Below are 106,819 nucleotides of genomic sequence, written 5' to 3'. Positions count from 1 at the left end.
TTCACCTTTACATGTGTACCTGTGTGCTGCCTTACCAGTTGCACATTGCTTTAGCTGTTGCCTTATCTTGGCTTTTTCCTTGAAACTAGATGACATTTTGGGCAGGTTTTGGTGGATTTGGACAGAAAATAGGAGAGAGTGACTGGAAATTTAATAGAGGTGGAAATTCATTTGGATTCCCAAATGTCATGAGTTTCATTCTGCTCCCTTTCCAGCATTGTGATTGGCAAACATTGATAATTTGGTTGATCAGTGTGATTTAGTGTGCTGCTGTTTTCAGCTCTCTCTTTTTTTGTATTGCCATTTATCTCCCAGATGCCATTTCATTTTGCGGAGAGTCGAGTCTGAAGGTGAGGAGGACCGCTTTGAAGACTGTACTTCACAATGGCAACAGGAGTAGCAGCATGGCTCCCTTTTGCTAGGGCAGCAGCCATTGGCTGGATGCCTGTTGCCAACTGCCCCATGCCTGTTGCCCCGATAGACAACAGTAAGAGACAGGACGAGCTGATCATCCTTAATGTCAGCGGTCGTCGTTTTCAGACCTGGAGGACCACTCTGGATCGCTACCCAGACACCCTGCTGGGCAGCTCTGAAAAAGACTTCTTTTACAATGAAGAAACCAAGGAGTACTTCTTTGACCGGGACCCTGATGCCTTCAGAAGCATCCTCAACTTCTACCGGACAGGGAAGCTCCACTACCCCCGTCACGAGTGCATCTCAGCCTACGACGAGGAGCTCACCTTCTTTGGCATCATCCCTGAGATCATCGGTGACTGCTGCTACGAAGAGTACAAGGACCGAAAGAGGGAGAATTTAGAGCGGCTGCAGGATGATCAGGAGGAGAACAAGGACCTGAAGCTGCCCAACATGAATTTCAGGGAGACCATGTGGCGAGCCTTTGAGAACCCCCACACCTCCACCATGGCCCTAGTCTTCTACTATGTCACTGGTTTCTTCATTGCCATCTCAGTCATCACTAATGTGGTGGAGACGGTGCCATGTGGTTCGACTACCAACCAGAAAGACATGCCATGTGGTGAACGTTATACTGTGGCGTTCTTTTGCATGGACACTGCCTGTGTCATGATATTCACGGTGGAGTACCTGTTGCGCTTGTTCGCCGCGCCTAGCCGTTACCGTTTCATGCGCTCAGTGATGAGCATCATCGACGTGGTGGCCATCTTGCCGTACTACATCGGCCTGGTGATGACCAACAACGAGGACGTGAGCGGCGCCTTTGTGACGCTGCGTGTGTTTCGAGTGTTTCGTATCTTCAAGTTCTCCCGTCACTCACAGGGCCTTCGGATCCTGGGTTATACTCTAAAGAGCTGTGCTTCAGAGCTGGGCTTCCTCCTCTTCTCCCTCACCATGGCCATCATCATCTTCGCCACGGTCATGTTCTACGCAGAGAAGGGCTCCAGCTCCAGCAAGTTCACCAGCATCCCAGCTTCTTTCTGGTACACCATTGTCACCATGACGACGCTGGGGTGAGTAATAGACATATGCACACCCACGTAAACAGACTCACACACACACACACACACACACACAGGTAAATACATGTGTACACTTTTTAAGAATCCTTTATCTCTAGTTCAGTGTGCTCTAAATGTATTTCTACTTGTTACAGAACTAAAACAACTGTTCATGATGTTAATAAATACACTAGATCTATTGTCTTGTGTATTTTTTATATAAATTGAATAATTTATGAAAACCACTTTGAATTTCAAATGAGCATTAAGACAGCCTGCCCACATAACTCAGCATACTACAGCTTAGTTCAGGCTGCCAGTGTGAGTAATGGTACGACAGTGTAGTATTTATCTACCAGTACAAACACTCGTGGCATTTTGTTTGCCTCACTTAGAGCTCGCCAGATAAGGAGACAGGAGATGAGTGCATACAATACATCGAAATACTGATTAGATGCCCAGATACTACACAGGTTTGTGTCTGCATTAAGAACTCGATTCATGTAGATATCCATTTATTTTTTTCCTCCCCTTTTATCTGTATTTTACTTTCTTTGGTAAAATATGTTTCCATTTCATTTCCAGCCTTATGAGAGAATGATGATGTACAACATGTAGCCTGACCTAAGACGTAGAGCAGGACCGAACCATTATGATTAAAATGATACTGATGTTGGAAACAAACTGTCATGATTGATCGGCCAATGCATAATTATCCAATAAACTAATGCATACATTTTCCACCTCTGCACCCTTGTGACATTTGAACGACATGACTCCTTATTACCTTTAGATGAACAGTGGTTTGGTTTTATTATTTTACAGGAAAAAAAATGTTGTTAGCGCTGTATTCCTGACAGATTTCTTTTCTCCTAATTGGTGCCACACCAGAAGCACCATATTTATGGTCTAGGTATTCAGTGTAAAAATGCCTTGTGAGGAATTAAATTAACTGCATTATAAAGTCAGATCTCTCTGCTGTGTGCCTGGAGGCGAGGTGTCCCATGAGAGATCCTCTGTCACCTTTATTATGATTCCACTCTGCTCTTAATCTTTCACACAAGCTCGCTGAGATTCAGTGCCATGAATGGCAGGGTGAACTTGAAAGTGTTCCCGAAGTTTGGCTGAGCGAAGTACTCTATTATGAAGGCACAGTGGAAGAATAATTATGAGTTCCTGAAAATCACTTTTTCACTCAGGCTCTCTGTGTAGGTAATGCTGTATATATAAATGCAAAACTGCCTTCTGGGATAAAATGGCACAGCACAAAAATTAATTTGGTGGATACAAGAATGCAAATGACTATTAGATAAGTATTTCTGAAGACAAATGGCTGCATGATCAGGCAGGAAAGGCATTAAAGGATAGGTTTGTGTTGTCTTGAAAAAAATGCCCTTGTGCTCCTGTCCTTACTGGCTATGAAGAGAGATTCCTTCCTAACAAAATCCACAGGCCTCATTTTGTGTAAAAATATATTCAAAGTTCATCTGAAGCTGCTATGAAGTTTCAGCAGTCTGAGTTAGTCAAATGAAGTGGATACCTCACAAAGTTACAGTCTAGGGTTGTAAAATAATTTCATACAACACAGAAAAGCAGTAAATCCTCACATTTGAGAAGCTGAAACCAGTGAACATTTAGCATTTTTCACTTTTTCCTGAATTACTTGAATATTAATCAGTTATCAAAATTGACAGAAGGAACAATTACAGCAACCAATAACTCAATGTACATATGGTCATGTTGTTTTAAAGTAATAATCCTTAAGATTTTCATGACATCAGGCTCTGTTTTTAATACTATTTATGGTCGGTAGTTTTTGCTGCAGTGGCCATTCAGTGTATTTACAGTCGGTAATTACCTCTCATTGTGGTACTTTTCGTTATCAGTGGCAGAGTCCGCCATTTCTGCACTGGATTTAAATTGCGAACCAACCAGGACTGAAATTCATAATTATATAATTAACTTTTAAGATAGCCGAAGTAAAAAAGCCTGTCCTTTAACTGTTAATGAGGATCTACATAACACAGGATGTTAAATAGAACAGCATCTTTGTAAGGACGTACCTCTCCAAACAAACCATAAACTGAGAACTTTAAAACCTGTAAAAATTATGTGAGAAGTGCTGTATTTTCTGAAGTGTTCATTATTGAGTGTGATCTGCTCAGTGAACATGAATACTGGACAGGAGAATGTGTGGGCTGTTGCTTGACCGTTATTAAGGTTGATGCTTAATGATGTGACCCTGTGGCTTTTTCCTCGTGGTCCTTCTAACAAAGTATGTCTAGTTTCCCTTTTGAGGAGTGACCTGTTTGACTGGCAGACCTGAAACTGTCTTTTAAGGTGACATTACAGTTGTTATTTCAGAATCGTGAACTGATGTTTAGTCTTCAGGTTGAGGTCAGTGTGTGCAGAGTTTTGTCTTTTCACAAATAAAGAAACGGAAACCAAATGAAAAGTCAGGCACGGATCTCCGCACCAAAATAGCTCTGTTAGTCTCTCTACTGAGCAACGGCTGAAAAGGCTGCCCAACCTTACCTGTGTTACAGTATGTGTGTATGCGTGTGTATTATAAGAGAGTCTTTTGTATCACACATACAAAAGGATAGAAATGCCAAGGTGAAAGCGTTATGTAAATTGTGAACCCTGAACAATGAGTTTGAGTGTTGAGCCATTATGTCCGACACACAATAGGCAGCGGGACTGAGAGTCTGCATACAGCTCCAACAGTAGTGTTTCCCCTCGCTAACCAAGGACAGTCATTTGCAATCAGGTAAACTATCAACTGATGCATGTTCAAGGCTCTCATGATCATTTTGTGAGTGTTCATATCCAGTATGTTTTCTCTATAAAGCCACTATCCAATATGTAATATCCAAAACAAGAATACCAAATTTGTTTATTTTATTTTCTTCCAAGTAGGATCTGACCACATTTTTAGTCATTTTTAGTACAGTTTGGATTTTAAATTCAACAGGGATAATTTAGATTGGCACTGTTTACAATACAGGTACCACATTTTATTATCTGATGTTAGACTTTGTTTCTGTACTGCCCAACATAAATCTGAATACAGTGTGCGCTGTATTCAGCTCTTTGTACCACACCTCACTTTAACGTCCTTTGATCACAGCAAGCATAACATAGGATTTTCCCTCCCATGAACTTGAATGAATATGGAAAAAATAAACAACAACCACACACCCATACATTACAGTCTTTGTTTTGATTTATTACAGTCTTTGTCTTGTTTTGACCACACTTATAAAAAAAAAAGCAAGTAGGTGAAAATGAAACTGTTCAAATAGAGATGCTAGTAAAGTATGTGCTTCCTGACCCCCTCCAATTTCTGTAATGTGCAGGAAGAGAGGCTAATCTCTGCATAACTATAACAGCCAGTAAACACGCAGTAGCCTTTCATGAAGCTTAGTGCGCCCTCCTTCCTGTCACCTGTCGATCTATTCACCTGCTGAAAGGACATATGCTCAGGTGATGAGGTCACCAATAACCCCTTTTGTCAAAGCACCAAAAAAAGGGTAAAAAAAATCATAGATTAAGTGAAGATTAAGTGAGGTAAAGGAAAAACACTTGTTCTCTTTCTAGCCTCTTGAGCTCTAATTGAGCTTTTCTAGTCAATTTTCTCAAAGTGATCTCTCTTCATCAGGATCACCTATCTCCACTGTTTTTATCTTCAGGTTGGGTTGCGTATGTGTGTGTGTTTGTGTAATGACTATTCAAATTTAACTGACATATAAAACAAATTGCACTCTTCACTTCAAAATCAGTCTCAGTTTTTATTTCCATTTCACAAAAAGCTGCAAGCTTTCATCATTAGATGGTAAACAAGACACTGGAACACATTTTTGGCTCATCGTATCCTGTAGTTTTTATATTCGTTCTCAGCAAACCAAAGCTTTTTTTGTGCACCAGCTTATGATAGGGCACTTTTTATTGTAGATTCATCACTCAAAACCCAACCCCAACTGATACCTGACTGAAACTAAATCCGAATCTAATCTTATCCAGTAGTTAGTAAAGGAATACTGAAGGAAGTCTCCAGGCCAAAAGCCTGGATCCTACACTTCTCATAATGCAACTTAACAGTGTTTTTTGTAAGACCCCCAATATATTGCTGTCTGTCAAATGTCCACATCTCTTTCCAGCTTTCCATTAAAAATTTGAAGTCTCCCAGGCAACCCCAATATAACTGGTGACATCACTGGCATTATTTTCTCAAACTTAAAAAGTAAACACCATAGCTGCAGGAGACATCTGAAGACAGCTGATGACACTGTGCAGTGCTTCCCATGATCAGTAAACTGATCTTCACCTGTAAAATCAGTGAATTCAAACCCTTGAGATTATCATGAAATCAAATACCCATTTTGATACTATTTATTTTCTGAGTACAGAGTCCACCATTCCCATGCTGGACTCAAATTGCCTTCACACATATACAAGGGATTCACAGGAAACAATGCGGCATGTAATCCAGGGCCACTGTTTAAAGTTGTATATCTTTGATATCAGCTTCATTGTTTACGTTTCACTCTCTTACAGCCATATGAAAGCTGTATTAAGTTACTGCTAATGCATTCTGAATATTCCTGGCATGGTGTCACCACAGCCAAGTTAGTTATCAGCTATACATTTACAAAACAAGAAGTGGTCATTTTGGATATTTTTGACAGTGGATAAGTTTTAAATCTTGTCGAGTTTAATGAATTGAGAAGGAGGAGCTACAGTGAGATGTTAGACAAAGAGGTAGAGACGACAGGCTGAACACCTCTAACTCTGCAGCAAAGTAGTTAGACAAGCCGCCCCCCACTGAATGTGTATTTAGTCCATAATTTGTGTCCAGTTGTCGCCTCTGACAGAACATGCACACATACACAAACCAACAAACATACAGACACATTAATAACTCTGAACTAACAATTTGTATGTCTGTAAAAGAGAGAGTTTTGATAAGCTAAAATGTCACAAAAATATAAACACACTTAAGAAGACATTTTGCAGCAATATGAAAAGTTCTGATGTTGACAGGTGAAAGTTAAGGCTGACAATATTTTGATCAGATTTATTCAGATTCCCAAAGAGCACATATCCACATTGATGTGCTGATTTGTCCCCACACACACACACACACACACACACACACACACATATATATACTTATTGCCTTTGATCTTGTCTCGCCGTTATGACCTGCCTCCCTGCGTCCTCTCCGTGTCTGCATGAGCCCAGACAGCACAGCGCAGCAGTTCTGGGTAATGGGCTGGAGCTGAGGGAGACGGGGCGGGGGGGGACTGGCTGGCTGTATAATCAGCCGCTTTCACTGTCCAGGAACAGGGGTGTTAAATCAACCTCAGGTGGCTGATAAAAGGATCTGGATTGAATCTCAGCGAGGTCCGCTCCCCGCGGCTGCCTGCTGGCGCTGCCGCTGTCGGAGTCGGCCGGATACACGGTCATTGGTACCAGTGGGACAGGATCCAAAAGATTGATGAGGAAGGAGAAAGCCCCCCCCCCCCCCACCCTTTCTTTCCCGAACTATCTTTCTCTCCCCCCATCCCCCATGAGTCTCCCAGGGGAACGGCTATTTTGAGAACACAGGCTCTGTGTGTGAAAGGGAATTATCATTATCTGTTTCAACTATGATCTGATACAAGATGCACAATGCATGAGAGTGGTCGTTTTACCTTGCGTGACAGGTGCGCTGGAAACGAAGGTTCACTGGCTCTCCCAAGTCTCCCACGCCTCTAAAAACATTATTAACCCAATAATGAGAGAAATATTAATGAGGTGTGCATTGAAATCTGACTCTGGTTTTATAATTAGAGTGATTCTCCCAGTTGTAGAGTCCTGGTCCTGGACGGAGGCTTGTTCTGTAGCAGAAAGTGAGAGAAAATGTTGTTATGCATGTAGGTCATGTTCCCATCTCTGCCTTAATCAGTGGCTATATATAATCTGCTTCTTTCTTCCGAGAGACTTTTAGCTCGCTCCCCTCTGTGTTCTCTGTTCAACATCTCTATTAGACAAAGTGGACTGGGCCTAGGGGCCAAAGGCAGGAAGAGGGAGGTCAGATGAATCGTGCTTCAGGTTCAGAAAAAGTCTCTGGTGCAGCTTTGGTCGAAATGAGAGGGAAGTGGCTGAGAAAGGCCAAACACAACTTGCTTTGACTGTTGCTTCAGTTTTGGTGCAGTGTCAGGAATTATTTTCATTACTGATTAATCAAGCAATTAACTTTTCAATGAATCCATAAAGTTCAAGTTATACTTGCTCTGTCTGTGTAATCGTGAGGGTCCATGTAATGTACATGCAGTCTGTATGAGCCAACATGTTTGTGCTAAGATGTCTGTATATGCAGACACCCAGTGTAAGGCACTGTGACATTGTCATGTAGACAGGAGGTCTTGGTGGATGTTTGGGTCAACAAAAGACTAGACTTCCCCATCCCCTACTAAGGTAATGTTGGTTCCTTTAAGCTGTGACCACAATTGTTCCCTAACCCTAACCAAGTCATTTTCTAACCAAAACCATGATGTTTCTCAAACTATAGCAACTATAGCAAAACCTTAACCACAAAAGTGTTAGATTAAAAAAGAAAAAATAGTAATAATAATTTTACAAAACTAATGTGTAACAGCTTTGGAAGAGGCAGATGAGATATTTTTAGGGTGATATACATGGCAGATCAGAAAATGCTTCCATGTGTTTCTCTGGAGGGCAATTACAAAGAAATGTCATGTAATTTGGGGGACTTGTTGATCAGAACCCTGTCCAAGTCGGTCTTGGCTCAGTGAGGCCCTTTAATCAGTTAATTAATGTTCATCAGAATTTTCAAAAATAATAAAAAAATGCCCATCACAAGTTCCCAGCGCCTCAGGTGATATAATCCCCTTTCTCCCCAAACAACACTCCAAAACCCAAAAGCAGAGAAGTGGAAAACCTAACATTTGAGAAACTGGAGGTTAAACATTTTTAGGGCTGACTGCCTCTGAAAGACACTCTATAAACAGGCATGAAAACGCTCACTAGCCTAGCACTAGTAATGCTAAACCCCCCCATAATCCAACATTCTTGTTACATGTACTCTCTCTAGTCAAAAAGAATATCTGATGTAATAAAGATGTAATTGTCTAGTATTCAAATATAAGAAGACCCCACCATTTTAATTTTAATTTTAGATTTAGACTTAGGTTAGGTTTTGTATTATATGCCAGTGCGGTGTCCTTTCAGGGTAATAGAGAACTCTTTTTTTTTCCTGTTATTCAGCACCTAAGTCCTAACAATGATAGGGAAAACCATGCATTTGGCTTGATACATGACTAATCTGTTGTCAAACCTATTGTTGTTTATGTGTCTGTCAAATGACAGTGACAGTCAGCTCATTGTTCACAGCAGCATCACACAACCGCTTACAAGCATTCAAACGTATTTCTACATAGAGACAGATGAAACATACTTTTTTTCAGACTTTCATTTTGTGCATCAGCATTTGCTGTTGTTCAGTTTGATCTTTCGGAAACCGACGTCTTTTCAACAACTGATAAGCTGCATTTGTCTGTGCTTTGTCTTGAAGTTTGTGTTCCTTGTGGATATTTTTGAACATGTAAATGAGGTTAATTGTCTAACTAACTACAGTAAACAAGTGTGGAGCAGTGAGTTTAGTCATAAGAAAGAAAGCAGTGATGTCGGGCCTGGTTTTGATGAAAGGTATTCTTAACTGTATTCTTAGTTTGTCACCCAGCTCGGAGTAAAGGGATTAATTAACACTGGGTAGAACAAAGCCTCTTATGATGGTAGTGAATTAATAGTCTGTTTGAGTATTTTAAATTTTGCAGCATATGTGTAATATCTAAAGAATCTTTTTAATTTTTTTTTTTATATATATCAGAATGAGGTGTCTGTGAGAAAATTGGATGAATGTGGTTTTTGTTTTGTTTTTTTTTTTGCTTGGTATGTGAACAATTTTATCCATATTTTCCCAGTATTTGTGTGCTGGAGATATTATGTTTCCAGTTAATAATAGATAATTGGTAACAGAAGTGAGGGGTTTGGATGGCATTCGTGAAAGAAATAAATGCCAATTAATTCTGGAATGACACACATTGTTTTGTTAATAATTCAGGATCTCTGCGCCAAGCTGAAACAGAACTTGGATGTAGTGCTGCATGGTTTGTAAGTGGGAATGTTCTTTCACACAAATCATCAGAGGTTACATATTGCGGTGGTTTTCTATGGCAGTCTGCTTTCAGATAGAATTAATGGGCTATTTTGCTGCCTTGCTGAACCCCTGGGGTCGAAATGAGCGCAGCTTGTAGGAAATTAGAAATATTCCCGCCTTTATCGGGCCAAGATGCTCTTGGAGCCAATTTCCTAACACAAGGCTCTTTAATAGAAACCTTTCTAACGATAGCTGTGGAATTTAATTTAGCTCCAACATGGGTTCATTTAACACCTAAACTCATTTAAAAAGAATTAAACTTGCAAAGGATAGTGATGTCTGGAAAGCTTAACGACCTCTTCCTATTTCTCTCTCTTACTGGTGTGTTAAAATGACCAGTGTCTTATCCCAGTGCACCATGTGCTCAGTACATACATATGCACATTCACATGCTGACCTCTAGTTTGATGGCAGTAAACAGAGACAAGAGAGCAATTAATTCATCCTCCACTTTAACCTGCATCACTGCCCTCAGTTCAGTTCACCATGATGTAGGAACAGGAATGGCAGGCACACAGCCAAAGGCGTATTGGAGGGTTTGAACCTCTTTTTCTAGCTCTGGATTTCATTCGGCACACAATAAAATCTGTCACGTTTCCCTTGAACAACCGAGTGCAACACTCTGATACTCCTCCAGGAGAGGCGGTGTGAAAATGTGCACCCTTATCCACATATTTAAACAATTATCATGTCTCCTCACTCTATTACAGCCAGCTTTTCACCCTGCCTTCTAGTGTGATCGTTTTGATCAACTATCAATACTTTGGCCTTCTGCCCTGGTTAGACAGTGTGTTGTTCAAACTACAGTACCTTTTGAACATAAGCCTGCCAATATAGAGAAGCTCACTATTGTGAGGTGCAGTACGTATCATTAAACTACTATCATTAGAGTGTTATTAATTGGTTTATTTTATTTATTCTTTCTTTTTTTTTCAAAAAACTGAACTATATATCAACATATTTAAAGTTGTTATGGTGAACTATTGCCTACATGCTCGTCCAGTAGACACAGAGTAATATTATCATCCCACTCAAGTTGTGTTTCTGGCCACCAGGCAAATCTAAGTCCAATATTCATTTCTTCTTTTAGATCTTTTTGAAGCCTGAAGGGAATACCTGGATCTTTCACTGCCAAATAATTCACTATATGTTCTTCAGTTAGTTAGAACCTTTGTCTAGCTGCTGGTTGGTGCTGAGCTGGTAGTGCAGACTGGGATTATCAGAGCTTTTTTTGGCTGAAAACCGCTGCCTGCTGTGGCTGGAAACGACACTGATGAGACAGATCCAAAACAAAAACACTGTGGGCTACAAAACCAAAACAATGTTTTGCTAAGATGCTAAAAAAAAAAGGTTTTCGCAGAGTCTGGTGACAATTCATTCCAATGGGTTTGTAATTACTTTAGACACCTCAAACAAAACATTATTAGTGCAGATTTAAAACTACTCTGCCATTTTATATAAAATCATTTAAACAAAATAAATATAATAAATTACTAACTTAACTTGTGTGCTAACTCTAAACAGCAACAACCAAGTTATTAAATATTGCAATAACTTAGTTTTTAATTCATTGAGTCAATTCTTTTATACTCCCATTTATCTGAAATCAAGCAGTTTTGGCATCACTGAACAATCCTTTATCCATCTTCAGAGCGATCCAGCTTGAAAAGGCCGAACTGTTCGCTCTCAGTGTCTGCTGTTGCTGGACTCCAATTTTTTTTTTCCTCTTTCATCTTTCTGTCTTTCATGTCTTCTTCTCTGTCTATCCCTAATTGTTTAGGACTCTCCTTTTGCCAGTAAGGTATAATGATTGTTTTCATCCCTGACTTGAGCACTGAACAAAGTACAGGCTGTATAGTAAACACTAGCGGCTTTAGCATACAGTACCAGCAGCACAGTATGCACAGATATTCTCCTCACGTAGTCTCAAGTAAAAACAGTAAATACGACAGTCTTCAGAAAGCTGGACCTGTGCTTTGTGGTGTAAAAAAGCTCATTATAAACCTGTTAAAGTTTTACCCTAACAAATCACTCAGTGGTCCTTTAATTAAGATTAACTAAACTAGTGGTGAGAAGAATGGCAGCCTCTACATTTTTTTTTGCAGCTGGGCTGGATTTTGTTTCATGTCAGCTCGGTGCAACAGAAAATCTTTTCCACTTAATCAAGAGGTGTTTAGCAACTGTGATCTTTCTTCTTGCTCTCCGTATCAAACACAGAGAGAGGGCTACCGGTGTGTGTGTGTGTGTGCATTTGTACATGTATGTGTGTTTGGAGGGGGATGACAAAGTTTTTGGAACAAGAAACAAAAGGAAGTTTTGTTTTAGAGAACCAAACTGACACTGTTAGCATATTTTAAACTGATTTTAAACATATTTAAGTCTCCTTCAGTCACACAAAGTAATAAATGTTTGGTTGCCTTCTTTACAAATTTGTGAAATTGCCCATGACATGCTCCCTAAGCCTCCTGTATGATCTCACCCTGAGGGGTTGTAGTATGGAGCTGTTGCTCTCAGTCAGCAGAGTGGAGGTGGAGTGCTGACACAAAGACTCAGACAAGTGTGTGTTTGTATTTGACTTTGGCACGCTACGGTCAACAAAGTGAGGGGAAGTGTTCGGAGACAATGTGAAACGTAGGTTAAGTCGAGAAGTACAAACTTATAGAAGAAGAATGTAAAATGTAAAACTTGAATGTATTACATCTTGACAATGTGACAGTGGGAGGAAATGGGAAGAGATAGATGAGACGAGATAAGAGCAAAGAAAGGCAAGTGAGTAGTAGGAGGAAGGCTGAAAGGAAAAGGAAGCGAGTGAATGTGAAATTAAAAAGAAAAGGAAGGAAGGAAGGCAGCGAGGAAGAGTGAAGATGCGATGCTATCTAGTACAGTTTCCAACATGCTGTCTCAAGATATTTGTATCAGGGCACAAAGGAGAACCTTGAATGACACGGCATGCTCTGTACCTCGAATGAGTGAGTTATTTTTAGATACTTGGCCCTTATCTCACTACACAGCTGGCAAGGGTTTGGCTCTGAGAAAAGGTAAAGAAACTGTACTAATAACCTTCAGTGTGCTGTGAAGGAGGATACAGACAGGGGAACTGTAGCGGTACAGTTATAGTTAACGCTTCTGAGAGGGATGTCAAGGTTAATGGAGCACGCAGTAAAATGAAGTGCATAGAAAATAGAGAAACAGGAAACTTTTGATCATCTCTTACTTTCTGGAAAAAAAAAAAAAAACATGTAAGTGTATGTTTCAAATAACATGCTGCCTGCATGTGCTGTCTACCTTAGCCCGGGGTGCTTTTGCACCTACCTGACATTATAAATAATACCAACATGTTTATTTGTGCTTTCCATTACAGTCTCCAAGGCAGCTCCAGGATACTGTCTCATTGCTTCCCTTTTCACCTCACCTTTAAATATCAATTTATATGCAGCCCGAGTTCAGCAGATGTTTAATAAGTATAGGTTTTCTTACATTTATTTGAATTTTTTTTTTTTTTTTTTTTTTTGTCCTTTCGGTATCAGAACTGAAAGTAATGATGTGGCTGCGTTTCATTCCTGAAGCAAGATATGAGATACATTAACCTCAATGAGCTTTCTGATTGGACATCAAAAGCAATCAGCATCTGTGGGTTTGTTGTCATAATGATACACGGTACATTCATATTCAAGTGAGTGTTATATTTATATTGTGTCATTCTAGGGGAATGACATACAACAGAAAGGTTACTGAGATTGTTTATTTAACTGACTTGACCAGCAATCTGTAGTGATAATAGTTATTAATTTCAATTACGCATTAGCATCATTACACAACACAACACTTTGAAATGATCATAATCAGTCACCACAATAAAACTACTGTGCAACAGTTTTCTTGAAATAATCAGATATAGAACTTAGTTATTCACAAAAGAAATAAAAGCCGAAATGGCTGAATAAACTCACATTTCATGAGCAGAATATTGGGAGGAGTCTCACTGAGACGTTTGCTAAATATTTGTGCATGTCACAAAAATGATGGCTTGCAACTGATATTGCAGATGCTTGCAACATGTTTGGGGTCAGTTCTTGCACTGTAATGAGTTTTCCAAGTCAAGATTTCTAAAAATGAGTGATGGAGAGAAAATGGTTTCCTGGAAAATGTCCTAAGGTAAACTCACCTTTATAATGTGTAAGGCACATTATAAGTGTATGATATGTGTGAAAGATGCGTATAATGATGGCCCTTAATGCTGAAAAATAACAGCTCTTGCCCAACAGAGCAAACATATTAGGCCATCGTTTTGAGAAGGCTTTTAAACTCTTGAAAATCTCCAATAATGAAAAAGGCAGCTTAGAAGCTGGATCTAACATGATCTAACAATTAATGTCATAATCAAGCTTTTCGATGCACAAGCTGCGCTTATTTACTGTTGCTATAAAAGGTATGTAAGATGACAGTTAGCCTGACCTGAATTTGATGTTTGATGTCCCATGTGTGTGTGTTTTTTCTTTGAACCAAAACAAAAAAAAAACTAAACTAAACTAAACTAAAAAACAAAACTGTGTGTGAGCCCAAAAGTGGAGGGAACAATGATGCTGCTTTTTCAACATGAGAGGCACTGAAAAGTGAAAAGGTAGTGAAGAATAAAACAGATGTGTCTCTGGGATTGCTGCTGAACGTGATGATTGCAGAAACAGTCAACAATAGAGTAGTTTGAATGTAATATTGGAACAGTGAAGAAATTGAATTACTTGCTTGTTTGATGAAATTCAAAGAGAGAGCTTTTGTTAGTGTAGTGTAAGAGTAGCAATAAGCAGTAGCTCCGTTGTTTGATTTTGTGGAGAAATTGTTAGGTCTGTGGACTGTGGTAGATGTACAGCAATTTTATAAGTTAACGAACTCACTACAGACCTTATAATAATATCAGTCTTATAATATTATATGTTATAATCACAGATTTTTTTTCTTCCAACCATTGAGTGGCAGGTGTGACAACTGGCCTCATGAAGACATCATAAAAGTGGGAGACACACTGTTTTCAGCAGCTAAACAAAGTAATTTATTACATATTAATACATAGCAAAAGAAAAAAAAACACATGGAGCTTGGAGGTCAGTGGAATTAGTCGTGTAGGACGTGCATGAGAGTGGAAATAATGTGTGAGCATTGTAAGGTGCATGAAAACAGAACAAAAGGAAAGAACTGCAGAGGAACTAAAACAACAAAACCAAGTGCCAGCTCACGGGGAAGGAGAGAGAGAGAGAGAGAGACTGCCAGCAGCAGCCAGAGCTTTGTAAACTGGGAACACTGGACCCAGGTGTTTGCAGTTGGCACAGACAATCCGTGCCCCACCCACCGGGCATCTGAAACACAGGCAGACAAAAACAGCGATTGGCAGGAAAGGGCAGGGGTCGTCATCCAGGAAACCTTGGAACCTTCACTTGTTTTTGTACTTCATTGCTTTCAGACTGGAGCACTTTTCAGCACTCAAAACACAAAGGAGAAAGAATTCTTTTTAATTCATCTGTGTTTTTCTGTAATATCGAACTTGACAATAACTAAAAAGGGATCACGTTGTGAATTTGAATTGACTTTTGATTTTATTCATTTATTTCCTTGCATGATCTGAAAGTAGCTAATTTGTATTTTCGCAGAATTTTTCTACTGCCTGAAGTAGAGTTGCAACAATTAGTCAATTAATAAATTAGGCAATTGACAGAAAATTAATTGGCAGCTATTTTGGTAATTATATCATTGTCTAAGTCATTTTTAAGCAAAAATGACAAATTTGCTGTTTCTAGCTTCTCAAATATGACGAGACATCACCTTGTCCATTGGAAATCATAATGAGCTTTTTTCTAAAGATCTTTATTTCCATTGTTTTAAAAGGCTGCCATATAGATACAATTTATTTGCCAAGTGCAAAGTGTGTAGGAATATTTTCAGTAAGGAAAACAGCCCATGATCATGTCTTCATTGACAACATTCTAGTAACATCTTTGTTTTCAGTGGAAAATGCAGCAGAAATAACAAAATTCAAAGCAAAAATAAACAACCATAAGCATTTCACTATTTACTATTCCACAGACCTGAGACCTTCGTGAAAGGCTCCATTCAGACTCGTTATCCTCCATCAAAGAGGAATCCAGCTCCATTCTCAACATGACACACGTCTGTTGAAGTGAATCAACAGCTCTGGGTGCCAATTACGTTGACATCTTGAGGCTGCGATGACCTCTCTGTGTCCTTGCAGAATAAGAATCGTCTTGATGGCTAGTTATTCTCCCACGAGCATGGCTACTTTCTTCAAAACTGCTGTTGAGTGTGGAGTTCAGGTGGTGGTGAGGTGAAGTGCACAACCGTCGTTACTCAATAGATAAACAGTGAGAGAGGAATGGTCTCTCTTGATGAAGGTTCCCATTTAACCTCCTTTAACCTCCATTAGGTTTTGAGTTTGTATTTTGCTCTGTATTTCATTTACCATAAAGAGGTAGACTATAGACACCCATATGCACTGACACTCAACATCTGGAATTCCATATGCTGTTTTTATGTATTTTTTTTCATGTGCAATCACTTTGTCATAGTATTTATGGGTTTATTCTGCTGTTAATGCAGTTTTCGAAGCCAGAGATTTTTTTCATTTTCAGATAGACAACCTGGTCAAAGCAGTTCACTTACAGACAAATTGAAAAATTAATCTGTCGTTAGACTAATGTCTGAAAGCTCATACACACAGCTGACCTTTCTCAGGCAAACAGGTGACCACATATGCATGTACTGTACTGTTTGCATTAGAATTACTAGTGACCTGTTTGTTGACTATTATAGACAGTGGTTATATTGTAATGTCATGTAATGTCATTTACTTATGACCAGGACCTTGGGGACAAGTAAGATTATATATAAACATACCATATTTAGTTTTCAGTCCCAGATTGTTGTTCAACACTAACCAACTACAGCGTAATCCACGTGTTTAAACATTTCTGTTGTAAGGAAAAATAATTTTTGGTATTTGTACTGTACCTCCATGGTGTTGTTTAACTTACTGAATTCTAAAAATATAATGCATTGAAAAAGGATTCACTTGGAGCAGTTTGAGGTACATTTTTGTCGTTTGTTAAACCGCCGTCTTCCTCGGCAGGCACAGGCATACAAGGTTTTGTAAAGGTGAGTCTTTGTGGTGAACACTGTCGAGGCACTGATACTCTGCCATTCTAAAACTTAGGTACAGGTACTACTAAAAAATTATGCTGACATTTCTCTACAGCCCTGAAAGGATACCGTACTGGCATATTACATTTGAGCATGAGACGTATTTATTACTTCAGATAATCTTTTTGAATGGAGAGAGTACGTGTAATAAGAGTGTTGCATTACGGGAGTGTGTAGCCTAAATACTGCTAGGCTAGCGACTGTTTTCAAGCCTGTCAGTAGAGTCTTTCAGAGTTAGTCAGCCCTAAAACTGTTTAACCTGCAGGAGTTTACAACTAAGATAGTGTCTCCTGACGCATTAACTGCCGAAATGAACCAGGGAGAGAACCTGTCAAACAGCTAAGAATTACTGTTGTCACAGACGATGAGCTCAAAAAGACAGCCTGATCAATGCTAACGGTCAGAGAAAATGATTCTGAGAGAGAAATGCAGTAACTCAGTCGACTGGCTTATGGCTACACCCACTGAGAAGGTGACCTGCCCACACACGTCTGAGTTGCCCATCTCTGTTACATTGTCAATTGGCTATGGGAGGATGAGAAAACTGCAGTTCTAATCCATGCACAATAAGCCTTGTTTTACCAGTGTGCAGCTAAGCCCTCCAGAAGCCTAGGGAAAACCCTCGCACTTGTAATTGTAGGTCTCTTTCACTCATTCAATGTCAGTCTGTAAATGCCTTGAGTTTGTTGTCAGCCCTTATGATGTCAAGAGAAATTAATAGAGCTTCTCAGGATGGGACGGATAGTGGTGCCCACATGCTTTCACTTTCTCTGACAAGTATTGAATTTTGACAAGTATTGAATTGCATCTATTGAATTCAGCCTGGCAACTTTATTAAATTCATTTAGGTAGTTTAACATGTCAAGCAGAGTAGCCGAAAGAGACGTAGCAAAAGGCATATAAAGTCTCCCACAGGCAGTCAGAGTCCTGCCCCGGCACAGACCACAGATGACACCAAATGGCACTTCTTTACAGCAGCACCAAGCGCGTCGCTTTTCGGCAGTGCACATTAGGAAAGTGTGTTTCATCCTGCACCGTGAGCCACCTTTATTCCTTGTCTGTACTGAATTCCCACACTGGGCTGAGCTTGTTTATGAATGCCAAATCCTAGCTGGAGAAAAGATGTCGCAGAACTCCCAGAACTGAAATGGAGAACAAATAACGGGTGTTTTAGGCAGTATCTGTGTATTTGAACAGCATTGTTACACAGTACCATTGAACTGTCAAGCCTGTCAATAAGATTCAGCCCCGGATGCAGTGGATTTCTAAAAATACTATTCCATGACAGCTGTTCACTTTCACATTCTCACGCTTTTTAGCTTTTCTGCTGCGTCTTCTGTTGCTGTACAGCCACAGGAAAGATATTTTACCCCACCAAAGCTCAGAGTTGCAAATGTGATTCAGATTGTTTTTCTGTCATAGAAATATTTATTGTCCCTCTGTTGGCCTTGTGTTTCTATAACTACTACATGGCATGTAATCATACATTTGGAAAAAAAAAAAAAAAAGAACGAAAATAGGAAATTAAGACAACCCTTTCAAAGCCATTAAAACATAACTGAGCAGTTGACAGGAGATAATGACAAGTCAACTGAAGGAATAAATTGACCAAGTGAATTGCACATCAGCTTTGCATTTCAAAGGTCTCCATCCATTTCTGAGCAGTCAATAATAAATAGCAGCTTGGCCTGACAGATTGGCTCTCCTGTGAGCAACAGAATAATCATCCTGTGACTGTCCAGCACATTAATTTAAATATCAGAAGGCAACAATAAAATACAACAGGTTTTCACACATCACATGACACTGATGGACTTCTGCTTGGCTGCAGAGTGCTGGATCGTGATAAATATGTAAGACAGTATGACTGAAATGTTGCACAATATTAATCAATTATTACACAATGAAAGAATCCAATGCTGATGTCTGACACACTTGATATTGTCCATCAGCAACTTGAAAATGACCAATTTTGGCTGAAAATGACTCAATATAGGAGCTTTACCATAATTTTAACTACTTAAATCAAACACCCCAAAACACTCAGTGTCCCATTTAAAGTAATGTAAAGACACTGTACAAAAACCCTATCATGAAAATTATCAAACTGTACTAAATATAGTAAAATTACTTCACTCCATGATCGCCTTGGACTTAATGAGACCTAACAAATTGAACAATGAACTGTATCTTGCAGCTTTGCTGGACATCAAATATACTAAATACACCATAAATAAAAGTAGGTTGGTTGTTTCACGTTTAAGACAGTTGGCTGCAAATTACTTCAAAAGCAGTCACTCAAACCTGTCTCTCAGATGTGACTTTATAGTCAAAAGGAGGAACCTGGGAACATGACAGCAACCGTGGTTAAGTAATAATAATGAAGTTATTTTGCACAGGCAGACACAGAGAGTTTTCTCTTTGTCAGGTATGTAACATGCAGTAGTTTGTGTAAACCCACCTTCCTGCCTCTTCTCGCAAATAAAACTTTGTGTAACTGTGTTGCTGCCACATCTGCACACTTGTGTCTTGTCAAAATGGATAAGTGCAGCACTGAACTGGAATTTAGAGGAGAGACAATATGACTATCATATTAGTCTAAGGCTTTTGCTTTCAGGGCCATTAAATTTATTATTGTTCTCATTATATTATAGTGTATCCTTGATTTGCTTGTTTGGACACCGCTGTGGTTAGTCTATAACAAGGCACCAATGTCAGTTGTACTTTTGGTTTAATTTAATGACGCTTCTTAGTGGCAAAAGGTCAAATATGAAGAGTGCACATGGTGCCCCGCTGCTGCTCATGACATTGTGTGCGTGTAAAGCCAGTTTGCTTTCCATTTATTCTGCACATTCAAAATACTGTTCGTCAGTTCTTTATAAAAATTCTTGAGGAGAGGATTAGTTTTCTGCACAGCTGTCACCTCACATCTAACAGCGATTGCCACTATTGATTTCTTGTGGTTCCAGCCTCAGGAGGGCTCATCTCTTGTTGAATCTGTGCCTTTTTTGTTTTAATAATTTAAGACAGGAGTTATGATGGAAGACGGAACTGAAGTTTACAGACGAGTAATAATGGTGGTCTCTGGCAGATGCTGCTCAGTCACATGAAACAGTATCAAATAAGTTTTGAGTTCAAAAACTTGGATTGTCTTTGTTTTTCGTCACAATGAAATTAACTCTGTGGTTTGCAAGTTGCATGCTATTAATAACAGCTAAAGGAAGAAATGTTTGGTTTACAGAAAGTTAATACAGCTTTGATTCAGCTGGAAGAACAGGGAGGCTTCGATCAATTAGATTCAATTATGAGCATTAACAGTGAAATGCATGCATGCATTATGAATCTTTATGCATGTGTGGGTTATTTGAAAAGCAGATAAGATACCAGCAGTAATAATGAAAACCACACAATACATTGAATGGCTATTGCAGTTGCAGAGATTCTCTACACACAAGTGGGTTCATTAACATCACATTCAGAGCAGTCAAACACATTCTCCTCTTAGGGGACCCTATTGTGGTGATTTGATTAGGAACCAAACCAAATATGTATCATGTAAACACAAGGCCTCTCTGCACATCCAGGCCAATTTGCTAATACTGTGTGGCGTGCCTTAGTTGATGCTGTACCTTCCAGTTTCCTAAGAAACATGTCAATGGCACTTGGCACACACAAGGAATCTTGAGCTTTTAGGGCCCCTAGAGCAACTGTAACATGAAAGAGTTTCTTGACACTGACAGATACCATGCGGCAATGACTCACTCATCACAACTGCATGTTAATAGTTTGTGTGCTAATAATCTGGTCAGGGAGCTGTGTTCAAAACATACAACAAAAGATTTGTTTCATCACCTGAGGGGCATTTTTCTTCCTTTCAGCAAACATCAAATGCACCAGTGAAGGACTGATGTTTTAAAAACTAGTTTGTGCATAATAACAATATGCAACAGTAAGTTTCTTATTTCACACTTATTTCGCAGACCCATGGAATTATTGTGGGAATAAATTATGTGCCAACAAGGAATAGGAATCGAAACGTGGTTCCAGTTAAGAACTGGTTCCAAACTGACCACAACATATGCCTCATATGCCTCCGTGCTTCTCAGTTCCTTTTATCAGTACCGACATGTCTTTTTCACTGTAAGTAATTCATGCAAGGTATAATGTGGCTAAGAATACGGTGGATAGAATATAGATTAAATGAATGTCCCTTTACACAACAAGCTTTTTTTTTTTTTTTTTTTACTATCGCTTCACAGCCCTATTCTTGCTATTCAGAGGTGGAGAGTGCTGAATTTAACGTGTGAACATTAGTAAATTTTGTGGAATGTAAAATTAACTGCACTTAAGATATCCTCTCCCCTTATCTGTACAACTTTTATAGATCTCCTTTATGCATATGCATAAAGAAGATCTGTGCACTTCACTGATAGCACACAAAGTGTGCCTCAGATGTCATGCCAACTGCGCTTCCAGGCTGGTGTGTCTGTTTGATAAATAACACACAGACGGAGCAGAACACATCTAAAACAAGGCGCGCAATACTTAGTTCATCTGGCCTGTATTGGGCAAATAAGGTAAAACTACACTCACAGAATATAGGATCCTTCAGACAGGATAATAATTTTGAGGTGTAATGATCATGGCCTAATTAACCAATAAACATCCCTCAGATATGTCAGGGGACTGACAATCACTATTGTGATGTTTCAAATGCCCAATCCAAGAAGTGAACATATGCTGTAAAAAGGATGGTCTGATCTGCCTGGTTGGCACAGCTTACACATGGATAGGCCAATTTATGTCTTGTGGTCATCAGTCTGTTCAGTACGGCACAATGTTCACATGTCATTGTAGAAAGTCTGGGCGATATGCGTCATTAAACAGCCCCACCTGTTGAAACTGTGACCAGTGACAATTTATTTTTCTCGTTTCTGGAAATATCTCTCTCCTCCTCGCCCTCTTCTCCTCAGCGGCTTTGCTCCTTCATCCTGGAAATCCTTGACATCCTTTTTATGAGGTTATATGAGAGCTTCACTCACCTCTATATTTAGCTGATGCTATAATGACGAATCTATTCGGCTGAGAGAATTCAATTACATAAACAGAGCGTTTTCAGAAGTGTCATAATCTCCAGAGTGATTTCTCCAGCTGTGAGGACATAAAGCTCTTACTACTGATAAACAGAGACTCATAGTATTGAGTTTGCTGTGCCAACACTTCTTAGAGCCTATTTAAAGAGTTATACCACTCTCACTTACTAGTTAGCCCTTTTCTTGAAGTAGCCCCAACTTCAGTGCCACCCATTCCATACATATTTTTACTCTTGGTGCTCACAAATCCTTTAATTCAAGTCGTAGTAAGGTCTCAAGTCTCTGAGCTCAAGTCCACATCAAGTCTGAGGTGGCAAAACTGTGTCTAATCTTTTCTCAAACAGGGGCATTGACTTAGAAAGCTGATTACATTATGTTGTATGTTGCTAATTTGTGTTGGTTTTTGGTTGAACAAAATGCCTAATGTAAATTAAATGAAGCTATAGTTGGAAGCCACAAGTCTACCAAGCAGTTTCGCACATCAACAACTGAGACTAGTGGGAGTGACACTCGTTTTGCAGGTGTCTTACCATACCCAGCTAATCTTGACCTTGTGATGGTTCTAGGTGAAGAGTTAAGGAACATGAATATCGGTGCCATATTTCATGGCAATCATCCAATAGTGGTCGAGACATTTTACTTAAAAACTCAAATGTAAAATTCATGGTGGTGTTAGAGGAAAGGCAATGCAGGTACTCTCTGAGGACACAGTAAGAAAGAAGCCAAATGTGTTATTTCCTCCCAAGGTGATTTCACTGAAGGTGTCGTACATGGCAGCAAAAAGACCTGCTGCACAAGGACGTTAGTTTCATCTTGGGAGAAGTCAGAGTGCACTTCTTTTAAAGAGAAGAATGCTCATGTCTAATGCTCTGATAATGTATTCCTCCTATTCCCACGTGTCTGCGTGCGCAAACCTACTGTAAATCCTGCCACGTCTCATCATGCCCTGCTGTTGAATCATGAAAAGAACACAATGAAAGTTCTGCATTTTTTAATAAGTCTTTGTCCTCTTCAGCTGCTATGACAAAGTGTGTGGCAGCTGATGGTGTTGTGTTTGTCAGAACTGCCATTATCATCAAGAAAAAAATGTCACTTCAAATTTTCAAAGAATGCAATAACTGCATTCTTTTACAGTCATCTCTCACATTTCTATTCTCGAGTGGAGGTCAAGTGTGATTCACTATGCAACTTGAAGTGCACATACCTGCTCTTCTTCATATACCGCTTTTGAAAAAAATGCATTGCTATTGCTATTTCTACCAACAGTATGTAAAGCATCTGTTCAGAAACTCACTGTCACACAAAGATAATCCTGTCTTTTTTCTGCATCTTTTAATTTGTTAGACAACATACACGATTCCCACACAAATATAAACTGTTTACTTTAGTTTATTACCTCCACCTCCACCTCCAAGAGTTTATGTTTTCACACGTGTTTGTTTGTTTGTTGGTTTGTCAGCAGGATAATAATTATGATAAAACTGCTGAACCGATTTGCACCAAACTTGGTGGAGGGATAGGGCACGGGCTAGGAAAGAACCCACTAGTAACAGATCATGTACTATGAATTTCAATTTTTTTTTTCTCTGAAGTCTGCTATGTTGTTTGACATTGGCCTTGGTAGAGATCTGCACTCTCTGAGTGCCCTTCTAGTTTTAAATGTTGTGATGATGCCATTATAGGTTACAGTACAAGGTTAGTTGTACTGAGTATTAAAGCACCAACTGTGGCTGAAAAAAAAAAACAGGAAAAAAATAGAAGTGTTAGGGAGATGTTAATCTGTTCACACCCACAAAGCTCTGAGAAGAGGTCTGATCAGACAAAATAAGTTGCTGGGGTTTGCCATGGGTCTGCAGGGCCTTTAAGTGTTTTTCCTCAAGATTGACTGTTTTTCAAGTGTCAATAACTCATAGTGATCCCAAAAAGACCTCATTATTGTGAGTTGTTGTCTATGTTTAGACTTAGACATATCTTGTTAGCACTGAGTCAGACTGGAGGAACCAGGGCAGCTCTTCAAAGTGCGGAGTCACCATGGAGACGAACCGACTCAGTCTAAATTGTCTCCGGTGGCCTTTTCTCTTCTGTCATTGTCTCTTCAGACGAAGCGGCAGCACAATGCTTCATTCCCTTGAGCTGTCAACAATGTGTTCCTCTACTGTCCTCAACACAATAGATGGGCTGTCTTGTTTGGTGCTCGTCCTGGAAAACCTTGTGGCTGTGGGAGCTTTGGCTCAGATACAGTTTCACCGTTGCCATATGAAATGCCCTTCTAGACATCCATTTTTAACCAAAAAATTGGCAATTACATGTTACATTTGACAGGAAGGGATTCATCCAGATTTGTAAAGTCTATATTTTACCATATAAATACGGTCAGCTTTAGGGCTAACAATTTAAGAAGCCACTTGTGAATTTTTCTTTTCTTGATCCTGTCTATGAATCAAGCCAGTAATTTTGACAGTTCCTCACCAAGAGTGAGCTGCAGAAAGAGGCTTCTTTTGTCTGCACACCTTTACACCCAGCGGATACATAATGGGTACGTCTTTGTGCAGTCTTCTTGTGTTGGTAGCCTTCCATGCGACTGGGGAATATTTAGTAACCCCAATTTTTCTATTTAGCTGGATTTTTACTGAGACTACAAATGTGAATGACCCCAACAGTAGTTTCAAGCATAAAGTAATATCTTTTCTTGCTACTGAATTTGAATATTTGTTGTTAAGACACCTTTAGTTGTGGAACTGAGAGTATATATTCAATATGCAATGAGAGGGCTATATGTTAAAAACAGCTATATGTTAAAAATAGCCTGATGTCAGCTCGACAAAAAGATCAGTGACTGAACAAACAGTGAAAAATCAGAGTGGGAGATTTTTAGGTAAACTTTTAAACTCCTTTGTTTAGATTGAGCGCCGAAAACAGACCCAATAACTGAATAAGCATTACTAGTTGGTTCATTGGAGTGTCAGTATATTGCACTGGACTTCTATGAGCCATTAAAGTCAGGGAAAACACAAACAGGGAGGACCGCGGTGCTAAATGAAGAGCTACTGTAGAGTAACTTCGTAATGCATCCATTTTAATTTGCTGCAAAGTCCTTGTCTGCTGTCAGGAAAATGCTTTCACTGTCTGATCTTATCTCACCATTTCTCTCACTCAGTCTCTCTCACTCACTGTTTACACTGGCTCTGTTTAATTTGCTCTGCTGCACTAGTCAGTGGTCAGCATTGACAAATCAGATGCAGCAGCTATTTCCCATTGCTTTCTGCCGTATTTTGTACCTCTAAACAGGACTCCCTTAAAGTGCATATTCCGTGGAGCGCTACAGCAGCTCAATGGTTAAAGTCCCTGTCATATAACTGCGAAATTCATGGTTTGACTTTGTACAGCATGTCATATCCACCTCTCTTTTTACTTGTTTTCTGGCTATCTTTTTATTAAGGACTGTCCTCTAAAGGGAAAAAGCGCTAAAAATTACACAAAAAAAATCATATTGTATGAGCTAAAACATATTCCCTGCAGAAATATCTTTACTTGGGCCAAATGGATTGTTTGTAAACAGAGTATTATTTTAATCTTTCCAGAATCTTTCATTGTACATTTTCATTTAGTACAGTAGATCCCATCTACAGTATCTTTTCTTTAGTGGTCAAAACAAACCTGGTGTTGTTGATCGGCCCATCTTTTCTCTGTGTTTCTAAACATCCCTAATTCACACACTGCAATGGTGTCAGCAACCACAGGCGAGAAACAGGGGGGCTGCATTGTGTTAATGGTTGAGTGGTTGACGATGATGATGGCGGCTGATGATGGCTCGGCCTTTTTATAAGTGAGCCACAAGATGACCACTCGAGCACAATGAATGTTTCAGGCTTTCAAATGAACTCATTGAGCCCACCAACTCCAACTCTCCACACATCTTAGGCTTTCTGTCTGTCTCCCACTCCTTCCACTCCTAATTCTATAGTCAGACCCAATTTACTCCCTCAAATAATGTATCATCTCTGAGAAGATACATGTAACATGATGAGTCAGTTGTGCAACAGACTCCCATAGCAAACAGGTGGAGAGATAAAGCAGCTGAAGCTCAGAAAGCCATTGATTCTGACATTTAGTCTTTCATGAAACTACAGAGGACCAGTTTCAAACATGTAAACAGTGATGCTAACAGACTCCCAGGGCCTCTATAGTCACAGCTGTAGATGAAAGTGTTCGTTGTTTTCCAGCCAGACCCTTTAGTATGTGGTGCAGGCATCAGGCAGAGTGCCAACACTCCCTTGAGCGTAGTTTTTACAGTATGTCATGAAATGCAAATGTGATTGTACTTTAAGAAACCGTTACACTTATAAATGCCTGATGCCATTACACTGAAACAGTTATACGGAGGAGGGAGACGAGGACTTTAATGATAATGATTCTGTATGTCAGCATCTGTGATGGATGTCCGCCCACATCCAAACAGGTGGCATCCTACAGGCAATCACAAACTCATCAATAACATGTTTGCTTAGTCATATTCTGTTTGCATTTCAGGGTGTCTACAGTATGTTTTGAAAAGGGCTTTCGTATCAAATGAGATGGATGAGTGGATACAGATATTCACACAGAACTCATCATAAAACAGTGCAGCCCGGAGACTGAGATGGTAACCACACAACTTAATATAAACGCAATATAGGACCACAGTCAGGTATAAGCACTTCTGAGATGCTCATACCACAAAGGCTGAGATACCAAAGAACACTAGAGGTCCTTGTGTTGCATTCAAAGACCCACTGCATCACGGTTTCATTTGATTTAAGAGTGAATATACTTTGATTAATTGAAGGTTTAAGTTAGGAATTAATTAGTTATTTTGAGTATGGAGTACAGAGCAGTGTTTATAGCCTGAGGGTTTCATTTCTCCATAGTCATCACAGTCCACACACAGGCAAGCTTAAGACCCATTCAATTTTATTCGTCAAATTGAAAAAAAAAAAAAAAAACAGTTCAGCTGGGACTTGAAACCTAATGAAATAAAACAAGAAATAAAGTGCATTCGGAGCCTAAAACTAATGACAGTAAAAGCACTGCAGCAGCAATTTGAACTAATTCAGTTTCACTCAGGCTTCCAGAATACAGTTTTAACAGCACAACAAGTTAATAGACCTGATAATAACAATAAGAGGGAAAAAAAAACAGTTGCTTTGCTGAAAAGAATAAAGAGCAGGGAGAGTTGTTTTCCATCCAGGCTGGATTGTTATTTCCTGTCACTGTTAGTATAAATACATAAAAACATGGTTAGTATGTTCCATGTCATACTTGTGTCTGGCAGTTGAGGAGCTAACTAGCCTCTTTACTGTTTCTGCTACCAGCTGACACTTGCTCGTCAGAGTACAGCCAGAACCAACGTGGTGAGGTCCCTCACTATGTTTCATACTAAGCTAATGAGAGGAGGTGTTGCTGCATAGCCTTCTGATCTCACCATATGACCATCACAGTTCACTTGCTATTCACTCAGTATGCACCAAAGTGCCCCCACCACTACCGTATAACTTCTTTGTAAGGTAGTGGTGACGAATAAGGCAATAACCTGGAAACCATGTTGAACTGGGATATTCAACAGCCGACAAGATGAGTGCTCCACAGTTCCTGACATTTTTTTCCAGCATGTGGTAGAAAATGTATTCTGATTTAACTGTAAGAGCCAAAACTGCAGTAGGCACCTGGGAGTGTTTGTGTGATAGCTGGAGATGGAGGAACCTGTGTGTTTTTACAGTTTTTCCCACTGCACAGGGAGAAAGTCAGATATATTTCAAACCTATCACCACATGAATTGGGCCTTTGTGATTAGAGAGACTTTGTTATCAGTTTGATTACTTGATATGCCGTTTCAGGATATCTACAGCAACGCTGAATGCTTTGAACAGAAAACTGAAACTCAGTGAGTGGCTGAAGAATGTAGATAAGACTATTGACAGGTAAAATACAATATCACATTTATGGATAATATTACAAATAGCAAAAATACAGTGATTATAATCTATCAAGGTTTTTGCAAAAGTGTTTTGCAATTGCAGGTGGAGCTGCTCAGTAAATTTTTCTTTTTTATGAACAATATTTAGAGGATAAACTTTTTAGATAATTTGCTTTCACAATAGAAATTGCAGAAAATCAGTTTGTTTTGCCTGAAATTTCAGAAACTGTGCTATTTTTTTTTTTTATGTAAACACATGCAACTGTATCGTATACAACGAGATGTAATACAAGATGCCATAAAAACACGGCTGTGCAGTTGCAGCCAATCACAACTCATCTTGAATCCCATTAGGTCAATGAGAGAATGACGATCTCACGGGACATATTAAGCAGGTTCAAAACAAACTTCCATAGGACAGCACAACACACAAAAATGTAGGAGTGTTCATAGAATATAAAAACGAAAGCCTCGTTGGTATTAATTAAAGTGCTGCGGCCAAACAGGCCATCTGTTAATGTGAGTTTGACTCTGTGGTGGTTGAGTGTACGTACGCTATCATGGCGTTAACACAAGGCTTTGGTCCCCTGGGCTGCAGGCAGAGGCTGAGCCAGGTGAGTACCAGATCACGCTGCGCAATGGTCCTTCAGGGACAACTGGTCTGAGTGTCAATGTGCAATCGTCCTTGACTACTTAGACTGAGTGCTTCAACGTCTGAACAGGTCCATGTGATTTCCATAATGGTTACACCAGACATGAAATTAGATTTATATCCCTATGTTCTCATACTAAAGACAATAAGGACAAACCAATCCTGTAAAATATGTGCACACACTGGACCTGATAAATGAGGTCCCAGACTGAAAATGAAAGAGGTACCGATACTATAAAAGTCTCAAATATGCTGTGTAGTCTAAGATAGAATATACTGTACGCTGCAGGGTAGTGGAAGTTATGCCCAGCTTTTGAATAATAAATATGCCAGGCTGAACTCCAAAACTTGAAATCAGTGTTTTTGCCCCATGTGTGAGCAGATAGCAGGCTGTCTTGAGATTGCCCAGCTGCTGTTGTGGATTTTCTTCTGTCTTCTTTGATTCTACAACAAATTTTTTCAAGCATTCACTTTTGGCTTCATAGAAACCAAATCAAAGACACAGGATGACAGGAAATATAGCTCTGAATCACACAATTTTTTGTTCTTTAAATAAAATAGAGTACAAACTACAAATATGACACGCAAAGATTCTTCAGAACCAAGAATCTATTTTCCAACATATTCTTTTAACCCTCTTACTCCATTCTTCTCTGATTGGCCAACCAATATACACAGGGTTGTCTGATTGGTCTAATGCTAAATATTGCTCCATCAACACTATAGCAATTGCTAGGAAAACACCCTATTATCTGAACTGCTTGTCCTTACCAGTGTCCTTAGTGTACCTGTGTCTAATCTCTCCACAGCCAACCTTGAAAGATAATGAATTTGGTCTTAAAGAAACACGTCGAACTCTTCCTCTTCTCCAACACTCAGTGCACACTTATAAAAAAATGTACCATTTCTATCTTAGCTATAAGTAATATGCTGTGTTGAGTTCACATCAGACTATTATTGATTGGATGAACAGCGTGGCTTCCTTCCCTTTAACCTTGCTTAAATCTGTGCACAGTTTAAATGAGGTCACGTGAAAACGGAGTAATGACTAATGACCCCAGGCAACTTGGTCAACTGCATTATGGTTGGTATGTATCTACTTATGACAAAAGAACAAATGTCTTGGTAAAATGCCGTAGCTTTATGTTAGGTATGAGCTGAGATTAAATATTTTGAAATGACTGGTGTGTTCATGCCTATCATTCAAACTTTTCTTGAGAGTTTCTGAGTAGGTACCATAGAGTATCTGATCTGAAGTTGCTTGCAGTAGTGTAGTGTTAATCAATACTTAAAGTGCACTTCATGAGGAATTGACAGAAACACATGGCGAGTGGAGAATACAGTAACTCTTGCTCACTCTTCTAGAGCACAAAAGACCAAACTAAATTAATGTCTCTCTTCTTTCATTGAGTGATAAAAAATATAGTTTGAAAGGTGTTAACTGAGGATAGTTTAACGGATTGATTTCTGAACATGAACAGGCAGTATGCTCTATTGTCATTAAAGGTCTTTTTAAAAGCCTTGACGCAGTGGCAGTTAGCCAGTTTAAAGAGTAAGCAGCTGTTAAGACAGAAAAACAGCTCTGTGCTAAAACAACTTAAGGGGCTGCATTGGTGGGGATGTGTTGCTTCAGGTGCTGGTGAGACATGAAGCACAATGTAGGGATTGCGGTTTCAGGAAAACGAGTCCTGGAAAGTTATCACAGCAGCAACAGCAGAAATACAGTGTTCATTTTACTAAGCAACCTACCAAGAATATGTAGAATCTTACTGGATGATGCCACATAGCTGGCTGGCAAAAGTTTTTTTTTTTTTTTTTTAATCAAGAATTGTACTTAAGTAGAAATTTGAGGTTTTTCATTTTTCTGCTACTTCATACTTCTTCATTTCATTCATTAGGGACATATTGCACTTTTATTCTACTAAATTTATTTTAAAGCTACAGATACAAGTTACTTTTCAGGTGAAAATTTTACATAAAACAATATGTGATAATATATGATAAAGTTTTATAATGCACTGATTAAACCAGTGACTCCTAATCTCTTTGGCTTGTGACCTCAAATCTTGTGACATGAAATCAGTATGCTCAGTATGTTTGGTTCCATTGTCGCACTTCACAGTCTATGTTGGAGCAAAGCTACATCACCAACTGTAATTGTGGGTGCAGTCTGAAGTCCCACAACGTGAACGTTTCAAAACTTATGTCAGTGCTGCAGTACATTTCCTTCATCCAGGATTTATTACGCAGCGGCTTTTTTAACAGGGTTTTGTCACTTGGCTTTGTTTTCCATTATTTTATTATAGGGCCAACTTTATTTTTGGTATCAAGGGGTGTGGGGACCTTTCGCACACACACAGTATACACACAGTATACACATTGTAAACACTGATAAATACAGATATTGGAAAGAGAGCAGTTTCTATTAGAAAGTTAATCATTTTGACCACCAAATTCCACAGGGTCATGTCTTGTATTGAAAGAAAGAATTGAATTCTGAGAGGAGATAGGCAGGTAAAAAAAAAAAAAAAGATAGATTATTTCCCCTATGACTTCTTGCTCCTTTGTACAGTGTGTCCTGAGATTAATTTCTGTTTCCCTGGTATGTAACGTAAATAAATTATTCATTTTTCATTCTCTGCTTCTCTACTGGAGCCTTGGTCTCAGTGTGCCACTTTACTGGGTTTTTCATTTGCCCGTTGGAGAGAAAGAGCTAAGTGGCTGGATGTAATTTGTGGAATCTGCAGTACTTCTGCTCGCTCTGTTTGATTGTGGTAAACAAACGTCTCTTTCAGTCACTGACAGCTGGACACCAAAGACGCCCCAGACAGCAAAACAAAGGTGATTTTGTAAATTACAGGGCCTTGTTCCAGGTGAATTGCACCCAGTACCCATGAGTGGTGCCAAAGGTTGACTGAGTTATTTGATTTCAGTGGTAACCGCTTGCCCCTCAGTAGAGCACAAGAGAACAAACTTAAAGTTCAAATGTTTTTATTGGATGTCAGTGCCTGTGTTACAAGCCCTTTGTATTGTGTCACTGCCACTTGATGAGATGGCTTTTCTGTTTTTTTTTGTGCATTTGTTGAAAACAATTTTCCACTTATGAAAGCTTTCATTTAACAAGAAAAAATTACCAGTTGTTCAACCTCAGCTGACATTTGGGTTACAGGTGATAGGTCGACCACTTTGGTCCAGACTGAAATTTCTCTACAGTTAATGCATTGCCATAACAGGTCTAAAGTTGTTGTGAGGTATCTTGAGATCAACCGGATGGATGGGCACAAAATTTGGTACAGACTTTAACGCTTCTGAGACGCTGTATTCTTATGGTTTTGGTGACTCCCTGACATTTACTCTATTGCAACTGTTGTGTTTTTGAGGAAATGTCTGAACAGTTATTGGATGGATTGTCATGTCACTCTCAGGATGGAATGTAGAAACTTTGGTGAGCCCTTCACATTTTGTGTGGTGGCAAGATTTCAGTTTGTCCAACACTTCTCAAACTTCTCAAACATCTCAAACGAATGACATTCCCACCAACTGTATTTTCAGTATAGTGGTAATCTGCTCATTTAAGAAAGTACTACTACCACCTACTAATTTCGAGCTTGCTAATCTGTTATTTAGAGCATTTTGCCTTGCTGATATACTATTTAGCTTAAAGCACTACTGTGCTCAAGCAAAGTCTCAATGAGCTACTTACCTGGATATGTGTGTAGGTTTTTAGTTTTATTTAACCTGCCACTGCAATCAAAATTCAGAGTACACTCTGACTATGACCAACCTCTTGCTTTCATTGATTGCACTGGAAAGAGTTTTAGTGATAAGAGGCTTTGGTGAAACTGCAGAGTAACTCTCCTCATGCTTTTCTGCTAACTGCTAAAGGTTGAGGTCAGTTTGAAAGGGCATGAGGTGAGGCCTCAAAGTCTGAGTGGACAGGGGGGTAAGTTGGGCTGGAGACTCCCCTGCTGAGGACCACAGTGGGTGGAGAGCTCTGAATAGCTCAAACTTGTTCTGTTCTCTCTCTCACCAGCACCAGCATCTGTGAGATGAAAGGGGGAAAGGGGGATGATGAAGGAGGAGGAGGAGGAGGGGGGGTGCTTCAGAGGAATCAATAACCATATATTCCTGACTGTTTTCTTTTGTTTTATCTTTGACAGTAAGGCAAGGCCATGCATCTACACATGCAACCTTTTCGCTTTTTCTCTTATAAATTGAAATGTGTGGATTCCATCTTTTCCTTGGCAGTCATACCACGTCACTTGTCATTTCTATCATCAGATCTCCTCCTGCCTCCGGCTATTATCGAACTGATTTTATCAAACCCAGTCATACTTTCATACTTTCATTTTTTATTCCAGCCCTTCATTAAGAATCACCTACCTTCCAGTTCCCATCTTGTCAGAGGGTTAGAAATACTCTCAAGAGATGAGAAAAGACATCTCGTTCCCTGTCACACGTCAAAATAAGAGCCTGACAGGATGCCAAGTGAAAAAGTTTATTCATTTTACCCCACAAGTACCTCAGAGCTTTAGAGCTAGCCTTTAGGCTGTCTTCAAGAGGTTCATCCTATCCATAGATGATTCCCTTGGTGCAAACTATCGAGCATATGGGTTTTCATTCTCTAATCTCAACCAAGGGCTCATCATCATCTGACCGTTGATGTGTGAGTACAGATGAGAGTAACTAGCACTGCTGTTCCTGTGGCTGCTTGGCATGAAAATTAGTTTAATGGTGCAGATGTTTTCACAGCTTTTTTTTTTGCTGGTGTTGCCATGGAGATGCCACTGCCTGTCAACAGTTGTATTACAGTAGATTGGCTGTTGTTGTGAGTCTTTAATCTAAAAGCGTTGATGTGTTTTCTCTGCTTTTCCAGCTTTTAATTTTATTGTTATCACTATTATTCAGTAAGTAATTGTTGTTATTTATTTTTTTCTAGTTTTTCTAGATTCGGCTCAGGGATGGCACAGAAAAGCATGCATTATTACTGCTCTTCACCCGGACGATTCACCTTTGTTGACCATCTGTGAAATGAAAATACGGGATATAGCCGTTATAGATGGCAGTAGAGCAGGTTAACTGAGGAGCATCTCATTCAAAAGTAGTTTTACCAAACGTTGCTGCATTCAGCATCGGAGCTGAGAATGTTGGAGCAGCGATACGGAAAACAACTTGCGCCGTGAAATGTTTCATTCTGTTTCCATCATCCCTCTCTATTTCCATAACTGCTTATCTTGTACAGAGGTCATTTTGAAACAAGACACGATGTGTTAAAGTTCACATCCTGCCATGCTGTTATCCAGCTTTGCACGGTGTACAAAGACGCACCCAAAATTATAAACAGCGCAATGATTGCACTGATAAAATGAGAGTGAAGTCATGTCATGCATTGGACCAAAGTAGTTTTTGTACTCATCAATGTAAAATTCACCTTCAAATTTTCTCTTTTCTTTTATTGTGTGATTAATTTTAGTGCACCAGCACAGTGGACGTCTAAATGAACATGCATCTCTGCTGATAATAGCCCCAGTGGAATCATGGCCTTGCCCATCCTCATGCCCCTTCATTGTTTATGGCTCTCACACAGATTTTTACCCTTCATCCTGTTTGTCTCCGCCTCTCCTTGTCTGCATTCCTCCAGGTGTCCAGACCTTAACAGCAGCCTGCAAACACATCGTGATGTGTGACCTCTACATGATGACATTATTGGATATAATCAGTGTGAGGCTGGGTGAGCATGACTCACACTCGCAGGTGCACATACACACCACATATCTTCAGCGGGGTTTTAAAGTTACTGAATTGGCTGGTGGGTGCAATTTATTTAACAGCTGCAACTGTGTGCTGCGCTGTATGATAGAGCTCATTTATTATGTTTACCGGCATCTCCTGACAATGATGCTGTTTGTTTGTCATAATATATTTTGGTATTTCACAGTAAGTCCTCTGGGGAATCCAGGAAAAACCCTAAAACTGGCAATTGAATTGTGGTAATGTGGTCTTATCTCATCCATGGTGGGTTACCAGTTGTCCAGCGCAATGATGAGTTTGTTTACTAGTTACTGTGCTTTATCTTAATGGACTTTTACAACAAAATTCAAATTAGTTTTTCAAAAGAGGTAGAAGATGATCTGACAACTGGTTTATTCAGGATCCAATTTTGATGAAAGTTCACTCAGATGTGACATTCATCTGTCTACATTTCACTATGCCAGTAAGAAACAAAATAACAGTTAATAGAAATTATAAAATGTGTTTATGTGTGTGTTTTCAGAATTACTCCTGTTTTTGCTCGGTTGTATTTGCAGATTTCCCCAAAATTGGCTCATCATTCTTCATCAGACTCAACTGTGTTTTTATCTGTGCAAACCTTAGCATGGTAGCAGGCCTCAAATTAACATGGTAACATGCATTTCTGATTTTGATAATGCACGCAGCGAGGTGTAGACCAGAGACAAGTCTAACAAACAAGTCACACAGTTCCTTTTTGATTTACCTTAACCCACCTGCCTGTTTAAAAAATTACTGTATTTCTAAACGTTTAGGATTGTCAGCATAACTGTATGCTAGTTATGTTGTATGTTAATATAATTATAGTTAGCACCACAACATGCCTGCGTTTAGCATGTTGCTACAAATGTACCAAGAAAAGCATGTTAGCAGTAAAGGCTATTAGCAATAAAGATAAAAAACTACCTTCAAGCTGTCCATTAAGTACATACGTAAATAGAAAGACAGGTATATAAAGTGAAACATGAGAGTGGAATCTATCTTTATTCGCCACATGTAACAGAACTATATTTTCTTTCCCTATTGGGTCGATCACATTTCCATGTTATTACATACTGCTCACACTTCTGCTTGCAGTTGGAGGAACTCATAGGGAGAGAGTGATTGAGATTTGAAGGGGCTGAAATGAAATACAAGGTGAGAGACAAAGTCAAGAGATACGGTGAAAATCACAGGGACACCAACAGGAGCCTGACAGCCCACTGTATTTATATTTTCTGTTCATTCATTTTAAGACACACACGTTATGTAGGCCATAGCTGAGCAAAAAAAAAAAAAAAAAAAAGGAAATCAACCAGTACGTAAACAATACAAGAAAATAAACAGTGTTTTCCAGTGGCACAGAATCCCTGCATTATCACCCTCATGGAAAATGTCAAATATAATTTATTCTGTGGCTGCCAGGTAGCTTGGGGAAGCTTTGCTGCCTAATATTTAAAACCTATCGCAGCTGAGCAGATGTTTGCCCAGGGAAATTGCAGAGTACATACTGTTTGTTTAAAAGCCTACAACATGGCATGACAAGTACAAAAAGATGGTAATAGTCTTGGAATTACCTAAACAAACACCTAAAACTGACATAACAAAACGTTCGTCTGGGGCTGTAGTTGTTCTGCCTCGCATTTAGCTGGCTAATGCTTTTGTAACCTATTTGAAATGTTTGCATATCACTGCCAACTAACCTCATCTGACAGCACAGGTTCAGCTGAGTTCTCTCACCTGTGCTAATCAATGCGGTGTGTATTCCAGACCTATAAGACCTTCAGTCCCTCTTGCTCTGACAGATTTATTGTTTCATAAATGTATTTTAGCCTTGATAAGACTACACTCTGTCTTTCCCGAAATGAGAAATTGTTAGTTATTGACAAATATTTGAAAAAATAATTTAATCTCTTAGTAATCTCTCACTGCTCCTTTGGATTTCTTACAGTGAAGATGTTATAGATCTTAAATTTCAGATAATCTAATTCAATATATTTAACTGTTAAGTGACAGTTACCGTTAAAGTCTTCTCCCCACCCTTCCTGATCCTGAACACATGTTCAAACAACTACCACGCACTGATAAGAGTAGAAGGTCCCTGCATTTACTGTATATATAATCAGTTTACACTATGTCCCTGATGATGATTGATCTGGATGATGTCAAGACTTGTGTGTGTATTGGCTCCATATTGAAATAATCCAGGATTATTTTAAGTGTTCTGTGCATTAACAGTTTACATTTGTTAAATATCCAGCACTGCCTAGACCAGTGGTTTCTAAACTTTTTCTGTCTTACTTCCTTTTCAAAAGCACAACTTTCACACCAGATGGAAATGCAAAAAGACACATAAGATCTAAGAAAAGCAACTTTTTTTTTCTCAATTTTTCAGTTTTCAATCCAACAATTCTGTTTAATGAATTTCACGGAGCTGTTAGTTTGGCCAAATAGTGTTTTTTAGTCTTGTTAATTACTGTTGAGGCTGTGTTTTAAAGATAAGAAAGGACTTAGTTGATACCTATCAGGGAATTAAGAGAATTGCATCAGGACAATTGATAATACAACACTAACAATCAAATAATTTAAACAGATCCATAAAATGCAACTCATACTCAGTGAAGAACAGCTGATGCAATAAGGGTTTAAATAATTCAATGATAAAAAAAAACAAGAAGTGCAAATAAAAGGGTTATGTAAAAGTGTGTCAAAAGAATTTTCGGCACCGTTGTGTAAAGTAAGTCCAGATTTCAATCTGCAATAAGAACAACTGAACAACATTGGAAACAACTTGTGAACACAACATTAAACATATCGTCACCTTAATATGATGAACAGCTGCTTATTTCCATCAGTTTCAAAGCAACATTATCACTCACTTGGAGTCGTGTGTCTGGCCACCTGATGATAGTCCAATAGTTAACACTGAAAAGCCAATATTCCCTCTCTTTTTGGTCTCTATCACCTCCTGAGGGAAATGTCTGGCTCTTTACTGCTAAATGCTCCATGATGTTCTCTAACTGTGTGTCTGTTTGGAGCTGAGCTGGTACTATAATGTACTGTAAGCTTTTAGAGCTTTTTCACTGAAAACAGCTGCCTGGTGCAGCTGAAAATAAAACTATGAGCAGTGAGAGTGAACCAAAACAGTGAAGTTTCAGGGTAGACAGCTAAACAATGAGCTGAAACTCACTGTAAAGCTCCATAAAGCGGAGGGGAGCAGCAGATTTGGTTGATAATTCTCTGTAGATTCATCACTATGACTGATCCCATTGTCACGTTGTTTTCACATTGCCATTTGAAAAATAATTACTTAAAAATATTGATTACAGCTGCTTTAATGTCTTTAAATTGAGGCTTTGTTACACTTTGCATCTAAGAGTAAACACTACCTTTTTAAAGCAAAGAAAAAATAATCCATCATATACAGTGTCTCAGAAAGGTAATATACTGAATCTCCTACCAATTTTTCCTTTGTGTTCAGAAAATTATGCAAGGGGGGGAGGCCCTGTGTTGTTGTTTTTTTCATCTTTGTATGAATTCAATAAGCCTGGGGGCACGGTTTACTGAACCAACAAGCAAAAACAAAGTGCCTGTAGCTCAGGATTCCTTAAATAGGAACATGAGAGGAGAGGAAGTCATTGCTGCTGTGATTGAGCTGTACGGATGCCCGTGGGTGGGTTATACGTCTTTATTAAGCCACAGTGATGGAAAAAATAATAATTTGTTTCATACTCTTTGTGTCCTTGTGTTGTGAAAATCTTTGAACCATATTATATTTTTGACATTACATTCATGGCAGTACTTTTCACTCACTCTCACTCACAGTCCTTTTTTGCGGTATTTAAAGGGAATCAGTTTTCTAATATTAAATGAAACACTAAATATCTTGGAAAGTATGTTCAAGGTTGACTTGATGATGAAATTTCTAGCAACTGTTTTTTTAAATTCATTTTTTACTCCTGTGGAAGAAACTCATTTTGCAATATTTTGCATTCATGCCTGATAAAATGGTACCTCCTTTTTTCTTTCCTTTTCTCAGTGCATCAGTGGACCCAAAGGCCAGATGTTTTTTAAAATGTTTTTTTTTTAAGTTTTTTTCCCTTCTGGTTTTATTAAATTTCATTGGAACAGTGTAAGAATAAGTATTTAGAATTTAAGGTAGGGATAATATTTAATAAAGCTATGTAGCTCTCATTCCTTTCTGTATATGTAGTTTGTTTCTCTCATTAGTTTTGTCCCTAATGAAAGAAAAACAACTAAACAATTTTTATGTTTATCATTTAATTAGATTCTATCTCTGTCTCTAGACTTTAATTAAGATATCTTATTAAAGGGCCTCTTCTCTGTTTTGCTGAGTTTTGTTGTGGTGCCTTGTGGAGTTGACAAGTCGAGGCTGTTAGCATTTATTTCTTATCTGGATTAATGTGTCTATAAGCTCTCCCCTTAAATGTTAACTGCTCAATAGTTCTAATTATATTTTTACTACAGATTGATTTACGCTCGGTCACTGTACGCTCTTGTCAGTTGTCTCTCAGCAAAAAATGATTTGTCATACCTCGGCCCACATTTATAGCGTAAAGAGACACAGAGCAGTGATGAAACACAGTGATCACACAGTTAACCTTTCCCGCTGTGCCGCTTCGGGCAAGACGTCTGTCTTTTCAGTCATGGATGAGCACTGACATAAATAAAAAGTGAAATACACAAATTTATATTTATGTGAATGAGTCAGTCTTCTGCGACTTTCGCACCAGCATTTTTCAGGAGGTAATAAGTGTTACCATGGAAATGTTACCCTGTCCATTGATAATGGAGGGTTTTTAGTTAGGGCCCGAGCACCGAGTGGTGCGAAGGCCCTATTGTTTTTGTAATTAGGGCCCGAGCACCGAGTGGTGCGAAGGCCCTATTGTTTTTGTAATGTTTATTATTATTATTAGGGCCCGAGCACCGAGTGGTGCGAAGGCCCTATTGTTTTTCTAATGTTTATTATTATTATTATTATTATTAGGGCCCGAGCACCGAGTGGTGCGAAGGCCCTATTGTTTTTGTAATGTTTATTATTATTAGGGCCCGAGCACCGAGTGGTGCGAAGGCCCTATTGTTTTTCTAATGTTTATTATTATTAGGGCCCGAGCACCGAGTGGTGCGAAGGCCCTATTGTTTTTCTAATGTTTATTATTATTATTATTATTATTATTATTCCTCCCAAACAACTGCATTTTTCAACCCCTTCCCATGCTCTAAAACGCCTGAAATTTTGCACACTCATCAGGTCTGGTGAAAAATTTGATATTTTGTGGTCGTTGTAAATGGGGGGGGCCAAATGGCTCCGCAGCGCCCCCTTGAAATTTTCAAAACCCCCCTCCCATTGGGCTTAGTTTGTCATAGGTGCATGAAAATTGGTACACATGTTGATCATACCGAGACACACCAAAAAGTCTCTTGACACCATGACCTCAACCCAACAGGAAGTCCGCCATTGTGGTCGGAAGTTGGCGATTTTGGCGAAATACACCATTGGTATGCGGACGAACTCGTGCTAGGGATTTCACCTGATCCACTTCATATTTGGTGGACCTCACCTCAAGACTATGATGATCAAAAGTTATCAAAGGCTTTTCTCTAAGTTAAAGGGCGTGGCCTCTGTGGCCCGCCAAAGTTTGGTGGCGTTTGGTGAATTTGCCATGACATTTTGAATGGCTCTCACGTCCACATACTTTATCCAAACATCTTCAAACTTCATGAGCTTGATCAGGGCTCTGCCCTGAACGCCTCCATATGTCAAACTCCCGCCTTACTCGTGGCGTCCCCTGCTGGTAACAGGAAATGACCTATTTTTACTCTGAAGTGTACTGCTCCTTAATAGTTGACACCATCGGCTTGGTTTCTGCTCTACAACCTTCCCAACTACTTGGTGAAGCTACATTATAAAGGCCGTGAAGCTGGGTGCAATGGCATCTGTGTGGCGGCGCGGCAACTGACGATCCCTCGCCGTGAAATTACGTTTGGATTTGTAATGACCTTAACCACCTCCTATGATCCTAAAAATTCATACACACGTTCTTGGGGGCTGGTCCTAGACTCTGATGGGGTTTTTGTAATTGGGCGGGGCAAAATGGCTCAACGGCGCCCCCTTGAAGATTTAAAATACCCCTCTCCATATGGGTTTTTTTGGAGTACGAAGATGAAAATCGGTACACATAAAGAACACTTCCTGACGCACAAAAAAGTCTCTTGACACCATGACCTCAACCTAGCAGGTAGTCGGCCATTTTGTTTTTGGCGGCCAAATTTCAGTGCTTTCCACCATTGGTATGCGGACGAACTCGTGCTAGGGATTTCACCCGATCAACTTCATATCTGGTGGACCTCACCTCAAGACCATGATGATCAAAAGTTATCAAAGGCTTTTCTCTAAGTTAAAGGGCGTGGCCTCTGTGGCTCGCCAAAGTTCGGTGGCGTTTGGTGAATTTGCCATGACATTTTGAATGGCTCTCACGTCCACATACTTTATCCAAACATCTTCAAACTTCATGAGCATGATGAGGGCTCTGCCCTGAACGGCTCCATATGTCAAACTCCCGCCTTACTCGTGGCGCCCCCTGCTGGTAACAGGAAATAACCTGTTTGTACTATGACGTGTACTGGGGAGAAGAGGAGAGGACATAGGAGGACTCTGGTACTCTTGGCTGCGCCGGCTGCGACTCCCGCGGGTCGCAAGGGGTGCGAGGGCCCGTCATCGCTGCTTGCAGCTTTAATTATTATTAGGGCCCGAGCACCGAGTGGTGCGAAGGCCCTATTGTTTTTCTAATGTTTATTATTATTATTATTATTATTATTATTCCTCCCAAACAACTGCATTTTTCAACCCCTTCCCATGCTCTAAAACGCCTGAAATTTTGCACACTCATCAGGTCTGGTGAAAAATTTGATATTTTGTGGTCCTTGTAAATGGGGGGGGCAAAATGGCTCCGCAGCGCCCCCTTGAAATTTTCAAAACCCCCCTCCCATTGGGCTTAGTTTGTCATAGGTGCATGAAAATTGGTACACATGTTGATCATACCGAGACACACCAAAAAGTCTCTTGACACCATGACCTCAACCCAACAGGAAGTCCGCCATTGTGGTCGGAAGTTGGCGATTTTGGCGAATTACACCATTGGTATGCGGACGAACTCGTGCTAGGGATTTCACCTGATCCACTTCATATTTGGTGGACTTCACCTCAAGACCATGATGATCAAAAGTTATCACAGAGTTTTCTCTAAGTTAAAGGGCGTGGCCTCTGTGGCCCGCCAAAGTTTGGTGGCGTTTGGTGAATTTTCCATGACATTTTGAATGGCTCTCACGTCCACATACTTTATCCAAACATCTTCAAACTTTATGAGCATGATCAGGGCTCTGCCCTGAACGCCTCCATATGTCAAACTCCCGCCTTACTCGTGGCGTCCCCTGCTGGTAACAGGAAATGACCTATTTTTACTCTGAAGTGTACTGCTCCTTAATAGTTGACACCATCGGCTTGGTTTCTGCTCTACAACCTTCCCAACTACTTGGTGAAGCTACATTATAAAGGCTGTGAAGCTGGGTGCAATGGCATCTGTGTGGCGGCGCGGCAACTGACGATCCCTCGCCGTGAAATTACGTTTGGATTTGTAATGACCTTAACCACCTCCTATGATCCTAAAAATTCATACACACGTTCTTGGGGGCTGGCCCTAGACTCTGATGGGGTTTTTGTAATTGGGCGGGGCAAAATGGCTCAACGGCGCCCCCTTGAAGATTTAAAATACCCCTCTCCATATGGGTTTTTTTGGAATACGAAGATGAAAATCAGTACACATAAAGAACACTTCGGGACGCACAAAAAAGTCTCTTGACACCATGACCTCAACCCAGCAGGAAGTCAGCCATTTTGTTTTTGGCGGCCAAATTTGAATGCTTTCCACCATTGGTATGCGGATGAACTCGTGCTAGGGATTTCACCCGATCAGCTTCATATCTGGTGGACCTCACCTCAAGACCATGATGATCAAAAGTTATCACAGAGTTTTCTCTAAGTTACAGGGTGTGGCCTCTGTGGCCCGCCAAAGTTTGGTGGCGTTTGGTGAATTTGCCATGACATTTTGAATGGCTCTCACATCCACATACTTTATCCAAACATCTTCAAACTTCATGAGCATGATGAGGGCTCTGCCCTGAACGCCTCCATATGTCAAACGCCCGCCTTACTCGTGGCGCCCCCTGCTGGTAACAGGAAATAACCTGTTTGTACTATGAAGTGTACTGGGGAGAAGAGGAGAGGACATAGGAGGACTCTGGTACTCATGGCTGTGCCGGCTGCGACTCCCGCGGGTCGCAAGGGGTGCGAGGGCCCGTCATCGCTGCTTGCAGCTTTAATTATTATTATTATTCCTCCCAAACAACTGCATTTTTCAACCCCTTCCCATGCTCTAAAACGCCTGAAATTTTGCACACTCATCAGGTCTGGTGAAAAATTTGATATTTTGTGGTCGTTGTAAATGGGGGGGGCCAAATGGCTCCGCAGCGCCCCCTTGAAATTTTCAAAACCCCCCTCCCATTGGGCTTAGTTTGTCATAGGTGCATGAAAATTGGTACACATGTTGATCATACCGAGACACACCAAAAAGTCTCTTGACACCATGACCTCAACCCAACAGGAAGTCCGCCATTGTGGTCGGAAGTTGGCGATTTTGGCGAAATACACCATTGGTATGCGGACGAACTCGTGCTAGGGATTTCACCTGATCCACTTCATACTTGGTGGACCTCATCTCAAGACCATGATGATCAAAAGTTATCAAAGGCTTTTCTCTAAGTTAAAGGGCGTGGCCTCTGTGGCCCGCCAAAGTTTGGTGGCGTTTGGTGAATTTGCCATGACATTTTGAATGGCTCTCACGTCCACATACTTTATCCAAACATCTTCAAACTTCATGAGCTTGATCAGGGCTCTGCCCTGAACGCCTCCATATGTCAAACTCCCGCCTTACTCGTGGCGTCCCCTGCTGGTAACAGGAAATGACCTATTTTTACTCTGAAGTGTACTGCTCCTTAATAGTTGACACCATCGGCTTGTTTTCTGCTCTACAACCTTCCCAACTACTTGGTGAAGCTACATTATAAAGGCCGTGAAGCTGGGTGCAATGGCATCTGTGTGGCGGCGCGGCAACTGACGATCCCTCGCCGTGAAATTACGTTTGGATTTGTAATGACCTTAACCACCTCCTATGATCCTAAAAATTCATACACACGTTCTTGGGGGCTGGTCCTAGACTCTGATGGGGTTTTTGTAATTGGGCGGGGCAAAATGGCTCAACGGCGCCCCCTTGAAGATTTAAAATACCCCTCTCCATATGGGTTTTTTTGGAGTACGAAGATGAAAATCGGTACACATAAAGAACACTTCCTGACGCACAAAAAAGTCTCTTGACACCATGACCTCAACCTAGCAGGAAGTCGGCCATTTTGTTTTTGGCGGCAAAATTTCAGTGCTTTCCACCATTGGTATGCGGACGAACTCGTGCTAGGGATTTCACCCGATCAACTTCATATCTGGTGGACCTCACCTCAAGACCATGATGATCAAAAGTTATCAAAGGCTTTTCTCTAAGTTAAAGGGCGTGGCCTCTGTGGCTCGCCAAAGTTCGGTGGCGTTTGGTGAATTTGCCATGACATTTTGAATGGCTCTCACGTCCACATACTTTATCCAAACATCTTCAAACTTCATGAGCATGATGAGGGCTCTGCCCTGAACGGCTCCATATGTCAAACTCCCGCCTTACTCGTGGCGCCCCCTGCTGGTAACAGGAAATAACGTGTTTGTACTATGACGTGTACTGGGGAGAAGAGGAGAGGACATAGGGGGACTCTGGTACTCTTGGCTGCGCCGGCTGCGACTCCCGCGGGTCGCAAGGGGTGCGAGGGCCCGTCATCGCTGCTTGCAGCTTTAATTATTATTATTATTATTATTAGGGCCCGAGCACCGAGTGGTGCGAAGGCCCTATTGTTTTTGTAATGTTTATTATTATTATTATTATTATTATTATTCCTCCCAAACAACTGCATTTTTCAACCCCTTCCCATGCTCTAAAACGCCTGAAATTTTGCACAGTCATCAGGTCTGGTGAAAAATTTGATATTTTGTGGTCGTTGTAAATGGGGGGGGCAAAATGGCTCCGCAGCGCCCCCTTGAAATTTTCAAAACCCCCCTCCCATTGGGCTTAGTTTGTCATAGGTGCATGAAAATTGGTACACATGTTGATCATACCGAGACACACCAAAAAGTCTCTTGACACCATGACCTCAACCCAACAGGAAGTCCGCCATTGTGGTCGGAAGTTGGCGATTTTGGCGAATTACACCATTGGTATGCGGACGAACTCGTGCTAGGGATTTCACCCGATCCACTTCATATTTGGTGGACCTCACCTCAAGACCATGATGATCAAAAGTTATCACAGAGTTTTCTCTAAGTTAAAGGGCGTGGCCTCTGTGGCCCGCCAAAGTTTGGTGGCGTTTGGTGAATTTGCCATGACATTTTGAATGGCTCTCACGTCCACATACTTTATCCAAACATCTTCAAACTTTATGAGCATGATCAGGGCTCTGCCCTGAACGCCTCCATATGTCAAACTCCCGCCTTACTCGTGGCGTCCCCTGCTGGTAACAGGAAATGACCTATTTTTACTCTGAAGTGTACTGCTCCTTAATAGTTGACACCATCGGCTTGGTTTCTGCTCTACAACCTTCCCAACTACTTGGTGAAGCTACATTATAAAGGCCGTGAAGCTGGGTGCAATGGCATCTGTGTGGCGGCGCGGCAACTGACGATCCCTCGCCGTGAAATTACGTTTGGATTTGTAATGACCTTAACCACCTCCTATGATCATAAAAATTCATACACACGTTCTTGGGGGCTGGTCCTAGACTCTGATGGAGTTTTTATAATTGGGCGGGGCAAAATGGCTCAACGGCGCCCCCTTGAAAATTTAAAATACCCCTCTCCATATGGGTTTTTTTGGAGTACGAAGATGAAAATCGGTACACATAAAGAACACTTCCAGACGCACAAAAAAGTCTCTTGACACCATGACCTCAACCCAGCAGGAAGTCGGCCATTTTGTTTTTGGCGGCCAAATTTGAGTGCTTTCCACCATTGGTATGCGGACGAACTCGTGCTAGGGATTTCACCCGATCCACTTCATATTTGGTGGACCTCACCTCAAGACCATGATGATCAAAAGTTATCACAGAGTTTTCTCTAAGTTAAAGGGCGTGGCCTCTGTGGCCCGCCAAAGTTTGGTGGCGTTTGGTGAATTTGCCATGACATTTTGAATGGCTCTCACGTCCACATACTTTATCCAAACATCTTCAAACTTTATGAGCATGATCAGGGCTCTGCCCTGAACGCCTCCATATGTCAAACTCCCGCCTTACTCGTGGCGTCCCCTGCTGGTAACAGGAAATGACCTATTTTTACTCTGAAGTGTACTGCTCCTTAATAGTTGACACCATCGGCTTGGTTTCTGCTCTACAACCTTCCCAACTACTTGGTGAAGCTACATTATAAAGGCCGTGAAGCTGGGTGCAATGGCATCTGTGTGGCGGCGCGGCAACTGACGATCCCTCGCCGTGAAATTACGTTTGGATTTGTAATGACCTTAACCACCTCCTATGATCATAAAAATTCATACACACGTTCTTGGGGGCTGGTCCTAGACTCTGATGGAGTTTTTATAATTGGGCGGGGCAAAATGGCTCAACGGCGCCCCCTTGAAAATTTAAAATACCCCTCTCCATATGGGTTTTTTTGGAGTACGAAGATGAAAATCGGTACACATAAAGAACACTTCCAGACGCACAAAAAAGTCTCTTGACACCATGACCTCAACCCAGCAGGAAGTCGGCCATTTTGTTTTTGGCGGCCAAATTTGAGTGCTTTCCACCATTGGTATGTGGATGAACTCGTGCTAGGGATTTCACCCGATCAACTTCATATCTGGTGGACCTCACCTCAAGACCATGATGATCAAAAGTTATTAAAGGGTTTTCTCTAAGTTAAAGGGCGTGGCCTCTGTGGCCCGCCAAAGTTTGGTGGCGTTTGGTGAATTTGCCATGACATTTTGAATGGCTCTCACGTCCACATACTTTATCCAAACATCTTCAAACTTCATGAGCATGATCAGGGCTCTGCCCTGAACGCCTCCATATGTCAAACTCCCGCCTTACTCGTGGCGTCCCCTGCTGGTAACAGGAAATGACCTATTTTTACTCTGAAGTGTACTGCTCCTTAATAGTTGACACCATCGGCTTGGTTTCTGCTCTACAACCTTCCCAACTACTTGGTGAAGCTACATTATAAAGGCCGTGAAGCTGGGTGCAATGGCATCTGTGTGGCGGCGCGGCAACTGACGATCCCTCGCCATGAAATTACGTTTGGATTTGTAATGACCTTAACCACCTCCTATGATCATAAAAATTCATACACACGTTCTTGGGGGCTGGTCCTAGACTCTGATGGGGTTTTTGTAATTGGGCGGGGCAAAGTGGCTCAACTGCGCCCCCTTGAAAATTTAAAATACCCCTCTCCATATGGGTTTTTCATACTTTATCCAAACATCTTCAAACTTCATGAGCATGATGAGGGCTCTGCCCTGAACGGCTCCATATGTCAAACCCCCGCCTTACTCGTGGCGCCCCCTGCTGGTAACAGGAAATAACCTGTTTGTACTATGACGTGTACTGGGTAGAAGAGGAGAGGACATAGGATGACTCTGGTACTCTTGGCTGCGCCGGCTGCGACTCCCGCGGGTCGCAAGGGGTGCGAGGGCCCGTCATCGCTGCTTGCAGCTTTAATTATTATTATTATTCCTCCCAAACAACTGCATTTTTCAACCCCTTCCCATGCTCTAAAACGCCTGAAATTTTGCACAGTCATCAGGTCTGGTGAAAAATTTGATATTTTGTGGTCGTTGTAAATGGGGGGGGCAAAATGGCTCCGCAGCGCCCCCTTGAAATTTTCAAAACCCCCCTCCCATTGGGCTTAGTTTGTCATAGGTGCATGAAAATTGGTACACATGTTGATCATACCGAGACACACCAAAAAGTCTCTTGACACCATGACCTCAACCCAACAGGAAGTCCGCCATTGTGGTCGGAAGTTGGCCATTTTGGCGAATTACACCATTGGTATGCGGACGAACTCGTGCTAGGGATTTCACCCGATCCACTTCATATTTGGTGGACCTCACCTCAAGACCATGATGATCAAAAGTTATCACAGAGTTTTCTCTAAGTTAAAGGGCGTGGCCTCTGTGGCCCGCCAAAGTTTGGTGGCGTTTGGTGAATTTGCCATGACATTTTGAATGGCTCTCACGTCCACATACTTTATCCAAACATCTTCAAACTTTATGAGCATGATCAGGGCTCTGCCCTGAACGCCTCCATATGTCAAACTCCCGCCTTACTCGTGGCGTCCCCTGCTGGTAACAGGAAATGACCTATTTTTACTCTGAAGTGTACTGCTCCTTAATAGTTGACACCATCGGCTTGGTTTCTGCTCTACAACCTTCCCAACTACTTGGTGAAGCTACATTATAAAGGCCGTGAAGCTGGGTGCAATGGCATCTGTGTGGCGGCGCGGCAACTGACGATCCCTCGCCGTGAAATTACGTTTGGATTTGTAATGACCTTAACCACCTCCTATGATCATAAAAATTCATACACACGTTCTTGGGGGCTGGTCCTAGACTCTGATGGGGTTTTTGTAATTGGGCGGGGCAAAATGGCTCAACGGCGCCCCCTTGAAGATTTAAAATACCCCTCTCCATATGGGTTTTTTTGGAATACAAAGATGAAAATCAGTACACATAAAGAACACTTCGGGACGCACAAAAAAGTCTCTTGACACCATGACCTCAACCCAGCAGGAAGTCAGCCATTTTATTTTTGGCGGCCAAATTTGAGTGCTTTCCACCATTGGTATGCGGATGAACTCGTGCTAGGGATTTCACCCGATCAACTTCATATCTGGTGGACCTCACCTCAAGACCATGATGATCAAAAGTTATAACAGACTTTTCTCTAAGTTAAAGGGCGTGGCCTCTGTGGCTCGCCAAAGTTCGGTGGCGTTTGGTGAATTTGCCATGACATTTTGAATGGCTCTCACATCCACATACTTTATCCAAACATCTTCAAACTTTATGAGCATGATGAGGGCTCTGCCCTGAACGGCTCCATATGTCAAACCCCCGCCTTACTCGTGGCGCCCCCTGCTGGTAACAGGAAATAACCTGTTTGTACTATGACGTGTACTGGGGAGAAGAGGAGAGGACATAGGAGGACTCTGGTACTCTTGGCTGCACCGGCTGCGACTCCCGCGGGTCGCAAGGGGTGCGAGGGCCCGTCATCGCTGCTTGCAGCTTTAATTAGGGCCCGAGCACCGAGTGGTGCGAAGGCCCTATTGTTTTTCTAATGTTTATTATTATTATTATTATTATTATTATTCCTCCCAAACAACTGCATTTTTCAACCCCTTCCCATGCTCTAAAACGCCTGAAATTTTGCACACTCATCAGGTCTGGTGAAAAATTTGATATTTTGTGGTCGTTGTAAATGGGGGGGGCCAAATGGCTCCGCAGCGCCCCCTTGAAATTTTCAAAACCCCCCTCCCATTGGGCTTAGTTTGTCATAGGTGCATGAAAATTGGTACACATGTTGATCATACCGAGACACACCAAAAAGTCTCTTGACACCATGACCTCAACCCAACAGGAAGTCCGCCATTGTGGTCGGAAGTTGGCGATTTTGGCGAAATACACCATTGGTATGCGGACGAACTCGTGCTAGGGATTTCACCTGATCCACTTCATATTTGGTGGACCTCACCTCAAGACTATGATGATCAAAAGTTATCAAAGGCTTTTCTCTAAGTTAAAGGGCGTGGCCTCTGTGGCCCGCCAAAGTTTGGTGGCGTTTGGTGAATTTGCCATGACATTTTGAATGGCTCTCACGTCCACATACTTTATCCAAACATCTTCAAACTTCATGAGCTTGATCAGGGCTCTGCCCTGAACGCCTCCATATGTCAAACTCCCGCCTTACTCGTGGCGTCCCCTGCTGGTAACAGGAAATGACCTATTTTTACTCTGAAGTGTACTGCTCCTTAATAGTTGACACCATCGGCTTGGTTTCTGCTCTACAACCTTCCCAACTACTTGGTGAAGCTACATTATAAAGGCCGTGAAGCTGGGTGCAATGGCATCTGTGTGGCGGCGCGGCAACTGACGATCCCTCGCCGTGAAATTACGTTTGGATTTGTAATGACCTTAACCACCTCCTATGATCCTAAAAATTCATACACACGTTCTTGGGGGCTGGTCCTAGACTCTGATGGGGTTTTTGTAATTGGGCGGGGCAAAATGGCTCAACGGCGCCCCCTTGAAGATTTAAAATACCCCTCTCCATATGGGTTTTTTTGGAGTACGAAGATGAAAATCGGTACACATAAAGAACACTTCCTGACGCACAAAAAAGTCTCTTGACACCATGACCTCAACCTAGCAGGTAGTCGGCCATTTTGTTTTTGGCGGCCAAATTTCAGTGCTTTCCACCATTGGTATGCGGACGAACTCGTGCTAGGGATTTCACCCGATCAACTTCATATCTGGTGGACCTCACCTCAAGACCATGATGATCAAAAGTTATCAAAGGCTTTTCTCTAAGTTAAAGGGCGTGGCCTCTGTGGCTCGCCAAAGTTCGGTGGCGTTTGGTGAATTTGCCATGACATTTTGAATGGCTCTCACGTCCACATACTTTATCCAAACATCTTCAAACTTCATGAGCATGATGAGGGCTCTGCCCTGAACGGCTCCATATGTCAAACTCCCGCCTTACTCGTGGCGCCCCCTGCTGGTAACAGGAAATAACCTGTTTGTACTATGACGTGTACTGGGGAGAAGAGGAGAGGACATAGGAGGACTCTGGTACTCTTGGCTGCGCCGGCTGCGACTCCCGCGGGTCGCAAGGGGTGCGAGGGCCCGTCATCGCTGCTTGCAGCTTTAATTATTATTATTATTATTATTCCTCCCAAACAACTGCATTTTTCAACCCCTTCCCATGCTCTAAAACGCCTGAAATTTTGCACACTCATCAGGTCTGGTGAAAAATTTGATATTTTGTGGTCCTTGTAAATGGGGGGGGCAAAATGGCTCCGCAGCGCCCCCTTGAAATTTTCAAAACCCCCCTCCCATTGGGCTTAGTTTGTCATAGGTGCATGAAAATTGGTACACATGTTGATCATACCGAGACACACCAAAAAGTCTCTTGACACCATGACCTCAACCCAACAGGAAGTCCGCCATTGTGGTCGGAAGTTGGCGATTTTGGCGAATTACACCATTGGTATGCGGACGAACTCGTGCTAGGGATTTCACCTGATCCACTTCATATTTGGTGGACTTCACCTCAAGACCATGATGATCAAAAGTTATCACAGAGTTTTCTCTAAGTTAAAGGGCGTGGCCTCTGTGGCCCGCCAAAGTTTGGTGGCGTTTGGTGAATTTTCCATGACATTTTGAATGGCTCTCACGTCCACATACTTTATCCAAACATCTTCAAACTTTATGAGCATGATCAGGGCTCTGCCCTGAACGCCTCCATATGTCAAAGTCCCGCCTTACTCGTGGCGTCCCCTGCTGGTAACAGGAAATGACCTATTTTTACTCTGAAGTGTACTGCTCCTTAATAGTTGACACCATCGGCTTGGTTTCTGCTCTACAACCTTCCCAACTACTTGGTGAAGCTACATTATAAAGGCTGTGAAGCTGGGTGCAATGGCATCTGTCTGGCGGCGCGGCAACTGACGATCCCTCGCCGTGAAATTACGTTTGGATTTGTAATGACCTTAACCACCTCCTATGATCCTAAAAATTCATACACACGTTCTTGGGGGCTGGCCCTAGACTCTGATGGGGTTTTTGTAATTGGGCGGGGCAAAATGGCTCAACGGCGCCCCCTTGAAGATTTAAAATACCCCTCTCCATATGGGTTTTTTTGGAATACGAAGATGAAAATCAGTACACATAAAGAACACTTCGGGACGCACAAAAAAGTCTCTTGACACCATGACCTCAACCCAGCAGGAAGTCAGCCATTTTGTTTTTGGCGGCCAAATTTGAATGCTTTCCACCATTGGTATGCGGATGAACTCGTGCTAGGGATTTCACCCGATCAGCTTCATATCTGGTGGACCTCACCTCAAGACCATGATGATCAAAAGTTATCACAGAGTTTTCTCTAAGTTACAGGGTGTGGCCTCTGTGGCCCGCCAAAGTTTGGTGGCGTTTGGTGAATTTGCCATGACATTTTGAATGGCTCTCACATCCACATACTTTATCCAAACATCTTCAAACTTCATGAGCATGATGAGGGCTCTGCCCTGAACGCCTCCATATGTCAAACGCCCGCCTTACTCGTGGCGCCCCCTGCTGGTAACAGGAAATAACCTGTTTGTACTATGAAGTGTACTGGGGAGAAGAGGAGAGGACATAGGAGGACTCTGGTACTCATGGCTGTGCCGGCTGCGACTCCCGCGGGTCGCAAGGGGTGCGAGGGCCCGTCATCGCTGCTTGCAGCTTTAATTAGGGCCCGAGCACCGAGTGGTGCGAAGGCCCTATTGTTTTTCTAATGTTTATTATTATTATTATTATTATTATTATTCCTCCCAAACAACTGCATTTTTCAACCCCTTCCCATGCTCTAAAACGCCTGAAATTTTGCACACTCATCAGGTCTGGTGAAAAATTTGATATTTTGTGGTCGTTGTAAATGGGGGGGGCCAAATGGCTCCGCAGCGCCCCCTTGAAATTTTCAAAACCCCCCTCCCATTGGGCTTAGTTTGTCATAGGTGCATGAAAATTGGTACACATGTTGATCATACCGAGACACACCAAAAAGTCTCTTGACACCATGACCTCAACCCAACAGGAAGTCCGCCATTGTGGTCGGAAGTTGGCGATTTTGGCGAAATACACCATTGGTATGCGGACGAACTCGTGCTAGGGATTTCACCTGATCCACTTCATACTTGGTGGACCTCATCTCAAGACCATGATGATCAAAAGTTATCAAAGGCTTTTCTCTAAGTTAAAGGGCGTGGCCTCTGTGGCCCGCCAAAGTTTGGTGGCGTTTGGTGAATTTGCCATGACATTTTGAATGGCTCTCACGTCCACATACTTTATCCAAACATCTTCAAACTTCATGAGCTTGATCAGGGCTCTGCCCTGAACGCCTCCATATGTCAAACTCCCGCCTTACTCGTGGCGTCCCCTGCTGGTAACAGGAAATGACCTATTTTTACTCTGAAGTGTACTGCTCCTTAATAGTTGACACCATCGGCTTGTTTTCTGCTCTACAACCTTCCCAACTACTTGGTGAAGCTACATTATAAAGGCCGTGAAGCTGGGTGCAATGGCATCTGTGTGGCGGCGCGGCAACTGACGATCCCTCGCCGTGAAATTACGTTTGGATTTGTAATGACCTTAACCACCTCCTATGATCCTAAAAATTCATACACACGTTCTTGGGGGCTGGTCCTAGACTCTGATGGGGTTTTTGTAATTGGGCGGGGCAAAATGGCTCAACGGCGCCCCCTTGAAGATTTAAAATACCCCTCTCCATATGGGTTTTTTTGGAGTACGAAGATGAAAATCGGTACACATAAAGAACACTTCCTGACGCACAAAAAAGTCTCTTGACACCATGACCTCAACCTAGCAGGAAGTCGGCCATTTTGTTTTTGGCGGCAAAATTTCAGTGCTTTCCACCATTGGTATGCGGACGAACTCGTGCTAGGGATTTCACCCGATCAACTTCATATCTGGTGGACCTCACCTCAAGACCATGATGATCAAAAGTTATCAAAGGCTTTTCTCTAAGTTAAAGGGCGTGGCCTCTGTGGCTCGCCAAAGTTCGGTGGCGTTTGGTGAATTTGCCATGACATTTTGAATGGCTCTCACGTCCACATACTTTATCCAAACATCTTCAAACTTCATGAGCATGATGAGGGCTCTGCCCTGAACGGCTCCATATGTCAAACTCCCGCCTTACTCGTGGCGCCCCCTGCTGGTAACAGGAAATAACGTGTTTGTACTATGACGTGTACTGGGGAGAAGAGGAGAGGACATAGGGGGACTCTGGTACTCTTGGCTGCGCCGGCTGCGACTCCCGCGGGTCGCAAGGGGTGCGAGGGCCCGTCATCGCTGCTTGCAGCTTTAATTATTATTATTATTATTATTTGTCCTCCCAAACAACTGCATTTTTCAACCCCTTCCCATGCTCTAAAACGCCTGAAATTTTGCACACTCATCAGGTCTGGTGAAAAATTTGATATTTTGTGGTCGTTGTAAATGGGGGGGGCAAAATGGCTCCGCAGCGCCCCCTTGAAATTTTCAAAACCCCCCTCCCATTGGGCTTAGTTTGTCATAGGTGCATGAAAATTGGTACACATGTTGATCATACCGAGACACACCAAAAAGTCTCTTGACACCATGACCTCAACCCAACAGGAAGTCCGCCATTGTGGTCGGAAGTTGGCGATTTTGGCGAATTACACCATTGGTATGCGGACGAACTCGTGCTAGGGATTTCACCTGATCCACTTCATATTTGGTGGACCTCACCTCAAGACCATGATGATCAAAAGTTATAACAGACTTTTCTCTAAGTTAAAGGGCGTGGCCTCTGCGGCCCGCCAAAGTTTGGTGGCGTTTGGTGAATTTGCCATGACATTTTGAATGGCTCTCACGTCCACATACTTTATCCAAACATCTTCAAACTTTATGAGCATGATGAAGGCTCTGCCCTGAACGCCTCCATATGTCAAACTCCCGCCTTACTCGTGGCGTCCCCTGCTGGTAACAGGAAATGACCTATTTTTACTCTGAAGTGTACTGCTCCTTAATAGTTGACACCATCGGCTTCGTTTCTGCTCTACAACCTTCCCAACTACTTGGTGAAGCTACATTATAAAGGCCGTGAAGCTGGGTGCAATGGCATCTGTGTGGCGGCGCGGCAACTGACGATCCCTCGCCGTGAAATTACGTTTGGATTTGTAATGACCTTAACCACCTCCTATGATCCTAAAAATTCATACACACGTTCTTGGGGGCTGGTCCTAGACTCTGATCGGGTTTTTGTATTTGGGCGGGGCAAAATGGCTCAACGGCGCCCCCTTGAAGATTTAAAATACCCCTCTCCATATGGGTTTTTTTGGAATACGAAGATGAAAATCAGTACACATAAAGAACACTTCGGGACGCACAAAAAAGTCTCTTGACACCATGACCTCAACCCAGCAGGAAGTCGGCCATTTTGTTTTTGGCGGCCAAATTTGAGTGCTTTCCACCATTGGTATGCGGATGAACTCGTGCTAGGGATTTCACCCGATCAACTTCATATCTGGTGGACCTCACCTCAAGACCATGATGATCAAAAGTTATAACAGACTTTTCTCTAAGTTAAAGGGCGTGGCCTCTGTGGCTCGCCAAAGTTCGGTGGCGTTTGGTGAATTTGCCATGACATTTTGAATGGCTCTCACGTCCACATACTTTATCCAAACATCTTCAAACTTTATGAGCATGATGAGGGCTCTGCCCTGAACAGCTCCATATGTCAAACTCCCGCCTTACTCGTGGCGCCCCCTGCTGGTAACAGGAAATAACCTGTTTGTACTATGAAGTGTACTGGGGAGAAGAGTAGAGGACATAGGAGGACACTGGTACTCATGGCTGTGCCGGCTGCGACTCCCGCGGGTCGCAAGGGGTGCGAGGGCCCGTCATCGCTGCTTGCAGCTTTAATTATTATTATTATTATTATTATTATTATTATTATTCCTCCCAAACAACTGCATTTTTCAACCCCTTCCCATGCTCTAAAACGCCTGAAATTTTGCACAGTCATCAGGTCTGGTGAAAAATTTGATATTTTGTGGTCGTTGTAAATGGGGGGGGCAAAATGGCTCCGCAGCGCCCCCTTGAAATTTTCAAAACCCCCCTCCCATTGGGCTTAGTTTGTCATAGGTGCATGAAAATTGGTACACATGTTGATCATACCGAGACACACCAAAAAGTCTCTTGACACCATGACCTCAACCCAACAGGAAGTCCGCCATTGTGGTCGGAAGTTGGCGATTTTGGCGAATTACACCATTGGTATGCGGATGAACTCGTGCTAGGGATTTCACCCGATCCACTTCATATTTGGTGGACCTCACCTCAAGACCATGATGATCAAAAGTTATCACAGAGTTTTCTCTAAGTTAAAGGGCGTGGCCTCTGTGGCCCGCCAAAGTTTGGTGGCGTTTGGTGAATTTGCCATGACATTTTGAATGGCTCTCACGTCCACATACTTTATCCAAACATCTTCAAACTTTATGAGCATGATCAGGGCTCTGCCCTGAACGCCTCCATATGTCAAACTCCCGCCTTACTCGTGGCGTCCCCTGCTGGTAACAGGAAATGACCTATTTTTACTCTGAAGTGTACTGCTCCTTAATAGTTGACACCATCGGCTTGGTTTCTGCTCTACAACCTTCCCAACTACTTGGTGAAGCTACATTATAAAGGCCGTGAAGCTGGGTGCAATGGCATCTGTGTGGCAGCGCGGCAACTGACGATCCCTCGCCGTGAAATTACGTTTGGATTTGTAATGACCTTAACGACCTCCTATGATCCTACAAATTCATACACACGTTCTTGGGGGCTGGTCCTAGACTCTGATGGGGTTTTTGTAATTGGGCGGGGCAAAATGGCTCAACGGCGCCCCCTTGAAGATTTAAAATACCCCTCTCCATATGGGTTTTTTTGGAATAAAAAGATGAAAATCAGTACACATAAAGAACACTTCCAGACGCACAAAAAAGTCTCTTGACACCATGACCTCAACCCAGCAGAAAGTCAGCCATTTTGTTTTTGGCGGCCAAATTTGAGTGCTTTCCACCATTGGTATGCGGATGAACTCGTGCTAGGGATTTCACCCGATCAACTTCATATCTGGTGGACCTCACCTCAAGACCATGATGATCAAAAGTTATAAGAGACTTTTCTCTAAGTTAAAGGGTGTGGCCTCTGTGGCTCGCCAATGTTCGGTGGCGTTTGGTGAATTTGCCATGACATTTTGAATGGCTCTCACGTCCACATACTTTATCCAAACATCTTCAAACTTTATGAGCATGATGAGGGCTCTTCCCTGAACAGCTCCATATGTCAAACCCCCGCCTTACTCGTGGCGCCCCCTGCTGGTAACAGGAAATAACCTGTTTGTACTATGACGTGTACTGGGGAGAAGAGGAGAGGACATAGGGGGACTCTGGTACTTGGCTGCGTCGGCTGCGACTCCGGCGGGTCGCAAGGGGTGCGAGGGCCCGTCATCGCTGCTTGCAGCTTTAATGTTTATTATTATTATTATTATTATTATTATTATTATTATTATTATTCCTCCCAAACAACTGCATTTTTCAACCCCTTCCCATGCTCTAAAACGCCTGAAATTTTGCACAGTCATCAGGTCTGGTGAAAAATTTGATATTTTGTGGTCGTTGTAAATGGGGGGGGCAAAATGGCTCCGCAGCGCCCCCTTGAAATTTTCAAAACCCCCCTCCCATTGGGCTTAGTTTGTCATAGGTGCATGAAAATTGGTACACATGTTGATCATACCGAGACACACCAAAAAGTCTCTTGACACCATGACCTCAACCCAACAGGAAGTCCGCCATTGTGGTCGGAAGTTGGCGATTTTGGCGAATTACACCATTGGTATGCGGACGAACTCGTGCTAGGGATTTCACCCGATCCACTTCATATTTGGTGGACCTCACCTCAAGACCATGATGATCAAAAGTTATCACAGAGTTTTCTCTAAGTTAAAGGGCGTGGCCTCTGTGGCCCGCCAAAGTTTGGTGGCGTTTGGTGAATTTTCCATGACATTTTGAATGGCTCTCACGTCCACATACTTTATCCAAACATCTTCAAACTTTATGAGCATGATCAGGGCTCTGCCCTGAACGCCTCCATATGTCAAACTCCCGCCTTACTCGTGGCGTCCCCTGCTGGTAACAGGAAATGACCTATTTTTACTCTGAAGTGTACTGCTCCTTAATAGTTGACACCATCGGCTTGGTTTCTGCTCTACAACCTTCCCAACTACTTGGTGAAGCTACATTATAAAGGCCGTGAAGCTGGGTGCAATGGCATCTGTGTGGCGGCGCGGCAACTGACGATCCCTCGCCGTGAAATTACGTTTGGATTTGTAATGACCTTAACCACCTCCTATGATCCTAAAAATTCATACACACGTTCTTGGGGGCTGGTCCTAGACTCTGATGGGGTTTTTGTAATTGGGCGGGGCAAAATGGCTCAACGGCGCCCCCTTGAAGATTTAAAATACCCCTCTCCATATGGGTTTTTTTGGAATACAAAGATGAAAATCAGTACACATAAAGAACACTTCGGGACGCACAAAAAAGTCTCTTGACACCATGACCTCAATCCAGCAGGAAGTCAGCCATTTTGTTTTTGGCGGCCAAATTTGAGTGCTTTCCACCATTGGTATGCGGATGAACTCGTGCTAGGGATTTCACCCGATCAACTTCATATCTGGTGGACCTCACCTCAAGACCATGATGATCAAAAGTTATAACAGACTTTTCTCTAAGTTAAAGGGCGTGGCCTCTGTGGCTCGCCAAATTTCGGTGGCGTTTGGTGAATTTGCCATGACATTTTGAATGGCTCTCACGTCCACATACTTTATCCAAACATCTTCAAACTTTATGAGCATGATGAGGGCTCTGCCCTGAACAGCTCCATATGTCAAACTCCCGCCTTACTCGTGGCGCCCCCTGCTGGTAACAGGAAATAACCTGTTTGTACTATGACGTGTACTGGGGAGAAGAGGAGAGGACATAGGGGGACTCTGGTACTTGGCTGCGCCGGCTGCGACTCCCGCGGGTCGCAAGGGGTGCGAGGGCCCGTCATCGCTGCTTGCAGCTTTAATTTCACTTGAATCTGTAGTAATATATACTATAAATATCAAGTAGCAACTTGTGCTATTACGCCCATAATAATTACTAAACCTAACCAGACCTTTACTCCAGCATTTTCACATCATAAACTGGTTACTTATTTATTTTTTAACAATCATTTTTAAAAAATTATGTCGCATATCTCAACCTATATGATTGTTTAGATTGGAGGACTTGTTGAGCAATTCATTTACTTTTAAATATGAAAGGAAGCAGGGAAAGGCTGAAAAACACTGCGAGGTGAAGTATTCAACAGAAACTGTCACACACTGGCAGTATTTTGAAGCACATCAAATCACTTCCTCTGATCCACAAACATTTTCATTGTGTGAAGAAGCACTGAATCCTGACCAGCTGTTCCACTCAACCAAAACACTTCTGATAACAGACTAGAGTGATAAAGGAGATAAGAATTACAAATGCAGGTGAGCGTCACTGTTATATCACAAGGCACATAAGATTGTAGTGATACAGGACACATTTTACTCCCTACAATTATGTTTCTGTAAAATCCCGTTCTTTACTTCCTGGGTGGATGCCAATCAAATAATGAGCCATCTGCAATTATGGCTATGGGTTACTAATGATGAGTGAAATGACATTTTTCATGCGATTCTGCTACATAATAGCATACATCCACTGCCACACACAGAAATATAATTATCTATCACAAATTCCATGCTTTATCATAATTGAATTATTAAGGATTATTTCATATTATATAATGAGGAACTTGGTTAAATTAGCCAGAGGAGATATGAAATGTTGTAAATTTTAAGTTGTTTCAGAGATGTGTCTTTGTGTTTTAGATACACAGAAAGAAAGATTTATGGCTACCTTCTGCTGTTGGAATTTTTTTTTTCCCAAATTTGACAAAGTTGGTCCTGGAATTTGTTTCTATTCAAGGGTAATGTACTAAAAAAGTAAGTATAGTAAGTAAGTATATTTTAATCTGTAGCAGTATATATATCACCCCACTCTGAATGACCCCTGTGCAGCAGGATACATTTGAGGCCACATACGCTTTACCTGCTGCTTCACAAATACCACATTTTTCTTTTTCCCATCCTCCATCTCTTTATGTGGACTCCTGAAGTGGGATGCCACTCCTCTCGAGTGATACAACAGTAGCTCCTTGGGTCTCCTGAGTCTTTCTGGCAGCCTACTTTCTCCTGTAACCTACTTAGGAGGCTTTTTAAAAAGATCCCAAAGAAAGCTTTTTCATTTCTGTTCTCATCTCACACTCTCTAATGGAGCCACATGGAGAGACAGCTGATTGGAGGTTGGACATGAGGAGGGATACACCATAAAGTGAAGGTAGACACGTGGGAAAGTGGTTTGTGGAAGAATGTGATTGGAAAGGAGAAACGGAAACAAACAGCAGTGTCTGTTTGCTAGGAATCTTGTCAACCAAGTAGAGGTCAAATGAGGTGTGAAATAAACTGTTTTGTGAGAATTTGCCTTGGAAGAAGAACTGTGTGCAAACGCTGCCTGATTTTGCTCTCAGTGATCAATAACAGTAACACTAATTTACACCTCCACAACAAGCTTTCATTATGTACAACAATCTCAATACTCACTAAACCGAATGTCTCATCTTCTGGAAAACCACTTTCTATGGCTAAATCTTGGCATTTTAACACATTTCCTTTTGCAGCATTGTGGGTTGTAATCAGCCAAAAATCACATCTCATGGTGGTTTCTCTTGCTCCTGAATTGCCTGTCATCTAAAAATTGGATATTATTTGGGATAATAAATGTTTCAGCTCTTAATCCTGTGTTTAGGTTTGTTGAAGCAGTTCCTAAACATATTTGGTTATGTTCAGAAGTCTGTATTTTGAAGATAAAATGTACTTAAGCAGCTGTTTTGAGAGTCTTGTCCAGAAGGGTGGCGATAATCCAGTAAACCACTCAGCACACTTCTCACTCACGAGTGATCAGCTTCGTCTGGTTGACCATCTGTGGTGGATATAGGTCTGTACTCTCTGACTCGCATCATCTCATTTCTTTTTTAATTTTTCATCTTTCCCGCCAATACATTCCCTGCTCTTTGAGTTTTGTCTGTCTTGTAGTAATGCTGCTACAGTGGCTGCCTGGCAGTAGTCTGGTCGAGGTGCAGAAATTCTTCTGTGAAAAAGAAGGGTGATACTTCAAACGTGAAATTAGGAATGTGCTAAAACAAAGTCTTATGTTGAGACCCAAGGACAGTAGATGATAGACAGGCTGATACTTCTCAGAACAACATTCTTGGAGGAGAAAGTTGTTGGTTTGAATCTCAAAACTCAGAAAGGAGTGAAGTAAATGAGTAATCACACACTTTCCTCTCTTGAGAGGTACTACTGAATTGGCCTTCAGCAACACAGTGAACCCACAACTGCTCCCCTGGAGTGAATCATGGCCAGCAGTGCAGAAGCACCTACCCTCCAAATGTTCCTAACACTCGTGTGCGTGACAGCTCTTATATACCCCATAAATAAAACTGTTGTGCTGGGGCACACTCACTACTCTTCACCATAACAAGGACACATCTGTTATTATTGTTGCTAACAGACATCTCAGGTGTTTAGCTGTTTATTGTACTGTTGTTATATTATGTGTTGTTTTCTTGTAAATTGTAAATGCATACTGTCCACGAAACAATTAACATGTATAAAGACTTTTAGCCACATTAGTGGTATGGCTATAGGGAAGCAAGTCTGTTTGTTAGCTTACCCCTTTGTTCCTGACTGAAATTTCTCAACAACTACTGGGGGTTTTTTGTTTGCAAAAAACGAAGGTTGGACCATGCCCCCAGTTGTAGCATGTATAGAAGCATGTCCATCCTGCTGTATGGTCCATGCTTTAGTCTTGTTCCTTAACTGATAATTACATATACCATGCTTATCAGACAAACCATATATGCATAGCGTGTAGTAGTATAGTCATTGTAGTTAAGTGGGTAAAAAGAGAGGAAAATAGACTTGTAGCTTAAAAGTACACTTTGGGTCAGTTGATGGGAACATAGCATGAGTACAACTGCTGTCGTCATGCAGCCTGTGACAGCTTTATTCATTCAGATAGTACAGTATCTGTTCTGTCAGTCGTGCCTGAGATCGACAAAGGAAAGGCTTCTTGCATGAGTTAAACACTGTATTATTTGCAAGACTGAACTTAAATGTACATAGCCTAAGGCTTCCTAAGTTATCCAGTCCCCTTTTGTCTGATTAGAATCAGCATCACTGGAGCCACAATTTTGGAGGGTTTTATTTTGAACTGTCCCCCCTAGCTGGTTTGGGATGGACCTTAATATGACAAATGGCCCATGCAAACACACAAACAGAGACAGAATTTTTTTAGCCCACTTCCCGCTCCAGCCCTGAACATTAGCATAGAATACGACCACTGTTTTGTGAATTTGTTCAGTATAAATGTTTATTGCTGGCATTAGGTTTCCCTCAAAAAGCAATTGCTAAATGCAAAATGCTTGCACATCAAAGTAATTTGTAGGACAGTGGGTTGGCATGTTATATCCAGCTGTCCTTTGATATTAAGTCAATTCACTCTGCTTCCTGCACAGCCAGCGCAGAGTTTGTTGTTGCTCCAGTGATGGAGCTCAATCACAGAATTACCAGATCGGCACATTAGGGAGGGAATGACAGGACAGCACTTCCTGCTTATTAATTGCCACATTTTCATTTCCTTGCCCCTGATGCGACACGGGAGGGAAGTTCCCCAGATCCACTGCTAATTGTGAAACATTCCATCACATCATGGTGGAGGAACTTCAAGTTCCACTGATCAAGAGCTATAGCTCCTTCCACTGGATACACCCCTGGTGACAGAGATTAAAAGGAAGAGAAGCAGAGCTCGAGCAGAGATGAGAAACTAATTGGTTGTGGGTTAAAGCACTGGCTGCAATTATGGCTCCTCTTGTCCAACATTAGACTTACCAGATGTCACATTCTCTCGTACTGGAAAGTTCACAGGGGAAAGACAATCGAAAGGCAAAGTCCATTATAACTGAGCACTGGGAATAGTTCCTGACTTTAGGGACATCTAAAGGTGGAAAGGCCAAAGTTGTGTGTACACATTGTATATGAGAATGATCAGTAGGAACCACATTTCATGCATAAAATGTATTTTCTTGCTGATGCGGATGATGTTTAATGATGTATGAACCATATGACCATACAGGAAGGTGTTTCACATGTGTTTCTCAGACACAAAGCAATATTCTGGTATGTGAGACCACATGTTTAATATGTTGTATCAAGTGCCCATATATTGTGCCAGATAAGCTGGGGAATTCTTATGAGGTGGGTGCTGTAGTGGGTCTTTGAATGAAGTGACATAATACAAAAGAGACTGCAAACAATGGCTCTGATTCATCAAGCAATGTGAACACATTTTGTACAGAAAGGATTTGAAGTATTTGCACTCAAATACATCAGTTCCTGATTAAAACACTTACTGAGTCTTTGCAAACATTTGGCCAGATTTTACTCAGTATTTCATCATTCTGAAACATTCCAAACACAAAGAAATGTTAATTATTCAGCTCAGATAAGTCTGTCTGCCATTCACTACAGTCATATAGTACAACACTGTAAATCCTCAGCATTAGGAAGAATGTGATTTAGAACAAAGCCTATTGAATGAGGCTGTATTTTACAGCTGTGTTTATAACTGACTCCGACAATAATCCATCATTGTCTGCATCCATTGAAATGCCAGGTTTGGCAGGCTTAATGTTGTTCATTGTAGTGTTTTTATCACAATTAAAAAAAAGTCAGTACCAATCCTGTTGCCTTGCTCAGCGATGGTACTTAATTGTCCCTGAATGTTCTGCTGCTCCAGCACTTCTCTGAGCTGCAAACGCTGCTACATCTCTGCAGCAGAGTGAAATACAAAATACAAATATGAATTTCCTGTCACATCCTCAGGACACTATGCTTCATTACTTCTGATGATTGTGTAGCCAAAATTGTCAATGAAACCTGTTTGACAGCATAAAGAGAAACTCCATGAAGAACCCCAGGCAGTCTCAACAAACAAAGAACAGAGAGCAATGATTTGGAGTTGTAATCCATGAGGGTGGAGAAGAAATTGTAAATACATGAAGCATCGTATTGAAAAAAAAAAGCTGTAGCGCTAACACATTTTTTTGTATTCTTATCCTAAATCTCTTACTTTTGTCTGTGAGACTTGCTTGTACCAGTGTCGGTTTCAGCAAACCCACTGACAGTAACTGTACAAATTCTTCAAAAAATTTCATGAGGTGTACGATCTGTTCAGGAGCAGGTACATGTACAGAAAGTTTAATTTAATATACTGTAGAACATCTAATCAGGTTTCAGCTGTGTTGGTCAATCATTCATGTCACGCACATCCGAAGGAGCTGACACACTTCTCATCAGTAAAGGTGGCTACACGAGCCACGTAAGTACATCAACCCAGAGCGTATTGTTACACTTCTAGTGTAAAAATACACTTCTAGAACTTAATGCTGCATATCTAACAGTCCTGCTGCTGATAATCAGCAGATCAAATCATAACAAATTCAGCACTGTCGGTAGCACTGTCAGTAGGACGTGCAAATATGAGAAAATATTACTACAGCTGTAGATGCTGTGTCATCACAGAGCTGTACAGTGGCAGGAACAAAGATGGAAAAGCATAATACAGTATGATGTTACTAAAATGTGTTAGCAAAGCAGTGGGTAACAAATGGTAAATAGGAATAGGTCAAGGTAATGTGACAGTCACAGAGACGGATGAGAGAATTTATTCCATGTTTTTACAGTGTTGGGTGGGTTAGGATGATCCCCTGGACAACGAACCGCATAAAGACCCCGAGGCAGTTGCTGGTGTGTGAGAATTTTAATAACTACCTCGGTATTATTGTAATTCTAAAAGAATACTCATGCCACAAAGATAAAAAAAAAAATAAAAAATAAAAAACACTGTTGAACCTATCAGTAAATTGTTTTTTCAGAAATATAGACTAAATGCCAAATTAAATCAGATTAAGGTATTAATAATTCTCAAGTCAAATGAGTGTTTTCCCCCTGGCAGACTTATCTGTACATGACTCATATGACCAACACTAAACTGTGAGAGACAGGGCACAACAGGACGTGACGAGACAGAAGACAGATAAAAAACACAGTTACATACAGTTTCCAGACTAAAATTAAAAATAAAAATAACTGATACAAATCAGATTAAGTCAGATATAAAGGACATCATTCATTAACCATTTAAAGAAATCAAAAAAGCGCCCCATAGTTTTAAGAATACCACATGGGTGCTTCTGCTCCTATACAAGTGGTTCTTGCATCAAGTTCAAGCTTCATCATAATAAGCACCATGTACAATATATAAAAGACTTTGTCAAACTTCTCCGCTGATATATGGTCTTCTCCTTGAAGCAGCAGTCAATGTTATGCTCAACTACCTGTGACTGCAAATCAGGTTATATTAAAGAAGGACAGCTTGTTTGAAAGCCACAGACCAGCAGAGAGAAAAACTGGATGGAAAAATACCAAATGAATAGCTCAGGAGAGGACAGTGGCATTACTGGGTAGCATGAGTACACTGCAGCTGTGTGAATATTAAGCAGGGAGTTGAAAAGCACAATATGTGCTTAGGAAAATTTCCCTGGATAAATAAAGGTTAAGAAAAATGGCCTAATTCGCTGTTTTTATTTTCTGCTATTGTGCAGATGTTGGCCCTCATACATCATCCTTTGGCCAACAATGAACCTCAGTTGAACTTTCTTTATTCATGCTTTTAAATAAGCTCACCATTGTTTAAGTAATTTTCTTCAGCGCTCTGTTGCAGGTTACTTTGCCCTTGATGTTAACTCTCCCTGTTGAGATAGACCAGCCTCTAATTCAAACAGGAGCTCACATAGGTCATGATGGATGGTGCTTTCTTTCCAGTGGCAGCAGGTCACATGAACTAATATCCCGCATCCCTCAACATGCCTGTGTGTGTAATAACAGACATCAGGCTGTTTCTTTTCCTCCTCTTTAATCCCATCCCACCCTCTCTTTTGTTCCTCCTCTCCTGTGTCCACTGTTATCACCCCCTCTCCTGCTTCATTCAGTAGAAAGCAGAAAGGTGAGATTGCGTGTGAATGTCAATGCAGCAGGTTTTGTACCCTTGCAGTCCCCCTGGGTAGATGGTCAGGTCAGCCATTTCTCATGTTCACTTTCTTGAGGTTGGGTAGAAGCAGATTGGTTTCTGTGTTGGCTGTGCACTGATGAGAGGAAAAGAGAGGGTTGTAATTGTGTCGTGAGGGGTGAAAGAGTGGTGCTGCAGGGAGGTGTTTGACCTGTGAACGCTGCTTCACCTGTATGGAGCAGGAGGTGTATGAAGTGATATTTAAAATTCAGCTTGTGACTTTGCACTTTGGAAAGATTTGTTGTTGTTCAACACTAAGGCAGTGTTGAAAAAGAAAATATGCAAGGAATTTGAATGCAAAATGTGCAGTTCTTATACCAACTTGCTAATGCCATTTTATGTTGCTTATTGGCGTTACGTATTTGTTTTAAAATGTTACAATAAACAACTTTAAGTTTATGATTGAAGAAATCTCTATGAAGATTTCTTATTTATGATGTGTTTATGTAAAAACTCAGTATTGGTCATGCTATAGTGACAATTAGAGGATAATTTCAGTTCAACTTGGGTCATTCCTACTGGTAATAATATCAATAGCAAGTTAATTGCTGAGATCAACATTGCTAAAACAAAGTCAAAAACCTCTCTTTTAAACACACCTACATGTCTGCCAAAGTCATGGATTACATGAGTGTGTCATTTTCTGTGAATTGCTTGTGCATGTGAAGGCAATTTGGACCCAGCACAGGGATGGAGTTTTCCATACACAGCTGATTTCAAATGTTAAGGCATTAACTGGCATACCCTTTGATTATTTCCGTGTATTAAAAATGGTCACAAATTGCCTGTTTATTGTCCACTTTGTTAGGTACTCAAACTGTGTATCTACAATGGGATTACTGAACGCTGATTCTGGCTAGTGTTAAGTTTGTAAATGAAATGCGGTCCATCTGAATCATCCTCTAGCTGTTCACTAAACAAAGCTCACAGTACTGATGTTATCTGAAGATATAGCGCCTCCTCTCAAACCAAACCCAGAAAATGAACCGTATTTTAATGAACAGGTGAGTGAATCCACAGGTAGCTGCAGTAATGCAAGGTTAGGTTCTGTTCAGACAGACAGAGTTTGGAAATGCTAACTGGATTTACTGAGGTGAATCAAACTGTACTACTGTAGAGCAGAGTGACATGGACACCTTGGAAGTGACACCTGTAACCACGGTAACTGTACACAAATATGGCAACAGGTGTAGCCTCAAAATGCAGTGAAAAAATGAAAACCAACAGTGTATGATGAAAAAGATTCTAACAGTCACTGACAGTGACTAAAACTAGACCAAAATGTCTTTAGTTTTTGTTGACAGGAAAACAAAAATCAAATTACTAAAATTTGACTCAAAGTAATACACATTTTTGTCAAAAGAGTTAAGACTAAAACTAAATCGAAACCAGCTGCCAAAAATTAACACAGATTTTAGCAGCATACTGTAAGAGCCATTTAGATTCCAGGCAGATTATGTAAACATCATGCAAAGAGATCTCCTATTAACCTGCACTGTCACACGGAAAATGTGTGCCTGTGACAAAAGGCAATCAGGATTCAGCAGCTTAGCAAATATTGAGGAGATTTATATAAATGTGTTACAGTTAATCCCTTAAAGACATGAAGGGGTCGACCTATTTAGAATTTTTTTTTTCAGAACTTTACATGTGCATATGTCATGTTTAAAAACAAAAGAAATAATTCACGTAACTGTCATCATTACTTTGCGTTTGATGTTTGTTACTTTGGCGGATAAATAACCAGTTAAATTAGCTTTTTGGGATCAATTTAATATCAAAGCCCAAATGTCCTTTGTCATACCGGCATTTCAATTTTTAAGCTGTCCCTCCCCTCACCCCCCACCCCCCTCATGGAAAACAATTTATACAGTGGTAGAGCCCTTGGTGACTTAAAGCAATAAATCCATCATTTTGTTTGTTAGCTTCAAATGAATTGCACCAGATGGACACCAGAGGCATTTGACTATTTACTAAGTGTAATGAAATTCTTGTTGAGGAGAAATGAACTCAGAGTTGGCGCAAAGGGACCATGAACTTTACGATTTTGCCCTTCACATCCTTCCTTTAAAGTCTTGCCTTGCACTGCAGCCACTGGCTTAGTCAGAATCAGGAGAGGTTGAGTTACAGTTCATAACAGGATTTAAAAACTGGAAGCTTATGGTTCTCAGTCTTTGCCTGCTTTCTCCTCTTGAATCACTTTTAAATGCTCAGCTTTCACATTAGTATCATTGTATAATTTATTCATATATTATGATCTCTAAAGGCTCGTAAAGCATTGCTACAGTTGTCCATCATATCAGTTCGGGGACTTGCTTCAGCTATAGTTTTAGTATCTGTCAGCATTAGCTGCTTGGAGCAACTGTCTACATTCAGGGCACCTGCTTTATGGCTGTTTATGTTTTTTCAGAACAGACAAAAAGTCACTGATTTTTGTTTTCAGCATCCATCCATAATTAACATTTTAGAGCTATCAGCAAATGCTGTTTTCCACCAAAAGCCAGTGGGAATCCTACGAAGACCCCACTTACCCCTGCTATCATTCACAACAGCAGCACTTTATTTGGATTGGCTGTCATACATTTTAAGTGCCACCTGCTAGGCCAAATTAAAATATGTTTGTACAAAGTTAGTAATGTGTTAAACAGTCGGTAGTATTAACTGTGCAAAACAACACGCTGGTTTGACTGTCTAAATAGGTTTTATTGCAGGAAATTAATGTACAAGAATATGACTTGAAATATTTCAGAGTTGCTTTTGACTTTAGCCAGGCATCTTTATGAGATAGACAGATCTTATCGATCATTTCTGAAAAATAAGCATAGTGTAAATATACATAGTAAGCCTCTGTACAGTATGTAGATTCTGTGTATAAACTTTTGATCATTTTCCTGGTGTTCTGGAAATGTGCATGACCAAAACTGTCTAAAGAGGAGGTAGGAAAAACTCCTGTGAGCTCTTGAGATATTTTGTAGATTTTCTTTGTGTGAGTGTGTGTGTGTGCTGATTGATGACTTACATGTCCAGTAACCCTGGTCATTTTATGGGTTTTCCGAGTATTTTTCAGGCACTCCCATACAGGTGATCAGTCTTCACGAAATAAATAAAGTGACAAATTACAGTGTGAGCTGTTAACAGCTGTCAAAGCAAGAGCAACACCGTTGTTCTTGTATGATTGAAAAAAATAGTTTTGTCCTATAGCTGCACTTGTGATAACCGATTTTAAAGTTCAACATCCCAGCTGTAACAAAGTTTGACTTGGTTTGACTCTTCCGCTTTGATTCTGCCTCCCATAAGCAGAAATCATTCAGCCAGATTGACTGCTTTGGTGTCATAGTGCCTTTTTGATGCAGCACATCCAATCCAATTCTGTTTTGATGCCCATCACAGGTCTATTAGGAGCACGCTGTTTCTTCCATGTTCAGTGGAAGCAACAGCAGAGCTTCTTTTAATGAAGAGCCAAACAAGCAGGAGATTGGAAAGGATAAAACACATGACTGAATAAATTCCCTCACAATTGATTTTTTCCACCTGCTTTTGTTTTAAACTGTGGCAGATGGAAAAAGCAAAATAATGAATGCCTGTAGAAGATCCTTTTCCCGGGAAATAGCAATGCTGCTGTGGTTTGTACCTTGTTGCATCATTTACCTACTCTTTCAGCCCTTCCTTGAATGATTCACTGCTTATCTAATAACTGTATAGTGACCTGTTAGTTATGGTAGCATATGTATGTCAGTATATTGATTTGAAAAGGTTAACAGCTGTAGTCCTGCATCTAGGCCAATCATATATTCACCATATTTGCTTGTTTTGGGTGAGAAGCACTTCTCTGACCTGCAGTGTTTTGCATTATTTATACACAAATATTTATATTTCTGATTATGACTGTCAGTGACTCCATGATTAATCATGATTATTTGAATGAGAGGCCGTTTCTCACTCTTGACATTTCACAATGCAGCTGTCATTTTTTTTCCAGTCGTCTTTTCCACTGCATTTATTATAACATTTATAATGGGAAGCTGAGGAAACCACTGTAAACTCTCAAGTCATTTTATGTTTTCGGCAGAGTTCATATGGAAGCCATCGGTCATTGGTTGTTACTGCTTTTATTTACCTTAATAACTCAGCTACTTTGGGGATTGTCCACCTAAAGTACTTTTTTTTATCCTTAGATCCTTGCAGTGGATTAGGACATGAAGTTTTACTTCAAGTTTTACATGTCTCCTTTGACAAAAGGGAGTTCTTTTTTTGAAATGAGCTCAATTAATAAAAACACTAGAGTCTATTCAGTCATTACAAATATTATGTTCATGTTAATGTAACATTTGATAATTCCAAGAAGTCCTTGACAGTTCTACCCATAATGCTAGCTTGCCAAAGGCAGAACGGAGGGTGGTAAAAGGTTAAAGCCTATTGTTGCATATTGTATTTAAATAAATGAAAGGCACTTAGCGTTTTACTAACCAGTGTCTGTTTAAAATTCTTAATATTATTCTCATGTACTTCTTGTGTTTTATATTGCATACTTACTGTCTTTTTGTGGTTTTAATCTCTTCATTTTTAAATCAATATATTTCATTGATATATCAATGTTCTCTCCAATACACTTTCAACAGTTTCACTGGTTGACTGATTATGAAGCTGTTTGTAATGTGAAAGTACTATAGTTATTATTATAATGATTATAGTAGTAGTTGTAGTAGTAGCATTTTGGTAAATCAGAAAACAAATGCTGCAAAGTTTCAGAAAGTGATTACTTTTTTACTGTCAGAGTGATTCAATCAAATCATCAGAAAATATTTGGACACTAGTTAAGGGAGAAAAATAATTAAAACTCTTTAAAGATTCATAAAATGAAGACCTTTTAATCACAAATTACATTTAATTTATAATGAGAGAAAGTGGTTGGTCACAGCAGGTGATTACCACTATGAATGGAGGAATGGCTCCAGAATAAAAGTGAGGTCAACCTCCTTTTTGTGCCCACATAAAAGTAATCACAACTAGCTATTCATCATTTAAGTGTTTTGGCGTCCATCTCCTTTAAATAGGACACCCTGTTGTGAATCTACGTACTGCGAAGAGCAAAGTTTTGAATATTCCACTATATCGCGGTTGTAATGATGTTTGACACATCATAGTGGGTATGAAGTGTCAAACATTATTACAACAAAGCAGTCACAGCCGGTAGAATGTCATCTCTCATCAGCTGACAGACAGAGAGCGGAGCAAACTGTGAAATCATTTGTGTGATTGTCTGGCAGCCAGGAGCAGGGCTCAGCAACAATAACAACAAGCCCTGTGGTCAAATCTCCATCGCTTGTTAATAATCCTTCGTACTTCAGAATGACTTCTGACTTCTGACTCTCTCCCTTCTGTGCTGACACATCAGCCTGCCTGCCATGACTTCTCAGACAGCACAAGAAAAGTTTTACTCAGAAAAAGATTGGGTTTGAGATTCAGTTTAGTGTATGAAGAGAAAATATATTTTCCATTGCTGCAAACACAATTAATAAGTCTTAGATTCACCACAATTGGCAGTTTGCAAAGCCCCTGTACAAATACTCTTAAAATACACTTAATGGCTATATGCTACAGTGCTAAAAGACTGAGGCTGCATGCCCCAGGTAAAAATTCTGCATCATCACCATCGTTGATGATGTGTCACTTGCAAGGTAGAGATGGTTTGCCCCAGTGCTACATACAGTACAGTAATGAGAGGGAAACATAACCCTAATTGGATGCTTATCTTACAGAAAAAACATACAAGCAGCACAGAGGCCATGATGGTTAAGAGAGAAAAGCCTTTGAAGGTGAGGACTAAACAATATGTTTGGCAAATTTAAACCTTTCTTGGGTACAATTGAGCTGGGGTTGCGAGAGTCGTGTCAGCTTCCACAAATCAGGACAGAGCTGCTAATGCTACGTTGCATTGTACATTTCACACCAGCTTCCATGCAGAGAGTAAATAAAACACACTGGATGTCCTGGTCCTGAACCCTGTAACCCTCCCCAAATACTGTAGATAAGTAATGATATGCGGCTTGGCTTTGTAAGTTGTTTTTGGTTTTGGAAAGGACCCCCCTCACACACCCCAATTTAAATTGTTAAATTTAAATTTTCTTACCTTCACTTCAACCTTGTTAAGCTTTTAGAAATCCAAAGCCTGCTGTGCCAAATTAATGGTTGCTAAGCTATGACTGGACAATTATTGTTTAGCAAACGCCAACTGAGAGCTGTGTAATTATATTTTACAATACACGTAGTGCATGTAAGGGTCATTTTTGCTTCATTATTTCAATTTGATCAGTCAATGCGAGTCGGTCCTTTGTCATTAAAAAGGAAAAGAAACAGAGTGTCAGTTTATAATCTGTTCAACTCATTTGTGTCATTAATTATGGTCTGCATCATCTATTTTTTTTTCTTTCAAAGACGATCTGAGCAATATCACGATCCATCTCGCACATATTTATTCAGACAGAGCAGAAGGCTGGGTTTGTGATAATCCTCCAGCTCTTCAGTTTGTGGGTAGTAAACAGGAGGTAGGTAAGTCTAGTGATTATAGCGCTTTTCAGCAAACGAAAGTGGGAGCTTTGGGCCAAAAAAACAACAGTCAGAAAAGTGGAAAGCCAGCACCCACCCACGTCTGGCCAGAGAGCGGCCCTCAAGAGGCACAGTGGTCAACAGTGCATGGGGCTTACCTGTCAAGAGTCTCACAGTGTCGAGAATGCAGTGGAGAGGAAACTCAGAGGAGCCAAAGAGGCTAAACAGCCAGAGAAGAAGAGAAAAAAAAGGGTCTTTTGACAAGTGCAAGTGTTTTAGTGAAACTTTAGGATCAAAATCAAAACCCTGTGCTCAATGTGCTTTTATGCCTCTGTGCCAGCGACAGTGTGATCATTCTGTGGCCGTCCGTTAACATAACATGTCCATATGTATGTCCCATTCTTATGAAGGCAATACCTCAGGAACGCCTTGAGGGAATGTCTTCCAATTTGGCCCATAAGTTGGCCCTTTATCACAAATCAAAAAATACATTTAATACCTTTTAGTAAATTCCCTCAAACTCTTCACTACTTATTATGAGTCTGCATGGCGGAGGCATGCAACTGTTAGGTAGTTATTCAAGTTTTAAAGAGGCCCTTGACGAAATTGGTAGTATGCAGAATTTGCACTCTCCTCTCAGTGATGAAAGGAACTTTTCTCCTAGTTGTTGTCTTCTCCCCTTTTATAATTACTCTGTTTTTATCTCAGAATGGTACCTTTTGTGCTCCAACAAACATTGTTTCCTATCACTTCACATCACATTACTTAAACTTGATGTCAGCAACCTCTCCAGGAGACATGTTTTTAAATCAATTTGTTCCACTACACGCCAACATGGCTCACAGCTTTGGCTAGGAAGTCAGACCTTGGGTTCTTCCTGGCCCTAGATCCCACTGGCATGGCTTTGTTATGCCCTGAGTGAGCTGAATAGATAGCAGTGGTCCTATCTCTCTGCCTCTGTCCGCCTGTTACAGCAGCCATTCACCTGTGTAATCGAATTATCAGAAATCCAAAGAATCAGAGAACAACATGCATTAAAATGACTGTCTTTCTGTTACAAAAAAAAAAAATGAAATAAATAAATAAAAATAGGCCATAGGTTATTTGTGGTTACAGCTTTTTAAGACCCATAGTTAGGTTTTATTGTTAGATAACCTCTAGCAGCTGCAGTAATTATGGCCAGAGCAAATGAGGAAGTCATAAAGAGTGACGAAGTCTGCGCTTTGGTCCACACAAGACTTTCGCGCAGGACATGACTGTTCATTGAAACCAATAGTTGTTATTGGGTTTTGTTTTTGTTTTTTTGTATCAATGATTGTTCCACAACCTTTATTATTGTATCCATGACAATGAAGATCCTTCCTGTATGTGTAAGAATTTACTGAGAGGATAAGTGGATGTGACATGGTGGCAGTTTATTTGCTTTTTTTTTTTTTTATCCATGTGGAGACTGGTGTTTTAATCAGTCACTGTGGTGATTTACAATAAGAACCTCTGCAGGCTTTGCCCACAGTAGCAGAAACAGGCCCTACGATGTCAAGGTGTATTCAAAAACTATCCTAACTTTTTTGACATGCCAGATTAGTTTGTTCATCTCATCAGTAGTGCACTGACTTTTTTTTTATATTTTGTTTTTATTTCTAGCATTTACATTTTGTTTTTTTCATACACAAAAATAGACATAAAAACATACCTAAGTCATGTGTTTACAGTATGTCAACACTTTGTCTAACTCTTCTCATCTGTCTCTTCTCTAGGTACGGAGACATGGTGCCAAAGACGATCGCTGGAAAGATCTTCGGCTCCATCTGCTCCCTGAGTGGTGTGCTGGTGATCGCCCTGCCCGTCCCCGTCATTGTCTCCAACTTCAGCCGCATTTACCACCAGAACCAGAGGGCAGACAAACGCCGCGCTCAGAAGGTAGGAGTCAGCGTCTTCAGCCAGCTCATGTGCTCCTATAGGAACAGTTTTTGTGCAGGTTAAATAAGTGTGTTTGTGTTGGAGGATGTGCACGTACGTATTACCTGACCATTATGAGTGCAGGCTCTTGATTTTCAAAAGGCCAGAGTGGCACAGGATTATTAGATATTATTACTGTAAGTTAATGAGAGAGAATGGGAGGTTGAAGTCTTGAATAAAAATGCTGGGTGGGTGGATACTAATGGTTATGCCTGAAAGACCTTTCAAAGGTCTTTTTTTTTTTTTTTTAATATTCAGATCATTAAAATAATGGCAGTGGGTTAAAAGGTCTAGAACATGGATGGGTTTCTTTTTTCTTTTTTCTTTTTTTTTTTCTTTTTTTTTAAAAGTAGAGAGGACACATTTACAGACTTAAAAAAAAAGGTGACGGTGAAAAGGATTGACCCCAATTAGGAATCACACATCTGCACTGCAAATCACTGTCTTTCAATCTACCATATATTTTTACCACACACACACACACACACAGGAAATTTGTTGCCCTTTAGACCCACATTACTCAGCGTCCTTCTTCTCATGCACACACACTCCCTGGCTCTCTCTTTCTCACACACACACACACACACTTCAGATCCAAGTACCAAATGTTAGCTATTCACTCACTACACTCACCCAGTGGGCTTGACCTTTCTACAGGGCTAGATAAGAGTGCTATTAAGTTAGAGAGCAGCTGCTGATAGCTAATTGAGAAGGGGAAAAAGTCTGGTTTGAATCCATAGTGACATTAGAATCCTAGGTGGCCGGTCTTCTTATTCATATATTGCTTTATATCAGAAATAAAACAAATGTTTTATTTTTTTCAATTCAAATACAATAGAGCAGGTTCCCCTTACACTTTCGTGCAGTCCAGCTTGGTTCTCGTCAGGGTGAATCCTGAGTGAAATCCATTTGAAGTAGTGGGGTAAAGGGGTGAATAAACAAAATGAGCTTAATGATTTAATAAATTGGTGAGCCCCGATTTATCCTGCTGGTTTGGGGATCAAGCCATTAACAGTTTATGGTTTGAAATCAGCTTCTCTCATATCTAATGAAACTGCTGATCTGTTTCTGGGAAAAACGAAAAAATGTTGATGTTGTAACGTTCAACATCTCATGTTGACCTGCTTTATATTGCACAAAGAAACAGCAACAACCTTGTCCAAGGCTGACTGTGTACTCTATACTTGTTGTACAAACTATTGCTTTATACGGATTCTGAAGTTTTCCCTTGAAGGAAATTTTTAGTTTTCCTCATTCTTAGCAGTGGTGGTTTAGACCACGACGGGACAATAAAACTCCTCAGTAAAACTCATGCTAATGAAGTTCTTTTAGTGTTAGCAGCTCCTCTGGCTTACCCACCCCATTAAATCAGCGTGAGGAAAAACTCTGGGAAACATAACCCACTATAAATGAGGAATTAATTTACAAAAACAATGCTAAGCTATTAAATGAAAATTAAAAAGAAATAACATTTTATTACAGTTTTTTGTTTTTGCTGGGGTCAAGGAGGAACCTCTCTCACCAGAAGTGTATTACACCAACAGACCAGAATCAACATTTTATGAGCAATAATGGCCAAATATGTTTTGCAAACTTATATTATGTAAATAATGGACATTATACAAATCTACCACTGGACCCTATTGTTTCTTGAATCAGTCATTTAGAGAGGGCAAGAGTGGTCTAACTGTAACATTTACTCAAACAAACTGGTATTATAGTTGTTGAGAAAGGTGCATTTATTAACTGTTATCGAGATTTCTATCATACCATTACTAACATTGACTTGTCATCATATAGTACATGTTAAAATTTCCTTTTATTTACTTCAGTTTTTTTTTAGCATTTTAAGGACTGTTTTGATGAAGATTCAAAGTTCATACAACCGCTTTAACCCACAGTCCACAAAGCACTAAGAAAAACATCAGAAATTTTAAAATTTACAATCGCACTATTTTGATTAAAAGCCCTAGAACAGCTGCTAATGGACCTAAGTTAACAAATCACTTTGAGCCTCAAATGTACAGTTTTTTTAAATAATTTCTAAGAATTAAGCAGATCGTAATAAAATATACATAATATCTATACATACGTAGTAAAGAGTGCAGTGTTACAGTTGGAACTGTACAGAAAGGTGTATTCATGTTGCAGTTGGACAAATTATGGTTATTTACAGTTATGGTTATTTAAAATATTGTGTAACCTTGCACAGAAAAAAAATACTTTGCCCATCCAGAAAAGCACAGTACGTTATATATAAGAAAACTTGGCACTCTGCGTGCAGGAGCTGCTTTGCTGGACTGCTCTGAGTAATTTTCTGTTCTTACCATGTATTTATCGAGTAAATACCCTCAACTACAAAGGCTTACAGGGTCAGCAATACATTTACTGTGCACCTGTGAGCTATTTTTATTCACCAATGCACAGAAATCCCCTTCTATAGCCATATGTGCTCTTTGTTTTCCCCTATAGTTTGAATTTAAGAACAGAGCGAGAAGAAGAAAAGGCAGAAAAAGAGGAAAACCAGATCTGTTTTATATTAACCCTGTTCATCTGTTCTCCCTCCTTCTATTACTGCATTTCTGCCAGCCTTCCCTTCCTCTCTAGGTCTCATTCATCTTCATTCCTCTCTAACAACAGGCTGCTCCAGGCTCCCATTACAATTATGTAGTCATCTGGGGATTTGACTTTACAAAAAGGTCCTCTCATGTACCCATCATAGCTTCACAGTCAAAAAATAGAAAGTGGAGAATCTAAATTGGATTCAATGATAGTTGTTCCCTAGTAAATACTGTGGTATGTGCATGCCTCAGTGTAGAGTACAGTGTCCCCTCTTCATGTTCAGTCACCCACAGAGGGTAATAAATAGCCAGAGAAACAACCCCTGATACTAATGTGCCCAACTCCCAGATGAGGTGAAAGGAAAACTTCCCCAGAAGTAGACGACAGGTTTCCTTTTTATTCCTGCACAAATCAGCAGTGCAACGTGTTCACCATCAGGGTGTCAGTGAGTGTCGAGGCGGTAAATGGACTGAGGTCACACTGGTAATGGGACAGCAAAGTCCAGTTGAGCCATACTGAGAGGTAGCAGGTTGTCGAGTGGGGGGGGGGGGGGCAAGACAGGAGGCGTGAGGGCAAAACAAGATGACAGGAGCAAGAGGAAAAAGAGAGATGGAGGTCAGACAAGAGGGAAAAGAGAGAAAGAGGACACAAAGGAGACAGTCGGAGAAGAGACAGGAAGGAGAGAAGGAGAGAGGTGGATCGGAGTAAAGGAAAGCAAATAGAAAGAGGAAAAGGTCTCTACGTGGAGTAGTTTCAAGGCTCACTTGTCGTGGAGGAGATTTCATGCCTTTTTCCCTGGACTGCTGCACACTGGCTGTCTGTTTGTCTGTCTGACTGACTGTCGGTGGCAGTGTGTTTACCTCGAAGAAGTTCTCCAGCCGTGAAATTCTTCCTCATTCCCCTTTAGGAGGAATTTACCTTTAGAGAAAAGTTTTGTGAATTGCACCAGTACTGATGTGGGGGATTTCACACTAGAAACCTTTTCAGTTTGAAAGAGTTTCATGATTAAAGTGTTTAACAGCATTTTACTCTTTCTATCAAAATTTTGTAAAGGCAGAATAGATTTAGACCATACAGGACACACAATTTGACAACTGGCACCCAGCATTTTTAAAGCCAATTATTATAATAAAAAAAAAACAAGTACTGTATATTTGTATCAGTCCCAGAGGTGAGGACTTGAGTCATATTTTTCTTTAATATAGAACTGACATGATTGTATCAAGAGAATTACCTGACTCTTGACTCAGGTTATTGACTTAAACTCAATTTACAATTCATAAAACTATTTAACTATTATAGTATAGTTCACTTTTTACTAAATTCTGTTAAATCACTGCCAGACCATACTGTGCTGATGATCTTCTACCTTCACTGTGTGTGCGTAGGTGCAGAGAGATGCAGTGAGCTAAAGATTTACTTTAAAGTTCTCCTATACATCTAAGATTTTCAACTTACTGACATTACAAAAATGTCTTCAAATCACTTTGCTGATCATACATTAAGATTTTAAATCATAAAAACAACTATTTATGTATAACTTTTTACTTTTTATTAAAGTTAATTAAATCAGTGCCAGATTGTAGATTTCACAGATCAAGCTGATGATCTTCTGCCTGATCTTCTGATGTGTGTAGATGCAAAGCTACAAAGTGAGCTAATCACACTTCCAGTAAAGGCTGAGGACAGCAGACTGCCTTTGAAGTAAGTGATAATCATCAAGTTTGCTGTGAAAATGAAACCTTTCTTTGTAAAGAGATTCCCATTTCAATGTCACATTAAATACCATATGTTCTTGCACTTCCAATCAGGACACAGAGTAGGAACAACAAAGCTTAATTTTATTGTATTGGAGTTTAGAACAAACTTTACATTAATAAGATATTGTCATCAGAAGCCGTGCCTGACTTGGAAAAAGCCTGGGTTGCAGTAGAACCGAAGACATACAAGACAGTATTACAGTATTAAAAAATGGACACTGCAATGCTGAGTTGGAAAATAAATAATTTTTACTGTGGGGGGCCGGTATTGATCCCTCTATGAGACCTTCCTCAGCCCTATGAGTACTTCATTTTAAACCGTTGTGACTTAAAACCTCCCTCAATACTTCAGACTGACTTTGAACATGATCAGACTTGACTTGGTCACACCTCTAGGCTTCAAAAAAAGCCAGAATTTCATCAGTGCAGAATGTGGTTAGAGTAAAGATTTCCCAGAGAAGAACTGGGCTCAGTGGACCATCACAGAAGACAGGATGCTCATCACTGAACATCAGTGCAACCAGCAGCAGTGCTCTTGCACTTACAGAAGGATCAGAGTTAGTTATTCTTTCATATTTTTCCCTCCTTGTGTCAAGTAAAGCCTTTGATCAGTAGGAAAAGCAGGCAGCACATGACAGCGCTTTCACTCTCAAATTCATTCACTTTTTAACTAGAGCTACGAAGTAAGAAGCAGGTTCTCTTTTTTTTTCTTTTGCTATTTCTCTCTATTTCACATACTGCACACGTACGTACACAGTCATTATTATTACATCTCAGTCTCCAGCATTCCTCACACCTTTACAGGTATCTACAGTCTGACAGACAATTTCTGAAGCATCCAAACTAATTCCATTACTTTTGATTCACGTCTCGGAAGCAGATATTACTCCGTCTGTCTCCTGTTTCGGAAATGCATTTATGGGAGAGAGAAAGCAGCGGGACAAGGTTAAAGAAGTCTCTCACTTTACGTGTCCAGAAGCAGTTGAGGCAGCAGTATATCATATAGACTCATCCTAATATCCTCTTCATTTTAAGAAATTCCCAATATGATTCCTTTCCCATTTCCTGTTTGTCTTTCTCTCTGTCTCCTTCAGTCAGTTCTGTTCTCATATTTAAAGGATTTATCATTTTCTCCACAAAGAAGTGGATATAAGTGTAAAAAAATGGAACAGAAGGCCCTTTTTTTGCCATCCTTTTAAGAATGGAATAAACTGATAAATGTTGGCAAACAGGCTTTGAAGTGGAATTAATTTTACATTCAGCAGACAGGTGCATTGTCATAAACTGCTCAGCCTCTCATGGGTAGAATCAGCACTAATGCAATAAACCATCCATTAGCTGTGTGTCGAATTTGGTGACAGACTACATCAGCAGGTGGATTTTACTTCATATTGTATTTATATTTTTCAGTGTGGTTCTTGTTCTTTTTGTGTCCCCTGATGATTAATTGTGTTTATTTTTATTGTTTATGGTTTAGCTTGAATCTTCAGCACTATCCCAGATTGAAAGGATCAGTATGAAACAGTCCTGCAACCTGTTTGAAAAATTGCAGTTTCAAAGAAATATTCTTCACTATTTATTTGGATCCTCATTAGTTTGGGTTTGCTGGTCTCCCTATGATCCACATAAAAACTTGATTAAAACCAGCAGCAGTTTAAAATATGGACTATATCAGTGGAATAAGCTAAAGCAGAATATAAGCATCAGAAACCAAAATTTATTTCACAAATGAGGGTGAAAACATTTGCAAAAAGCAGCAAAAAAACCCCAAACTTCATCAATTAATATGACACTTGATTAATCAATTGATTATCAATTAGTTGTTTTGTCTATGCAGTATCAGAAAATAGGGGAAAATGTCCTTCACACACTCTTCTGTACCTTTGATCTCATTCTTCATTGTCTGGGCTAAGAAATCCTGTCATATTTTAGACAATAGTGTGCTTACAGTTTGTGGCAACACTTAGGTGAAGGCCCTTTCTTGTTTCAGCATGACAGTCCCCTGTTAGCACAAAGCCAGATCCATTCTTAAGTTTGTTGTGGAAGAACTTATCTAGCCTGCACAGAGCCATGACTTCAACCCCATTCAACACCTTTGGGAGAAACTGAAACACAAATTGCAAGTCAGGCCATGTTGCACAGCATGACCACTGCTCTTACGGCTGAATGGGAGCAAATGCAGCCTGCAGCCAGGTTAGCAAAATCTTGCAGAAAGATTTCCCAGGAGAGTGGAGGCATGTATAGCAGCACATTAATGCCCATTGTTTTGGAATTAAATGTTCAACAATCACATACAGTACGAGTGTATCAGTTGGTGTGTCCACATATTTTTGGCCATGTGGTAAGTGTTACAAAGTAATATTTCAGAAGTCAAGTTGGTTTTATTTATATAGCCCAATATCACAAGGGAATGTACAATCTGTACTGCATATGACACCCTCTCTGTCCTTAGACCCTCAATTCAGATAAGGAAAGTCCCACATAAACTGGGGGGAAAATGGAAGAAACCTCAAGAGAGCAACAGAGGGGGGATCCCTCCTCCAAGACAGACAGATGTGTAATAGATTTTGTGTGTACAAACTAGACCAAAATAGCAATATTACAATATTAGACAGAAAAAGCTCATACATAGGGAAATAAATCCTAAACTGGGGCAGGTAAAAGCAGTGCAGTAGTAGCTGTGAAAATTACTACAGAGTTTGGGTGATGAGTTGGCAGATTCTCATCATTGAATAAGGCATTAGTCATTTTCTGTGACCTCCCACCCACCCTGTCTGATGCTGTGACTTCTTCTTCCCACGCCCAGAAAGCCAGACTCGCCAGGATAAGAATAGCCAAGTCCGGCAGCGCCAATGCCTTCCTCCAGAGCAAACGCAACGGACTGCTCAACGAACTGCTGGAGCTGACGGTGAGAAAGACCTCTGACCCTCTGAACGCTAAGAACCACAAACAGCAAAGTGGGCGAGATGATTACAGGGAAGTAATGTTAAATGTGTTCATTAAATATGATATGAAATGTGAGCAGATTTTAATTCAGTATGAGAGATTAATCATATTGTTCCTTGTCAAACACCCATCTACTAATTATTTCAGTTCACTGCGACTCAATAGCTTGGAAGCAGCTAGTTTAAATCTGCAGTACACAAACACAAATATCCACACATACACACAAAATGACAAACAATTACTGCCATAATTAACCAAAGGACAATTTAAAAGTCATTCAGAAGCTATGAGGGAGCAGGCGAAGTTGGAGTCATTACATTCTTGTTGTTATACAGGGCAGGGTGATAGCAAAGGAGTTATGCCAATAATTCTCTTTGCAGGTGTTATCTGTGTAATCACACAAAGTACTTCACCTAGCTGTCTTTCAGTCCTAGACTTGATTTTATGTGTGTCTGTGAAAGTGGCAAGCTCACGCAACTGAGGTTGTTTTTACCTTATTTCCTTGCTGAGTAGTTTGTATTGATAATTAAATGGTTGGTGCATTAAAAGAGGCTGCAGCAAACTTCAAAACTGCACCACTGAACAATGGACACTAATTGGACACTAATATACACCCTCACACACACTCCTGTCCCTGCAAGACAAACTTCTTTATAATCACAAACAACTGCAGTGTTCCTGTTCTGTTCTAGCTGTACCTTAAACCTATAGTAAGTGATTTTTCAGCCAGTTTGGGGCAACAGAAACAAGCTGTAAACATGACACGGAGATAGTATCAGCTTATAAAGCTGATATGGCAAACTTGTTAGAAAACATTTGCCCACATACACAACCAATAGACCCAGAGCAACGTTAGCATTCGTTTAAAGTCATGTAAGTCTAATATTCACTCTGCTTACTGTACACCAGCTAGTCACTGTGTCTGTCTGTTGTTTGGTAAGCAGCTATCATACATATCATACAGCTAGAAAAGCCAATTTCAGTTTTGGAAAAATGACTGTAAGCAGTTAGTCAATAATGAATGCATTATATTTATAGGGATTTATTTATTTAATTTGTGCACAAACACAAAACAAAAAAAAACAAAACGTTTAGGCTTTAAAGAGGAGGTACTTCAGTTTACCATGAGCTTGCCAGATAACCAGTAGGTTTCTACCAAAAAATACATATTCTCTGTAAAACTACAATCAAGACAAGATACAACGACTTTTGAGATTAACTTCAGAGTAGTTTTGAACTTTGGACAGAGCCAGGCTAGCTTTCCCCTGCTTTACAGTTTTTTTGCTAGTCTAAGCTTATTACGTCCTGGGTCTAGCTCTGTACTTAACGCACAGACATGAGAGTGGTATCAATCTTCTCATCTCACTCTCAGTAAGAAAGCAAATAAGCCTATTTCTCAAAATGTCTAGCTATTCCCTTAAATGGCATGTTCTTTATGTCCACCTTTTATGACCACTTGCAGACATCAACTATCCACCACCATCTCCTTCAATGTTCTCCTTCAATTTCACATTCATTCACATTTTTTTTGTTTTTTTTTTTTTGTCACCACCATGGAAAAATGTGTTTGGTAATGCATGAGCAAATTGCCTATATCCTTCCCATCCAGTCCATCACTCTTGCTTTCAGTCATACACTTCCCTCCTTGCAGATGGTTACTAAAATCCATTTGGATCTAATCGAGTCCAGTGTGAAAGCTCATGGGTGTCTGGAAGTGGTTAGAATTATCATATAAATGCCATCTGTGAGTGCTGAGCGACCCCCACCCTCTGCATGTCTGTGATGAGGCTGCCAGCGTCCTGGTGCATCAAATTATGGTGGTGTCACTGCTGTCAGTCAGTCGGTCGCACTGCGTGGGTCTGGGGTGGGAGTGAGAATATATAACAAAATGACTGGTTCTCTCATAGCCTATAGTTAGATTAGAAGTTCACGGCTGTTTTTGGTTTTGGGGGGGGGGGGGTTTCAGCTTTCCATGAAGGTTTTTTTTTTTTTCTTGTCCTGACGGCTATTTATTTGTTACCCAGATCGCAGGCTCATTATCATAGAGGGTGATTTGTTGATAATACTGTCAAGTTTCATGATAACCTTGTATAAAAAGGCAGCTAAGCTTATTCCCTTTGGGTGCTATTTATGTAATTTTCACTTAAGAGTGACAGGATTTCTTTATTTTGGCAGCCTGGTTCCAGACCTCTGAATCACTGTCCACATCACAGACAGTTTTTTTCAATGATTCAAACAAGTCTGGTGTTGTGCTCACTGACAACAAAGAACCAAACCAATCAGATCTCTGTAGGGAAGGAACAAGAGAGTCACAACACATCATCATGTTCCAGTGCCAATACAAGAAAAATGGCAGAAAATGTAGATGAGACTATTGCAGCTATAGGAATTAACAATGGGCAATTTGGATAAAATCCTCTATTGTGAAGTAGTACATTATCTGGAAAATTATTGATCAATAAAATAGCCAGACATAAATATTTAATAATGTACCACAGTATTACCATATGACAATAGGTCTTAGAGAAACACTGTGATTTAACAGGTAGCGTTCAAATTTGCAGGGATTTTTTGACCATCCAACAGCAAGCTTAGCCTCCTCAGTGATTCCACACATCTCTCCAAAAGAGCTATCCATTCTTCTATGCCAAGCCAGCACGTCTTGGACCAGTCTGTCCACTAAACACAGACTAAACTGATAGTAACCCTTCATTAAACTCCAGGAAAGCCAACTCCTGAATGTCAAACTATTGAAGTGTTACTGGGTTTAGTAAATTTTATGTCATTACTGAATTTCAAATCACAATCCCTTACACTCCTCATTAGTGAAAAATGCTTTCCTATTACTGTAATTCGGCGCTACCTAACAATGATGATGATGGTATGTCAAGAAACAATAGAAATTTGTCAATCCCCAGAGTTTTTTCTATGTTGAATATACTCAAGGCACCTATCTCATTGTGGGTAATTCTGCAAATCAGTGAGCAGTACGGATTTATGGAAGATCTGCCCATAGAAATTGTTTTGAGAAAGATAGTACAAACTCCCTGGATGGTAGATCATCTTGAAGCTTCATCTTGAAAAAAATATGTCAGCTATAAAGTAAGAAGAAACGTGATTTATCAACATAAAGAAAAAAGTGTCCTTCATTTAAGTCAGTACAAAAAAATTATAAAAATCAGAAAATCAAAGATGGTGGGTGTGTGACTGAGACACCCAAGCTCTCACATGGTCATGCAAGAACATAACATGGTCATGGGTTTAATGTACCTGACATACCAAGTGCCTTGGTTTGACAGGTGTTAAATTCTCTGGGTGAAAAAGAAAAAAAAAAAGAAAATAACCTATTTGTTCATTTTATCTATATTATAAACTTTAAATTTCAGAAAAAAATTGTAATCACAATTTATATCTACAATGTGGTATAAAATTACATATCCTGTGACAGATTTTATCCGCATAACCTATTCTTAATCACAACAGACAGAACAAAGTTATCCTTCATCAGTAATAATCTGAAGTATCTTAATTTTAAAATATTGAGATAAAAGAAACTTCCTCGGTGGCCACATCTTTACAATTAGGTTAATGTGATTGGGGTCACATTACAGATGGACTGTGGCAAATCAGCTTCTTTCTTACATGATAAGAAATTTGAGCCTTGATAATAGGTCTCAGTCTCTGGCTATACAATATCTTTGATGGCGCCTCTGCCAAAGGGTAAATCCACACATTGAGACATCAGAGGGCGTACTGTTCTCAGGCTCACATCACTGTATTGTTCATGTGTCTGGAATCTGAATGAAGAGACCTTGGGCTGAATTGCCTCCTACCCAAATCCTTTGAGTAACAATGTGCGCTGCGGGAAGAGAATTAATTTGTTTTCAGTTTTCATGTTATTTGGCAATTGTGATTACTTTGAGACTAAGCTATATTGGAGCCTGAGCTTTGAAACCAAGTCCCATTTGGAGAAATACCAAAAAATGGTTCCATAAGTTTCTGTCTCTGTTTTTCTCAACCCTGTGGTTTTTCCTCTTTCTGAAGTTTCATACATCAATAACTGTTCACCTGCCTGAAGCATCAAATAACGCTCACTAGTATCTACTTAGATAATTAAGTAAGAGCTGCCAACAACACAGTTTTTAGTTAAAATAAACTGTAAGAGGAAGTTATTTTGCAGCATACTTACCAAACCAAAGGCAATAACAGTGCTAATGACACAAAAGATGCACCATAGAGAAAATAAATTATAAACAAACCATTTGCCAAGGCAGGCCCAGGGCTGGGGGATCAATTCACACCAAGCAGAAATTTGGTCCATTATGTAACTAATTGGATAGTAAATTATTTGAAAGCCAACAGCAGGAGATGTTGGCTACCTGCTCATAATGGAAATGAGAGTGAAATCAACAAGCATGAAGCAAGATAGTTCAGTAAATAAGGTACGCGAAGCGAAACGAAAGCATCACATCGCTGACTTTTCATTACTAATGACAAAGTTCATTATCAGATTTTTCAGAAAATATCCAAGAGTCATTTCAGCAACATGTTCACTATGCACAAAGTGATCCGTGTCCAGAGTTACTGAGTGACTTCAATGACTGACGGCCTACACAAACCAACAATTACTGAATAATCTGTCAACACTTACCAACTGTTTGTGTTTGTTTGTGTGTGTGTGTATGTGTGTGTCTATTCAGGGTACAGAGGAGGATGAGCAGAAGCTGACCAAGTCCACTTCTCTGTTAGAGAGTCAACACCACCACCTACTGCACTGTCTGGAGAAAACCACTGTGTGTGCACATTTCTGTCTTCAAGAGATTCCAACATTTTTTAACTTATATGCCTACAACATCAGTAAACAGATATACTTACATATAAATTTATAGTATGAGCCAATTAGTGAGGTTTAAAAGATGTATCCACTGTCTTTTAAAGGATCGTACCATGATAATAACATTTCATACCACTCCAAACTTGCGAAGATCTCCTGTGTACTTGACACTGGCTTAACCCTGTAGCTACAAAATCCTTCCAGGCCAATCTAAGAAAAGTCTCCAGGGAGTTTTATTACACTCAAAGATGTCGATCACAGTGACAGCAATGATCTCCCTCTTGTCAAATCCGTGCTTCAAAATCAGTTGGCAAAAATGCTTCACAATGTTTACATGCCAGTTGGACACATTTCACTAGACACAGTGTGTAAACAGAGATTAATCCCTAGTCTGCACACAGGGATTTGGGTTTTGTCACTAAAGCTTAGAATTTTAGAGCTACTGTTGTTGTGCGAAAGGTTTTGTTTTAAAACAGTGACACTGAATCTGCCCTCCAGTCAGACAGTATACTAGATGGGTTGTATGCATGAGTTTGCAAATTATTTAGTTTTATTATTAGTTTGTTATTATAATCACTATTAATTATTTGACTTTGGTGCAGACTATTTATTTTTAAAATTTGATATATCACTCCAGGCTTCAAGTCCCAGGAGTCTGTCTTTTATTTACTCATCATTTTCCTCTCTTCTTCCTTATTCCCTCCTGGTTTTTACTGCATCTATTCCCCTATTTCTTCTCTCCAGGCTCACGAGTTTGTGGACGAGCAGCTGTACGAGCAGAACTGTTTAGAAACAGCGCTGCAGACCTACCCCTCACGCAGCCCCTCTATATCCAGCCACGACAGCTCCCTGGGTACCTGCTGTGGCCGCAGGGTAAAGAGAAACACTCCTCTGCCCAATGCCAGCACGCCCTCTGTCCATCCCATCCCAGCACACCAGGGCCCTCTGCAGGAGCTCAGTGCCATCCACATACAGTGTAGTGACCCACCATCACACACCGCCAGGTGAATCTCAGCAGCACAAACACACACCCAACAGCATCAAACAGGTAGCAAAGAGGGACAATATTTCCACTTAAATTACATAATGACATACTTTCTCATTTGGTCTGAGTTGTATAAGACCATCCCCATGTTTCAGTTTTATCTGCCAAGGTTCTGAGATACTGTATCTTCCTCTGTGCTCCTCAAAGCATTTAAAAGTTTAAAAACGTATTAGTACTGTGTCATTTCCAGAGACAACTCTGGATATGCAACAGTATATTTTTTTCTGGGTATAAAGTTGTGTTGAATAATTTTGAGAAAATCTCTTGAAGTGGCACCTGCGCTGTAGTGAGTTTATTTAGTAAACTTCAGAGGACGGGTAACATCTGCTGATCTACACTTCATTGCATGAGGAAAAGATGAATGAAATTATAACAAGATATCTTGATCCCTGCATAAGACACATGTCAGCATAACTCATGGGAAAGTCCTGTTTTCTCTTGCAAATGAGCGATGGGTAAGAAAAAATGACTTTCTTAATTTGCATGAACTGACACTTTAAACAGATAAAAAAAAAAGGTGGAGTATACAGTGTAGTCACTAGAGGGGCCTGTGGGAACATTTTACAATTTAACCAGTAATAGTTTGACATAATCTTTCTCTCAATTTCCAAATTAAGTCAGATATTTTGCCTGAACGTACGTGAGTAATAACAGCTTAAAAAGTTAATAGTTCAACTTATCAAAAATATATCAATAAATAAACAAGAAATATGTAAGTTTATTAACATTAACAGTTGATAATCAATGATAATTTGATTTTTTTTTTAACAAAATGCCATGTTCAGTGAGCCTACACATAATCTGGGTAGATGCCCATTATACAGTTGTTCATTGTCTCTTTCTTTAGTCGTTCAAATCTCAACCTGAAAACCGATGACAGCAGCAGGATCAACTGCAAAGGTGGCCGAATCACCACAGCCATCATCAGCCTCCCGACGCCCCCCGCTCTGACCCCTGACGGCGATGGCCTCCACGGGCCTCCGCAGAGGAGGCCGCCTCCACCCCCAGGTCACCCTCCAGCCCCGAGCATCCAGACCACAACAAGCTCAGCCGGCACCAACATCGTCAAAGTCTCTGCTCTGTGACTCTCTGGTTGATGAATATTTCTCAGCATGGCAGGAGGGAAGTGAGGAAGAAGAAAAAGGAGGAGGAGGAGAAGGTGGAAGAAGCAGATTTCACTACAACAATGGACGCACCATGTTCTGTCTCACAGGGTCAACAGGAAGAGCGCTGTACTCCAGAGGAGTCACCGGTTGATGTTTAAGAGAAGACAGATGATGCGGAGACGTTACTGAGGTAAAGGACTGTAGATATGTGAACCAAGAATCACGCACTTGTCATGTCGTGTATGTACTGTAGATACGGACAGAATCGCTGCATTTCTAATAGTTTCTAACAGCAGTACAGATGTTTTTCAGCAGGTACTGTGAAAAAGATTGAAAGACATTGTGCATTTAGCATATCCGTACATCAGCAGAAGCTGTCGACAAACCACAAATTCACAGTAAGTTAAAAGTGAAATCACAGTGAAATAGTGAAAAGGGTATTCTGATTTGATTTTAAATGTGTTTGAAGAAAGACAAAGAAAAATGCTGACTGTGTATACTTGAATTTGATTGGTCTTGTTTGTGTTACGTGTTTGTCTTAAGTATTTTGAGAAAAAAGAAATTTAAAACACTTTTAGTTTTCCTTACAGCATCATTTTGAAAAACTACAAGGCTGAAATTTGAGTTTGACGTGTTGGAGACTGAAAAGAGTGTTTTCTTTTTTCTTTGTAAGTTTGTGTAGGGAAGTAGTGTCTGTTCATCACGTCAAAGACTCAAACCAAACTGTGCTTTTTTGTTCCTTCATGTTTGAATTTCTGACTGGAGATTGACTGCAGGGAGTGAGGCTGACTTGACACTGTCTTTATGACTTCATAGGTTTTCATACTGAGGTGAAAGGAGACAGTGATTCCCAACCTGATGGTCAAAATCCCTGAAATGACCACAAAATTACTTTCAAGGAAAGGTTTAATATTTTCATGGATATTTTCCTGTCAGCAAATCACATGAAAAGGCCAAAAACCGACAGTATTTCCCAAAACTTTGACTTCCCCGCACCTTGTTTACTCTGTAAAATAATTTGTTAAAACACAATGTAGTTTTAGCAGTCAAAAAAGAGCAAGTAGTGTATATGTTGAGGACTATTTTCAAGTGAAGATTAACATAAAAACAGTGCCCATATTTGTGAAAATGAAGGAATATGTCACAGTACGACAGCACTACTACAGACTCACAAATGGGCAATAAAAAAAATAATAAAGTATCAAAACTGATAGAAAACCATAGATATTTTTTGGACAACAATCAGGCTGTGGTAACACAGACAGTCATTTGTTTGTAGGATCAGTTCATTGTTGGTTTAGGTTTTGTCATGAGATATGTTGACAAAAAGAAAAATACCAATAGCCTTATCCTTTAAAGAAATTAAATACATACTGTATTTTTACTATATGAATATATGATCCTGTTTATATGAATGTAATTGGTGCTTTTTGTTCCATGGAAAAATCAAAAAGCTGCAACTCTTAATGCTGCCTCCGCCCGCCGAGTATCGTAGGCTGAGAAGGAGAATGAAATACAAAAGCGACAGTGTGTGCATTTATCTTGAGCATGAGTGGGCCTTTTATGTAGTGAATGCCAAAAGGTTGAGCACCACTGTGATATCAAACAACCACCTGGAATGTTTCAGGAATGGGGCCAGTTCATGTTCAATTCATCTTTTTCAAATGAAAACCTTCACTGAAACCTGATCATTTGTAGATTTTTAAAATGGAGGGAAAATGGTTAAAGATGAAAATATAGAAATGGTCAAATTGTTCTAGAACTGCATTTTTACTGTTGGATAAGCTTTAACAAAGCAGAAACACAAACTGTCCAAGACATTGCAGAGCTGTTTGAGTTATACAGCAAATCTTCTGGAATTTTGTTCTGCCCTCAGTTGTACCATTTTATGTCTCAAGTTAAACTGCATGAGACTGAAAAGACATTTCACCACTTACTACAGTGAGGTGGCAGTTTAGATTGAAAACAGTTTTTTTCAGTTTCAAATGCAAGCAAGTTTTTCATAACTTACAAAATTACATTCATAAAGAATTGTGCATAAGCACAAGGGTTCTAAAAATAAGCTTGTTTGACAAAACAGTCCCAACTCAACATTCCCTTACTGCCTTTGTACAAACACATTACATCAGTTTTGCTTCACATTTGCTCCAGTTTCCATCAGATTTGCTTAACTTGTGAGCCAATGCAGACAAAAAGTGCTTCAGACTGTGATGAAAACCTTGTGATACAGCTGAAAGTGCCAGAAAAAAAAAGCTTCTAAGTGGCCCGTGAGTTGGGATGAATTGGTCAAAGTACTATTTCATAGTTCAATAATAAACTGATGCTCAAGAATAGGCTGCCTATTCTGCCTAAGGAGCTCTGTTATAAAAATCTCAGTGATGTTCACAACATGGCAGCAAAGACAGATTGAAAGTGAACTGAACCCTAGTCCGGTCCATGGCCTTACTCCTGCGTGAAGATATTATTTATATGCCTACCTGCTTCACATTGACGCTCATTTGACGCCTGGTGTTTGGAACAGTTTGTGACTACTTGCCAAGTGTGCTATGGCTACGTGTATCAAATGAACAATGTGTTTATTTGTCCTTTGGTTTTTGTTTTGTTTTGCTAAAGTGGAAGCCTATGACTTACCTTCATGTGTTCTTCGATCATGAAAGTGGAGTTGTATTTGCTGTGTTCGTATACTTTGTGTTGCATTTCCGTATTTTGCCATATTTTAAAACCAAGGTGAAAGTATTGCGCCAAAACGGTCACTTTTCCATCCTCTGTGAAAACAACAAAATAGTACTACTTTCTATGCTGCTATATAAAAAATACAAACCCTTTAGATAATTTTTCTTCTCACTGTTTTTGCTGGAAATAATGAGCGTCTGCTCAGTTGTGGTGTTCATAACTTGGATCTTGGTTACCACTAAAACTAAAGTATCTACACATTAGGGCTTTGCGCAGTATCATAGACCACCATCATGCTTCAACAGTTTTTAGGGACAGCACTGTCACAGCAGTATGAGTACTGTATGATGATTACTTGTCATTATACGATGGACTTGACTTCAGAAGGCATTGTGGGAGTCACTTTTTGGAAAAAAAAAAAAAGTCTTGGCATTGCTGTTTGTGTTGTTTCTTAACTTTTTATCCTTTTGAACTGAGCTTTTCTGTCTGTTTGCTGTGTACAGTATTCTGTCAATGTTTGTTACAACAACTATGAAGTGTCAGATGAAAATTAAAACCTGCCACAGAAAATCCAGTGTCATTTTTTTTTTCTTGCTCCTGACACTTCAAAACCTCAACTGTCAGCTGGGCAGAAAGTAATTTAAAAATAAAAAAACAGATTTTAAATTAAATAAACTTTCTGAGAATTCTGTCAGATACCATCGTTTATGTGCAGTTCTATGAGGACGTACACACAGAGTAAAATTCATTCTGCAGCATGAGACAACAACCACAAACATATAGTACATTTCCCTAGAAAATTATTTAAAAGTCTTTTTGTGGCAGAATGTTTTTCCACAATTGGAAACATCATTAAGTACACTGTGACATGCTTCACACCATTACAGTTAAAAATGTACAAGTCTATCTGCATATGTCTACATGCCCCACTAGATGGCAGTGTAGTTTAAGTTTTGTTTTTTGTTTTTTTAACTGCAGACCAGAAGGCACATCACAACTTATTCATACATATTTCCTATGCACCATTACTTTTTCACCATAATTTTATTATTGCTGTTTTAAAAATCGAACTAATCAAATTTTAATGAAATAATTTCTTACTTTATAGTATCATTAATTACATTTGAGAAACATTTAAAACTTCAACATGTAAATTGTGATATTTCCCTGGGCTGACACCCACTTCATTAAACTGAGTAAAAGACTATTTTACTCTGACTTTGCACCTTGTGACTCAGAACACAATCCTATCTCATATCTCCGGTGTGAAACTAAATCCAAACTGTAGCCACAGAACGAGGTAATATGGTGATCCAAACAAAACATCTAAACACTATGACATAAAGTGATCCAAGTTAAAAGCAGGCTGTGTTTCTGAAACACTTTTAAAAACACCTCTTTCATGTATTAAACCAGGTGTTTCACGGTCAGCTTACTCTCAGCCACGTTAGTAATTCTGACGATCATTCACATCTTATTACCTGTCATTAGTGGTTCAAAAAAAATTTGGACTTTTTTTGACCGATTTTGACGCCTTACTATACTATGACGTTTTTTATGACATTTTGAGGTCAAAAAATTTTTTGACTTTTTTTGGCCGATTATGACGCCTTACTATACTATGATGTTTTTATGACATTTTGAGGTTAAAATTTTTTTTGACTTTTTTTGGCCGATTTTGATGCCTTACTATAGTATGACGTTTTTTATGACATTTTGAGGTCAAAAAAAATTTTGACTTTTTTTGACCGATTTTGACGCCTTACTATACTATGACGTTTTTTATGACATTTTGAGGTCAAAATATTTTTTGACTTTTTTTGTCCGATTTTGACGCCTTACTATACTATGACGTTTTTTATGACATTTTGAGGTCAAAATATTTTTTGACTTTTTTTGGCCGATTTTGACGCCTTACTATACTATGACATTTTTTATGACATTTTGAGGTCAAAAAAAATTTTTCATTTTTTTGGCCGATTTTGACGCCTTACTATACTATGACGTTTTTTATGACATTTTGAGTTCAAAAAAATTTTTGACTTTTTTTCGCAGATTTTGACGCCTTACTATACTATGACGTTTTTTATGACATTTTGAAGTGAAAAAATTTTTTGACTTTTTTTGACCGATTTTGACGCTTTACTATACTATGACGTTTTTTATGACATTTCGAGGTCAAAATATTTTTTGACTTTTTTTGGCCGATTTTGACGCCTTACTATACTATGACGTTTTTTATGACATTTTGAGGTCATACAAAAATTTGACTTTTTTGGCCGATTTTGACGCCTTAATATACTATGACGTTTTTTATGACATTTTGAGGTCAAAAAAATGTTTTCATTTTTTTGTCCGATTTTGACGCCTTACTATACTATGACGTTTTTTATGACATTCTGAGGTCAACAAAAATTTTGACTTTTTTTGGCCGATTTTGACGCCTTACTATACTATGACGTTTTTTATGACATTTTGAGGTCAAAATATTTTTTGACTTTTTTTGTCCGATTTTGACGCCTTACTATACTATGACGTTTTTTATGACATTTTGAGGTCAAAATATTTTTTGACTTTTTTTGGCCGATTTTGACGCCTTACTATACTATGACATTTTTTAGGACATTTTGAGGTCAAAAAAAATTTTTCATTTTTTTGGCCGATTTTGACGCCTTACTATACTATGACGTTTTTTATGACATTTTGAGGTCATACAAAAATTTGACTTTTTTGGCCGATTTTGACGCCTTAATATACTATGACGTTTTTTATGACATTTTGAGGTCAAAAAAATGTTTTCATTTTTTTGTCCGATTTTGACGCCTTACTATACTATGACGTTTTTTATGACATTTTGAGGTCAACAAAAATTTTGAGTTTTTTTCGCAGATTTTGACACCTTACTATACTATGACGTTTTTTTATGACATTTTGAAGTGAAAAAATTTTTTGACTTTTGTTGACCGATTTTGACGCCTTACTATACTATGACGTTTTTTATGACATTTTGAGATGAAAAAAATTTTTGAGTTTTTTTTGTAGATTTTGACGCATTACTATACTATGATGTTTTTATGACATTTTGAGGTCAAAAAAAATGTTGACTTTTTTTGACCGATTTTGACGCCTTACTATACTATGACGCTTTTTATGACTTTTTGAGGTCAAAAAAAATTTTGACTTTTTTTGCCCAAAAAAAACGCCATACTATACTATGACATTTTTTATGACTTTTTGAGGTCAAAAAATTTTTTGACTTTTTTTGGCCGATTTTGACGCCTTACTAGACTATGACGTTTTTTATGACTTTTTGAGGTCAAAAAAAATTTTGACTTTTTTTGCCCGAAAAAAACGCCATACTATACTATGACGTTTTTTATGACTTTTTGAGATCAAAAAAATTTTTGACTTTTTTTGCCCGAAAAAAACGCCATACTATACTATGACGTTTTTTATGATTTTTTGAGGTCAAAAAAAATTTTGACTTTTTTTGCCCGAAAAAAACGCCATACTATACTATGACGTTTTTTATGACTTTTTGAGATCAAAAAAATTTTTGACTTTTTTTGCCCGAAAAAAACGCCATACTATACTATGACGTTTTTTATGATTTTTTGAGGTCAAAAAAAATTTTGACTTTTTTTGCCCGAAAAAAACGCTATACTATACTATGACGTTTTTTTTTACTTTTTGAGGTCAAAAAAATTTTGACTTTTTTTGGCCGATTTTGACGCCTTACTATACTATGACGTTTTTTATGACTTTTTGAGGTCAAAAAAATGTTGACTTTTTTTACCCGAAAAAAACGCCATACTATACTATGACGTTTTTTATGACTTTTTGAGGTAAAAAAATTTTTGACTTTTTTTGGCCGATTTTGACGCCTTACTATACTATGACGTTTTTTATGACTTTTTGAGGTCAAAAAAAATTTTTGACTTTTTTTCGCAGATTTTGATGCCTTAATATACTATGACGTTTTTTATGACATTTTGAAGTGAAAAAAAATTTTGACTTTTTTTGACCGATTTTGACGCCTTACTATACTATGACGTTTTTTATGACATTTTGAGGTCAAAAATTTTTTTGACTTTTTTTAGCCGATTTTGACGCCTTAATATACTATGACGTTTTTTATGACTTTTTGAGGTCAAAAAAATTTTTGACTTTTTTTGCCCGAAAAAAATGCCATACTATACTATGACGTTTTTTATGACTTTTTGAGGTCAAAAAATTTTTTGACTTTTTTTACCCGAAAAAGACGCCATACTATACTATGACGTTTTTTATGACATTTTGAGGTAAACAAAAATGATAACTTTTTTTGGCCGATTTTGACGCCTTACTATACTATGACGTTTTTTATGACTTTTTGAGGTCAAAAAAAATTTGGACTTTTTTTGGCCGAAAAAAACGCCATACTATACTATGACGTTTTTTATGACTTTTTGAGGTCAAAAAATTTTTTGACTTTTTTTGGCCGATTTTGACGCCATACTATACTATGACGTTTTTTATGACTTTTTGAGGTCAAAAAAAATTTTGACTTTTTTTACCCGAAAAAGACGCCATACTATACTATGACGTTTTTTATGATTTTTTGAGGTAAACAAAAATTTTTGACTTTTTTTGGCCGATTTTGACGCCATACTATACTATGACGTTTTTTATGACTTTTTGAGGTCAAAAAAAATTTTGACTTTTTTTGGCCGATTTTGACGCCATACTATACTATGACGTTTTTTATGACTTTTTGAGGTCAAAAAAAATTTGGACTTTTTTTGACCGATTTTGACGCCTTACTATACTATGACGTTTTTTATGACATTTTGAGGTCAAAAATTTTTTTGACTTTTTTTAGCCGATTTTGACGCCTTAATATACTATGACGTTTTTTATGACTTTTTGAGGTCAAAAAAATTTTTGACTTTTTTTGCCCGAAAAAAATGCCATACTATACTATGACGTTTTTTATGACTTTTTGAGGTCAAAAAATTTTTTGACTTTTTTTACCCGAAAAAGACGCCATACTATACTATGACGTTTTTTATGACATTTTGAGGTAAACAAAAATGATAACTTTTTTTGGCCGATTTTGACGCCTTACTATACTATGACGTTTTTTATGACTTTTTGAGGTCAAAAAAAATTTGGACTTTTTTTGGCCGAAAAAAACGCCATACTATACTATGACGTTTTTTATGACTTTTTGAGGTCAAAAAAATTTTTGACTTTTTTTGGCCGATTTTGACGCCATACTATACTATGACGTTTTTTATGACTTTTTGAGGTCAAAAAAAATTTTGACTTTTTTTACCCGAAAAAGACGCCATACTATACTATGACGTTTTTTATGATTTTTTGAGGTAAACAAAAATTTTTGACTTTTTTTGGCCGATTTTGACGCCATACTATACTATGACGTTTTTTATGACTTTTTGAGGTCAAAAAAAATTTTGACTTTTTTTGGCCGATTTTGACGCCATACTATACTATGACGTTTTTTATGACTTTTTGAGGTCAAAAAAAATTTTGACTTTTTTTGGCCGATTTTGACGCCATACTATACTATGACGTTTTTTATGACTTTTTGAGGTCAAAAAAAATTTTGACTTTTTTTGGCCGAAAAAGACGCCTTACTATACTATGACGTTTTTTTATGACTTTTTGAGGTGAAAAAAATTTTTGAATTTTTTTACCCGAAAAAGACGCCATACTATACTATGACGTTTTTTATGACTTTTTGAGGTCAAAAAAAATTTTGACTTTTTTTGGCCGATTTTGACGCCTTACTATACTATGACGTTTTTTATGACTTTTTGAGGTCAAAAAAATTTTTGACTTTTTTTGGCCGATTTTGACGCCATACTATACTATGACGTTTTTTATGACTTTTTGAGGTAAAAAAAAATTTTGACTTTTTTTGGCCAGAAAAACGCCATACTATACTATGACGTTTTTTATGACTTTTTGAGGTCAAAAAAATTTTTGACTTTTTTTGGCCGATTTTGACACCTTACTATACTATGACGTTTTTTATGACTTTTTGAGGTCAAAAAAAATTTTGACTTTTTTTGGCCGATTTTGATGCCTTACTAGACTATGACGTTTTTTATGACTTTTTGAGGTCAAAAAAATTTTTGACTTTTTTTGGCCGAAAAAGACGCCATACTATACTATGACGTTTTTTATGACTTTTTGAGGTGAAAAAAATTTTTGAATTTTTTTACCCGAAAAAGACGCCATACTATACTATGATGTTTTTTATGACTTTTTGAGGTCAAAAAAAATTTTGACTTTTTTTGGCCGATTTTGACGACTTACTATACTATGACGTTTTTTATGACTTTTTGAGGTCAAAAAAATTTTGACTTTTTTTACCCGAAAAAAACGCTATACTATACTATGACGTTTTTTATGACTTTTTGAGGTCAAAAAAATTTTTGACTTTTTTTGGCCGATTTTGACGCCTTACTATACTATGACGTTTTTTATGACTTTTTGAGGTCAAAAAAAATTTTGACTTTTTTTGCCCGATTTTGACGCCTTACTATACTATGATGTTTTTTATGACTTTTTGAGGTCAAAAAAAATTTTTGACTTTTTTTGCCCGAAAAAAACGCCATACTATACTATGACGTTTTTTATGACTTTTTGAGGTCAAAAATTTTTTTGACTTTTTTTACCCGAAAAAGACGCCATACTATACTATGACGTTTTTTATGACATTTTGAGGTAAACAAAAATGATAACTTTTTTTGGCCGATTTTGACGCCTTACTATACTATGACGTTTTTTATGACTTTTTGAGGTCAAAAAAAATTTGGACTTTTTTTGGCCGAAAAAAACGCCATACTATACTATGACGTTTTTTATGACTTTTTGAGGTCAAAAAAATTTTTGACTTTTTTTGGCCGATTTTGACGCCATACTATACTATGACGTTTTTTATGACTTTTTGAGGTCAAAAAAAATTTTGACTTTTTTTACCCGAAAAAGACGCCATACTATACTATGACGTTTTTTATGATTTTTTGAGGTAAACAAAAATTTTTGACTTTTTTTGGCCGATTTTGACGCCATACTATACTATGACGTTTTTTATGACTTTTTGAGGTCAAAAAAAATTTTGACTTTTTTTGGCCGATTTTGACGCCATACTATACTATGACGTTTTTTATGACTTTTTGAGGTCAAAAAAAATTTTGACTTTTTTTGGCCGATTTTGACGCCATACTATACTATGACGTTTTTTATGACTTTTTGAGGTCAAAAAAAATTTTGACTTTTTTTGGCCGAAAAAGACGCCTTACTATACTATGACGTTTTTTTATGACTTTTTGAGGTGAAAAAAATTTTTGAATTTTTTTACCCGAAAAAGACGCCATACTATACTATGACGTTTTTTATGACTTTTTGAGGTCAAAAAAAATTTTGACTTTTTTTGGCCGATTTTGACGCCTTACTATACTATGACGTTTTTTATGACTTTTTGAGGTCAAAAAAATTTTTGACTTTTTTTGGCCGATTTTGACGCCATACTATACTATGACGTTTTTTATGACTTTTTGAGGTAAAAAAAAATTTTGACTTTTTTTGGCCAGAAAAACGCCATACTATACTATGACGTTTTTTATGACTTTTTGAGGTCAAAAAAATTTTTGACTTTTTTTGGCCGATTTTGACACCTTACTATACTATGACGTTTTTTATGACTTTTTGAGGTCAAAAAAAATTTTGACTTTTTTTGGCCGATTTTGATGCCTTACTAGACTATGACGTTTTTTATGACTTTTTGAGGTCAAAAAAATTTTTGACTTTTTTTGGCCGAAAAAGACGCCATACTATACTATGACGTTTTTTATGACTTTTTGAGGTGAAAAAAATTTTTGAATTTTTTTACCCGAAAAAGACGCCATACTATACTATGATGTTTTTTATGACTTTTTGAGGTCAAAAAAAATTTTGACTTTTTTTGGCCGATTTTGACGACTTACTATACTATGACGTTTTTTATGACTTTTTGAGGTCAAAAAAATTTTGACTTTTTTTACCCGAAAAAAACGCTATACTATACTATGACGTTTTTTATGACTTTTTGAGGTCAAAAAAATTTTTGACTTTTTTTGGCCGATTTTGACGCCTTACTATACTATGACGTTTTTTATGACTTTTTGAGGTCAAAAAAATTTTTGACTTTTTTTGCCCGATTTTGACGCCTTACTATACTATGATGTTTTTTATGACTTTTTGAGGTCAAAAAAAATTTTTGACTTTTTTTGCCCGAAAAAAACGCCATACTATACTATGACGTTTTTTATGACTTTTTGAGGTCAAAAATTTTTTTGACTTTTTTTACCCGAAAAAGACGCCATACTATACTATGACGTTTTTTATGACATTTTGAGGTAAACAAAAATGATAACTTTTTTTGGCCGATTTTGACGCCTTACTATACTATGACGTTTTTTATGACTTTTTGAGGTCAAAAAAAATTTTGACTTTTTTTGGCCGAAAAAGACGCCATACTATACTATGACGTTTTTTATGACTTTTTGAGGTGAAAAAAATTTTTGAATTTTTTTACCCGAAAAAGACGCCATACTATACTATGACGTTTTTTATGACTTTTTGAGGTCAAAAAAAATTTTGACTTTTTTTGGCCGATTTTGACGCCTTACTATACTATGACGTTTTTTATGACTTTTTGAGGTCAAAAAAAATTTTGACTTTTTTTACCCGAAAAAAACGCTATACTATACTATGACGTTTTTTATGACTTTTTGAGGTCAAAAAAATTTTTGACTTTTTTTGGCCGATTTTGACGCCTTACTATACTATGACGCTTTTTATGACTTTTTGAGGTCAAAAAAAATTTTGACTTTTTTTGGCCGATTTTGACGCCTTACTATACTATGATGTTTTTTATGACTTTTTGAGGTCAAAAAAAATTTTTGACTTTTTTTGCCCGAAAAAAATGCCATACTATACTATGACGTTTTTTATGACTTTTTGAGGTCAAAAAATTTTTTGACTTTTTTTACCCGAAAAAGACGCCATACTATACTATGACGTTTTTTATGACATTTTGAGGTAAACAAAAATGATAACTTTTTTTGGCCGATTTTGACGCCTTACTATACTATGACGTTTTTTATGACTTTTTGAGGTCAAAAAAAATGTGGACTTTTTTTGGCCGAAAAAGACGCCATACTATACTATGACGTTTTTTATGACTTTTTGAGGTGAAAAAAATTTTTGAATTTTTTTACCCGAAAAAGACGCCATACTATACTATGATGTTTTTTATGACTTTTTGAGGTCAAAAAAATTTTTGACTTTTTTTGGCCGATTTTGACGCCTTACTATACTATGACGTTTTTTATGACATTTTGAGGTCAAAAAAATGTTTTCATTTTTTTGTCCGATTTTGACGCCTTACTATACTATGACGTTTTTTATGACATTCTGAGGTCAACAAAAATTTTGACTTTTTTTGACCGATTTTGACGCCTTACTATACTATGACGTTTTTTATGACATTTTGAGGTCAAAATATTTTTTGACTTTTTTTGTCCGATTTTGACGCCTTACTATACTATGACGTTTTTTATGACATTTTGAGGTCAAAATATTTTTTGACTTTTTTTGGCCGATTTTGACGCCTTACTATACTATGACATTTTTTAGGACATTTTGAGGTCAAAAAAAATTTTTCATTTTTTTGGCCGATTTTGACGCCTTACTATACTATGACGTTTTTTATGACATTTTGAGGTCATACAAAAATTTGACTTTTTTGGCCGATTTTGACGCCTTAATATACTATGACGTTTTTTATGACATTTTGAGGTCAAAAAAATGTTTTCATTTTTTTGTCCGATTTTGACGCCTTACTATACTATGACGTTTTTTATGACATTTTGAGGTCAACAAAAATTTTGAGTTTTTTTCGCAGATTTTGACACCTTACTATACTATGACGTTTTTTTATGACATTTTGAAGTGAAAAAATTTTTTGACTTTTGTTGACCGATTTTGACGCCTTACTATACTATGACGTTTTTTATGACATTTTGAGATGAAAAAATTTTTTGAGTTTTTTTCGTAGATTTTGACGCATTACTATACTATGATGTTTTTATGACATTTTGAGGTCAAAAAAAATGTTGACTTTTTTTGACCGATTTTGACGCCTTACTATACTATGACGCTTTTTATGACTTTTTGAGGTCAAAAAAAATTTTGACTTTTTTTGCCCAAAAAAAACGCCATACTATACTATGACATTTTTTATGACTTTTTGAGGTCAAAAAATTTTTTGACTTTTTTTGGCCGATTTTGACGCCTTACTAGACTATGACGTTTTTTATGACTTTTTGAGGTCAAAAAAAATTTTGACTTTTTTTGCCCGAAAAAAACGCCATACTATACTATGACGTTTTTTATGACTTTTTGAGATCAAAAAAATTTTTGACTTTTTTTGCCCGAAAAAAACGCCATACTATACTATGACGTTTTTTATGATTTTTTGAGGTCAAAAAAAATTTTGACTTTTTTTGCCCGAAAAAAACGCTATACTATACTATGACGTTTTTTTTTACTTTTTGAGGTCAAAAAAATTTTGACTTTTTTTGGCCGATTTTGACGCCTTACTATACTATGACGTTTTTTATGACTTTTTGAGGTCAAAAAAATGTTGACTTTTTTTACCCGAAAAAAACGCCATACTATACTATGACGTTTTTTATGACTTTTTGAGGTAAAAAAATTTTTGACTTTTTTTGGCCGATTTTGACGCCTTACTATACTATGACGTTTTTTATGACTTTTTGAGGTCAAAAAAATTTTTGACTTTTTTTCGCAGATTTTGATGCCTTAATATACTATGACGTTTTTTATGACATTTTGAAGTGAAAAAAAATTTGGACTTTTTTTGACCGATTTTGACGCCTTACTATACTATGACGTTTTTTATGACATTTTGAGGTCAAAAATTTTTTTGACTTTTTTTAGCCGATTTTGACGCCTTAATATACTATGACGTTTTTTATGACTTTTTGAGGTCAAAAAAATTTTTGACTTTTTTTGCCCGAAAAAAATGCCATACTATACTATGACGTTTTTTATGACTTTTTGAGGTCAAAAAAATTTTTTTGACTTTTTTTACCCGAAAAAGACGCCATACTATACTATGACGTTTTTTATGACTTTTTGAGGTAAAAAAATTTTTGACTTTTTTTGGCCGATTTTGACGCCTTACTATACTATGACGTTTTTTATGACTTTTTGAGGTCAAAAAAATTTTTGACTTTTTTTCGCAGATTTTGATGCCTTAATATACTATGACGTTTTTTATGACATTTTGAAGTGAAAAAAAATTTGGACTTTTTTTGACCGATTTTGACGCCTTACTATACTATGACGTTTTTTATGACATTTTGAGGTCAAAAATTTTTTTGACTTTTTTTAGCCGATTTTGACGCCTTAATATACTATGACGTTTTTTATGACTTTTTGAGGTCAAAAAAATTTTTGACTTTTTTTGCCCGAAAAAAATGCCATACTATACTATGACGTTTTTTATGACTTTTTGAGGTCAAAAAAAATTTTTTGACTTTTTTTACCCGAAAAAGACGCCATACTATACTATGACGTTTTTTATGACATTTTGAGGTAAACAAAAATGATAACTTTTTTTGGCCGATTTTGACGCCTTACTATACTATGACGTTTTTTATGACTTTTTGAGGTCAAAAAAAATGTGGACTTTTTTTGGCCGAAAAAGACGCCATACTATACTATGACGTTTTTTATGACTTTTTGAGGTGAAAAAAATTTTTGAATTTTTTTACCCGAAAAAGACGCCATACTATACTATGATGTTTTTTATGACTTTTTGAGGTCAAAAAAATTTTTGACTTTTTTTGGCCGATTTTGACGCCTTACTATACTATGACGCTTTTTATGACTTTTTGAGGTCAAAAAAAATTTTGACTTTTTTTGGCCGATTTTGACGCCTTACTATGCTATGATGTTTTTTATGACTTTTTGAGGTCAAAAAAAATTTTTGACTTTTTTTGCCCGAAAAAAATGCCATACTATACTATGACGTTTTTTATGACTTTTTGAGGTCAAAAAATTTTTTGACTTTTTTTACCCGAAAAAGACGCCATACTATACTATGACGTTTTTTATGACATTTTGAGGTAAACAAAAATGATAACTTTTTTTGGCCGATTTTGACGCCTTACTATACTATGACGTTTTTTATGAATTTTTGAGGTCAAAAAAAATTTTGACTTTTTTTGGCCGAAAAAAAAACGCCATACTATACTATGACGTTTTTTATGACTTTTTGAGGTCAAAAAAATTTTTGACTTTTTTTGGCCGATTTTGACGCCATACTATACTAAGACGTTTTTTATGACTTTTTGAGGTAAAAAAAAATTTTGACTTTTTTTGGCTGAAAAAAACCCCATACTATACTATGACGTTTTTTATGACTTTTTGAGGTCAAAAAAATTTTTGACTTTTTTTGGCCGATTTTGACGCCATACTATACTAAGACGTTTTTTATGACTTTTTGAGGTCAAAAAAATTTTTGACTTTTTTTGCCCGAAAAAAACGCCATACTATACTATGACGTTTTTTATGACTTTTTGAGGTCAAAAAAATTTTTGACTTTTTTTGCCCGAAAAAAACGCCATACTATACTATGACGTTTTTTATGACTTTTTGAGGTAAAAAAATTTTTTGACTTTTTTTGGCCGATTTTGACGCCATACTATACTATGACGTTTTTTATGACTTTTTGAGGTAAAAAAAAATTTTGACTTTTTTTACCCGAAAAAGACGCCATACTATACTATGACGTTTTTTATTACTTTTTGAGGTCAAAAAAAATTTTGACTTTTTTTGGCCGAAAAAAACGCCATACTACACTATGACGTTTTTTATGACTTTTTGAGGTCAAAAAAAATTTTGACTTTTTTTGGCCGATTTTGACGCCTTACTATACTATGACGTTTTTTATGACTTTTTGAGGTCAAAAAAATTTTTGACTTTTTTTGGCCGATTTTGACGCCATACTATACTATGACGTTTTTTATGACTTTTTGAGGTCAAAAAAAATTTTGACTTTTTTTGGCCAGAAAAACGCCATACTATACTATGACGTTTTTTATGACTTTTTGAGGTAAAAAAATTTTTTGACTTTTTTTACCCGAAAAAAACGCCATACTATACTATGACATTTTTATGACTTTTTGAGGTCAAAAAAATTTTGACTTTTTTTGGCTGAAAAAAACGCCATACTATACTATGACGTTTTTTATGACTTTTTGAGGTCAAAAAAATTTTTGACTTTTTTTGGCCGATTTTGACGCCATACCATACTATGACGTTTTTTATGACTTTTTGAGGTAAAAAAAAATTTTGACTTTTTTTGGCCAAAAAAACGGCATACTATACTATGACGTTTTTTATGACTTTTTGAGGTCAAAAAATTTTTTGACTTTTTTTGGCCGATTTTGACGCCATACTATACTATGACGTTTTTTATGACTTTTTGAGGTCAAAAAAAATTTTGACTTTTTTTGCCCGAAAAAAACCCCATACTACACTATGACGTTTTTTATGATTTTTTGAGGTCAAAAAAATTTTTGACTTTTTTTGGCCGATTTTGATGCCATACTATACTATGACGTTTTTTATGACTTTTTGAGGTCAAAAAAAATTTTGACTTTTTTTGGCCGAAAAAACGCCATACTATACTATGACGTTTTTAATGACTTTTTGAGGTCAAAAAAATTTTTGACTTTTTTTGCCCGAAAAAAACGCCATACTATACTATGACGTTTTTTATGATTTTTTGAGGTAAACAAAAATTTTTGACTTTTTTTGGCCGATTTTGACGCCATACTATACTATGACGTTTTTTTATGACTTTTTGAGGTCAAAAAAATTTTTGACTTTTTTTGGCCGATTTTGACGCCATACTATACTATGACGTTTTTTATGACTTTTTGAGGTCAAAAAAATTTTTGACTTTTTTTGCCCGAAAAAAACGCCATACTATACTATGACGTTTTTTATGACTTTTTGAGGTCAAAAAAAATTTTGACTTTTTTTGGCCGAAAAAAAACGCCATACTATACTATGACGTTTTTTATGATTTTTTGAGGTAAACAAAAATTTTTGACTTTTTTTGGCCGATTTTGACGCCATACTATACTATGACGTTTTTTATGACTTTTTGAGGTCAAAAAAAATTTTGACTTTTTTTGGCCGAAAAAACGCCATACTATACTATGACGTTTTTTATGACTTTTTGAGGTCAAAAAAATTTTTGACTTTTTTTGCCCGAAAAAAATGCCATACTATACTATGACGTTTTTTATGACTTTTTGAGGTCAAAAAATTTTTGACTTTTTTTGGCCGATTTTGACGCCATACTATACTATGACGTTTTTTATGACTTTTTGAGGTCAAAAAAAATTTGGACTTTTTTTGGCCGATTTTGACGCCATACTATACTATGACGTTTTTTATGACTTTTTGAGGTCAAAAAAAATTTTGACTTTTTTTGGCCAGAAAAACGCCATACTATACTATGACGTTTTTTATGACTTTTTGAGGTCAAAAAATTTTTTGACTTTTTTTGGCCGATTTTGACGCCATACTATACTATGACGTTTTTTATGACTTTTTGAGGTAAAAAAAAATTTTGACTTTTTTTGGCCGATTTTGACGCCTTACTATACTATGACGTTTTTTATGACTTTTTGAGGTCAAAAAAACTTTTGACTTTTTTTGGCCGATTTTGACGCCATACTATACTATGACGTTTTTTATGACTTTTTGAGGTAAAAAAATTTTTTGACTTTTTTTGGCCAGAAAAACGCCATACTATACTATGACGTTTTTTATGACTTTTTGAGGTCAAAAAAATTTTTGACTTTTTTTGGCCGATTTTGACGCCATACTATACTATGACGTTTTTTATGACTTTTTGAGGTCAAAAAAAATTTTGACTTTTTTTGGCCAAAAAAACGGCATACTATACTATGACGTTTTTTATGACTTTTTGAGGTCAAAAAATTTTTTGACTTTTTTTGGCCGATTTTGACGCCATACTATACTATGACGTTTTTTATGACTTTTTGAGGTCAAAAAAAATTTTGACTTTTTTTGCCCGAAAAAAACGCCATACTATACTATGACGTTTTTTATGACTTTTTGAGGTCAAAAAAAATTTTGACTTTTTTTGGCTGAAAAAAACGCCATACTATACTATGACGTTTTTTATGACTTTTTGAGGTCAAAAAAATTTTTGACTTTTTTTGGCCGATTTTGACGCCATACTATACTATGACGTTTTTTATGACTTTTTGAGGTCAAAAAAAATTTTGACTTTTTTTGGCCGAAAAAACGCCATACTATACTATGACGTTTTTTATGACTTTTTGAGGTCAAAAAAATTTTTGACTTTTTTTGCCCGAAAAAAACGCCATACTATACTATGACGTTTTTTATGATTTTTTGAGGTCAAAAAAATTTTTGACTTTTTTTGGCCGATTTTGACGCCATACTATACTATGACGTTTTTTATGACTTTTTGAGGTCAAAAAAAAATTTGACTTTTTTTGGCCGAAAAAACGCCATACTATACTATGGCGTTTTTTATGACTTTTTGAGGTCAAAAAAATTTTTGACTTTTTTTACCCGAAAAAGACTCCATACTATACTAT

The 106,819-nt window shown here is 38.9% G+C and overlaps 1 protein-coding gene across 3 annotated transcripts; it reads left to right on the top strand.

The window, feature by feature from the left end:
- The first annotated feature begins 384 nt into the window (after positions 1–384).
- On the top strand, positions 385–88,373 carry LOC121179418 (potassium voltage-gated channel subfamily D member 3-like). Of its 3 annotated transcripts, none has more exons than XM_041034260.1 (6): positions 385–1,487; positions 73,940–74,102; positions 81,270–81,371; positions 86,119–86,202; positions 86,988–87,247; positions 88,136–88,373. In XM_041034260.1, the coding sequence occupies exons 1-6, from the start codon at positions 385–387 to the stop codon at positions 88,371–88,373; spliced, it is 1,950 nt and encodes a 649-aa protein (XP_040890194.1). The 3 variants fall into 3 exon arrangements, with proteins under 3 accessions (XP_040890194.1, XP_040890192.1, XP_040890191.1); XM_041034258.1 differs by having other exon boundaries at positions 86,110–86,202; XM_041034257.1 differs by having other exon boundaries at positions 86,110–86,202; positions 86,898–87,247.
- Positions 88,374–106,819: the final 18,446 nt, after the last annotated feature.

This window comes from Toxotes jaculatrix, chromosome 3 (genome assembly GCF_017976425.1).
Source record: "Toxotes jaculatrix isolate fToxJac2 chromosome 3, fToxJac2.pri, whole genome shotgun sequence".
NCBI classification, from domain to species: domain Eukaryota; kingdom Metazoa; phylum Chordata; class Actinopteri; family Toxotidae; genus Toxotes; species Toxotes jaculatrix.
Note: the sequence above shows the minus strand (reverse complement) of the source record. Positions and strands in the feature narration are given on the sequence as shown.

Bases quoted from the DNA above. Each gene is read 5' to 3' on its own strand.
- LOC121179418 (XM_041034257.1), top strand. From the start codon at position 385: ATGGCAACAGGAGTAGCAGCATGGCTCCCTTTTGCTAGGGCAGCAGCC. The intron at 1,488-73,939 runs GTGAGTAATAGA...TCTCTTCTCTAG, and splicing joins GTCACCATGACGACGCTGGG to GTACGGAGACATGGTGCCAA. The intron at 86,203-86,897 runs GTGTGTGCACAT...AAGTCCCAGGAG, and splicing joins ACTGTCTGGAGAAAACCACT to TCTGTCTTTTATTTACTCAT.